The following is a 144179-nucleotide window of genomic DNA, read 5'->3' as shown; positions in this document are numbered from 1 at the left end:
GGGGGTGGCTGGAGGCAGGGCAGGGGGTGCGGGTCTGGCTGCGGGCAGGGGGTGCAGGGGTGGCTGGAGGCAGGGGCTGGCTGCGGGCAGGGTGGTGGGTGCTCATGGGGAGAGCAGCAGGACACAGCCCAGGCCCAGCAGAGCAGCCGGGGACTCATCAGGCAGCAGTGGGAGCCCCAGGGCCAAGGGAGCAGCAGCAGCACCAGGACTCCTGTGCAGGGCCAGGCGGCAGCCCACATGGCTCCCGCAGCGCAGCGCCCCCAGCGGCTGGAGGAGGCATTACATCACTTCCTGGCCGGAGCCCATCAAAGCCTCAGCGCCCCCTGCAGGGAAGCAGGTTAACAACCGGTTCTAAAACTGCTTCAAAATTTAACAACTGGTTCGCGCGAACCAATGCGAACCGGCTCCAGCTCACCACTGGATGGGGGTATAGGGTATTCCTTCCTGAGACCACCCAAAACCTCCCAAGGAGTGTCTTCCAGGGGAGTCTTTTCCTAGGCCTGTGGCTAGTGTTGTGCCAGGCCCATCATGAGCTCAGCCAGTGCAGAAACATGCCCAAAGGGAGGAGGAATTGTAATAGAGAGACTTTCCAATGAGGTTATAAGATCTGGAGGGAGGGTTGGGGGAGTTCTTCTACTACCGAGATGCATACCGGAAAGGCGCTGGGCTGGGGCTTAGGAGGTCTGGGTTCAAATCCTTGTTCTGCCACTGATTCCCTGTGCATGGCCTTGAGCAGCTCACCTGGGGCCAGTTTTCTAAGGCCGCAGCACACACAACTGGAGCCAGATTTTTCGAAAGACCTCAGTTCCCATTGTTCTCAAGAGGAGCTGCTGAGTGCTGGAACTCTGCCCCCTCTTATCTCTCTGTGCCTCAGGATGTGTCTACACTGCAAAACCCGACCCCAGGCAGCGCATCTCCAGAGCCTAGGTCTACAGACCTCAGCTCACGCTATGGCACTAAACATAGCCATGTCGTCATTCCTGCTCGGGCTCTGAGACCGCTTCTCTTGCTGGGCTTCAGAGCCTGAGGGAGAATGTCAACATGGCTATTTTTGGTGCTGAAGCCTGAGCCCTGCAAGCCCGAGTTGGTAGAGCTAGGCTCTGAGACTTGTTGCTGTGGGTTTTTTTTTTTTTTTTGCAGTGTAGACATACTCTCCATTTCCAATCTGTAAAAGGGAATAATGTCCTTCCTCCTTCATTCCTTTGGCTGTCTAGACTGTCAGCTCTTTGGGGCAGCAGAAGTGTCCAGGACAATGGCCCCTTGATGCTGGTTGCAGCCTCTCTGTGCTACACTAATTCCAATAATTAACACTAATAATCGATGTGTTTTGTATCCTTAGGATTTCCATAGGTGGGTAAGTATCATTATCTCCAGTTTACAGATGAGGAAACTGAGGCACAGAGGGGTTAAAGTGGCTTGCCCAGATCTCCTCGCTCCCCTTGATGTACCCAGTGACTGGCTCACAACATCCCTAATGCAGTGTAACAATTGCCATTCACACAGGAGCAGCAGAGGGAGGCAGAGCAATGCATGTGGTCATTTCTTTCTTAAGTTGTTCCCAGCTCTCTTATCTAAAGAGCGTCAGGCATGCTCAAGGGACTAGTTCATGCTGCCCATCAGGCTCCTTGTGTGTTGAGTGATGGGGAACAATATTAACTCAATACAGTAAGAATTAATTTTTTGTACTATGATTAAATCCAGAACTTCTTATCTTTCAAGATGGATGAGGGTGTGTGAAAACCATGTAATATAATTATTTTTCTCATTAATACAGAAAACTTTGGTTTCCAACCTGCTGGATTGCAGCCTGCAGAAAAATGTCAGGCGTTCCCCTCCCTCGCTGCCTTTAGTTTTCATTTGCAATTGAAAAATAATATTTAAATTGATTTAAGGTTTTTTTTCCCCCCTTAATCTATTTTACTTCTCCTGCTAATTTCCCCACTTTCCTTTGAATTTACGTTCCCTATGGGAATGCAAGATACGATCGCATAGGCTGCATGAAGAATGGCACTTTGTTACCTGGCATGTATTGTTGCAATTCTCCTTGGGAGTGAGAGCTGTTGGTTTTCTGCCATATCTTTAAAAGTAAAACTTGGAGTACAATAGGCTGACAGAAGTGAGTTCCGAAGGTCCTGATCCTGCAATGAATTCCATGGCAGTGGATCGTTGCACCTGCAGGATTGGAACCTTAGTGGAACTTGCTGCATGGAGTCACCAACCTTATGCCCTTGGCCTGGGTGTGGGGAGCAGGTCGGGGGTGGGGTGGGGTGGTCACTCATGCAAAATTGCCATTGTAGTTATTAAATAGAAGCACAAGGGGCCAGATCCTCACCTGGTGTAAATCAGCGTAGCTCTGCTGAAGTCCATGAAGTTCTGCGAAGTCACACTAGCTGAGGAATTAGGCCCAATGACCCAGATACGCAAAGGTATTTAGCAAAAAGAAAAGGAGTACTTGTGGCACCTTAGAGACTAACAAATTTATTAGAGCATAAGCTTTCGTGAGCTACAGCTCACTTCATCGGATGCAAGTGAGCTGTAGCTCACGAAAGCTTATGCTCTAATAAATTTGTTAGTCTCTAAGGTGCCACAAGTACTCCTTTTCTTTTTGCGAATACAGACTAACACGGCTGCTACTCTGAAAGGTATTTAGGTGCCTAACAGCTCCCTTTGCTTACAATGGGAATGAGGCACCTAAATACCTTGGATCATCTTGGCCAATGTCTCAAGCACCTAAATCTAGTTCAAGTTCAATTTGCTGGGCTGCAGTACATGTCTGCTAGGTGAGTTGATAAAGGAGAGTTCCCTGGAGGCCCTCTGCAAAATGGCGGAACTTAATGAAGGCTGATAAGGAAAGTGGAGTAAACTCTGCAAAATTAGGCTGTGGGTGAGATTTTTTTTTTTTCAAAGCCTGCTGGAGGATTTAGCCACAAAACACACCTTGATTTCATGGGGGGCTGTGTGATTCGATTTCCTAGATTGCTTTGGAAATCTCAACCCTGGTATGTAATAAACAGGCTTGGAAGGATTAGATTTTTGATCCATAAATATCAATTTCACCGCACACACACAAACTGACAAAAAACTATTTTCATAGAAAATAATCAAAATTTACAGCTTAGTGAAGTGAAGAAAAATGCAGCTTGAAAACTTATTAGCATTTGACTTACGGGTATTTTCTTTGTATATTTTGATGTATGATGTTGACATTTTGTTTTAATAATTATAAAGCTTTTAACTTTTGGAATCTCAACGTCTATCATTAAAATTTTCACTCCCCATTGTCTGGCCACCCGCATAAATTCCTGCAACTGTGAAAATTTAAATAAATAAAAAAGATAAAAAATGCTTCAAATCCAGATTTTTGTGTAATTGTGAAAATTTAAATTGATAAAATATCTAAAAAAATGCTAAAAAATAAACAGTGATATTAGGATTGAATTCTGCCAAGCCTAGAAATAGGACAGTCAAATGGTGAGTGGTAGCTGTGTACTGCATATGGTGGCATGGAACACAGCATAGGTGTGGCTTGGCAGAATAATACAGAGCATTGGTCCTCAACTTTTTTCATATGGAGTCACTGCAGGACATCTAAATAGGATCTGGAACCCGCTTCCATTTAGCACTCAGAGAAGAACATGGTGGCTGTGGTCTCCAGGCTGGGAACTCATGCAGTAGCATATTGTGTGAGCGGGATGATAGCACTGAATTATCATGTGCCATCTAGAGCTGAAAAGGGGGAGTCATTCATGTGCCATATATACTCAGTGGGGCTTTCATGCACTACTCCCAACAGGAAGGATCTCTTGCAGAAAACCCAAAGAGGTCTGACCCCTAAAAGGGGCCATAGCCCTGAAGGGCCCAGACTCCAGACTCATCCCTTTCCAGCCATAGGCACCAACTTTCCCCGGCGCCAATGGGTGCTTGTGCCCCCCGGCCCTGCCCCGACTCCACCCCTTCCCCGCTTCTGCCCCGCCTCCATTCCAACCTCTTCCCCAAAGTCCCCACCCCCTCCCTGCCCCTATTGGACCCCTCCCAAAATCCCCGCCCCAGCCCTGCCTCTTCCCCGAGCGCAATGTGTTCCTCCTCCTCCCCCCTCCCTCCCAGCGCTTGCCACATGAAACAGCTATTTTGCGGTGGCAAGTGCTGGGAGGGAGGGGGGAGAAGCGGGACACAGCACGCTCAGGGTAGGAGACGGAGATGAACTAGGATGGGGCAGGGAGCTGCCAGTGGGTGCAGAGTACCTACCAATTTTTCCCTGTGGGTGGTCCAGCCCTGGAGCACCCACGGAGTTGTCGCCTATGCTTCCAGCTCCACCCCAGGCATGTGCTCCATGCTGGAGACTGCATGGCCCTAGGACCCAGCTCCTAAATGCTTGCTGACCTGAGTCAGACTTATTTGTGTATGGACGGAAGTGGAGCTTGGGCTCAAACCTGAGTCAGAGCCTGGGCTTAGAGTGCAGCGTAGACACACCCTGAGACACTCATCAGGGCTACCAAGTTGCAGGCCAGCATCCTAACCACTTCCTCTATGTATGAAATGCACCTGCTTTCTGGGGATGAATTCGCAGGCCGTTTAATTGCACGAGGAACAGCTTTTAGGGATTGAAGGGTAATTTCCACAATTGCAACTGCAGGGGGGTTGCAATTCTAGACTGGCTTAACTGTAATGAAGCCAGCCTGGAATGTGTCTAGGACACTTCGTATGAAGTGTTGCCTTAAAGACCACAAGTGGTCACGACTTTCAGCTTTGTGTCTCAGCCAAATGATTTACTGAGGTAATTGGAGTCATCTTGGTTACTTGATTTCTTTGGAGACTGTGGTTCAATTATTCTGGCTTCTCTTATTAAACGATTGGCGTTGCCTCAGTTGTTTGATGGGAGCAATCCATTTATTTATTTATTTATTTATTATTTATTATTCACTCTAGGGTGACAGTTTTTGTGTATTAAATTAAGTGTTCTGAATAGCTGGCATTTAAAGAGACTTAGGTCATGCCAGGCGGAATATCTTGTCTCTCCTCTGTTGAGAAATATTGACCCTGTTTATTGATTAATTACTATTTATTAAACCGCATTAAAAGGTTACAAACTGCTTATCTGGCATTGTAAATGAACATGGCAAGACACAGACAGCCGTGCTGCAGAGCTCCTACGACAGACAGGTGAACAAAGACAAAGCCCTGGGGCGATGACAAAAGTGAGGTGTAAGTTAACAGAGGGCTTGGGAGTATGATGCACTAAAGGCAAATCCAAAACCCTTTGGACACCAGTGACAATCCTTTCATTGATTTCAGTGGGCACTGGGTCATCCGTGAAGAGACAGGAAGGCAGGGTATAATTAGAGTGATGGGAGGGCTGAGAAGACCAAAGCTGTTTTTTCATAAGGTGAAAAATAGGGAGGTCAGAGGGGAGATGGTTGTGGCAACCAAGGTGAGAAGTGGACAAGGGTTGGAGCAACCAGTGCAGTGAGGGGAAGAAGGGTTTGATGATATTAAAAAGGAAGAAGGGATGGGACTCAGGGCTTGAACCTGCTCCCATTGACTTCAATAAAAGCAGCATATGGTCCACAGCTTTGAAAATCAGGCCATTTATTTAGGTGCCTCACTATGAAGTCAGGTGCCTGGCTTGAGAGACCAAAGGTGACCATTCTTTCCTGCATTGTTACTATTGGGCTATGGATACTCTATCAATAGGCTCAGCTGAGATCTCCATTGTGTGAGGTGTTGCACAGGCACAGTCCCCATCCCAAACGGCTCACAGTCTAAACAGACAAAGGGTGGGAGAAAGGAAAGATAATTTCACTATTTTTGTTGAGGACCTGGGCTGCAGAGAAACTAGGTGATTTGCTCCAGGTAAGCCTCATGATTCCCTATGAAAACTCACCCACCCATCTGCAGAGGGAGCAGCTGGGTTTGGGTTTCAGTTCTGAAGCTGGAGTGCTGGAGGTGTGGTCTCAATGCCAGGTCCCCCAGCACCAGGTCCCAAACGTGAGAACCCCCTTTCTCCCAAGGGCTGTTTGGTGGCTGCACTGCTGCTAATGGAAGAGCCTTGTCTTTGCACAGGACCTCAGCTATTATGGAAAAGGAGCTGTGAATGTGGCACCAGCTGGTACCCTCCTTGGTGATTTCACACACACCCAATTATAGCCACCTGTCTCTTTCCAGGCTGACTGTTGGCCAAGGGAGGGAGCTGGAGACTTTAGCAGCCAGGAAGAGGATTTCAATGCAGGAGAGCGAGGAGGGGTTTCAAGCAGAGGAGAGGGCCAGTGCGGGTGGCGGGGGGGGGGGGGGAGGTGGTCTGGCAGCCAGAGGCTCACTCCCAGAGCTACTGGAGTATGTGTCCATTGGGGCCAGTTGCTTGCCTCAGGAGCTATCACTCTTTACCTCCTGTTCTGGGCTGGGCCTCCAGAAGAAGGGTGTTTTGAACTCGCCTTTTAGTCACGTCATGGGCTTGTGGCTAACGTCCAGTCTTCACCCTTAGTTTGCCATCAAACCCAAACCCATGCAAGGGAAAAAACAATCAAGGCTTTCAGGACGTAAAGCAGCACTCTGGGACCATTCCCATCCCAGTGGAATCCCCAGGAGCACTCTGCAAAGACAGTGCACTAGGGGTCAGGAGACTGGGGCAAGGTCTCAGTTCCACCACTGTGACCTTGGCCAGTTGACCCCCTCCCCCCGGGTGTGATTGCCCAGAAGTCGAAATGATACTTTAGTGAGCTCAAGGGATGAGAAGCTCTGTCGCAGTCCTTGCCCTTCACACACATTATCTAACCAAGAGGAGGGCAAGCCAGGAATGTGCGAGGTCACTATTCCTCAAAAGTCCCACCCCGGTTTAGGGGGGAAATTTGTGTCCTTGATGTCACTGGCACGTGGTCCCTAGGAAGCCCATGCATGCTGGTTACCTGATCTTGCCTGTGCTGAATTACTGTGCAGAGCTGCATACAGTGCAGTGACTTAATAAAAAAAACACTTTTATATGTGGCGCTAAAGGACTCCAGAAAGTCTCTTTCCCAGGCCGCATTATGCTATCTGTGTGTGGCATCCTCTGGAGGGGAACCCCAGGCAGCATTCAAGTCCACTGAGCTGGAACAGCTGTGAAATGAAATGCAGGGACTTAGCTGCTATGGTGGCACTGCTGTCTGCTGGCCTGGGACCATCATGCAGGGTCACTGGCCATGTCACATCATACAGATGGGCAGGGAATTCTCCCCACCCCAGGACAGACAGCTCCAAGGCGGCTGAATCCATGCAGATTCTTTTAAAGCAGTGATGTTTGTGTTGCTGACAATGGCTATGGGGGTTTCTTTTGCTCATGTAGAGAGGGAAAAAGGCAATTCAGCAGCCAGCACTTTGCATTTCTTCCCTAGCTGCCAGCATCCTCTGAGTCAAAGCCAGTTAAAAGTTCATGGAGAGGGGCCAGAGGCAGCCACTGCAGCAGTGTAATTACCAGGCAAAGCCCAGCCCTGTTTGCTTTTAATTAAGACATAGGAGTCGCTCTTTGTGTTTCAAAGAAAAGTCCCTTTTAACACATTCACTGCTCAGTATGGCCTAACCCAAGCAATCAAAATAATGAATCGGGGCCCCACATATCATGAGACTGGCTTAAAAATTATGAGCTATTTTTAAAAAACTTTGGGGTGTGGGACTGTCTTCTCAAATCAGAGCCTTTAGGGTTCACGTTTTCAAGCTTTTCTCTGCAAACCAAGAGTACTAGAAACTTACCTTTTTGAAATGAAAGATGAGAGTCCTATGTAATCACAGGACTCCAGAAGCTTTACGAAAATCACCAAATATCGTGAGAATTGTGATGTAGGCAACACTGATTGTGCAGCTGGTGGGCTGATTTGCTGTGTATTAGGCCCTGTCTGTACTGGGGTTTTCTGCACCAACATCCCTATTCCAATGCAAACCCCCCAGTGCAGATGCACTGCGCTGCTGTGAGATGGAGTTTAGTAATGACAGGAAATTACAGGGTCAGGCGTGTACCAGGTAAAGCCATATATTGCCCCAGGGCCGTATGCCTCCAATAGGGGGTTGCACCTGTGTAACTGGATCAGAATAGCTCCAAACTCCTGAGTTCTTGATAAGCTCTTGTTCTGAATGAAGCTGAAAGTGTGACTGGAAAATGTGGCCCCATGTTTTCAAGGTCATAAACTGAGGCACTTTTGTGGTCATGAAATACTCATACGGAAGTGTCCTTTTAATAAGCTGTGTGTTGGAGGATGTTTTCCAGTCACTTAGCCTAGCTGTTCCAAAGTATTTAAGTGCCCAATGGGAGTTAGGTGCCTTTGAGTATCTAAACCTTAATGTCAAGACAAATTTATCATAATATACTGAACAACATTAACCTTGAGCCAAAGCGCTTTGGCTAGCATCTACACCTGTTCAGGCCAAATGCCAGCTGTCACACTGAACACTCATTCCACTGGATGGCTTTTTTCTAGTAACTGCAGAGCAAATGGGCCTCAGAACAGCAATACATCTTGAAGAAACATAACCACCTCCCCCTTTCCCCCCTCAAATGCTTTGGATTAATGAAGTGATATGCAATACCAGGACCAAGACCCAAAGGAAGTCCCTGCAACACTGGGACCATGTATGAAAACTAGGACATGGTCACTTTCATAGAATATCAGGGTTGGAAGGGACCTCAGGAGGTCATCTAGTCCAACGCCCTGCTCAAAGCAGGGCCAATCCCTAATTTTTGCCCCAGATCCCAAATGGCCCCCTCAGGGATTGAACTCACAACCCTGGGTTTAGCAGGCCTATGCTCAAACCACTTTATTAAGAAGTGCTCCCATGAGAACATCCCCTGAGCACCAGGCTGGGGTATTGGTTGAGCAGTGACTCAGAAGGAAAAATGCCACTGACACAATCTACAGCACTATGTCCTGTAGCAAGCTGGGTTTGCCTTTGGAGTCATACATCCACATACTGAGTAAGCCCAACCTGCCCAGCTAATGAGAACTGACATGATCCAGCCCCAGACACTAATCATGTAGGCTACAGACCAGAAGCTCTGCAAACTAAGACGATGTTCAGAGCACCCCGTTTCCACAAGCTGTACATGATGGTTCCTGGAGAATGTTCTGAATCCAACTCAAAACTCTTGAGACACCTCTAAAAATAACTGCTTGAAATGCTACAGCACAGGTTGGAATTGGATCAGGTGACCTAATTCATCTGGAAATTAAATGCATTAGACAGCCCAACAACCATCCAGCAGCTCTGGGAAAACATAAGCAGTCCACAGCTCCTTGTAAATGGGGGAGTGACATTCATTATGTCATTACAATTATTCAGCAGCACCATTTCGTCCAAAACTTGGGGGGGGGCCTAGTAAAAATGATCAAGAGAAATATTCCTGGTGCAAGCTGATGGAAAGAACTCCACATTCAGGACCATTTGCATTGCACCCCAGCCAGTGCTACTGGTCCTACAAAACCTGTCATTGTACAAAAGGGTTAATGATATATTAATTTGATTATAAGGATGGTGGTAATGACCTCCAGTATTAAAGTTGCCTAACACTTCCTATTATAAAACCCCCAACTTTCCAACAATTTTTGAAGAGCTCTAATGCTGCCCTGGTTTCCAGCAGGCACTTGACATTTGGCTGGGGGATAGCCCTGGGGTCAGAGAGGTGCCTTTTCTGCTCACATGAAAAATCAGTTTAGATTTAATCAAGGCATGCACTCTGAAAAATCACCATTTGCATTGTGCTCAAGAGAGTTTCCTAAAGGTTTGCAGCTAAAGAAGTGCAAACATTCCACCTGCATTGAGCACGCTCCCTATCTCCAGTCTCCCTGCAGCATGCTGAAGCAGGTACATGTGGCAACCTCTCAGTGGGACACACACAGAGAAAGTGGATCCTTCTACTTTCCTATCTGAATACTCTTTAGCCTAGGAGAAAGTGCATTAGATTAGGAGGCCACAGATTCAAGTCTTTCCTCTTCTACTTACTGGGGTTAACAAATCTCTGTCTTTCACAGCCCTTATTACTGACCAAAGCTTCATGTCCCTTCTGAGAGGTCACACAAACTGGTAAGGAACTCAAATCTCCAATATGGTAGACTCACAACATAGCCACGCTGCCTCTTAGAAGGATGTGGCCAACCTATGGGCTTGACTCTTCTCTGTGTAAAATAGGGCTACTCATGCCTGTGTAACCCTCTGTTTCAGTGTGTCATGTGTCCCTCTCTATTCACTGGTCCACAGACGATAACCAGCTGCTCTTGCTGCCCTCTAATGTAGCTGTTCCTTTAGCTTAAGTGACAGAGGTATGTGCTGCAGCCAGAGTGCATATCCTGCAGCAGTAGGGTATGCATGAATTTTGAATTCATCACAGTTGCACAGAACAAGAATTTGTTTTTTCCTTTTTAAAAAAAAATCTAAGAAATGACATTAAAAATATGTTAAAAGAATATTATGAAGGATGCAAAGACAAGCACATTGGTAATGGTACTATGTTTTGAGTGATAAAGTAAGACAAAATATTCACTAGCTGCCTGATTCCTTGATAACCGTGTATTTTGTGCACTGAGTGAGGCAAGGGTCCTGTGGAAGAACAGCGTGTAATCATGCATTTAAAGACTTATCATAATTCATATGCGCAAGGGGGCCAAAATAAGGTTGCCCAGACTAACTTAATCTGGGTATTGCCTAATTTTGCAATCTTATTAACATTTTAATGTATTAAATGTTAGCTTGAGAGTCTCTAACTTCTGTGTATGCACAATATTGAAAAATCATAAGGCAGCCTCAAAATATTTAACTTCTATTAAACATCAGAGGCCAAAGTCTCTGCTGGTGTAGCTCCTCCAAAGTCCCTAGAATTACTCTGGTTTACACCAGTTGAGGATCTGACCCAAAAAATCATCCCAACACATGTGAGACCAAAACAGCCATCTAACCAGGTCTGATGTCACCAGCCTTCTCACTAGCAGCTCTTATAGTGGCTCTGGCCCCATACTGATTATACACAAGTGAAAGATGACAGTGCATGATGCTCGTTACTGTTACCAATTCCAGTTGTACTGTTACTATTTACGAGAGCTGAGCAGAACTGTTTAGTCCATTGGTTCTCAAACTTTAGCAACACGAGGACCTCCATTTTGAGTTACAATTTTTTGTGGACCCACCAAGCTGGCTTCTAATTTTCCCCAGGGGTTCTCAACCCCTGCTCAGCCGCAGGTCCTACCTCCACCTCTTCTCGCCACCGTTTCACCCCTGCACCTCTTCTTCCCCACCTCTTTCTATCCCCTCCCCCTAGCGCACCCTGTCTCGGCTCCTCCCTCTCCTTCCCAGTGCCTCCTCCATGCCACTGAACAGCTGTTCCGCAGCGTGCAGGAGGCACTGGGAGGGAGGGGGAGGAGTTGATCAACAGGGCCGGTGGCCCCGGACATGTCTCTCGGACCCAGTTTGAGAACGATGGTTTAGTCAAAAGATGTTCTTCATGCAAAGCAGGAAAGTTCTTGATGAACATTTATGAGACAAATGGGTCAGATTTTTCAGCACACTAAGATCATCACTCCATTTGCTGTCTCAGGCACTTTTGTTTACTAGAAACACAGTGGCTCAGCAGGATGCTATGTTAGTCCAAGAGGTATTTAACCCTTTCATTATTGGAGCTTCATTCTTTCTGCTACCTCTCCAGTCATTTTAACCTGTGTTTGAAGTGCTCACAAAACATGCAGCCCAGGCCTACTTCAAGCAAGCTCTCCGCCTCTTGCAGATGAATTTCATGTGCATTGTATTAAGGACCCATGTGCACACACAGAAACACCCAGAGCATTTCATCAATGATTCATGCTTCCTCATGCGGTGTTTGTTCACACTCAGCTGAGATTGCTCCTTCCTTTTTAAACAATCCTTTTAGAGGGAGAGCTTTTCTCTTATTAACTAGTCAAGGTTTTTTTCTCTCCAGTGCAAACAATGGGCTAGGTCTGCAGCAGAGGGAAAGGGAGCAAAGCCTTGATTCCCAGAGTGCGGCTTCACTCAGCTTGATCGCTCTCTGTATTGAGTTTAGGTGTGTGTACTGGTACAATAGTCTACTATTATTACTGCTTTGCATTCCCAGGGACAAACCAGGACCCACTGCACAAACAAAAGAACAAAAAGACAGTTCCTGTAGGCATACTTGGCATGTTTGCATCTGATTGCAAGTACATGTGTGCATGCAAATACATGGCAGTGTGTATACATATGTGTGGTGTGTGCATGTGTGCATATGCAGCCTCCTTCCTGCTCCCACTTCTCCCTGCCCGTCTCTCTCCTGCCCCCACATCCTCCTGCATTCCTTAAATCTGCCTCCTGCTCCTCCCACTCCCCACACCCCTTTCAGAGTGTCTCTGTGCCCATCCCAGTCAGAGTCAGTGTCAGCGTCCCCCAATCAATAGCAGGTAGCCATCTTGCTGGCGGGCATGGCTTCAGCCCCAAGGACAGCAATGGGAGGTGGCAGGCATTTTGAATAAGTGGAAATTTGCATGTAGCCGCCTTTTGTGAGACAGGTTAAAAAACCCACCCCCAAAGCTCTAGACTTGTGATCAACTCGAGAGTCGCCACCAGGGCTGCTGGGGCCCTGGCACTGAGGCAGCCTCTCCTTAGCAGGAGGGAGCATCATGACAAGGGCGGCCCTGCGCTTGTACATGTGTCTCACAGACTGACACTATCTACTGGGCAAAGCCTTGCAGAGAGTGTATGTCGTTATTACCTGGGTGGTTTTGGCTAACTGGGATTGCTTCCATCCCGTGCACATTCCCACCTACAGGTCTGTCAGCTGTTCTCTCCTTGGGCTAATGGACAATGATCTGTCTGGTGGCTGACGTAATATCCTTTCTGGGGCCAGCATCTGTCAGCTCCGGGGAAGCCCTGACATGTGGCTTTGTATGATTCATAAGCTTCCACCAGGTAAAGTTGGTGCAATAAAAGATATTATTTCAGCCATCTTGTCTCTCTAATAGCCTGGAACCAGGCCAGGGCGGCTACACGAATGCTGCAGACAATTATCTCTTCAGCCAGCCACTGCTATGTGGCCCATGCCACTACATGCTGGCCCATTTTGCCTCACATCTGTTCAAAAGCAGAGGATATCAGTGTCAGGCCTGAGGTGCAGTAACACAACAGCGAGGACAGGAGGACGGTGAAGAAATTTGGCAGCATGTGACCTCCAGAAGAAGAAAGGGGAGCGTCCATGTACCAGCAATGCAGATACAGGTAAGCAACCATTTTCATGTTCTCTCCACAGGTACTAATGCGGAGAGTGGACCAGATGATACATCTGAGGGAAGGGAACAGAAGGAGACTTGGCCGATTGGAAGGCATGAGATGCACTGTTCTAGGGATGGAGGTTCCACGACCACCGCTCCCAAGAGGAGGAGGCGGGTGGTGGTGGTTGGGGACTCTCTCCTCAGGGAGACTGAGTCATCTATCTGCTGCCCAGACCGGGAAAACTGAGAAGCCTGCTGCTTGCCAGGAGCTAGGATTCACAATGTGATGGAGAGACTGCCGAGACTCATCAAGCTCTCGGATAGCTACCCCTTCCTGCTTCTCCATGTGGGCACCAATGATACTGCCAAGAATGACCTGGAGCAGATCACTGCAGACTACGTGGCTCTGGGAAGAAGGATAAAGGAGTTTGAGGCGCAAGTGGTGTTCTCATCCATCCTCCCCATGGAAGGAAAAGGCCTGCGTAGAGACTGTCGAATTGTGAAAGTCAACGAATGGCTACGCAGGTAGTGACGGAGAGAAGGCTTTGGATTCTTTGACCATGGGAGGGTGTTCCAAGAAGGAGTGCTAGGCAGAGGCGGGCTCCACCTAACAAAGAGAGGAAAGAGCATCTTCGCAAGCAGGCTGGCTAACCTAGTGAGGAGGGCTTTAAACTAGGTTCACTGGAGGAAGGAGACCAAAGCCCTGAGATAAGTGGGGATGTGGGATACCAGGAGGAAGTAAGAGCAGGAGAGCATAAGAGGGGAGGGCTCCTGCCTCATACTGAGAAAGAGGGACAATCAGCAAATTACCTTAACTGCCTATACACAAATGCAAGAAGTCTGGGAAACAAGTAGGGAGAACTGGCAGTCCTGGCACAGTCAAGGAATTATGACGTGACTGGAATAACAGAGACTTGGTGGGATAACTCACATGACTGGAGTACTATCATGGATGGATATAAACTGTTCAGGAAGGACAGGCAGGGCAGAAAAGGTGGGGGAGTTGCATTATATGTAAGAGAGCAGTATGACTGCTCAGAGCTCCAGTATGAAACTGCAGAAAAACCTGAGAGTCTCTGGATTAAGTTTAGAAGTGTGAGCAACAAGGGTGATGTTATGGTGGGAGTCTGCTAAAGACAACCGGACCAGGGGGATGAGGAGGACGAGGCTTTCTTCCGGCAACTAACAGAAGTTACATGAGGCCCTGGTTGTCACAGGAGACTTCAATCACCCTGATATCTGCTGTGAGAGCAATACAGCAGTGCACAGACAATCCATAAAGTTTTTGGAGAGTGTAGGGGACAATTTCCTGGTGCAAGTGCTGGAGGAACCAACTAGGGGCAGAGTTCTTCTTGACCTGCTGGTCACAAACCGGGAAGAGTTAGTAGGGGAAGCAAAAGTGGATGGGAACCTGGGAGGCAGTGACCATGAGATGGTCAAGTTCAGGATCCTGACACAAGGAAGAAAGGAGAGCAGCAGAATACGGACCCTGGTCTTCAGAAAAGCAGACTTTGACAACCTCAGGGAACTGATAGGCAGGATCCCCTGGGAGAACAACATGAGAAAGAAAGGAGTCCAGGAGAGTTGGCTGTATTTTAAAGAATCCTTATTGAGGTTACAGGGACAAACCACCCCCATGTGTAGAAAGAATAGTAAATATGGTAGGCGACCAGCTTGGCTTAACAGTGAAATCCTTGCTGATCTTAAACACAAAAAAAAGCTTACAAGAAGTGGAAGATTGGACAAAGGACCAGGGAAGAGTATAAAAATATTGCTCGGGCATGCAGGAGTGAAATCAGGAAGGCCAAATCACACCTGGAGTTGCAGCTAGCAAGAGATGTTAAGAGTAACAAGAAGGGTTTCTTCAGGTATGTTAGCAACAAGAAGAAAGTCAAGGAAAGTGTGGGCCCCTATCTGAATGAGGGAGGCAACCTAGTGACAGAGGATGTGGAAAAAGCTAATGTACTCAATGCTTTCTTTGCCTCTATCTTCACAAACAATTTCAGCTCCCAGACTCCTGTACTGGGCAGCACAGTATGGGGAGGAGGTGACCAGACCTCTGTGGAAAAAGAAGTGGTTCAGGACTATTTAGAAAAGCTGGACTAGCACAAGTCCATGGGGCCGGATGCGCTGCATCCTAGAGTGCTAAAGGAGTTGGTGGATGTGATTGCAGAGCCATTGGCTATTATCTTTGAAAACTCATGGCAATCGGGAGAGGTCCCGGATGACTGGAAAAAGGCTAATGTAGTGCCAATCTTTAAAAAAAGGGAAGAAGGAGGATCCTGAGAACTACTGGCCAGTCAGCCTTACCTCAGTCCCTAGAAAAATCATGGAGCAGGTCCTCAAGGAATCAATTCTGAAGCACTGAGAGGAGAGGAAAGTGATCAGGAACAGTCAGCATGGATTCACCAAGGGCAAGTCATGCCTGACTAATCTAATTGCCTTCTATGATGAGATAACTGGCTCTGTGGATGAGGGAAAAGAAGTGGATGTGTTGTTCCTTGACTTTAGCAAAGCTTTTGACACGGTCTCCCACAGTATTCTTGCCAGAAAGTTAAAGAACTATTGGCTGGATGAATGGACTATAAGGTGGATAGAAAGCTGGCTAGATTGTTGGGCTCAATGGGTAGTGATCAATGGTTCCATGTCTAGTTGGCAGCTGGTATAAAGTGGAGTGCTCCAGGGGTTGGTCCTGGGGCCAGTTTTGTTCAATATCTTCATTAATGATCTGGAGGACGGTGTGGATTGCACCCTCAGCAAGTTTGCAGTTTGACACTAAATTGGGAGGAGTGGTAGATATGCTGGAGGGTAGGGATAGGATACAGAGCGAACTAGACAAATTAGAGGATTGGGCCAAAAGAAATCTGATGAGGTTCAGCAAGGACGAGTGCAGAGTGCTGCACTTAGGACAGAAGAATCCCATGCACCGCTACAGACTAGGGACCGAATGGCTAGGCAGCAGTTCTACGGAAAAGGACCTGGGGTTACAGTGGATGAGAAGCTGGATATGAGTCAACTGTGTGCCCTTGTTGCCAAGACGGCCAATGACATTTTGGGCTGTATAAGTAGGGGCATTGCCAGCAGATCGAGAGATTGTTCCCCTCTATTCGACATTAGTGAGGCCTCATCTGGAGTACTATGTCCCGTTTTGGGCCCCCCACTACAAGAAGGATGTGGAAAAATTGGAAAACGTCCAGCAGAGGGCAACAAAAATTATTAGGGGACTGGAACACATGACTTATGAGGAGAGGCTGAGGGAACTCGGTTTGTTTAGTCTGCGGAAGAGAAGAATGAGGGGGGATTTGATAGCTGCTTTCAACTACCTGAAAGGGGGTTCCAAAGAAGATGGATCTAGACTGTTCTCAGTGGTAGCACATGACAGAATAAGGAGTAATGGTCTCAAGTTGCAGTGGGGGAAGTTTAGGTTGGATATTAGGAAAAACTTTTACACTAGGAGGGTGGTGAAACACTGGAATGCGTTACCTAGGGAGGTGGTGGAATCTCCTTCCTTAGAAGTTTTTAAGGTCAGGCTTGACAAAGCCCTGGCTGGGATGATTTAGATGGGGATTGGTCCTGCTTTGAGCATGGAGTTGGACTAGATGACCTCCTGAGGTCCCTTCCAACCCTGATATTCTATGATTCTATGAACAGTCTGGGCTCTCAAGCAGAGTGCGAGCCATTGATCCAGTCAGGAGTGGGGTTGATTAAAAGAGCTGGTGGGGGCAGGGAGGAAGCAAGCTGTAAAGGCAGGGTATACTTTAGGTTAGCATGTTGCTTGCTTATGGCACCCAAGCCTGCGATCACTGGGGCATTGCAGGTAAGGTCTAGAAGCCAGGTGAGGGGTCCAGAATGGGTGTGCAGGAAACTGTGTTACAAGTTGGATTGCTGTAACCCCATGCTTGTGTAACCCACACACCTTCTGGGCATGGTGTTCTGTCCCATCTAGTGGCACCAAGACCACTTAGAGATTAATGTATCTGCTCTACAACCTTAGTTAAGCGGCTTTTAGCTCATGCAGTAGAGGCTCATGCACTAAACTCCAGAGGTCCCAGGTTCAATCCTACCTGCTGACGACCAGGGTCTGTCAATGTTACACTTGGAATGACCCTAAACTTCTTGGCTGCCAGAAGGTGGGAGGGGAAAATGGAGTGAAGCCCTACAAAATTGCCCTATTTTGTACACTCCCCATGAAGCTCTGGAACTGGCCATGACAGGATACTGGGCTAGATGGACTGTTGGTTTGCTGAGGCATGGCCATTCTTACGCTATACATTATCTTGCACCTGACGTGCTGGAATTACCTCTGAGTCTGTTTTCCCTGCCAGCTAGGGACTCCAGAACCCTGCCTTGTTGAGCCAGACATGCTAGTCTGCTGCAACACAGACCCAGGTCTGGTCCACGTCCCCAAAGCTGCAGACTTGAACCAAAAACTGCTCAGCAGGTCACCTATTTCCAACACCCAGACACCCAGTTCCCAATGGGATCCAAACCCCAAATAATTTGTTTTTACTCTGTATAAAGTTCATATACAGTAAATTCATAAATTGTCTGCCCTCTATAACATTGATATGCACAGATATGCACAGCTGTTTGCTCCCCCGGGCATTAATCATTTACTCTGGTTTAATTAATAAACAAAAGTGATTTTATTAAGTATAAAAAGTAGGATTTAAGTGGTTTCAAGTAATAACAGACAGAACAAAGTAAGTCACCAAGCAAAATAAAGCAAAAACTCGCAAGTCTAAGCCTAATACATTAAGAAACTGATTACAGGTAAAATCTCACCCTCAAAGATGTTCCAATAAGCTTCTTTCACAGACTAGGCTCCTTCCTAGTCTGGGCCCAATCCTTTCCCCCTGGTACAGTCCATGTTAGTTCCAGCAGACATCTTAGGTGGAAAGCAGGAGTGTTCTCATGATTGGCAGCCCCCTTTGTTCTGTTCCACCCCCTTTTATAGCTTTGGCACAAGAAGGGAACCTTTTGTCTCTCACCCACCCTTCTAAATGGAAAAATACCAGATTTAAGATGGATTCCAGTATCATGTGACATGGTCACATGTGCTATGAAACCTCATTCTTTATTACCCAGGGGCTGGCCCACCCGTACACAGGAGGGCTTGCAGGTAAATAAACCCATTCACAACCAATTGTCCTAGTTAATGGGAGCCATCAAGATTCTAAGCCACCATTAATGGCCCACACTTGTATAATTACCATAGGACCTCAGAGTTACACTTCATATTTCCAGCTTCAGATACAAGAATAATACATACGTACAAATAGGATGAACACACTCAGTAGATTATAAGCTTTCTAATGACACCATACAACGGGTATTAGCATAAAGCATATTCCAGTTTTGTCATATTCATAAGCATATTTCCATAAAGCAATGTCACAGCGCTTCCTCAGCTAGGGGAAGTATGTAACCCACACATCTCCTAGGTGTGGTGTTCTGTCCCATCTAGTGGCAGCGAGACCACTTAGAGATTAATGAGTCTGCTCTACAGCCTTAGCTAAGAGCCTTTTAGCTCATGCAGTAGAGGCTCATGCACTAAGCTCCAGAGGTCCCAGGTTCAATCCTGCCCACCAACGACCGGGGTCTGTCAGTGTTATACTTGGAATGATCCTAAACTTCTGGCTGCCAGAAGATGGGAGGGGAAAATGGGGTGGCGCCCTACAAAATTGCCCTGCTTTGTACACTCCTCCTGAAGATCTGGAACTGGCCACGGCAGGAAACAGGATACTGGGCTAGATGGACTGTTGGTCTGCTGCTGTATGGCTGTTCTTAAGCTGCGCATTAGCTTGCATGAGTCCTACCTGTCCTGCTCCTGCCCCAGCCTGGGTGATCAGCTCTTCAATTTCTCCAGCAGCTCATTCACACAGAACTGCACACACAAGCCTCCCTCCCACTTCCACCTTATCACAAACAAACAAACAACAGAACCAATCCATATAAGCAAAGTGCCTCCTTCCCCAGCCTGGGTCTTGCCGGGAGGAGTTGAGGGAGAACAAGGACAGTGTTTTACTTCCAGCCAGAGATCAGTGGCAAGTTTATTATTTTTTGCTGAGTACATGTAAGAGGAGTAATTGCCCCTTCCCTCCAGTTGTTTACTCCTGGTTTATGGTGGCTCTTTTTGCACTGGTGGGAAAGGTTAATACAGCTCTTACTGCCTCCATTGCCTGGATTTATTGCTGAACATGAAATAACGCTCACACAGTTGTAAATCTGGTCTTAATAGAAACATGGGGGAAGGTTGCCAAAGGTGCTATGATCCTTGGCCGCTTGTCCCTGGCTGCTGAGCAAGAATTAGCAGTAAATCAAGTCGCAGAGAGGCTTTTTCCCCAACATCTGATTCCATGTATTTCCCCTCCCACAATATAGCAGTGGTGAAATGTGACGCTCACTGCCGAGTGGGACTGACAGTGGCTAGGAGAGATGGGCAAGGGGCAGGTATGGACTGGGTAAACATCCCCTGGTCAAAGCACCTCATCAGAAACATGTCAGGAGTCCAGGGCTGGGACCCCCACTCAGCTCTGCCAATGCTCCTCAGTTCTGATCTGCAGCCCCCTCCCCTCCAGTTCAGGGCTCCCAAATCACAACTTGTCCACTGCTGCACATGCCAGACCTGCAGCCCCCTCCTACTCCACTCGGGGTCTCATGCAGCCTAAATCCAGGAGAACCCACTGCCTGCTCTGGCTTCACTGTGACTTTCTCCTAGACTGGCTCCTGGCTCTGCCAGTGGTGGACACAATAGAAATGCCCCAGCTGCACAGCTAGGTTCTGTTACATACCTAGTTTATTCCTATAACATTCATAGGATATCAGGGTTGGAAGGGACCTCAGGAGGTCTCCTAGTCCAACCCGCTGCTCAAAGCAGGACCAATCCCCATCTAAATCATCCCAGCCAGGGATTTGTCAAGCCTGACCTTAAAAACCTCAAAGGAAGGAGATTCCACCACCTCCCTAGTGTGACAAAGTTCCTCTTCTACCTTGGTGGGTCTTGCGCTTATTGGCAGATTTGCTCGCCTTGGAGCTTCACAGCAGCCCTCAGCTTGGCTGTTTTTCTGAACTCACAGCCCAGGTCGACTCCTCCTGTGTCTGACCAGGAGTTGGGAGGTTTGGGGGGAACCCAGGCCTGCCCTCTACTCCGGGTGCCAGCCCAGGGCCCTATGGAATGCAGCTGTCTAGAGTGCCTCCTGGAAAAGCTGTGCGACAGCTACAACTCCCTGGGCTACTTCCCCCTGGCCTCCTCCCAACACCTTCTTTATTCTCATCATAGGATCTTCCTCCTGGTGTCTGATAATGCTTGTACACCTCAGTCCTCCAACAGTCTGCATTCTCACTCTCAGATCCTCATACGCGCACCACAAACTGAAGTGAGCTCCTTTTTAAACCCAGGTGCCCTGATTAGCCTGCCTTAATTGATTCTAGCAGCTTCTTGATTGGCTGCAGGTGTTCTAATCAGCCTGTCTGTCTTAATTGTCTCCAGAACAATTGATTGCTCTGGAACCTTCCCTGTTACCTTACCCAGGGAAAAGGGACCTACTTAACCTGGGGCTAATATATCTGCCTTCTATTACTCACCTGTAGCCATCCGGCCCGACCCTGTCACACTAGGTAACCCATTCCAGTGCTTCACCACCCTCCTAGTGAAAAAGTTTTTCCTAATATCCAACCTAAACCTCCCCCACTGCAACTTGAGACCATTACTCCTTGTTCTGTCATGTGCTACCACTGAGAACAGTCTAGATCCATCCTCTTTGGAACCCCTTTTCAGGTAGTTGAAAGCAGCTATCAAATCCCTCCTCATTCTTCTCTTCTGCAGACTAAACAGTCCCAGTTCCCTCAGCCTCTCCTCAGAAGTCATGTATTCCAGTCCCCTAATCATTTTTGTTGCCCTCCGCAGGACGCTTTCCAACTTTTCCACATCCTTCTTGTAGTGGGGAGCCCAAAATGGGACACAGTACTCCAGATGAGGCCTCACCAATGTTGAATAGAAGGGAACGATCACGTCCCTTGATCTGCTGGCAATGCACCTACCTATACAGCCCAAAATGCTGTTAGTCTTCTTGGCAACAAGGGCATGCTGTTGACTCATATCCAGCTTCTCATCCACTGTAACCCCTAGGTCCTTTTCTGCAGAATTGCTAGTCCCTAGTCTGTAGCAGTGCATGGGATTCTTCCATCCTAAGTGGAGGACTCTGCATTCGTCCTTGTTGAACCTCATCAGATTTCTTTTGGCCCAATCCTATAATTTGTCTAGGTCCCTCCGTATCCTATCCCTACTCTCAAGCTTATCTACCACTCCTCCCAGTTTAGTATCATCTGCAAACTTGCTGAGGGTGCAATCCACACCATCCTCCAGATCATTAATGAAGATATTGAACAAGACCGGCCCCGGGACCGACCCTTGGGGCACTCTGCTTGATACTGGCTGCCAACAAGATGTGGAGCCATTGATCACTAACCATTGAACCTGACAATCTAGCCAGCTTTCTATCCACCTTATAGTCCATTCATCCAGCCCATACTTCTTGAAGGAGCCCCCCAACATTGGGGAGCCCCCCCCAACAAGCAGATGCTCCTTGCAGGACATGCACCATTGCAGGAGCCAGAATCAAAGGGCTATTTGGCGATCATCGCAGGAGACATGCATGGCTGCTAGTTCACTGTGTGGCACCAGAGGCCCAATCAAACAATATGGGGCTTTCCGGCCAACACTGGATTGAACTAGCCCATTGCCCCCAACAAAGTGAGTCAGGCTAGGATTTTCAAAAGAGCCAAGGGGAGTTAAGCACTGAACCCTGGTATAAATCTGGAGTGACTCCAGCGAATTATTTTGGATTTACACTGGTGAACCTGAGCGCAGGCTGTAGCTCACCACCAGCTAATAGCTCTGGAGTCAAGGGAGAGGCTAATTTAATCAGCCCATACTCTTTGGGAACCATCTGTTTGTGATATAGGCTGCACTTGGCTAATCCCGATGCATGGTGCTGTCTTGGCCCACTTCTCCCAACCCAGAAACTTTGGCAGCTGCACCTGGCCAACCTCAGGTGTATCTCTTCTATTGGAAGGAGGAGCAGAGGCACAGGAAATAATCTAAAGGTACAGTGCTAGGCAAGCCAGTGCATTGCACCCCAGAGCTGTTCTCCCCACATGGGAGTGGGGGGTGCATCTTTGTATGCCCCATCCTTTCTGCTCCAGCCAAGTGCTGCCCCAAGACTCTTAATTCATTGGCTCTTCCTTGTTTCACAGGGGCTTGTGCGCGGGGAGGGAAACTGAGAATGAACTCGTGCTTGCTCTAAAATGGACTGGTAGGCGGACACCTACACTCAGGCTCAGAGGGGCCAGTGGCTGCCTGCTTCTTCTATTGTCTGCCTCCCAAGGTTCTTCTCTTCTTCTGGATGCTATATCTACGGGAGCTGGCTCTTGCGGAAGGGTTCTCTGCCCTTTTACTGGAGCTGCCAGGAATCTCTGCCTGGATTCCCTCTTGACAAGGGGTGGAAGGAGGGTGTGCAGGCTGGGGCTGGGAGGTGGGTTACTATTAATTCTTTGTATTGTGGTAGCACAGTTGGGCCTTGGCCTCTAAGTTCTGTACACACATAACAAAGAGACAGTCCCTGTCCTACAGGTTCTGTATAAGACTAGCATGTGGATACACCAAAGAGACAGGGGCAAAGGCACAAAGAAACAGTCAGCTGATATGGGTCAGCATGTCACACTTTTTTGCCAACTGGTTCTTTGACTACTCCCATTGTCAGCGAGGGAAAGAGTGCACCTGTGTGGGGTGGGTTTGGCATTCCTCAGCCATACCCAGTGGGAAGAGAACGGGAGCAGCTGGCTCCAGGGAGCAAGGCTCTCTCCATAGTGACAAGGTGGGAATGGCAGGCCCTAGAGCTGGGCAGGAATTTATCAAAAAACATTTTTTCTTTGGAAAATGGCTATTTTCCCAAATTGAAACTGGGGTCAGGGCTGGCAAAAAATGACACATTTTGAACATTTGACAAGAAGGTGCAGTATGCCAAAAATGTCCCATTTTTTTGAATGGTTTTTTTTGAATGGTTAAACATTCCACCCATAGGGCAAAGTGACTTTTCCTTTCAAAATTTCAGTTAATGTAGCGTAAACTATGTAAATAGAAGAAATTTAAAAATAGTCAAACTCCAAACAAGACATTCTGCAGTTATCAAAACAAAACCTGGCACTTGACCCAAGCCAAAATTTTTACAGATTTTTGGTTTAAGAAAATTTTCAAGATTTCAACCCAATTTGGGACAGAATATTTTTGAAATCTCAAACTTTATCACAGGGTCTGAAAATAGGCCTCACTCTGTTGTACTAGTCCCTTTTCTGCTACTGGGCTAATGCAATATTCATTCTCTCATGGTATTATGGCGAGGGGAGCAAAACACACACACAACAATGCACATGCTCCTCCCCAAACTAGTGCATTGTAAAACAAATCAACGTGCCCCCCCCGTGTGTGTGTTTGGTTGGTGTGGGCATGCGTGGAAGAACAGAGGTCCCAGCAGTTGCTGATGATGCTGAAATGGGGACTTTGAGTGCTTGCCACACCCATCATCCTTGCAGGGCTGCAAGCTGATGGAGCTGTTCTAAATCTCCTCTCTGGCCCAAGACAGGCTCCTGTGCAGGCCTGACCTGCTGCCCCAGGTGTGTGAGCCAGGGTGAAGTGAGAAAGGATGATTTGCACACAGACGCTGAGTTGCACAGTTCAGTTCCTTCAGGAGGGATCTTGGGGGAGCCATGCAGCCTCTGATTCCTCCCTCTCACCAGCTAGCAGTTCCTTCCAGTGTAAGACCCCATCTAGAACTAATTTGTCATACATCCCCCATTGTCGCCCCGTGCTGGCTGGGACAGGAGCTCAATAGGGTAACTGCTGGGGGGGGAGATAGGGTAGCATGTAACAGTGGATTCAGCCCTTGTAGAAGCTGCTGATCTATCAGTTCTCCTCCCTCTTCAGTGCCACTCCACTGGAAGACCCAGAAGAAAATTCAGGTGTCGGTGTGACGTGATGGCCATGGTCTCAGCCTAGCCCCCAGAGACTGAACTGGGGAGCTGCAAAACTAAACACATGAACTACTCCAGCATGAGCTAAAGACCCCTCCCCAGGCTGCCACAGCTCCTACCCTCTGTGAAGTGGGCCCCAGTGAATCGCCCCAGGGGGAGCCCATAAAGTCATGTGAATTTCCTTGGCACATTCAAACAGTGCTAAATATTTCATTTGCCAGGACTTTGGCCTCTGTTACTATTAAGTTCTTTGCCTTTTTTACAGAGCTTTCTGCTAAGCTCTGGGTGTCAGAGTGAAGGCACTCAGCACCGCTAGGTACTCAACAGGATGGCGGCCTTTCAGCATTGTTTCTTCCTTTAATGGAGTGTAGGGCCCCTGCCTTTCTGCCGCCGTCACTGCCATGCGGGCAGAGAATGGGGCTGTTTGTGTTGTGGGTTTGTTCCCCCGTACACCAGTTTATTTTTCCAGTTTCTGATACCCCTTTTGGGTCCTTTCCTCTGCCCTCACCCCTCTGTGCAAATCCACCCCCTTTAGTGGCACCTGGCAGCTTTCTTCATGTGCAGTTCTCACCATTACCACGTTGTTCAGGGAGAATATGAAGAAGACCTGGCTCAATGCCAAGCTGTGCAGAACTCCCCTCTCCAGCCCTACATTTCAGGGCAGCAAGTCTTTACTGATCATGGGATTAGAGGACCTGGGGATTACAGTGGATGAGAATCTGGATATGAGTCAGCAGTGTGCCCTTGCTGCCAAGAAGGCTAACGGCATATTGGGCTGCATTAGTAGGAGTATTGCCAGCAGATCGAGGAAAATGATTATTCCCCTCTGTTTGGCACTGGTGAGGCCACATCTGTAGTATTGCGTCCAGTTTTGGGCCCCCCACTACAGAAAGGATACGGACAAATTGGAGAGAGTCTAGCGGAGGGCAACGAAAATGATTAGGGGGCTGGGGCACGTGACTTATGAGGAGAGGCTGAGAGAACTGGGTTTATTTAGTCTGCAGAGAAGAAGAGTGAGAGGGGATTTGATAGCAACCTTCAACTACCTGAAGGGGGGTTCCAAAGAGGATGGAACTAGGGTGTTCTCAGTAGTGGCAGATGACAGAACAAGGAGCAATGGTCTCAAGTTGCAGTGTGGGAGGTCTAGGTTGGATATTAGGAAACATTATTTCAGTAGGAGGGTGGTGAAGCACTGGAATGGGTTACCTAGGGAGGTGGTGGAATCTCCATCCTTAGAGGTTTTTAAGGCCTGGCTTGAGAAAGCCCTGGCTGGGATGATTTAGTTGGTGTTGGTCCTGCTTTGAGCAGCGGGGTGGACTTGTAGATTCATAGATACTAAGGTCAGAAGGGACCATTCTGATCATCTAGTCCGACCTCCTGCACAGCGCAGGCCACAGAATCTCACCCACCCACTCCTATGAAAAACCTCACCTATGTCTGAGCTATTGAAGTCCTTAAATCATGGTTTAAAAAGACTTCAAGGAGCAGAGAAGCCTCCCTCAAGTCACCCGTGCCCCATGCTACAGAGGAAGGCAAAAAGCCTCCAGGGCCTCTCCAATCTGCCCTGGAGGAAAATTCCTTCCCGACCCCAAATATGGCGATCAGCTAAACCCTGAGCATATGGGCAAGATTCACCAGCCAGATACTACAGAAAATTCTTTCCTGGGTAACTCAGATCCCATCCATCTAATATCCCATCTCAGGGGATTAGTCCTATTTACCCTGAATATTTAAAAATCAATTACTTACCAAAATTCCATTATCCCATCATACCATCTCCTCCATAAACTTATCAAGTAGAATCTTAAAACCAGATAGATCTTTTCCCCCACTGCTCCCCTTGGAAGGCTATTCCAAAACTTCACTCCTCTGATGGTTAAAAACCTTCGTCTGATTTCAAGTCTAAACTTCCTGGTGGCCAGTTTATACCCATTTGTTCTTGTGTCCACATTGGTGCTGAGCTTAAATAAATTCCTCTCCCTCTCCTATATTTATCCCTCTGATATATTTATAGAGAGCAATCATATCTCCCCTCAACCTTCTTTTAGTTAGGCTAAACAAGCCAAGCTCCTTAAGTCTCCTTTCATAAGACAAGTTTTCCATTCCTCGGATCATCCTAGTAGCCCTTCTCTGTACCTGCTCCAGTTTGAATTCATCCTTTTTAAACATGGGAGACCAGAACTGCACACAGTATTCTAGGTGTGGTCTCACCAGTGCCTTGTATAATGGTACTAAAATCTCCTTATCCCTACTGGAAATGCCTCTCCTGATGCATCCCAAAACCGCATTAGCTTTTTTCACAGCCATATCACATTGGCAGCTCATAGTCATCCTATGATCAACCAATACTCCAAGGTCCTTCTCCTCTTCTGTTACTTCTAATTGATGCGTCCAAAACTTATAACTAAAATTCTTGTTATTAATCCCTAAATGCATAACCTTACACTTCTCACTATTAAATTTCATCCTATTACTATTACTCCAGTTTACAAGGTCATCCAGATCCTCCTGTATAATGTCCCAATCTTTCTCCGAATTGGCAATACCTCCCAGCTTTGTATCATCTGCAAACTTTATTAGCACACTCCCACTTTTTATGCCAAGGTCAGTAATAAAAAGATTAAATAAGATTGGTCCCAAAACCGATCCCTGAGGAACTCCACTGGTAACCTCCCTCCAACCTGACAGTTCGCCTTTCAGTAGGACCCGTTGCAGTCTCCTCTTTAGCCAATTCCTTATCCACCTTTTGATGTTCATATTGATCCCCATCTTCTCCAATTTAACTAATAATTCCCCATGTGGCACGGTATCAAATGCCTTACTGAAATCTAGGTAAATTAGATCCACTGCATTTCCTTTATCTAAAAAATCTGTTACTTTTTCAAAAAAGGAGATTAGGTTGGTTTGGCATGATCTACCTTTTGTAAAACCATGTTGTATTTTGTCCCATTTATCATTGACTTCAATGTCCTTAACTAAGTTCTCCTTCAAAATTTTTTCCAGGACCTTGCACACTACAGATGTCAAACTAACTGGCCTGTAGTTACCCGGATCACATTTTTTTCCTTTCTTACAAATAGGAACTATATTAGCAATTCTCCAATCATTCGGTACTACTCCTGAGTTTACAGATTCGTTAAAAATTCTTGCTAATGGGCTTGCAATTTCAGGTGCCAATTCCTTTAATATTCTTGGATGAAGATTATCTGGGCCCCCCGATTTAGTCCCATTAAACTGTTTTAGTTTCGCTTCTACCTCAGATATGGTAATATCTACCTCCATATCCTCCTTCCCATTTGTCATGCTACCATTATCCCTAAGATCCTCTTTAACCTTATTAAAGACTGAGGCAAAGTATTTGTTTAGATATTGGACCATGCCTAGATTATCTTTAACCTCCACTCCATCCTCAGTGTTAAGCGGCCCCACTTCTTCTTTCTTAGTTTTCTTCTTATTAATATGGCTATAGAACTTTTTACTATTGGTTTTAATTCCCTTTGCAAGGTCCAACTCAACTCGACTTTTAGCCTGTCTCCCTTCACCCCTACATGTTCTGACCTCAATAAGATAGCTTTCCTTGCTAATCCCTCCCATCTTCCACTCATAGGCTTACTGCTTTTTCTTAATCACCTCTCTGAGATGCTTCCTCATCCAGCTTGGTCTACAACTCCTTCCTATGAATTTTTTCCCCTTTCTTGGGATACAGGCTTCCGATAGCTTCTGCAGCTTTGATTTAAAGTAATCCCAGGCCTCCTCTACCTTTAGATCCATAAATTCTTCAGTCCAATCCACTTCCCTAACTAATTTCCTTAATTTTTGAAAGTCAGCCCTTTTGAAATCAAAAACTCTAGTTGCAGATTTATTTTTGTTAATCCTTCCATTTAGTTTGAACTGAATTAGCTCATGATCACTTGAGCCAAGATTGTCCTCTACAACCATTTCTTCTATGAGGTCCTCGCTACTCACCAAAATTAAATCTAAAATGGCATCCCCTCTAGTCGGTTCAGCAACTACTTGATGAAGGAATCCATCAGCTATCGCATCTAGGAAAATCTGAGCCCTATTATTATTACTAGCACTGGTCCTCCAGTCTATATCTGGGAAGTTAAAGTCTCCCATGATCACACAGTTTCCATTAGTATTTACTTTATTAAAGACATTAAAAAGGGCTCTATCCATATCCAAATTAGATCCCGGAGGTCTATAGCACACCCCAAGCACTATCGTAGGAGTGGCTTTACTAGTTTTCTTCCCCAATGTAATTTTTGCCCAAGTCGACTCTGTCTTATCCATTGCATCGCTTCTTATTTCTTTACATTCTACCTCATCATTGATATACAATGCTACTCCATCACCTTTACCTTTGTTTCTGTCTTTCCTAAACAGCACATACCCTTCAATACCTGTAGGCCAGTCATGACTACTATTCTACCATGTTTCTGTTATCCCTATAATATCTGGTTTCACTTCCTGCACCAGTAGTTCTAGTTCCTCCATTTTGTTACCTAGGCTCCTCACATTGGTGTATAAACATCTTAATTTTTGCTGTTTGACTTGATGACCTCCTGACATCTCTTCCAACCCTAATATTCTATGACACACTCTATGCGTGGTGGCAAAAGAGATGTATAAAAAGAAAGACATTCTTGGGTTAGTGTCAGGGCTCATCTGCACTGTGAAGGGGACTTGAGTTATAAGACTCAAGTATGGACCCTACTATGAGCTCTGTCCCCACACTTGAGTGCATTTGTGCTTTTAACTCCAGTTAGCCTACACGCACCTCAGACCAGTTACAACTCAAGGGAGCACAAGTTATCGGCCATTTTGTTACCCTTCGGGGAGGGGGCGCCGAAGAGACTGGGCCAGTACAGGGGTTGGGAAGCCCAGGTTACTTCGGAGGATGGTTCTGGGGATTCTGGGCTGAAGTCCAGTGCTTGAGGGGTACTATTTTGAGAAGGGACATGAACCCTGAGCCTAGCCCCTTGAGATCCTGTGACACCAGCTGCAAGTGAGGGGGATGGGCCCTGGTCTCTGTGGCAAACTCTACCCTTGCAGGTTATCTTGGCTTCTCCGCTCTGCAAAGATACCAGCTGAGGAGTGAATGTGGCACCTGAGTGTAATACGCTGTTTTGTGTGACCCCTGGCCACAGCAACTGTGCCATGGTACAGTCCCGGCGGGGGCTCCGTTCGCTCACGTGCCGGGGCTGACACTTGGTTTGATTTCTGCTGATTACTGATAGCAGCCAGTAGCCATGAGTCTGGGTCTCAGGGGACCCAGCATTCTCCTGTGCTCAGGGGACAGATCTAGAGGGACAAGGTGCTAACTAGCCCCAGGCAGCACTCAGTGGAGGGGATTTATAGCATGTGGAGGGGATTTATAGTGCAGCTCATTCCACAGGGGGTGGGTGTCAAAGCAACCGTCGTAGCTGGCTGCACTGTGCAGCGTGTGCCAGCTGCGAGGGACCTCAGGGGGCCCAGCACTGTGAGACACCTTGTTACCTCTTTCCCTCCTGTGCTTAATTGGATCCCAGCCCCTGCCATATCCAGTCTGTTAGCCACCCACCCCATCTCCTCTGGGTTCCCGCAGTCCTTACTTTGCTCCCCACTCCCTGAGCTCTTTTGGAGCCTTCCCCTCTAGGGTCCAGACATACCGGGGTGGCTGTCCCCAAGGGACCAGTTTACATCTCAGTTTGGATGATTCAGCTGAGGGCCAGCACCTAGTTCAATATCCCAGCACTGAGATAGCGTTATAGTGAAACCAAAAATACTAGCTCTTGAATCTTTGATGATAAATGTAAGGACAATAGAAGCAAAAGAATCACATGTAAAACAAAGTTATGAGGTGCTTTTTGGAGACTGAACTTAGCAAGCTAACCTCCACTCTGAACACACCTCACCCCAAGTGTCCTCTGTAGTGTTTCAACCCAGGCCGACTGAGAGCCCGTGATCACACATGTAAACACCCTCCCCATTGCCACAGTGCAGGATAAAGGAGTGTTTTTCCTTCTCCATCTATCCCCAAGTTATTGTCTGTCTTCAGGGACAGACACTCCCCCCCCACCCCACCCCACCCCACCCTTCCCAGTCATTGGTGTCTTGGGTCATGCTTCCTCCCTGTTGATTTCATATGCCCCTGTTGGCTTCCAGTGTAGAGGTGTAGCTGTTTTGTTAGCTACAATGCTCAGTGTACATGCTGACAGAGGGGTGAACAGACAGCTGTTGTCTGACAGGAAGCCTGCTTGTCAATGCTGCCTTGATACACACTTTAAAGCCTGTTTTCAGCAGGCCTCCGTTACTCCTGGTATGGCATCTGCCCATACATTTCCCAGTGACTTCAGTGCCCAGCGTGCCCCTTTAATTTCAGACTCACCTGACATTCTTTGGGGAACCAGAACATACAGACCAGGACCTTGGGATCTACAGACCAGGATCTACAATGGGATTCTTGTAACCCATTGACCAGCTGATATGGGTCACACATGCCCGAGTCAGGCTGCCTGCTTCCATTGCCAGAGCTTTGAAGTGGGGCAGAGGTATATAGAGGGAAGAGCATCCCCCTGCATAGGGCCATGGGCAAAGCTGCAGTGGAAGTGCACCTTTGTGCTATGCAGTGGCAGGGATATACAGAGCTTTTGTGCAGCAGGGAGAGCCACCCATATGACCGAGGGCTCTATTACCAGCTCTGCCACTGACTCTCTGGGTGACCAGGCAGCGCCCCTCCATGCTTCACTTTCCCTCTCAGTAGGATCAAACAACAATACAACATAAATGGGATGGATCTTCCTCCTCATCACAGGCTGGTTTCCCCTCGAGCCCTGCTCTAACTTCTGCCTACCCTGAGGCAGAATGGGAGCCACGTTTGATGGGATGCTTCCTTGTCCTTCACGATGTCTTCATGGATCCATCAAACAGGCTGTCAAAATCAAGGTGCTCAGGAAAAAGAAACCAACCCATACTTCCCTTTGGAAGAGGCATAGCACAGAGATCTCCTTGCATTTGGTTCCCTGACAAGCCTTTTGTACCTAGCTCCTGCCTCTCTGAGAAAAAGTCCTCGGAGGATTCCAGTGAAAGCTAGCCACAAACAGCCCTCCCCGCCCTCGCAGCTGCTCTGGCTTCATCCCTGCTGCTTGGCTTCAGCCCATCTCAACAGCAGAGTCCCAGTGGCTCTGTGCCTTTGGACCCAGCCTCACTCAACTCAGATGCCAGGGATTCCCAACCACCTAAGGCAGGGGTTCTCAGCCTTTTTTTTTTTTTCCTAAGACCCCCCCCCACCCCACTGCCCAACATGCTATAAAAAACTCCATGGCCCACCTGTGCCACAGCAACTGATTTTCTACATATAAAAGCCAGGGCTGGCCTTAGGGAGTAGCAAGCTGGGCAGTTGCCTGGGGCCCCACACCACATGGGCCCTCATGAAGCTACATTGCTCAGGCTTTGGCTTCAGCCCCAGGTGGCAGGACTCAGGGCCCTGGGCTTCAGGCCCATGCAGTGGGCTTCAGCCTTCTACCCTGGACCCCAGCAAGTCTAATGCTGGCCCTGTTTGGCAGCTCCCCTGAAACCTGTTCGCAGCCCCCCAGGGGGCCCCAGACTCCTGGTTGAGAACCACTGACCTAAGCGGCTCACATGGTCCCATGCAGTGGCAATCGGGACCAGACACAAGTGAAAGTAGCCTCACTTGGTGAGTTGGGCTGGGGTAGGACAGCCAGGCACTGGCAGCAGAGCCATGGATATTACTGAGCCCAGCTCCCATGGGCCTTTGGCCACCCTCTCTGGGAGGTTTTCCCCTCCGCCCCTTCCCGCTCTGAGTCCCAGTGCTTGTACTCTCGACAGGGATTGGGTTTGCTCTGGGTGTCACCATCACTCAATCCCCAGCCCTGCTGTCTCCTCTGATCCTCACATGCAGTAATCAAGAGGATACCAGCTAGCACTTCGGGGCCTGATCCTGCAGACCCGGGCTCAGCATTTTGATTGGACACTCCCAGACTGGACAGCTGAATGAAGGGGGCAGACCTGGAGACCAGTGGCTTGTGCTTCTGCACAGGCCTGGTATAGTGCAGTGCAAGTGTAACCCACACACCTCCTGGTTGTGGTGTTCCGTTCCCTCTAGTGACACCGAGACCACATAGAGATTAATACATCTGCTACAGCCTTAGCTAATAGCCATGTGGCTTTTAGCACATGCAGTAGAGGCTCATTCATTTAGCTCCAGAGATCCCAGGTTCAATCCCACCCATCAACGACAGGGGTTTGTCAGTGTTACACAAGTTCCTCCAAAGCTGCCCCATCACCATGCCATACACCTGACCTGCTGGGAAGCATCTTGAATGGCAAGAGAATTGTCTATTCTTAACAGCCTGTTCCATATCTGGCCTCTCTGCTGGCAAATTTCTATTCCATGGTGTAGTAAGGTGCTGGCCAGGAGGTCCTGAGCCAGGCCCCTATTAGCCCAACTCCAATTAAGAAGTATTAATTGGGGCTGGCTGAGTATGCCAGGCCTAATTGCTGGAAGAGAAGCACCTGCAGGTCTTATTAGCTGGGGGCTATACAAAGTTGGCAGGAAAGAAGTAGGTGTGGGGGTGGGAAAGCAAGAGCAAGGAAAGGGAGGAGCCAAAGGCTGTGCAACCCTGCTGGCTAGAGAAGCTAGCTTTCCCCCAGGTTGCTGGTTTGGAGCAGACTGTAAATAGAAGGTGGTGGGAGCTGACACTGAAAATAAAAAGCACTGGTGATTGCACTCAGCAGAGGTCTCTGGCTAATCTGTTGTGAGCACCAGCGAAGGCCTCGTTACACATGGGCAATTCCAACATTTGTTTTCATTCTGAAGCTGAACACAAAATCAGTTTGTTCTGGGATGAAAACTCCAAAAATTTTCAATCTGCAAACATCAGAACTTTTCATTTCAACAATCTGGCAAATTGTTTACCCCTCCTCAGAAAGTTTCAGTTTTTGAAGAACTTTCCTGTGCTGAATCATGCCAAAAAGTCAAATTCTCAATTTTTCTGCAAACTGAATATCTATAAAAAAGTTTAGGTCAATCAAAATATTTCATTTCAATAGTTTTTAAATGTTTTGATTTTGGGTTTGGTTTTCTCTCTCACACACGCAAAATGTAGAACCTAAAAGTCTTTTGAATCTGAAAACCAGGATTTTTCATTTCTAAAAACATCAAAATGCAACATCTTAATTTTAAGACTTTTCTCCAGAATTTTATATTTTGAATTCAAAAATTCATCAAAACTGATCCTTTCCTGTGCAAAGTTTTGGTTCTCAGGAGTTGGCATTTCAATAGTGTCAGGACATTCTAAGACATTATAAAATATTAAATATTATGCATAACATACATTAAAATTATCATGAAAATTAATGTCAAAACAAAATGAAAAGAGAAAGTCAAAATGAAACATTTTTACCGCATCAAAACAAGACATTTTGATAACGTCAAAGTGCATCAACAAAGTCTCAATGACTCAATTTGACACTTTCCTGTCAAAATCAGCATGTTCCCATGAAATGTTCTGATTTTGATGTGACGGCCTTTGCTGATGGAAAACGTCCTCCAAAAGTGAGGGACCAATTAGCACCGCTGAAGGAGTGGATTTGCACTGGGGCCCATTCACTCAAGGGAGCTGACTGGAAGCCAGCACTCAGTATTTATGGAATTGTACAGCACTCTGTGTAAGGATGTTAGGAGGTGCAGATGTGGGCATCCTGCTCTCAGTATGACACAATAATCATCTGCCTTAGAACAGCCTGTTACAGCATCGGCTGTTAAGAATTTATTGCTAATATCATTCTTGGCACCTTTCATAATGAAGTATTAAAGAGTCCAGCTCCATCTATTAGTCATTCATTTAAATGGACCAGATTATAACAGGCTCAAAGACACCCAGGTGTTTACACAGAGAATAACAGATGAACTGGAGTAACTTCCAAGGGAGTCATTCCACACAGAGTGAGTTCTGGTGCCATCAGGAAGCTGTAAGAGCTTGCCCATGTGACTCATTGTTACCGGGATCTCAGCAGATCACCTGAGCTAGCTGTGTGGGGGAGGGACATCTCCAAAAACCCCAGTAGCCAGATTCTCCATGGCCTGGTAGAACAGGTTGGGAGGGCAGCTTTTCATCCCATTTCACACAGGTGTAAGTGGCCAGCCAAGGAGCAGGGGGCTGATTCCCCACTGTCTTAAGTGATGATGGGGGAATTGTGGAGGTTCAGGAGGCTAATTCAGAAGGAAGAGTTCCACCAGGCTAGGCTGTGGTTTGCTGCCATGCATCTGGGAGTTTTATATTTAAGATCCTGCCTCCCTGTGGTCGTTGAAGGACTAGGACTTCAGAGACTTGGATTGCATTCCTAATTGTCTAAGGTCACTCTGAGCAGGCCAGTGGCTAAGTCGCTTCACCATTATATGCCTCAGTTTCCCCATCTGTCAGCTTTGGTTAATGATCCTGGCCTCCGTTTGTAAAGAGCTTTGAGATATCACTACACAACAGTTCAGGACAGGAAGAGAAGGGGGAAGCAGAAAGCAATGATCTAAACTGGGCTCAGTAATCAGAGCAGCACATTCCACCCATAGATCTCCAAGTGGGCAGTCACACTCCAGTCCAGAAGTGGCTGCATTTCAGTGGCAGGGGAAGCAAGCTATGTTTATGGAGCCCACCCTGACTGCAGAGTTCTCTCAGATGATGTTCTGAAAGTGCTTGAGAGGGGTTGTCTAAGAACAATGCATTTTTATTATTCCTCTGTTCTCTGGGCTGGTGCAACCTGGGTCATGACAGGATAGGCATCCCTGCCCCTCCCTTTCCTTGTGCCCTGCAAGGCCAGCTCTAGTGGGGAGAGAAGAGTCCAGGCTGCATGGCCCATTCAGCCCTGGGCCCCTCTGATGAGGCTGCCCATGGGGGACCGACAGGGGGGTTCTTGCTCACTGGGGTGGTTGTTTTGTGGTGCCTGGGCCAGAGGGGAACAGGGCTGAGGCTGGCTGCCCTTCACAAAGATGGAAGGAAACTGGCCAGAGGGTGACAGTGGCCTCTGCTCACTGCTGAGCCAGCAGGGGTTGAGTTCTGCAGAGACCCCTTATCTTGGCTCACCTGTTCCCCGCACTCCACCAACCCCCCAGGTCCTCATCCCCTCTATATCCTTCTTCTTATTCCCCCAAGCCCCACAATATCTCCAGCTCCCACACCGCTCTATCTCAAGTCCACACAGTCCATCCCACTCCTCACTGCTCCCCATTGCACTCCCTCATCCCCAAAATGGCCTGATCTCTCATCACATGTTGCTAACCAGATTACCACGAAGAGGCAGACCCCATTATCTAGGGCATTCTCTCCTTGGTGCTATGCAGAATACAGTCACTCACCCGCTCGAGGGAATTGCACCCGGTAATGGGGGAAGATGTTAGTCTAAAGTGGGATCAGGGCTCTTACACAAACCTTTGATTAACACTCCCAGCATTGCCACCTTCGTGTTCATGGGATTTAAAGAATGAATCACCTAATAGCATCTCTGCTGCCTGGACTAACCCTCCTACGTGCCTTGTCAGAATAGAGGGATTGTCAAGGTTTCCGAGGCCTCCAGCACCTGAGCACCAGGGCTAAGTAGTGGGGCTTGCGAGCAGGATGCTGACAAGATATGCAGTCATTCAGGGCTTCCTGTAGCCTCAGAATAAAGGGGTTTTAAACCCCAAGCCCAGACATCCCTTTCTCTGGATTCCCAGGGTCTCTCAGCTGGAGACTGGTAAGACAGAGTGTGACACTGCACAGGGAAGGAGCCTTAGATTTTAAGGCTTGAAGGGACCTGGGAGAACTCAGGCCAGAGAACTCTGCCCTGTGATTCTTGCGTCCAGCCTTGTTACGATGCATATCGTTTACAAAGACATTCAGTCTGGCTGTAGAGATTGACAACAATGCCTCCACCGCCTAGCTCTTCTCAGCAATAGATCTCAAAGCACTTTAAAATGGGAGGGCAGTGTCATTACTTCCATTTGGGGAAACTGAGCATGGAGCAGGGACTTACCTTGTCCAAAGCCACCCAGCAGGCCAGTGACAGAGGCAGAAATAGATTCCTGATCTCTTGCACCCTAGCCCCCTGCTCTTCACATTAAGCCATACTGCCTCCCATTGCTGATGCTGAATGCACCGCGTCCTTAGGCCAGTCGTTCCAATGTTAGTTACCAGAGGAACGGGCGCAGTTAGTTAGGAAGAACTGGTTGGAAAATTCCTGGGGTGGGGTGGGGGCATGTGTGTGGAATTTTTAAAGCTTTGGACAATGTTTATTAAAATTGTTTTTATTTGAATGTGTGCTTTTGAAGTCTCATTTCTCTATTTGTTTCTCCTTTTTCCTTCCTCCATCTCTTACTCACTTCTCCCTTCCATGGCCTTCCCCCGAGCTTGCCACTGAAAGAGGGAAGAAGAAAAAAAAAGAGTAAATTAAAGAATCCCACAAACCAGAAGGCACAATGCTTTTCATTTTCTGATTTCCAAAAACAACCATCTGCCCCGCCAACCCAACTAGAAAGTTTCCAAACAAAACCAGAGTTCTGTTACACACCATTTTGATTTCAGAGAAAGGCCATTTTCCAACAACCATTAATTCAAAAAATTCTGGCCCACTCCCTCTTCGCTTTTCCAGGGAGTTCAGAGCCCTCGCTGAGCATCAGAACTCCATGCTGTACTACTAGTGAGGAGAAGAGCAGAGTGGCTCCTCAAGATCTTTACAAGAAACATTAAGGTCATTATCTCTATTTTACACATGGGGAAACTAAGGCACAGAGCAGTGCAATGATTTGCTCAAGGTCACTGAGCAGGTCAAGCTAGGAATAGAAGCCAGGTCTCCTAAGTCCCATCCAGCATTCTATTCATTAGGCAACACTGCCTCCCTAACCCTCCTCTTCTGAAACAAACCACATTGCTGTTCAAATTGCACCCATCCTCATGACTCCCTAAGTCCTTGGCAAGTAGCACGTTGGGGGCGCTGCACACACACAACCCACACAAGAGAACCCTCCACCTTTGCGCCCTGTGGTGGCTGGCCCCTGAGGCTCCAAGCCTATGGCAACTGCCAGCTAAGGAGGCTAAGCGCTGAGGTGAGTGGTCAGATCCTGTTGTCTCTGCAAGCACTGTAACAAATCCATGCTCCTAGGGGCAGGGAAGGGTTTTTCCCACCTTAGAAGTGGACAAAAGGAGGCCCTGGGAAGCCCCATGCCTTGTCCAAGGTTATGTCAGTGGCCCGAGGAGCTGGCATATTGGGCTAGGGCCTGAGAGCCTCAGTCAGAGACCAGAGCCCGGTGCATACATACACCCAAGGAAAGGCCAGCCCCTGCCCCAGGCAACTCACAATCTGAGTACAAGGCAAGAGACACCAAGTGGATGCAGACAGACAGACTGGAGCGCAAGGAAACAAGGAGACAATTCTGGTCTTAGCACACCTGCTGCTTGACCACTGTCACTTTGCCTGGTGTGTGCTATCACCACTGCACTGCACTGCCTCAGCATGACGGGGACGTTTGGCTCAGGGTGTGTGCAGCTGGAGGGGCCTCTGTCCAAGAGGTGCACTACCCCCCTGAAATTCTCTGCCAGCAGCCCTGAGGAAGTGGAATCTAGACCCGCCCCTTGCAACTGCTGGTGATCACATGGGTGCCCATTGACTGGTACTCCCCAGCATTTGGGTGGGGTCCCAAGATGGCTCTCCAGTGACACAGCAGAGCCCCCATTGTGGCTCTGACTGGCAGGGAGATGTCTGAGGGCTAGGCTTGCCTTGAAATCAGGTGGTGAACTGGCACTTGAGATGCCCATGCATGGCTGAGGGGAGCAGGCTTTAACCCCAGCGTTCTGGCCAGAGTGCAACTGCCCCTGGCAAGATTCATTCCTCCCTTCCTGTGCCGAGTACTGCTACACAGCTGCTGCTGGTGCAGGGACTGGGTCCCAGCACTGCCTGGGTGGAGATCCTGTGGGAGGAGAGGATGATGAAGGCACCCAAGACCATTCAGATACTCAGAGCGAGGAAGCTGCTGAAGAGCGACCAACTCCCAAAAGGAAACGTTCGCTGCCCCAAGACAGTGCTCAGAACAGCGAGGAGCTGATCGCTCTGGCCAGCACCAGGCATAAAGCAGGATGGTCCAGCTCTGCCAGCTGCCAGTGCCCCTTGCTCCTGATTTGGGGCAGCCCTGGTGTTCCAGTGCAAGAACCTGTGTCCACCCCAGCACTGCCAGGGCCCCCCTCAGAGGCTGCTCTACAGCCAGGCCCAAGATTGGGGGCACCAGTGGGGGTCCAAAGGTGGCTTCAAGTGCCATGAGATGTCGTGGATGCAGCCCATCATCTTCATTCCTTCTGCCCCCATGGACCCACCCCCACCCATCTCTGTTCCCTCTGCCCCCCCATCTCTATTCCTTCTGCCCCCAATGGCCCCACCTCCCACTGCCCCCTAATGGCCCCACCCATCTCCATTCCCTCTGCCCCCCATAGCTCCCCCAACCATCTCCAAGTCACAGTGAGATCACACTTAGACAAGTGAGGGGCTGCCAGCTGCAGGGCAACTCTTGGCCCTGTTGGTAGGCATCCAGCCTGGAGTCCCAACACAATCCCCTGTGCTACCTGCTTCAATGTGGGGTGGAGGTGCTGAGCTAGTGAAACCCAGGGAGTGGGCAGCCCGGGGCATGGGAGTGGGATGCTGCTGCTCTAGCCCATCTCCCGATCAGTCTCTACTCCCAGGATAGGGTAGCTTCCTGCTTCCCTTTACCGGGCAGAGCTCCCAGGGGAAGGAGGAGGGATTGCTGTCTTCTTCGGGTGAAGGACTCCCCTGGCACAAAGAGTGCCAGATTCAAGGGAGTCAGGCCCACCACAGCTTGTGGCACCTGCCTTCCGACCCGGGCTGCTCCGGGTGGGTCATCACAACCATAGCTAGACTGACACCTCGGAGGTAGAGAAAGCCCCAAGACATCCAGGATGATCCATCAAACTGGTGATCTGGTTATGTGCAGGGAGCACCCTTATTTCCCAGGGCAGCTGCCTCAGAAAGCGAGACCATCCTGGGAGATCCTGGACAGGTAGCAACCCTAACCATAGCCAGCTTCCTTGGCACATGCATCCAGGCTCTGTCAGCCCTGCTCCAGGAGAGCCAGCGGGGTGCCAGCCTGCCATGCCTGGGAGCTTGCCTGGGATCTCCAGTGCAGGCAATGACATCAGAACCAGGAAGTGCCAGCTTGAGTTCAAGGCCAGGGTGCACCGGAGAGGTGTCTTTTGTATGTGAAGGTGGATGAAATTTCCTGTGGAATCCAGCTCCCCTTTGCTGGCTATTGCCAGGCTTTGACATCCAATGTTGTGGGGGAGAGGGGGAGGGCTGGTAGCAGATGAGTGATTACAAGAGTTTGACAAGGCAGGCTAGAAGGAAAAGACTGTTTCTTAAATGCCTTCCCCAAGCTACCCCAAGAAGCCCCTCGGCAGCCTCCACTTTAGTGTGCACCAAAATTTCAGATTTTGACATTTGACAAAAGCCAGGGAACATTTCAGAACATTTCTGCAAAAAGCCCAACACCCATTTTTACCTGCTCAGGGGATCAGAGTGTGACATTTGTGAATATTTCCTCTTTTTAACCCTCTCTGACTAAAACAGAGCTGGGCCCTGAACCACACACTGGGATCGGACTCCTCCCAACCTTGGATGGACTTCAGATTCAGATTCAAACATGCAGTTCTGACTCATTTGGGGCCTGATACCTAGTTCTTGCACCGTCTTTCTCGGAAGTGGAGAGGAGGATCCCCTATTGTTGTGGACCCAGCTCAGTCATAGCACTCCAGGTCAGAAGGGGCCAGATCATCAAGTCTAGCCTCCTGGAAATCACAGGCCACCAGCACCACCCACTAACCCAGCAACTGAGCTGAGACCAAAGTCTGATAGCCCATAGGAGTCTGGATTGATACGAGCCACAGGCAGAGAACAGGAGGGACAAGAAGCAACAGGGCCCGAGGTCCCTGCACTGGCAGGAAAGTGATGAAGTGAGATACACCCAGATAAGCTTGGCAAATGATCCTCATGCACATGCTACAGAGGGAGGCAAAACCACTCCCAGCCCAAGGTCACTGTCAATAGGAGCCAGGGGAAATACCTTCCCGAGCCCACATATGGCAATCAGTTAGACCCTGACCATGTGTCATAAATACAAAGGGAAGGGTAACCACCTTTCTGTATACAGTGCTATAAAATCTCTCCTGGCCAGAGGCAACATCCTGTTACCTGTAAAGGGTTAAGAAGCTCAGCTAACCTAGCTGGCACCTGACCCAAAGGACCAATAAGGGGAGAAGATACTTTCAATTCTGGGGTGCGGGGGGGAAGGTTTTTGTTTGTGCTCTTTGTTTATGGGGTTGTTCTCTCTTGGGACTGAGAGAGGCCAGACAGAAATCCATCTTCTCCAACCCATCCTAATCCAAGTCTCCAATATTGCAACCAATATAGGTAAGCCAGGCAAGGCAGATTAGTGTATCTTTTGTTATATGTGAATTTTCCCTGTGTTAAGAGGGAGGTTTATTCCTGTTTTCTATAACTTTAAGTTTTGCTCAGAGGGGGATCCTCTGTGTTTTGAATCTGAATACCCTGTAAAGTATTTTCCATCCTGATTTTACAGAGATGATTTTCACTTTTTTTTTTTTAAATAAAATCCTTCTTTTAAGAACCTGACTGATTTTTCCATTGTTCCAAGATCCAGGGGTTTGGGTCTTTGATGCTTTTGTAACAAATTGGTTAGGATATTATTCTCAAGCCTCCCCAGGAAAGGCGGTGTGTAGGGCTTGGGGAGATATTTTGGGGAAAGACGTCTCCAAGTGGTCTCTTTCCCTGTTCTTTGTTTAAAATCTTGGTGGTGGCAACATACTGTTGAAGGACAAGGCAAAGTTTGTACCTTGGGAAGTTTTTAACCTAAGCTGGTAAGAATAAGCTTAGGGGGTCTTTCATGCAGGTCCCCACATCTGTATCCTAGATGTCAGTGTGGGGAAGAAACCCTGACACCATGTGAGCAAGAACCTGCCAGCAAGCACCTGAGAGAGACTGCTCAGTGTCAGCTCAGAGCCGTGCTCCTCTTGTCCAGTGTCCCACTGTGGCCAACCCTGTTGTTTCAGAGGAAGAAGATAAAAACTGCCCCCTTGTCTAACAAAAAACATTAGAATACATGGGGAGGGGGTGAATCCCCTGCTGACTCCTGCGGGCTGAAACCCTGAAGCCTGAGCTTGCAGGAATGCAAGATGTAAACAAGAAGTGAGCCCCAGGGCTGCTGAGCCCTGGCCCCCATCATCACAAGTAACCCCTTCATACAGGGATTTATTACATGCACCTGGCACTGGTATGTGCTACCAAATCACAGTGGTGGCACTTGGCAGCTGCTGAATAAATGACTACCTCAGAGGCAGCGTAGTAGTGAATCAAGCCCGCAATGCCTTCCCATTGACCTCTCCATGGTATCTTTACCGTGCATGTGTCTGGAGCAATCAGAAGAATAATTGGCAGATGAAAACAGAAACCTTTGCTAAAATGCTGTCGGTGACACAATGGCTCACTTACAAACCTGTGCTGCTGGAACTTCGCCACTAGCATTTCTAGCAGGCCCAAGTTCTCCAAAGAGTCCTGGGCTGGGCTGCCTCTGTGGCAGAGACTCTCATGCTACCTTGGAAAGTGTTATCAAAAGGTGTTAGGAAGGGTGAAGTTAAGGTGCCTTTGTTAAAACTAATTCTGCTCCCACTTCCCTGTCCAACTCCCACCTCACTGGGGTCATGGTTAAGGCACTGCACCCCATATTCTTCATAGAGATATGCCATAACCAGATAGATCATAATAATAATTATGATGTATTTTATGCAAGATAGGTCATGTGAGGTGTAATTGGAAAGGTTATGATTTACTGATTATAATCATCCTACCTGTATGCATGTATCATCGCTGTATCTGAAGTTAGAAATATTGTCTATGTATCTGTGTCAAGTATCAGGGGGTAGCCGTGTTAGTCTGTATCCTCAAAAACAAGAAGTCCGGTGGCACCTTAAAGACTAACAGATTTATTTGGGCACAAGCTTTCGTGGGTAAAAAACCCACTTCTTCAGATGCATGGAGTGAAAATTACAGATGCAGGCATTATTATACTGACACATGAAAAGAAGGGAGTTACCTCACAGTTGGAGAACCAGTGTTGACAGGGCCAATTCAATCAGGGTGGATGTAGTCCACTCCCAATAATTGATGAGGAGGTGTCAATTCCAGGAGAAGGAAAGTTGCTTTTCTGGTGAGACAGCCACTCCCAGTCCCTATTCAAGCCCAAATTAATGGTGTTAAATTTGTAAATTAATTTTAGTTCTGCAGTTTCTCTTTGAAGTCTGTTTCTGAAGTTTTTTTTGTTCAAGTATGGCTACTTTTAAATCTGTTATAGAACGTCCAGGAAGATTGAAGTGTTCTCCTATTGGCTTTCGTATGTTACCATTCTTGAAGTCCGATTTGTGTCCATTTATTCTTTTACATAGAGATTTTCCAGTTTGGCCAATGTACATGGCAGAGGGGCACTGCTGGCACATGATGGCATATATCACAGTAGTAGATGTGCAGGTGAATGAGTCCCTGATGGTGTGGCTGATGTGGTTGGGTCCTCTAATGGTGTCGCTAGAGTAGATATGGGGACAGAGTAGGCAACGAGGTAGTTACAGGGATTGGTTCGTGGGTTAGTGTTTTCTGTGGTGTGGTGTATAGTTGCTGGTGAGTATTTGCTTCAGGTTGCGGGGCTGTCATAAGCGAGGATTGGCCTGCACCCAAGGTCTGTGAGAGTGAGGGATCGTTTTCCAGGATAGTCTGTAGATCGTTGATGATGTGCTGGAGAGGTTTTAGCTGGGGGCTCTATGTGATGGCCAGTGGTATTCTGTTATTTTCCTTGTTGGGCCTGTTCTGTAGTAGGTGACTTCTGGGTGCTGTCCTGTAGTAGGTGAACTTCTGGGTAGTTCTGAGTGGACTACATCTACCCTGATTGAATTGGCCCTGTCAACACTGGTTCTCCACTTGTGAGAACTCTCTTCTCTTCATGTGTCAGTATAATAATGCCTGCATCTGTAATTTTCACTCCATGCAACTGAAGAAGTGGGTTTTTTACCCATGAAAGCTTATGCCCAAATAAATCTGTTAGTAGTTAAGGTGCAACCGGTCTCCTTGTCTATGTATCTATTACAAATATGTTTACATATGGGGAGTGCCCACTAGGCAGAATGCACTCAGTCTAGTCTCAGAATGCCATTCCCTTAACTCTGGCTTCTCTCTGATCCTTGGGGCAGGTCTCCATTGCTCAATCCCTTCCCCACAAAGGGAACTAACATACTAGGAACCAGAGCCAGACACCCAGAGGGCGATGCTGAGAGGGAAATGTTGCCCTGGGTTTCCAAAGGTGTTTTAGCTGCCATCAGTGGGAATCAAGTGGGTTGTGCTAACCCCATGGCACCACGCAGATATGCCCCAGCTGAACACCTGCCCTCAAGGCCATTGAAACGTTCCCCAGTGTTCAGTCTGTGTTACTGGTGCAGAGTGAGTGGTCACATGGGGAGGGGCAACCCCCAGAACCCTAAAGCAGCTGACTCCAACGAACCAATCCTCTCAGAGGTTGCTGGCCGTGGGAGGGGCCTGGGCTCAATGTAAGCCAGACCTGGCTTCCTCTAGAGAGGGGAGGATTGTAGAAGTGCTAAGGGGGAAATAGCTCCACAAAGGGGCAGCAGGAGAGGCTATCACCTTGTCTAGATGGCTGGCTGGGAAGGGCCCATTCAGCTTAAAGGGACATCAGGAGAAAAACAAACAATAGGCCTTATAAGAAGCTTATGTCCCATCGGGGGTGGGGTGTTCCTGAGGATGCACCAAACAGACAGTGGGGGAGGGATAGCTTAGTGGTTTGAGCATTGGCCTGCTAAACCCAGGGTTGTGAGTTCAATTCTTGAGGGGGCCATTTAGGGATCTGGGGCAAAAACTGGGGATTGGTCCTGCTTTGAGAAAGGGATTGGACTAGATGACCTCCTGAGGTCCCTTATAACCCTCATATTATATGATTCTATGGCTGCTGTGACACTACAGGGACATATGACCAGGTCACTCCATATTGGAATACCAATGTTTTTCCATTGACTGGTGTGAGACCCAAGCTTTGAAACAAAGAGTTCCCGCCATATGCAAAAGCTATATAAGGCAGTGGAATTACATCATTGAGGTTCTTCACTGACTCCTCACCCAAAGAGACTCCTGAGGAACAAAGGCTGAACCGGGGGAAGCATTGGACCCAGGCTAAAGGGATTTTTAGCCTGTGAATGAAACACCTGGGGATTTTAAGCTGTAAAACAGCACAGCTTGCCCCTTAAGAGCCTGAAGCCTGCTTCCATCATCATTTAGGGTGAGCATTTGCTATACATATCCAATCTATGTAGTATATTAAGCTCAGTTTTCATTTTTGTTTATTTGTTAGGTAATGTGCTTTGATCTGTTTGCTATTCCTTATAATCACTTAAAATTTATCTTTTGTAGTTAATAAATTTGTTTTTGCTTTGTCCTAAACTAGTGTATGTGTAAATCTTAACTTGGGGCAGAAAGCTGTTGCATATCCTTCTCCACGTTGAGGGATGGGGTACATTTCATGAGCTTATGCTGTACAGTTTTGTGCAGTGCAAGATGGTATAATTTTGGGTTTACACTCCAGAGTGGAGGTGCATGCCTTAGGAATTGGGAGGTGCCCTCACTGTGCTTCCCCCTGCAGAGCTGATCACAGCATCTGTGTGTAACTGCAACTGGGTGTGTCCCTATCTGTATGTGTGCTGGTGAAAGTGCAGGCTGGAGCCTGAAAGAGGGCTTGGCAGGCTGGTCACAGCAGTACAATGTGAGAGGGAACCCAGGCTGGTGGGTCAGAGGGGCTCAGTGGGATCCTAATTCCAAGGTTGCACCCTGGGGGGAACCCATCACACCGGGTACCTTAAACATTACAGCAGCAACCAGACAGAAATGTGGACACTTATTGCTTCCTTTCTCTTCTCAGATAGGAGCAGAGGGCCACACTGGAGTCCAGCTGGGGCCCAAGTGAACAATAAGGGATGGTCACCCCATGGATCTCCGCTACTTCAGGTGGAGGATGAGAGCAGGGTCACCCCCAAAGATGACATGCTGTTTGGTAGCAGGGGAGGAAAGCAAGGTCGCCAGAGTAGTTCCAGAGCCTCCATACAGATGGCCCAAACCTCCCACGGAACTCTTGGGATCCATGGGGTTAGAGTGGCCTGTCTTTTCTGATGTCCTGGCGTTCTTCTCTCACCAGAGCCCCCATCCTGTGGGAGTTGTCACTGGAGGTGATGGCCCCATGCTCTGAGAGATGCAGAGGGCCTCCAGCTTCTATTGACGTCAATGTGAGCAGCTGGTGCTCAGCACACTGCAGCTTTCAACTATAGCTCTTAGCCTTTGGAGGAAAGAGCTCCCCAGGTCCCATGGCCAGGGCACATGGAGCCGATGGGCAGCAGGGGATCTCTGGATAGCCATTCAGCTCCAGGCAGCACAACTTAGCCTGAGCACCACAGGATGCCCTCAGTGGTGAAAGAACAGGTTAAGGACTATTTAGAAAAGCTGGACATGTGCAAGTCCATGGGTCCAGATCTAATGCATCTGAGGGTGCTGAGGGAATTGGCTGATGTGAATGCAGAGCCATTGGCCCTTATTTGTGAAAACTCATGGCAATCAGGGGAGATCCCGGATGATTCTAAAACGTAGTGCCCATCTTTAAAAATATGGTGCCCATCTTTAAAAAAGGGAAGAAGGAGAACCTCACCTCAGTCCCTGGAAAAATCATGGAGCAGGATCTCAAGGAAACCATTTTGAAGTACTTGGAGGAGAGGAAGCTGATCAGGAACAGTCAACATGGATTCACCAAGGGCAAGTCATGCCTGACCAACCTGATTGCCTTCTATGATGAGATAAATGATTCTGTGGATATGGGGAAAGCAGTGGGCATGATATATCTGGACTTTAGCAAAGCTTTTGATACAGTCTCCCACAGTATTCTTGCCAGTTTAAAAAGTATGGATTGGATGAATGGACTACAAGGTGGATAGAAAGCTGGCTAGATTGTTGGGCTCAATGGGCAATGATCAATGGCTCCATGTCTGGTTGGCAGCCGGTGTCAAGCGGAGTGCCCCAAGGGTCAGTCCTGGGGCTGGTTTTGTTCAACATCTTTATCTGGATGATGGGATGGATTGCACCCTCAGCAAGTTCACAGATGACACTAAGCTGGGGGGAGAGGTAGATACGCTGGAGGGTAGGGATAGAGTCCAGAGTGACCTAGACAAATTGGAGGATCGGGCCAAAAGAAATCTGAGGAGTTTCAACAAGGACAAGTGCAGAGTCCTGCACTTAGGACAGAAGAATGCCATGCACCGCTACAGGCTGGGAACTGACTGTCTAAGCAGCAGTTCTGCAGAAAAGGATCTGGGGATTACAGTGGATGAGAAGCTGGATATGAGTCAGCAGTGTGTCCTTGTTGTCAAGAAGGCTAACGGCATATTGGGCTGCATTAGTAGGAGCATTGCCAGCAGATTGAGGGAAGTGATTATTCCCCTCTATTCGGCATTGGTGAGGCCACATCTGGAGTATTGCATGCACTAAAGAAAAGATGTGGACAAATTGAAGAGTCCAACGGAGGGCAACCAAAATGATCAGGGGCTGGGGCACAGGACTTATGAGGAGAGGCTGAGGGAACTGGGGTTATTTAGTCTGCAGAACAGAAAAGTGAGGGGGGATTTGATAGCAGCCTTCAACTACCTGAAGGGGGGTTCCAAAGAGGATGGACCTTGGCTGTTTTCTGTGGTGGCAGATGACAGAACAAGGAGCAATGGTCTCAAGTTGCAGTGGGGGAGGTCTAGGTTGGATATTAGGAAACACTATTTCACTAGGAGGGTGGTGAAGCACTGGAATGGGTTACCGGGGGAGGTGGTGGAATCTCCATCCTTAGAGGTTTTTAAGGCCCAGTTTGACAAAGCCCTGGCTGAGATGATTTAGCTAGTGTTCATCCTGCTTTGAGCAAGGGGTTGGAGTAGATGACCTCCTGAGGTCTCTTCCAACCCTAATATTCTATGCCAACCGAGTGATCACATGGGCACAGGGACCTCCAGGCTGCCCATACTCCAAGGGCCAGAGAGCCACACAGAACAGCTGAGATCTACAAGAGCTTCTCCTGCTAGCCCTGTAGGCCTTGCTGTATCTCCACTGGCAGATCCACATCAGCCCTTCCATGAGATGCTACAAAACATGTATCTCTGGAGGATAGTCTCCCTCCACCGGTGTTTTCAGCTCCAGGTGGTTCAGCAGATGATCACTGAAGATGACCCTACAGCTACACCCCACCTCTCCAAGCTCCATTATCACCACACCATTACCTGGAGGGCCAGGATGACCTGCCTACTGAAAAGGTGCAGAGAGAAAGGACACCAGAGAGGCTGTAATAGTACTAACCAGAGGGGTGAATCAGGATTTAGTTTATCACCATCCACACACAGAGCCTTTGGTCCCATTCCCCCATAAACTCTCTTAGCTTACAGGCAAATCCAATGCATTCTAGGGAGGCAGTGCCCAGCCTGTGCCGTGCCGTGCCGTGCCGTGCCGTGCCCAAACTCAGTGCCCTTTCCCCAAGGTGATAGCTTCACCTGCTGCCTGCACTTCTACAATCCTCCCCTCTCTAGGGGAAGCCAGGTCTGACTTATATTGAGCCCAGGCCCCTCCCACGGCCAGCAACCTCTGAGAGGATTGGCTCGTTGGAGTCAGCTGCTTTAGGGTTCTGGGGGTTGCCCCTCCCCATGTGACCACTCACTCTGCACCAGTAACACAGACTGAACACTGGGGGACATTTCAATGCCCTTGAGGGCAGGTGTTCAGCTGGGGCATATCTGCGTGGTGCCATGGGGTTAGCACAACCCACTTGATTCCCACTGATGGCAGCTAAAACACCTTTGGAAACCCAGGGCAACATTTCCCTCTCAGCGCCACCCTCTGGGTGTCTGGCTCTGGTCCCTAGTATGTTAGTTCCCTTTGTGGGGAAGGGATTGAGTAATGGAGACCCACCCCAAGGAACAGAGGAGTCAGAGTTAAGGGAAAGGCACCCAAAGAGTTAAGCCAGACCCATGGCCTTTGGTGTTCTCTCTCCACCCTGCTAGAGGTGCAAGCAGCAGCAGGTTGGCAGCAATCAAGGAAGAGAAGGAAATCTTGATCCCTGAGATTCTCCAGGGGCTGGGGACAGCTAGGGGAGTGGGAAGGCAGCTGGCATACAATGGCCCCCTGCAGCGCCTGTGCTGCGAAACCAGCCTGCACCCTTATACCAAATACTCCCCATGTTTTGAGGCTGGAGTCGTTCCCAGCTGGATGCTGGAGACATTTACAGGGCTATCAAAGAAGCCGCCTTCCCATCCCTAGCCTAAAAGGGGACCTGCCTCAGGAAACAATGGCTGTGTCCCCTTTATTGACTGCCTTATATCTTAAAAAAGCCATAACAATACCTAGCTCTTTGCACTTCTGGAGCTCAAAGCACTTTACAAAGGAGGAGGGGACCTTTATCCCCCACGCACAGATTGGGAACCTGAGGCACAGGGTGGTGAAGAGACATGCCCAAGGTCACCCAGCAGGCCGTTGACAGAGGTGTGTATAGTTCCCAGATCGCTTGAATCCCAGTCTAGTGCTCCACCCACTAGATCACACTGCCTCCCAGGCGGTACCCCTGTAGTTCCAATGGCTTTACACCAGCTGAGGATCCAGCCTACTGAAGTCAATGAAGCAACAGCAGTTTGCACCAGCTGAGGATCTGGCCTTTGCAGCTTTGGCTGAAAACATATGAGCTGCGTTTTCCAACAGAGGCCACTAATTAGGGTGCCTCTGGTCTTGGACACTTGGCTCTTCCCCCCCAGGGTTGCTGAGCATGGCAAATTCTGCCTGACGACCATCAGCATTACCAGTGTTCAGCACCTGTGGGACTCAGGCTCTGATCTACCAAACTCCCCATAAATCAATAGCCACATGGGGAAAATTCAGGCCAGGGAGGACCTCCCCCCCCACCATTTTTGCTCTTTGCCAGAAAAATGGCTTTGTCCAGCCTTTAACAGAACATTCAGGTGTAGTTACAGTTTAACAAAGAGAATTTTCCTTCCTCCGGTTTGTTGGACTTGGAGTCCAACTTTAACAAAACCAAACCATTCTAACCAGCCCTTCCCCTATCAGTTACACGTTCTTCACTCCCTTGGCACAGATGATGTTATCAGCCTACCAGCTCTCCAGTCATCCAGAGAGTCTTCCAGGAAGAAATTGCAGAAAAGACCTGGTCTCTGTCCTCACATTTGGAATTGGCTTGATTTCCCCTCACCTCCAACCATCACTTGCCTTCCTCTCACGGGATCCAGCTTTGCTTGTGTGAGTTTCAGTGTCAGTAACCACTCTTCCCCCCAGCCAAACGCATGGTGAGCAGGCACCGAGGAATGGTTGTGACTGAAGTGGTGCCAAGACCTTTTCCTGGCCCTCTAGGCTGGGTAAATTTCACTCAGTCACCCCTGCTGCCTTTATTTCCTGATTGTTCCTGATTGTTTTGTGCTGACACCCCGGTGTGCCAGAGAACTTAGAGCTGGGAAAGGCCATCCAGAAGTCTAGCCCCTCCACTCCCACAGCACATCGAGCTAATGCATGATTGTCACACTGCTCCATAGCCACTAGCATTTGGTCTGGTGCAGGTTTAAACAGAACAAACAATGTGGCGTCCACACCATCCCTTGGGAGACAACTGCACAACCTCAGTGATTGCCCTGTCAGGCCATTTCCCCTGGTAGCTGTCAATTTCCCTTAGCTACATGCTCTTGGATCACACTCCCCAAGTCCTTTCAATCCAGGCTTATAGACAGTCAACACGCTGCTCTTTTCCCCACCTTGCTCAGTGCTCTCTCAAGCGAGCGGAGAGAGAGAGGAAATTAACCCTTTAAGGGCTGGTTGCTGAGCTTAGTTACTTTGGGGGTGCCTCCAGTGTAATGCCATCAGGCCAGCTGATGCAGTGCCCCCACTGCCCTGTGCCAGGAACACCATTGCACTGTGCGTACTGGAGAACCAGGAGGGGTTGTGCATTGTTTTTTCTGCCTGGGACTCCCTGGGAGGGGTTGCGGCAGTCTGTACCGGGGTGGATTGCTCTTGGGACCAGTGAAAAGGTGGGGGGACTGAGTCTTGGCCCTGCCTCCTCCTGAACTCTTTCTGGGTGACCTGCTCATGTGGACAGATAGGCCCACAAAGGGGAAAGAGGCTGCTTAGCCCCAGCCCTGTGCTGGGCTCCAGCATATCACAGTCTGGGCCCTTGATTTCAAGCGTGTGACTAGGGTTGCCAACTTTCTATTTACACAAAACTGAACACCCTTGTCCTGCCCCTTCACTGAGGCCCAGTCCCTACCTCGTCCCTTCTCAAGGCTCTGCCCCCACTTGCCCCATCACCCCTCCATCGTTCGCTCGCTCTCCCTCACTTATTTTCACCGGGCTGGAGCAACAGGTTGGGGTACGGGAGGGGGTGAGGTTTCTGGCTGGGGGTGCGGGCTCTGGGGTGGGGCCAGGGATGAGGGGTTTGGGGTGTGGGAGACGGCCCTGGGCTGGACCAGAGGGTGGGGTGTGAAGGGGTACAGGCTCTGGGTTGGGGGTACAGGCTCCAGGTGGGGCCAGAAATGAGGGTTTCAGGGTGCGGGAGAGGGCTCCAGGCTGGGGCAGGGGGTGGGGTGCAGGAAGGGGGTGGGAGCTCTGGCTGGGGGTGTGGGCTCTGAGGTGGGGCTGGGGATGAGGGGTTTGGGGTACTGGGCTGGAGCAGGGGGTTGGGGTACTGGTGTGGGCTCCGGGAGGGAGTTTGGGTATAGGAGGGGACTCTGGGCTGGGGCAGGGCATTGTGGTACAGAAGCGGGTTTGGAGTGCGGGGTCCTGGCAGTGCTTACCATGGCTCCCAGGAAGCTGCTGCCAGGTCCCTGCAGCCACTAGACACATGGGTGGCCAGGGACGCTCCATGCACTGCCAATGGCAGCTGCGGATCAGGCCCTCGGGGCGGGGGCAGCGCACGGAGCCTCCCTGGCCACCCATGCGTATAGGGGCTGCAGGGACCTGGCGGCCGCTTCTGGGAGGTGTGCAGAGCCAGGGCAGGCAGGAAGAATGCCTTAGCCCCAGGCCCATGCTGCACCACTGAGCGGACTTTTAATGGCCCAGTTGGTGGTGCTGACTGGAGCCACCAGGGTCCCATTTCTATGGGGGCATTCTGGTTGAAAACAGGATACCTGGCAACCTTAGGAATGACTATGGTCTGGGGTGAGAACTGAGCCTACAAACTGCCCCTCATTGTGAGCTCCATGGGAAGCCGCATGTAACAGCTTGTACAATGTCACACACTGCTGATAGGAAATGGTACAAAAGGGAGCCAGCAAAAAAGGCCATGTTGAGATAACACAGAGGATTACGGGAATAACAGGCGAGATGGAACCTGAAATTAACAAAACAAAATTGTCTGTTAGGCCTAATTGGATGACAAACTAATGAGGGCTTGGGCTGTTCCACCCATCACTCCCCTTTGGGTCCTTAAAGAAAGAGACTGGGGGGAACAGACGAAAGAACAGAAGGAGGCTGTTGGAGCAAGGTTCACCACCATGGCTCCCACCCCGCATCACCTGGGACCCGGGACCTCTTTATCCTAAAACTACGAGCTGTGTTGACCAGGCTGGGCCACCTAGCGGGACCCGGATGACAGCACCACCTCTACTGGCTCCAGCTGACACCCAAACACCACACGAGATGAAACAGGATTGGATTTAGCTCAAGCCCTACTCAACCAACTTTTCCTGTCTCCAAAGGTCAGTTCTTACATCTTTGACACCCTCTAAGCAGGCTGTGGTCTCTGTGTCCCAAACCTTGCTGAACAGTTTAGTGCTGCCCAGTGCCTGGATTATGTAAACACCTTTGGTCCCCCATTTGTTCCATTTAAATTAATACAATCCTCCACCACCCTGCTCTGTGCATGGTCATTTACACTAGGCCTGTAGGCAGCAATTTTCTCTACAGCAGGATCCCCTTTTCCTACCAGGACCCACACACCCCATCTAGCCAGAGTCCCTCCCAGTTGGCCATATGGGAATGGCAGGGCTCAGAAGCCATGCTTTAGAGCTGAGTGTGTGTACAACGCTTCCATTCTGCTCTGGGTGAATTTCACAGCTGCCCGGCACTGGAGTACAGAGGCACAGAGCGATGGAAAATTGTGCCTGACAGCTTTGAACGGGGCCTGTGCCACCAACATCAATAGAAGTTTAGCCACTGATTTCAGTGGGTTCAAGATCAAGCAGCCAGCCTTCTCTCTTAAATCAATGCCTACAGCCCCTTCATCACAGCTTGTGGCGCTTTTTTCCAATCCTGAAACTTAGCACCATCCCCCTGGTACAGAGGTAGACACACTGGCAACAAGGTTTATTCACCCCAGGCCACATGCAATACAACAAACCAAAGCGCATTGGCTCTTCTTGTTGTTGTTAAAGTGCATATGCCAAGCTTTATTGTGCTGGGTAGCTAGTGTGATAGCTTTGCCAGTTCATCATCAACAAGGCTAGTGTTTAACAAGGTACCTATTTTGGGGCTATGCTTGGTCAGGAGCCCAGGCTTCGTACAGGATTAAAAGAGTGGCTGGCTAAAGGTTAAGAACAGTCAGTTTTCTTTTCTTGTTGATTTATTTGTTGGGAATGGATCAGCCAGCTCATCCCCTGTGTTGTGATAGTTCAGAACCAGTTTGAGAAAGCGCTCTCATGCCACAAGGGGTCAAATTCTTGATTTTCACAAACCAAGGGGCTAAATTGTGCTTGTCAGCTCTGCACAGAAAGCCCAGACAGGTGTGGCTGCAAACAGGTGACTGTGTGCAGCTGCAAACTCCGCCCAATCACCAACATGCATGTGCCCCAGGGGCGCCATAGGCACCGCTATGTGAAAATTAAACCCCATGGGCTAAATCCTGATGTCAGTTACTCCCTGTGTAAAGCTGCAGTGATGCCATGAAAGTCTCCAGAATGACTCCAGATTTACACTGGTGTAATTGGATCAGAATCTGGCCCTTCTAGGCCTGAGTTCAAGAAAGCACTTCAGCATGTGCTTAACTTTAAACACCTGCTTAAGGCTCAGTTGGAATCAATAGGACTTAAGCATGTGCTTAAAGTGAAGCCTGGGCTTCAGCAACTTCCTGATCAGAGCTGGGCTCCCAGCCTTAGACCAGGGTTTTGTCTGGAACTGAAATGCAAGACCTGATGCTCTTCTCAATCCCCTGGGTGTAGATCAGGAATAGCGCCAGGGGAGTTAACTGGCGTATTTCATACTGGTGTACAATTGGTGTGAGATGAGAATCAGGCATGAAGAATCAAAACCTTTCCAGACATGTCTGGCAATCAGTCCTCCAATGCTATTTTCTTGCCATAGCCACACCCCATTCTGACTCTAGACCCATTTGACCAAACGACTAGGAAAATCTAACCACCATGAATGGCATTTGACTGATGGAACAGGAGTCACTTGCTGACCCATGGCTGAACACAAAAAAACATTGATTGACCTAGAGAACTGACTTGCTCAGAGGTCCAGCCAATCTGAAACCAATTTGTTCATAAAAATAGAGCATACAAAAATTAATTGTTCTTTAATGAACAAATAGGTTTCCGATTGGCTGATTTCTTTCAGAAGAGGGGTGGGAGCGTGGTCAAAACCCAAAGGTCGATACAAATTCCAGGGCTCATCCCCATCTCTGGAACGTTGAGGGGAGGCGTAGGATACAAATCCAGCAGCACAAGGGGTTGGCCTGACTTCCTTTCCCGGAGACTCTTTCAGTCTTAGTTCACTTGGGCTCTCCCCCGTCCCCCGTCCTCCCAGCCCCGTTTCCCCACTATCCCTATTTGGAGGAGACCCACACACCGTCCACCCACAGACCTAGTTAGTGAACTGAGGTGCTCGGCCGGCATTTGGGGATGCCCCTGAACATATCTCTCTCCCATCCTCTGCTTCAGAGGTGGGGGTCTATATGTATAGATATTATTTCCCTTGTTCCACACGGTTATTTGATCTCTTTCATTCAGTAAATAATTTCAAATTCCCTGAGCCTCAAAAATGACAGTTAGGTAGCTGGACATTATTATTATTAGTTTTCCACCTTTTTTGTTTTGTTTTTATGATTAATATTTTGATTTATTTAAATATATATATATATATATATATATATATATATATATATTTCTGCCCCTCCCCCTGCTCCGATCAGTCCCCATTGCTCCGATTCCTCCCCACCCCCACCCCTGCTCAGTTTTTGCCTTTGATTTTCTGCTTGGCCGATACGTAGGGCAGCACTGTCTGAGTGCTTTTGTCCGACACGGTCTGTGTGCTGCTGTTCTTCATCAGTTTCCGTTGCTGAGTGGCACTCAGGTGAGGAGAGTGCCGCTGCAGCAGTGGCAGCAGATTGGCAGAGGGCCCAGCTGGTAGCTTGTGCCCCGCCTCAATGGGCTCCTCCGGAAGGTCCTTGGGTGGTGGCGGCCCACCAGTGCCTTCCTGGTTGTTCCCATCGTCATCGTCGCAGCACAAGGCATGGTAGAGCACCTTGTCACTGAAGCGGACCCGCTCCCTCATGCCTGGCGTCCTCTGGTGCTGGGCTTTGAGGTTGGGGCCGGAGCTGAAGGCCTCCTCACTGGAAGAGTCAGGTGTCTCCACCTGGGGTCCGTTAGGGGTCAGCACCCCACCGTTCATCAGCCGGTAGTCTGGCTGGCGGCCTGGCTGCTGCTCTGAGCCGTCCCCGGAGTCAGATGGGGTGGAGACCTCCAGGAAGGAGCAGAACTCCCAGCTGTCAGAGAGGATGTCCGAGGTCATGAAATCCAGCTGGCCTAGGTCGAACGTGCCACCCCCTTTGTCGCTGCTGGATGTGCTGCTCACTGTGGCCGTGGTCCAGTCATCTGGCTCCAGCTCAAACTCAAAATCCGACGTCAGCTTGTCAATCTGGCTCACTACCTGCATGAAGACAGAGCGAGAGAGCAATCAGGGGGCTGGCGGGACCACTCCACAGCAGGCAAGTGGGCCAGCCTTAATGTAACACAGTCCCACTGGCCAGGCCAGCCCTCCCTGGGCTTGAACCTGGTGTGACGTTGCACTCCATATATTTTATGGAAATATGTTTATAAGTGTGAATACAATGTAAGTGGAATATGCTTTATGCAAAAGGTCTCTTGTAAAGTATCAGTACAAAGCTTATAATTTACTGAGTGTGTTCATCTTATTTGTATGCATGTATCATTCTTGTATCTGAAGCTAGAAATATGAAGCATTACTCTAAAGTCCTATTGTAACTATGCAAAGTGTGGGCCATTAATGGTGGTTTAGAATCTTGATGGATCCCATTAACCAGGACAATTGGTTGTAAATGGCTCTGTTTACTTGTAAGCCTTTCTGTGTTCATTTGAGTCACGCCAGAAAGAATGGAGGCTTGGGGATCTCACAGGACATGTGACCCTGTCACCTGGTCCTGGAATCCAACTTAAACCTGGTGCTTTTCCATTTAGAAGGAAGGATGGGAACCCAGACAGAGACAAAGGATTTCTGCCTTGTGCCAAAGATATAAAAGGGGGTGGAACAGAACAAAGGGGGCTGCAGTCATGATAAATCCCCTAGTTACCACCTGAGCTGGAACTAACAAGAAATGTACCAGGAGAAAGGATTGGGCCCAGACTAAGAAGGAGTCTAGTGTGTGAAAGAAGTTTATTGGAACATCTCTGAGGGTGCGATTTACCTGTATTCAGTTTCTTAATGTATTAGGCTTAGACTTGTGTGTTTTGCTTTATTTTGCTTGGTGACTTACTTTGTTCTGTCTGTTATTACTTGAAACCACTTAAATCCTACTTTTTATATTTAATAAAATCACTTTTGTTTATTAATAAACCCAGAGTAAGTGATTAATACCTGGGGGAGCAAACAGCTGTGCATATCTCTCTATCAGTGTTACAGAGGTCGGAAAATTTATGAGTTTACCCTGTATAAGCTTTATACAGAGTAAAATGAATTTATTTGGGGGTTGGATCGCATTGGGAGTTGGGTGTCTGGGTGCTGGAGACAGGAATACTTGCTGAGTGGTTTTTGGTTAAATTCTGCAGCTTTGGGGGTGTCGACCAGACCTGGGTGTGTTGCAGCGGCGTAGCGTGTCTGGCTCAACAGGACAGAATTCTGGAGTCCCAAGCTGGCAGAAAAACGGGCTCAGAGGTAATCTCAGCACGTCAGGTGACAGTCCCAAGGGGGTCTCTGTGACCGAACCTGTCACACCTGGGACCATTGGATCTGAAAGCGAGACACTCTACTGCCTGAGCTAAAAGACTCTGTGCTCTCAAAGCCAGCAGCAGACTCAAACTGCTCTTTCTCCTGGCTCCTAGAGGGGGTCAGAGCAGCACAGTGCAGGTGTGTGATGCACTAGCATTTCCTCTCCATCGTAGAGCTAGGTTTGTGCTGGATTGGAGGCCAAAAGTGAGATGAGTTTTGGTGGTACTAAGCCTAGCTTTTAGCAAAGGTGGACAAAATGGGTCAGAAACTAACCTGCACACACCCTCAACTGCCAAACTCCAATAGAAATGTCACTGAAACTTGTGAAAGCTTCCAGCTAGTATTTTTAGCTGTCAGGCTGGGCCTGAAAGTATTGACATGCTAGGAGCAAGGCTATTTCCACTGGCCCAAGAGGCCCGTGTCATTGACGAAGCTCCAACTAATCAGCGGGATCATGCTTCTGCTATGCTCCCCAGATGTGTTTGTGGCCCCCCCAGCATATGCCTTCAGGCAAGGTTGCTCACATCCAGTTGAGCATGCAAGAGGAACTTTGCTTAGGCAAAGGCTCTGGGACTGGAAGGACACATAACAGGGCACCTTCTGATGGGCTGCTCCCACCTCTGAGTGGTGATGGGAGTTGGGAGAGAGAGTCAGTGGCAGATGCCCCTAAGTCCCTGACTGGCAGGGGCTGGAGGAGAGCTGCAGAGCAGGAGGGTGGCACATTGGAAGACCTTTTTGTTGTAGAGCTTTCATGTATGCCGGGGGTCCAGAGCTCCCAGTAGTGTCCCAGTAGCAAATTCCCACTGCCTAGGCTGGGGGTGGGGTTTATACTAGTGAATGTGAACAGTGCTGCCTCCAGTACAAGTAATAAGACACTCTGGAGTGCTGCAGCAGGGTGTGGGAATCCTGCTTGGTGTTTCCCTTGACGTGCCAATAATACATGCTGACAACCACACGTCTCATGCTAAGTATGTCTCTTCACCACAAGGCGCTACCCAGTGTGGTATGGGCGGGGTAAGGAGATTGCATGGGTCAAACTACTGCCTGTTCTGCTTCCCACTGGCACAAAGCCCCTGGCTGCCTCCCATGACTGTATCCAGATCTGGCTGTTTTCCTTGCTCTGAGATACACTTAATTCCCCTGTTTCTCCTCCTCTGTCTCATGCTCTCCTACAATGGTTTTTCTCTTCCACCTGCATTCCTCTATCGGCTGCTCTCTGCCCCCTTGCTCCTAGTGTCTCTTCCTCTTTCTGCCTGCTCTCTCCTTCTGGCTCTGCCAGCCCACACCTCTTTCACTCTCCCTCTCTGCCCCCTGTGGAGGAAGAACAAAGCCCAAGGCATTCAGACAGGTCACGCTACAGATTGGGCCGAGACAAGGCTGGATCAGAAATGGGCGGATCAGAGAACAGCTGGCATGGGGAGGCCAATGAACACCAGGAACATGGTCACCTGCGCACGTACAAACAGAGTCACTGGAGGGGGTGCGCTAACAAAGGTGGTGCCTGGAAGCCATTGTATTTAAACACTCTGTGCTCAATTCGCCTCTCATTTACACGAGTGTGTAACTCTCCAGATGCCTGATTTACACTAGCAGCAGAGCCCAGCCTTCTCCTTCTCTCTGTCCTTGAGGAGGATTCTCAGGCCTGGCTGATGCCTGCCCGGCATGTACCGCCCTGGCTGCACTCCGGTTAGATTTCTGTATGGGTGTAATCTACAGTCACCCACTCTCCCTGCAGCTCACTGCCTGGCTCACCCTGCTGCTCACCATACCACAGCTCAGCTCTCCCAGGAACCAGCACTTTGTACTGTGAAACTCATTCCCGGCCTGATGGCCATGGAGAGAGCAGGATGCACTGCCATGGAGCTTTGCTCGGCATCTTGGCCTGAGTGAACCCAGACCAACTTCTCACCAGCTGCATTGAAGTTCCTCCTCCCCAAAGGGCAGCATGCAGATCCAGTCTAGGGGGGCTCTGCATATACCCAAACACTTTGCAGATTTATATCCATGGGGACAGATCCTCAGCTGCTGTATATCACCATAGTTCCATTGACTTCAATGGGCCAGACCTAGAGCTACTCCGATTTACCCCAGCTGAGGCTCTGCCCAATACATTAACATGTAGGGGGCCCATTTTACTCCAGCCTCCCCAGACTGCAGTCTGCTCTGGGGTGTAATGCAGAAGCCATGATGACACCATCTTGATCCTTTCTATGCCAGGGATTTTGTCCTGGGGAGGCTAACCCAGCAGAAGTCCCGTCTGATAGCAGCACGACCCATCTGTGCTAAAGCTTGTTACTGGTGCCACACTCCCTGTCCAGCCAGAGCCACACACTGCACTGATGGAGGACACAAGAGATGGCTGGAGTGGGATGGGGATTTAGCACTTTATCGCCCAAGTGGAGTTTGGCCAGGACATCAGAAAAGCAGTCAGGGCTTCTGCCTCCTCCAAAACTCAGCACCCCCAGCAGCACAATGCCCCGAAGGCCCAGGAGGTGTTGGGTACAGGTCAGGGCGGGTATGAAAACCCCTTGGCACTCTGGGCCTTGGGTCAGGTTCTGCCTGGCTGTGGTCTAGAAGGGTTTGGGTCAGGATTTACAATTAGGCCCGAGCAGGAGCAAACTTTAAGCAGCTCCCAAAGGTATAGCCCCTCTGACGCCAGCCTTCCCTCCCCCTGGGGAGTGTGCTGGGAAAGGAGGGGGCCAAGCAGCCCTTCCAAAGGGGCTTCCCAGTGGCCCCAGCTGCTGCACTGTCTGGCAGGAAAGACAGGGATCCATGGAGCAGAGCGGTTTTAGAGGAGGATAGTGAGTCCCACGGCAGAGGGAGTAAACAGCCTTGCAAATACAGCAGCATCGCACCAGCCCCTCCTGCTCTGGGGGTGCAAATCTTCACCCAACCATCTTCTTTGCAACCAGGATCTCTGCAGGGGATGCATGGCAGGCACTGGCTCTGTGCACCCTGGGTCTTCCCTCTCTGTGCTCTGGCTTTACAGCTCCATTGCATGTGATTTGCATCTGCCACCAGTGTGCTAATAACAGGTTTCAGAATAGCAGCCATGTTAGTCTGTATTCGCAAAAAGAAAAGGAGTACTTGTGGCACCTTAGAGACTAACAAATTTATTTGAGCTTTGCATCAGATGAAGTGAGCTGTAGCTCATGAAAGCTTATGCTCAAATAAATTTGTTAGTCTCTAAGGTGCCACAAGTACTCCTTTTCTTTCAGGGTGCTAATAAGCACCCGGGCATTGCAGGGGCCTGAGATTTGCACCTGACTCAGTTTTGTTACCAGACCCTAACACCATCACAGCCTTGGATGGAACGGCTGCACAGACCCAGCTCAGGCTCCTCTTTTACTGCTTGCTGGATCCAGAGCCTATTCCAGGTCGTGGCAGGAATCCACTCCCGGTCCTTCCCTTGGCCCATGTTCCAAACACATGCACAGCCACAGGGACCTCTAGCTCTGCCTGATATTTGTGCATGCAGCTCCTATGTCCTGCACATTGGATTCCTGGGTCCCCCAGGACCAGTCACTGGCTTCTCTTTCTTTAGCTGGCAAGAGCCCTGTTAGTGCACAGTCGGCTGGCGGGGCAGCCGTGGGGCTCGGGGAAGGGGAATCGATACATTGGAATGTCATCGGGATGCTGTGCCTTTCTCACAGTGCTTTGCAGACATTAACTGATCACATCCCAGTGACAGACAACGGTCACCAGCCCCATTTTATGGACAGGGAAACTGAGCCACAGAGTGGGGCAGTGATGTGTCCAGCAGAGCCAGGGGTACAACCTAATTCTTCCCATTCCTAGTGCTGTGCTTTTCCCCCAGCTCATCCTTCTACAGCGAGGATAAGCAGAGCAGCGTCTCACAGGACTTTTCCTAGTCTCTATGCAAAGCAAAAGCCGCATGGACTAAAATGGGATTCGTGCCTATATGAGGACCACTGTCGGCTGAGAAAGGTGACAGGTCTCAGGGGCTGGTAGAGCGCACTTAGTGGGCACAGCAGTGAAGCTGGGGGATCACGGGTCATGCACAGCTGAAAACCAGGAATGCAGAATCCTTTGAGCTGCATAGGCCCATAGGGAGACCTGCTGGGGAATGCAGGGCAGAGAGCAAGTCTGTCAGTGGATCCACATGTGCAGCAAGGGTGGCAGAAGGAAACAGGTTTCAGAGCAGTAGCCGTGTTAGTCTGTATTTGCAAAAAGAAAAGGAGTACTTGTGGCACCTTAGAGACTAACAAATTTATTTGAGCATAAGCTTTCGTGAGCTACAGCTCACTTCATCGGATGCATTCAGTCAGGAGATGGTTTGCTGTGGCTGGGCTGGACAGTTGGCCTGACCAACTCTGGGTGGGCGGGACAAAGCAGGGCCTAAGAGGAATGGGTGCCACAGGCAGTATGGATTGGCTATGCAGGCAAGCAGAACTGATGCAGTGCTGGGTGAAATGGTGCAACCAGGACAAGTCAACCAAAGCTAGGGGAAGGAAGTGTGGTCTGGAGCTAGGAGTTCAGTCAGGAGACCTCAGGACTACTCCCAGCTGTGCCACTGAGCTTCTGCATGACCATGGGCAAGTCACTTTCCCACTTTGTGCCTCAGTTTCCCCTCCCATGCTTTGTATGCCTTAGCCTGGCAGCTCTTTGGGGCAGGGTCTGTCTCTCACTATGCACTTGTACAGCACCTAGCACAATGGGTCCTATTATTGTGCAATACAGAGCTGCAGTGCAGTACAGAGTGGGGCCAGTGGGGCTGGGTCCTGGGCAAGGAGGGGTCTCAGGCTCTGTAGCTATGGGAGACTCTTGTGCCAAAATCTGCTGTCCCCTTTCCCTCCTGAGGGAGGGAGCAGACACACCATGACCTTGCTCTTATTTGGATCCTGGGCCTGCTGTCTCCTACGGGTTAGCTGAGCCAGCTCAGCCCACTTCCTTGGTGCCAGTTCATCCCAGGCGTGGTGTGGGTAGGAGGGGAGGCACGACCTAGTGGAGAAAGCAGAGGGAGGGAACAGGGAAGGTCACGGCACGACAGGCAGGCGCTCCATCTGGCGGAGAGGAGTGGGGTAGAGGAAAGTACTGACAACAGAATGGATCAATTCATCCCATCTAGTGCAGAGGTATACACATGTGGTGCTCTCTACACACGACCCGAGAGCACCACAAGCCCTCTGAGTGTGAGGCTTTTATGGTGTACTTAATAGGGACAGCCATATTCAAAGAGCAGTGAGAACGCACAGTGCAGTAGCTGCGTTTTAGGCATTAATAAAACAAGTCTTTTAAAAATTAAAACTAAAAGACCATAATGTCCTAGTTCACATTATGGCCAGAACAGAGCTGGTGGAATTACATTTTAAAATCACTGTAGGCTGAGGAATAAAGAGAAAACCCTTAAACTGATCAATCAATCTTTCTTTCTTTCCCAGTGTAACACATTAGCAGAGTGTGCATCATGTCCCCCTCTAATGGCTGCTCTATTAGACAGTATTGGTCTACTAATGCTGCCAGCGAAGGAAGTGGTGAGATAGATATGGCAATTCCTGCACTATGCTTGGGAGCTCTTATTGAATTAAGTTTAAGTAGCTTTAGAGTCTGTTGTATTATAAATGCAAAATGTATGTCTTATTGTAGGACTGCATGTAATTTCTCTAAGGGGGAGATGTCAGCAATGGAAACCCTGGGAAGGGTTAGGCAGGTCCAACAACCACTTTAATCAGTGTGCCAGACAAGAAGGAACTTTTGGGACAGACAAAGTGAGGTGGGTTTCCTAGGACATGCTTGGGAGGAGGGAAAGGCAGATTCCCACCTCTGGACCCAACCTTTTGAAGCTATTCTCTGAGAAGAAACCTGTAGTCTGCTGATTACCTGTTTCTGGACCCTAAAGCTCAAAGGCCTGAGCTGTCCAAAGGAGGGACTCACAGTGTCAGGGAGGTGCTTGTTCTGAACTAGCAGCTACTGTGCACTTGTAACCATAGAACCACTCCTTGATAGGGTTGGAAGGACAGTTCACTGCCCTGAGCCCTCGTTGGAGTTGAGGGGTGATCTTTGGCCAGCTTAGCAGCAGGCATGGTAGGTTCCTGTATTGTTTTTAATGTGCTTTTTCTGTAACGCATACACCTTCAGAATAAGTGGGCTTGCTTAGAAAGGGCAGGGTCGTAACTTGTCACTGTGGGTGATTATGCTGTTCGGAACCTCTGAGGAGAAAGAAATGGGCAGACGTAGGCCGTTGAGGCTGACTGGCTTGCTGGAATATTGTAGTATAGGCAGGAGCTGTGTAGCCTGGAAGAGCCCTGCTTAGGAAGGAGAGAGATACTGTCTCCACCCACGAGAGGTGATGGCTGCGGGGCCCTTGCTGAACCACAAGCAGGGAAATCCAGGTGCAGTTGCCCTGAACTGTGACTAGCAATTCCTGTAGCTCAAGCACTAGAAGGTGGTGCTGCGATGCAAAGGGCAAGCCCTGCTGACGAAGAATCTACCTATATGCTGTGACTATCCTGCCATGGCGACTGCTTAGGGAATTCATTAGCAAGCAGAAAGGGCTTATGCCTGAACCATGACTGAGACCCAGAGCCTTGCTGGCATTCTAGCACATGGCTTCTAGATCACTCCTGCTGCTTCAAGATGCCTCTTGCAGCGGGCCCAATCCTGCACTTATGGTGCATACCCCTGAATACCCATCACTGTCAGGGACAGCTTTAGGCAGGATCGGGGCCCCCATATGACATGCTGTGATGCCAAGGCCCAACGGGGCAGAACGCAGGGGACCGAGGGGAGGGAGTCTTTGCTCCCAATTCCTTCCATCTATGGCCTATGGAGACTTGGACCCCACTTGCTCACTTTCCGCCTGCCCTTTCCCTATCTTCCCTCAGCCCTGCTCTCTTCCCCATTCCACCGGCCCATGGAGGGAGGGAGCAAAGGGGCTTCTCCTTAGGCTAGTGGCTCCCACACAATAGGCAGGGGAAGACGCAGGGGCTTTCCTGGCACTGGCTACAGCATAGCAGGGTCTGCAGCATGCTCCTGGCTCCAGCTAGTCTAAGGCAGAGCATTCTGCCTTTGCTCATGGCTGCTGAAGCCGAACTGGCATGGTCCACAATGATAAGGCCCCATGGACCATGGGAATGTGTCTGGGAGCCAGCTACCTTCCCAGGGAACCTCATGGAGTGCCCTAGCAAGCTGGATACTATGCAGCTGGGGAAAAGGCACTTAGTTATCCCTAAAACACAGAGGCTGGGGGGCCCCAAATCCCACCTGAATGTAGGGAGAAGCACTGGATTCACCTCTGGAGATGTGGGATAAAATATGGGACAGGTCACCAGTGCCATGAGTTTGGTCGGTCTCACACTAGACCCTGGGGAGTCTAACAAACAAACCTACAGTCTGTTTGACAGTCTGGGCTTGAGAGATGCTCAGAGGTGGAACAGCAGAAGGCAAGGCTACAAGTCGGGATGGAGGGGTACTGACAGAACTGCGAGGGGTCCTGGGCCTGGGAGAGCAGCAGGAGGTTGCAGGGAGGACGGAGGGACATTGGTGTGGATTGCACCCTCAGCAAGTTTGCAGATGACACTCAACTGGGAGGAGAGGTAGACACGCTGGAGGGTAGGGATAGGATACAGAGTGACCTAGACAAATTGGAGGATTGCACCAAAAGAAATCTGATGAGGTTCAACAAGGACAGGTGCAGAGTCCTGCACTTAGGACGGAAGAATCCTATGCACCGCTACACAGACTAGGGAGTAGCTAGGCAGCAGTTCTGCAGAAAATGACCTAGGGGTTACAGTGGATGAGAAGCTGGATATGAGTCAACAGTGTGCCCTTGTTGCCAAAAAGGGCTGTATAAGTAGGGGCACTGCTAGCAGATCGAGGGACATGATCATTACCCTCTATTCGGCATTGGTGAGGCCTCATCTGGAGTACTGTGTACAGTTTTGGGCCCCACGCTACAAGAAGGATGTGGAAAAATTGGAAAGAGTCCAGCGGAGGACAATAAAAATGATTAGGGGGCTGGAGCACATGATTTATGAGGAGAGGCTGAGGGAACTGGGATTATTTAGTCTGCAGAAGAGAAGAATGAGGGGGGATTTGGTAGCTGCATTCAACTATCTGAAGGGGGGTTCCAAAGAGGATGGATCTAGGCTGTTGTCAGTGGTAGCAGATGACAGAACAAGGAGTAATGGTCTCAAGTTTCAGTGGGGGTGGTTTAGGTTTGATATTAGGAAAAGCTTTTCACTAGGAGGGTGGTGAATCACTGGAATGCGTTACCTAGGGAGGTGGTGGAATCTCCTTCCTTAGAGGTTTTTAAGGTCAGGCTTGACAAAGCCCTGGCTGGGATGATTTAGTTGGGGATTGATCCTGCTTTGAGCAAGGGGTTGGACTAGATGACCTCCTGAGGTCCCTTCCAATCCTGATATTCTATTATTCTATGATAGGACACTCTTGGCATGCAGCGCAGCAGCCCAGCCATTGATCCCACTAGCACGGGGCTTGGGGAGGGCCCAGCCAGGGCTGTCAAGGTTCCCACTCTTCTGGGCAGCAGTCACATGGCCTATGGGGATAAGAGGTGCTGGCCATGCCACCTCAGCCTTCAGGTACCGAGCACTCTTCAGCACCACCTGCTGACCCCTCTGGGAAGAGCATGGCTAGCCCTTCTGGAGCACAGGTGCAAGGGGTGGCAGCCAGCCAGTTGCATCCGGCTGTGTCTCAAGGCAAAAGTGCACTGGTTACGCTGAATAAGTGATGCAGGCTTATATTATGACACATCAGGGATGTACGTGCTCCCGCCCACTCCCTGTCTTGTTAATAGATAAGGGTGATTCCTCCCTGGGCAGCATGACCTCCTCATACCCCAATCAGGAATTCCAGCTTCATCATATGGCCAGGTCACCCAGGGCTGGGCCCATTAATAGATCAACACCAAAAGGTGGGGGCAGGGGGAAGGTGAAGGAGAGATGCTCTGCAGGGTTATAGCTTCAGCTTAGAGGAGTGGTGGAAATTACAAAGGAGAATCTGCTTCACCTCTGCAAAGGAGATCAGTTCCTAAGAAAGCTTCCTCTTCCACTTGCTCCTCTTCCTCACTCCACTCCCCCCCCCCCTCGCCGCTGGGCTACAATCCAGTCTGCTGCTCATTTCCCTGCTGTATTTAAAGCTGCAATCAGGTTCTGCCATCAGGGCCTTTCACTTGGAAAGCTGGCATGAAAGCCTGACAGATCTGCCAATGAGTGTTCAGCCCACGGAGTGGGAAGTGGGGAGGGACTTGCTTTCCTGCAACTGCAGGATGGGGAGAGAGGAGAGCTGGCAGTACATTGGAGAAAATGCTCTTAGCCGCCCTGAGACATGGGCCCTGCTGCTTGCTCACTCAGAGAACTATTAATGGCAGTGAGATACCACCCATGCTGTTTGAAGAGTTCCCCAGGTTGGCTTTCAGACAGGGTGAAGTTCAGGGGCTCTTCCTAACTGCAAAGTCTTTGAGCACAAATCCACCCCATAGCCTGGGCAAGGGGCATGAACAGGATTTTGTTTCCACTGCACTCAGTGGCTGTTTACAAAATGGGATAGTAGCGATACCGCAACTCAGGACAGAAGCGCATTGGCAGAGCTGTGTGGAGCCCAAGCCTGGAATTGGAAGGGGCTGGGGAGCAGGACCAAGGTACATTTTTTTTACTGGGTTGGCTCCTCTCTCTACTCCCCTTGCAGGAGCAATTGCTTAGAAAGCTTTCAGCCGACAGCGACTGGCAGGCACTATGGCTAGAGGGGGAGGAGAGGTGTTGCTTTGCCTGAGCAGTTTCTCAGAGTCATAAGACTTCCTTAGATCTGGAGTTGCGCTTCCCTATAAAAGTGCCTGGGCCCTGGGGTCAGCTGCAAAACTAACTAGATGAAAAGAGAAATGAAATAACAACAATTTCTAAATTAAGGATGTGATTTTCACATGTGTCTAGGGGATTTGGACACCCAGTTCCCACATAGTAAGGAAAGTTGGGTGTTTAGATCCCTTGGGCAGCTTTGAAAGTCTCAACCTCTGATTAACAACGGGAAGTCAACTTGTTTATATGTTATGCATTCAGACAATCTCACAGCCTTCTGGGCCCTCCCCACCCCCCAGTCTTGTGTCACCTCTCACTACATCTCAACCAGTCCCTCATGTCTTACCTGGATGGCAAGTTCCCAGGGCTGGACTCTGAGCCCAGTTGAAGTGGTACAACTGCAGTGTCATTTTAAAGGAAGTGGGTGGCATTTACTGTGGGTTGGCAGTGAAATCAGAACCCATCTCAGAAACGCTGTGCACCACCATTGAGGTGAAAAGAGAGGAGGGATGGTTCGGTGATTAAACTCCTAGCTTAGAATTTAGGAGGCTTTGGATCAGGACCCTGGTCTGCTACAGACTTCCTGGGGCACCTTGGGCAAGCCATTAGGTGTCCCTGTGCCTCAGCTCCCCATCTGTACCATGGGGATAACAGCACTGCCCTGCCCCACAGTGGTGTGGCGAGGATAAATACATTGAAGTGCATGAGCAGCTCAGATGGGGATAAAAGCTAGGGCCTGTGCTATTCAGGAGGATCATAATGGTCCCATCCGGCCTTGGAATCTCTGAATTCCAGGGAGGGGAAGGTCCCTGACCGAGGTGTTGTACTCCCACACAAGGGTGGTAAATGCTTCTCGGAGAAGCAGGACACATGGGTAGCATCAGTGTGTAGTGAGCCCAGGGTGTGGGCACCTGAGTGGTGGAAGGAAACAGGGCCAATGAGGCCTGAGATCGGGTCTCAGTTCCCAGCTCAGCACCTGCATCCCCTGTGAGCTTAACTAAATGATTTGACCTCCCTGGGTCTCAGTTCCCCATCAGTACAATGAGGGGAGAAAAATCTTTCCTTTCTCCCCCCGCCCTTTGCTTCTCTTGTTTCGTAACCTGGCAGCTCTTTGGGGCAGGGACTGTCTCTTATTCCATATTTGTACAGCACCAGGCCCAGGCTTTTCCCTGGGGGAGAAGAGAAGCAGACATGACAAATGCACTCGTAGAAAGCGCTCAGACACTGTGGTGAGGGGGGGTCAAAGAAGAACCTGCATAGACTAGAGTAGGCTGCTGATCTCCACTGGGCCTTTGTGTGCTACCGTAATGCTGGGATGGCTGCAAGAGCTGGGAATGGGACTGAGCCTTCCAGCTCCATGGCTTGGGGCATTTAAAACGACAGTGAATAAGCCAAGGAGTGTCCTGCGGTGGCCAAGGGAAGGGGATGGATGAAATGGTCTTTTCCATTTTGGACGTCTACAGTCCAACGTTGGTTGATGAGAAGAGGGCAAGGTCTGTTTGTGGCTCTGCTGACTGAAATGAAGCTGCCTGGTTCAGCTACCCAAAGAAATGAGGAATGTCATAAGAGAGAGAGATGCAGCGCAAGAACAGAGAAAGGCAGAAGCCCAAGGAGTTTGCCGAGCAGGACACCAATGCTCACATCAGTGCTGCTAGCTCAAGGATGAGGATTGAGGACTCTATCTCAACGCAGATAGTTCCTAGTAGGGTCTAGGTGTCCCCCCAAATCTCATCCCCTGTCAGGGACCCCATGTTCCTAGAAGACTGTGGGGGTGGGGAAGATCTGCTGTGGATGAACCAAAGTCACTCATTCTGGAAACTCTACCAGTGGGGTAATGTGGCTGGACACAGGTGCTTGGTTCCATCAGGAAACGTTTGGATGGAGGGCTCAGGGCATTGTTAATGGGGCCTGGTGCCTTTCCCTTACCACCAGCCATTGCAGCCAATGCAACCCCCCCACCACACACACACACTCGCTCGGCTGGTCACTGAATCAGGTCCTTGATCACCAGCCTGACTCCGGCCCTGACCAGCAGTTTTGTGATCAAATGTGCACAGAGTGGCTGGTCTCAGAGCAGCCTGTTTTACACAAACCACCCCACAGGTGGCTCCCTCATTGCCAGAGAAACCAAGGGCTGCCTGGGCCTGAACTCACTTCTCCAGGGCCCGGCTGAGCCCCATGAGGGCAGCTGCGCTGTACAGGACACGCTCCATGTCTGCAGAGACGCCTTTGCTCCCAGGGTCTTCTCACCTGCAACTGACTTACCCTGTGTATTGGAGTGAAACCACCAAATTCCACCCCCACCTTGCCTTGTGCCACCCAGTCTGCAGCCCCTGTGCATATCAAAGGGAAGGCAAGTGGTGTCCGGGGTGGGAGCTCGGATCCCACTCCACACCCACCTGCTAGCCTGCTTCAGGAAAGGCAGGGAGGGACTAGGGCCTAGCACTTAGCAGACCTGGGTTCTATTCCCAGCCCTGCTACTGCCCTGTTGTGTGCCCATGAGCAAGTCCACTTTGTCTCCTGTCTACCTTCTCTGTCTAGATTGTGAACTCTTCAGGGCAAGGCCTGCCCACTACTCTGTATGTGGAGAGCCTGGACCTTGGGCTTGGCTGAGACCCCTAGGTGCTTGTCCTGTTTCAGTATCCTTTATCCCACTGGTTTCCAGACTTCCAGAGTTTTTGTCTTCGCTCTGGGTTTGGTTCATTGACAGCGGCTCCTCCCTGTTATTTCTGCACAGCTCTGTGTGTGTGGGTGGCATTTCTCTGCCTCATGGGTGGGAGGCAAAGCAAGGAGCAAAATTTAAGATCAGCAGCATTTTTAAGTGCATATTTTTGGCAGGGAGGTTGGATTTTCTCCCCTCTTTCCCAGCTCTCGCTGGCAGAGATTGGCAGAAGACCTGTGGGAAGCCTTCCCTGCACAGAGTGCCCCGTACAACGGAAGGGGAGCTATGCATTGGGGAGGCTTAGATCCCCAAGCACAGGAGGAGGGAGGGCTCCGGGGTGCCTGGGAATATGCTGGCAGGGAGTGGGCTGAGGAGAAGGGGCACTGGGGCTGGGACCAGAGGGAGCCCTCAGGCAGGAGCCATTCTTCTAGGAGGCACTAGAAGGAGCTCACTGCAACCCTCTGGTCTGCACTGGGGTAAGAGCTGGATTTTGTTCCTGAATCTCCTGGATTACTCGGCCTTCCGCAGTTCAACCTATGTGCCCTGGGGAAGGAAGACCTATGTGTGCCACGCTGCCCTCTACTGGGTACAATCAGAACTGCTCTGACGTGTCAAAGGACTTGTAGTGCTAACAGCTGAGAGAGATTCTTCAACACTCAGAGTGGGGGCTCTTGGAGCAAGGAAGAGCCATGTTCTATCCCTGTTGCTACCATGAGGTTTGGAACGACACAGCACAACGCCATCCCAGCTAGCTAGGGATTTGCTGAGATAGTCACCCACCATTCATAACATGCTGCTGGGTCTCTGCCATGGATTCAGGGCAGGGCCGAGTAGGCTCAAAAGGTAGGTGTGGAGTGATGCTGAGTTGTGTTCCCAGCCAGATCTCTTTCCACCCTAGAAAGTGAGAGGTGGTAACAAGACTCTGGGCTTCGGCAGCATCTTCTATCAGAGGATCTGACAGTGTTTTCCAAACAGCCAGTGTTTACACGCCTAATTGAACTGATGGAAGATCTGGGTCCCAGGAACTTGACAAATACTCTGTAAATAGCCTTCCCAACCCCCCCAAGATATTAGCATCATTGCTTTTAGAGAGGAGGGGATTGAGGCCCCCAGGCATGCCATGACTCACCCAGGTGACACTGTGAATCAGCGGAAGAAGCAGGACCAGGACCCAGGTGTCCTGGTGCTCAGTCCCTTTCTCTAATCCCAGCACCTATAGGGCATTATTCACCATGGATCCTATCCAGGATAAATGTAACTGCACTATTACCAGCTACCATACCAGCCTCACGGCCATACCTTCTCCTGCCTTCTGCACCCCAGGGAAGTTGCCCTGACCACCCCACACACATCTCCTGGGAACCCCCTGCCATAGCCCCCTCCCCTGGGGTCAAGCTCAAGTTAGATCCAAGGAACGAAAGCAGCCCTGTACACCCTACACACCATTGCAATAATCTTTGCACAAAATGTGCCTTGTGAGGTTTCATTTGGTAACTAACAACTTGCTGGTCAACAGTATCATGGTGAAATGTGTGTAGCAACATTACATGCAGAGCTATGACATCCCCCTCTGTGATGTTATGAGCACATTAAAACCAGACAGCTCTGCCTAGACAAAAGTTGTTAAATGGGTCTGTCTTAATCACATAAATGTGTGTTTACCTCAATTTACACGTACGTAATAAACAGGGTCCTCAGACAGTGGGGAGGAGATGGCAGGAGACAAAGTGAATTTGCATTTCAGTAAACACAGGTAGGAAGAAAGAGCATGGAGCCTCCTTCACCACCAGACTGCATGTCGCCTTCCTCACTGCTTGGTTACACTTTACTCCCAGGGGTAACTTTCAGAAAAATCCACGTGAAAGGTGCACTGGACTATAAAAGAAATGGGGAGAACCCCAAGTTCTCTCTCTCTTTCACTTAAGAAGACAAAGATGCCAGCACATTTGGGCTTTGGGGAGAGATCCTGACCCCAGGAAGGGTCAGTCACCATCTGGCTGGAAGAGAGGGGTGAGAAAGGCTATCCTGAACTAAAGCCTTGAACCAAAACTTGCTAGATTAAGTTTTAGATGCATGTTTTCACTTTCATTTGTTTGTAACCATTTCTGACTATCTCCCATACTTGAATTCACTTATAATCCTATCTTCTCTTGTTAATACACTTCTTTTATATTTAATCTAAACCAATCCAGTGCTGTGTTTAAATGGAACTGTTTGGTAATTCCAGTTAGTGTAGAAGTCTGTTGAATATTGATTGTTGACAGGGGCAACAGACTTTTAATCTCTGGACTATTCAGGAGAGGGCTGGACAGTGCAGAACACATGTTTTTGGGAGAATCCTGTTCTGGGGGTGTGTTGGGGTCACCCTGTGAGCAGTAACCAAGACTGATGGAAGCCAGAGAGTGGCTCGTCTGTTGCAGACAGGCTGCTAGGGCAGAGTTGCTGAACCAGAGCTGTGACTATACAGACACTCAGGTTGTGACCTGCATGCTGTCTGGCTGTTTGTGAGTGGCATAGGTTGTGAGCTACAACAGTAAAGCATTGTGAGGCACCTGAGGCTGCAGGGTAGGTGGTGACACATCCCTCCACTGGTGTGGATTGCACCCCAGAATGTGGCAGACCCACAGACTGGTAGGTGCAATACTCAGAACCCAATAGCAGGTGAACTGAGAAAAACCCCAATTTCCCCCTCGATAGATAAACACATTGAAAACAATGTGGTATAAACACGGCATATGATGGACTGGAGGTGAGCGATCTACAGACTCAAAAGGTTCCCACTGGAGGGGTGTGTCTTCTTTCTTGTCAATCTTCTCATGCATGACTAGCCCCACCCCTTGATATAGAACAGGAGGAACTGGTTGGAATATTTTGGTTGAAACAATTTCCCTTCCCCCACCCCCCCAAAAAAAACAGAAAACCAGCTCTATCCGAAATTAACACATTTTCCTGGGCAAATTTTTATTTTGCTCAACATTTTTCCATAAAAGTGTTTTTTCATGTTCCCCGCTCCCCCTTTTCCTCCTTTTCTAGTGGGATGGGGAGGAGAGAAAGAGAAAAAACAGAAACATTTTCAAAACTTGTTTCATTTCATTTAGACAAAAAAGGAAAAAAAAATCAAAGGAAAATTTTGAACAAAATGGACATTTTTTGTTCCTTTCAAAAATTTTCACAGAAAATCCTTATTGTACAATTGGCCCTAATTAACTGAGCAATTGAATATGTTGTTTCATTGCAGTTTACTTCTCTGTCTAGACAGAGATTCAATAATCTAGTTAGTTCTACTGTCCAACATAAGAAGCAGGATCTATCCTTGATTATTCTACTGATATCACTACTTGTGCCTGTTGCTCCTAGCCACATAGCAGCTCTCACAAAGAAACTGTTCTCACACCTGCAGAGTTAACCCTGGCTCTTGCCTGGCTTTTAGCCCTAACCCCATCTATCGACCACACACAACAACCCTTTTATCTGGCGTTTAATCCAGACTTGCTTACCTGGCTGGCTGTATAGGTTAGACCCTGGGTTTCACTTTAACACAGGCTCTCACCCACCTACTTTGCAGGGTAGATGCAGGCTGACATACCCCGTAGAGTTGACTACACTGCAGCTGGGACAGACATGCACTAACTCTGCTTGAACTAGCATGCTAAAAATAGCTGTGGGGATAATGGCAGAGGCTAGCCACCCAAGTCCAAGCCCCTCAACTCCCAGGGCCTAAACTTGGGTGGCTTGCTTCCAGCGGCAGTGTACATGTAAGCAGGTAGCTTTCCTTTAAGGTCTCCCTCAACAAGAATGTATGACACCCCTCACTCCAGTTGTGGCCAGGAGACACCACCCACAGCCACTAGGCACCCCACTGCTGGCAGCGTGGCTCTACAGCACAGGGATAACCTGGGCCTGGATCTATATAGCATCATAACAGTTACAGTGTACACCAGTGCTTAATTTGTGCCCCGGCCCCTCCGGGCCTGGTGGTTCAGAGCCCTGGCCCCTCTGGGCTTAGTGCATCAGTTATGAAAGTTAAAAAAATTGCTTGAGCCCTGGCACCTCTTTCATTACAAATTAAGCACTGGTCAGACCTTATATTTCATTGTAAAAACCTACACTGCCAACAGGCACCAGTTTCCTCTGGGCCTTGGGGCTGCTCAACCCCCCGCCCTGTTCCCCCAAGCTCCCACCCCACCTCTTCCTGCCCCTGCTCCACCCCCCACCCCACTCCACTCCACCCCTTCTTCCAAGCTCCCACTCCCATCTTGTCTCTTCCCACCCCCCCTCCACCCCTGCCCCACCTCTTCCTGCCCAGTTTCATCCCGAGTGTGCCCCATCCCTTCTCCTCCCCTTCCCCCCACACCTCCTGCAAGCTGCGGAACAGCTGATCATAGCAAGTGGGAGGTGCTGGGGATGGGAGAGGAGGGAAGCTAGCTCCCGATGGGTTCTAAGCACCCACTACATTTTTCCCATGGGTGCTCTGCCCTGGAGCACCCACAGAATTGGCACCTATGACACTGACACACCTTGGGCTGTGTACATGAACACAAAGGCCCGATATTGCAAAGATTCCCCCAGCAACACAGTCCCCACACATTGCATTTTAGACTACTACCTAGACTGTCTTTTCCATGGGCAAATGTGCAACCTTAAAGTTACATTAATGTAATTTATTACCTTTTTATCTCTCTGCATATGCTCATTAGATAGAGCTGCCTACACATGATGCTGCCTGGGAGTGGGCCAGCTGCAGGGACTGAACTCAAGGCCACTGGATCTAGAACAAGCCTCTACTGCTTCAGCCAAAGAATCAAGTCTTTTGATATGGCAACAGATTCATAAACTTGTTACCTGGTCCAGACACTACAGGGGACAAAGACTCAGCTGGATAATGTGGGACGGATGGATGGACACATGCACACACACTCTCTCTCTCAAGTTTGTTATGTGTCTCAATAATGGGGATGTTAAGAATGCCCAAAGGCTTCTAATACAGGGGTCATTGTCAAGTCCAAGACTTTTACTGCAGACCTAAGGAGAGACTCACTTACCAGATACAAATGGCTTGATCTTTACCTCCCAATAGCCTGGAAAGAGCTCATGTCCAGCCACTCGTGAAAACATGTCGTGTTATCTGACATACGTCATTATACAGCACATGCAGAAATTACATAGAGCCATCTGCAGATCAATTACACCAGTTTTACTGGCTTTAATTAACCACTGATGATGAACAGATGGGAGACTCCAGCAGGGTACAAATGGGTTTGAAAGAAGGAGGTGAAAAACTGGATTTTGGAGACCACTTTAACTGGATTCTGAGAGTAGTCACCATTGCAGTGCAGGCTGGATCTTTGAAAGATACCCAATTCTCTGACAATGCCCGTCACTCCAGCCCTGCAGCCCCCTCCCTGCTTTTCCAGTCCTTCCCCCTCCTCCCCCCAGCTCTGACAAGACACTGTAGGTTAGTCCTGAAAAACAGGCCTGGGTCAACCAACCACCTCTGCCAATGCTCCCGAGGCCTGCCTGATAGCACCCGTACAGGCCTGACATTCCATGCAACTCTCCTGATAAACTGCAGCCTTGATGGCTGGCACTTCCTGCAATTCCAGTCCTAGCGCCAGATTGCCCACTCCAGATTGTTCCCCTGGGGGTCTGGTTGGCTCCCCCCTCTCCAGCTCCATGCTTCCCCTTGCTACTGTCCCTTGGCTTCCCCTGCCAGCAGCCCCCCACTCCATGCACCATTCAGCTTCAAGCTCTATTGCCTTCTGAAGAAAGCTCCTCTGGCTGCCATGATGACAGTGCCCTTAGCACACCCAAACCCACACTTAGCCTTACCCAGCCTTACCCCCTGGAGAGCTCTCCATGGAGCCAATATCCCCATCTCCACGACTTAGGAGTTCTGGCGCTCAATTCCCTGCTCCTATCCACAGACCATACATCCTCTCGGCCCACTTTTATACATTTCAGCTAACAATGGGCTCCAATCCCTTGCTTGCCCAAGTGAAATCCAAGGCTAGAGGTTCCAGCCAGCAAGCATCAGAGAGAGAGACTCTTACAACATTTCAGGCTCCTTGAAATCTCACACCCTGCCTTTCTTAAAGCCACAGCAGTCAGCAGGGCTGCAGAGCACACATTACAGCTGTCTCTGTCTGTAAGTGACAGGGGCTGTCCTGATTCCACTAGAGAAAGCACTGCTAACCTCAGCATCAATTAATGCCAGGGGAATAATGGATGCACATACAGGAAGCAGGAACACTGCCACTAATTGTACATCTCAGAATGCGCTGGCTCTTTAGTGAAAGGGACATGGACTGTCATCTGCTTTGTCTCCTCAAGAATGTTGTCTACGGGATAGGATGGGATCAGAAGTCAGGACTCCTGGGTTCTAGTCCTAGCCAGGAGAGCCAGCATAGTCTAGTGGTTTCAAGAGGTCCATTGCTCGTTCCCTCTGTAGACGTGAGCAAGTTACTGTGCCTCAGTTTCCCCATCTGTAAAACAGGGATACTAATCCTTGGCTGTCTCACACAGGCATTGTAAGGCTCAATTAATTAATTAACATGTTTGGAGATCCTCAAATGGACACCAGAAAGCCCAAAGTTCTGATCTGGATTTCAAACCTTCAAGGACAGGAGAGTTTGGATCTGCAGTTCTGGTTCTGCCCATTACAGGGCTGGGCAGATCAGATCTGGGGTTCCAGTTCAGACACATCTCTAATCCAAATGTTGCAAATTTTGCAATTTTGACCCCTCCCCCAAAGCTGAAAGTCATTGATTCCCACTGAATTTTGCTTTCAATCTTTTGAGTTTATTTGAACCCCACCTCAGAGCCAAACCCAGGAGTGGGGGCCATATGGGTGTGTGAGCTGTGGACTCACACACATGGAAAGCAAACAGAACGTTCCCATGAAGCTCAGCCAAGGAAAACAGCTGATCTCCTGTGTTATCAGCATGGGCCTTTCACAAACCAGAACATCTCATCCAAAGCTCAAGTTCCGGACTGACCGTCCATCCCCTCCCATCATTCCCCTTTGCAAATGCTCTTGCTGTTCACTTTTGAATTTGATCCCGCTCCCCACACTCTCTTGGAAACTGCCATCCTAACAGCAGGTCCAAGACTGGTAAATATCATATGCTGCTGGCAGCATTCTGTGTTCTCCACCCCCACCTGTTCATTTTGTGTGCAATCAGCACATTTCACTCATCTACAGGCAGTCCTTTGGTGTAGGTCGGTGATGTGCAGGAGATGACAGCTCAGAACATCGGCTCCCACGGGACGTCAGATGACTGCGCCCTTCCACTGCAAGGAGCAGCGCTGCAAAGGCACTGGGAAATGTTTGTTTTTAACCCACATGGTTGCAGATGCACCCATAGCTGGATGCGTGTTTCACAACAGGCAGGCCCAGCTCCCGGCATCACGGGGTAACCTAGTCCTTTATGTATACCAGCTTGTAAACCCTTGGAGTAGCAGAACCAGCGGGTCCCAAATTATATACGGAGATTATTCACCTCAAATACAGGCTCCCACATGATCCCTTCTAAAAAGCCTTCTTGCTCAAGACGCTAATGGGTCACTCTGGATCTAGCTATTCCTGCCCTGGGCTACCCCCAGCTCTGCCAATGCCCCTCAGTTCTGACCTGCAGTGCCCCCTCCTGCTCCAATCCTGGACCCTCCCATATCTCTGTCAGTGCTCCTCAGTCCTGGGCTCCCCCAACACCTCCTTCTATTCTGGCTTTAAGGATAATGACAGGTTTCAGAGTAGCAGCCGTGTTAGTCTGTATCTGCAAAAAGGAAAGGAAGACTTGTGGCACCTCTATTCTGGTTTTGCAAAATCATCCAAGAATTATACTCGCAAGAGACACAATGTAAATAAAGGCTGATCGGGGATAGACTCCCCCAGTTTATTTTTTATAGTGCCTTAAGCGATGGTTGATCTAATGGCCCCAATGGTGAAAGGACGTCCCTCTGCTCCCTGGTCCCATGTGCACATCCCCTCAGTGGAGTCATACAGGGGCTTAAAACTGAATGCCCGGGCTTAGAGTCTGTGGTTGATATGGAAGATGAGACTGGTGATAATGACTAATCCCTCGCTGCTTGGTTTGTCTTGACCAGAAGCCACCAGCTGCCCCTTTCCTGAGAGAACAGGGTGGAATAGAGATTAATACCAGCCCGGTCCCCAGAAGAAAGGAGGTTCCCTCTTCTGCTCTCTGAGCTGCTGCAGTCTGTCCCCAGGCCATTGTTACACAACCAGCTCCTCAGCTCCACGCTACAGCTGAGAAGCAGAAAAAGAAACCCCAGGTTGCAGTTTTTCTGACCTTGCTGAGCACATCCAGCCTGTGTGTAATGTGAGGATAGAGTGCTGGCTCCACCCACCCTTCCCTGATGCCTCGTCTCCTGCCACAGAAGGTCCAGTGCCATGTACTTGACCCTGACACCTTTCCACCCATCCAGAACAGCTGCTCCAGCTGGCTGGGTTGAGGCGACAACAAACATAGTGTGGCGTGCTGGCTGTGGGGGAAGCACTCAGGGGAGGAGTAGCAAAGGGAGGCAGATGGCCCCAGGAGAGTGGGCTGGGGAGACCTCAAATCTTGACTGATCCTGATCAGATGATACCAACCTTCAGGCAGGTCTGTTGCTCCCTGGGGTAGCACTGTGCCCTGGAGCCTGCCAGCTTCCCAAGTGCTCTCGGGTATGTGTGTGTGTGGGGGGGGGGGGTAGGTGCTAGAGGGCCTGGGGTGGAGAGAGCTCAGGCTGAACCAGCAACCTCAGTTTCTGCTCGGAGGCAGGCTCCTTATAGCTGGGGGATTCTGGACACAGAGCCTGGTGCATCTACCCTGCAGCTTCCTCTGGATGCAATAGGGGCAGGCTCAGCATGACACATGCCCCCAGTCTTCACACAGCTCCTCACATCCCTCTCCATTCCCACCACCCTCCCCAGGGAAGCTGGCCCACTGGGAAAAGTGGGCGCAAGATACTGGCCCATCAGCATTCTCCAGTCCCAGCCCTGGCTGCTCGTTTCACCCACGTTGCACTGCTGTAAGTGACTAACCAGCGGGAGGACAGTGGGCACTGCGGCTCAGTGTCACAAGCAGCATGTGGGTCTCCTGACTGCCAGCCCACTATGCTGACTGCCAGGCCAGGCAGCATAATGGGCAAGCAGGGGCTTTGCTGCAGCAGTACACACACGCCACAGAGCGATTGGGCCATCTGATCTCTGATGCCCCAGAAGCAAGAGATGGCAGAGGCAGGGTGGCCCGAGGAGAGGGCACAGACTATGGGGGTTCTTCCCAGCTTCCTGGTGTGACCTCGGGCAGATCACTTGCCCCTCTATTTCCCCCGCTGCCCTGTATCTGATTTGATGGTGAACTCTTTGGGGGAGGGATCTCAGCACAGCAAGCTTCTCCTCATGTTCAGCCTGGCGTTGTCCTGTGCTCTGCCTCCCCCATCACCACTAGGCCCTACCACATTAGGCTGACTTTCCCCTGACATTGCTGTCTTTGACACCTGCTCTGAGCAAAGGGGGCACAAGATGAGGTGAAAATACCCGCAGCTCCTTGAGTCCTGCCGCCACTCCATCCCCCCAGGAGGAGCTGGCCATTGGCATTTAACCAGACCCTGCTCTTTTCACCAGGAGATCTCCGAACACTTTATAAAGGAGGCCAGCACCATTTTACAGCTGGGGAAACTGAGGCACAGAGCAGTGAAGCAACTTGCCCAAGATCACCCAGCAGCAGAGCTCCCCTATTCCTGAGACCAGAGCCAGTGCTCTATCCACTAGGCAACACTGCAGGTGGACTGTTACACTGGCTATCAGACAGGGCTGTCCATGTACTCCCTCTACTGGCTGAGTATGAACCTACTGCTCCAGCCATTACTACACCTGCTCTTCAGTTGCTGCACAGACACCGTTTTTGCATGAAGCAGCCCTGTTGCTGGTTTATTTATTAACACTACAGAGAACTCTCCACCACCCAGCCTGCACCAGGTTCTTCAGGCACTCAGTTGCCTTTTCCTGGGTGCAGTCCTCATTTCCCCTCCCACAACAGTCCCCTAACCATAGCATGGCTCACTCAGAGTCCAGATCTTTGCTCCCCTAGGCCTACCTTATTTTCTGAAGGACAGTCAAGCTTCTTCCTGCCATTCTCTTTCTGGGGCTCAGCTTTCCACAGATTCTTTCCAGGCTCTAGCCTCAGCCCCTTCCTGGGCTACCCTGGGCTAGCTCCCCACATTTCCTCTCTGTGGCCCTCCTAATCCCCTGACTCAGGTGTCAGCCCATCCCTCATTAGGCTCAGCCTGGGAGCACCCGGACCTGCTTCATTTAAAGGGGCTAGCCACCCTATGACATGTGAAAAACTATTTCACTAGGAGAGTGGTGAAGCACTGGAATGGGTTACCTAGGGAGGTGGTGGAATCTCCATCCTTAGAGGTTTTTAAGGCCCGGCTTGACAAAGCCCTGGCTGGGATGATTTAGTTGGGATTGGTCCTGCTTTGAGCAGGGGGTTGGACTAGATGACCTCCTGAGGTCTCTTCCAACCCTAATCTTCTATGATTCTATGATCCCCCTTTAACCTTCAAGCTCAGGCGTGCAGCTCCAGTTGACTCACAGCGTGGAGGGTCCAGGATCAAACCATGTTTGGAGGGCGTGAGTTTCTGGCATGTCCCATGGGAGGCAGGTTACCAGCACAGATGCCTTCCAGCACACCGATGATTGTTAAAAAATAAAAAAGTAAAGCAACTTTGTCATGCTGGGGCAGGCGAGACAAGGAGAATCGGGAAAGCTGAGATGATTACAAAGGATTAGAGGAAATCAAAGGAATAAAGGCCAGGGGGTTAAGCACTTTAAAACAAAGCAGCCAAGTATTTGACTGTTGTTCAAAACCTTGGAGCCATGTGGTGCCTTGCACTTGGGAATGGTCAGAGGCAGGTGCAGAGTTAACAATCAGTTTGGGCTGAAACAGCCTCTTGACGATGTGCAAAGCCAAGAGAAATAGACACTCTCTCCGCACTGCAGTGGGGAAGGGGCTTATAAGAGATAAACACACAAGACAGGGGCACCCAGAGACGGACACTTGATTTGCACACCCAGAGCCACTAGGTGGTGTTGCTCAACTCAAGGCACCAATCACACACATAATTTTTGCATTATAGGATGGGTCCTTTGCTGGGCTCAAACTCTCTTTCCTGCACAGCCTCTTTAACAAAAAATCTAATGAATTTTGTGGAGGAAATTGTGATCTGGTGGTTACAGCAGGAGTCTTAGAGTCCTGGGTTCTGCTCCTACCTCTGTCACTGACTTGTAGTGTATCCATGGTCAAGTCCCTTAAGTGCCCTATGAACCAGCTATGTGTTTGGACAAATGATGATGAGCAATTTCATGACAGTTTGCAAAGTGCCTTGAGACGGGGCGGGAAGTGGGCTCAGCAGCAGCCATGGAGCAGAGAGTGGAAATGCACGACTGGAGAGGTTCCATTCCAAACCCCTTTGCAGGCGTCCCAAACATCCATGGATTTTTACATGCCTCAGAGCAGCTGAGCCCACTACCTGCTTTGGATGGGCACCAAACTTACATCTTCCTGCCCCCCAAAGGATCAGCCCTACAACCTGAACTGACAGAGAATCCCCATGAGCTGTAAGCAGTATACTGTCTATGACACATAGTTGGGTGGTTCTGATTTCAGCCAGTAAAGGCAGTGGAATGCAAACACACCCACATACACATATTTAAAAGTTCCCTGGCTCCTATAATAACAACGTTAATACTTAGGGAAGGTCACAGCTCATGAAAGGGATAGCTGGAATATTACATGGTAAATTTCATACGATTGAGTTTCATAGGGGTTGGATTCTGGGCTCTCCTACACCATCATCAGTTTGTACTTAAATGATACTTTTATCCCCAGCCCAATAACTCAGAAAGTACTTTTTTAATTAAAAAAAAATACAAGACAATAGCTCATTCCAATGACACTGAGAAGGGATGATATGTTTACATAGGCTTGGCAGAATATGATGTTTATTTTGTATAATTTCGATGAATAATACCAATGTTTATTTTTAAGAATTTTTTTTATTTTAGCTATTTAAATTTTCACAGTTGTAGGAAATTAAAAGGGGATGCTAGACTATAGGGGATTTATACAATAATTATTTAATAGCATTAGACACTGAGATTCAAAAAGGTAAACCTTTATAACCGTTAAAACACAAATTATCAACATCACATTTCAAAATATACATAATATATATCCTTAAGTCAAACTCTAATAAGTTCTCAATAGCATTTTTCTTACATTGCCTACCTGTAAATTTGTATTATGATTCAATGGAAATATCTTTAATCAGTTTGTGTGTATATAGTGAAATCAACATTTACCAATAAAAAATCTAATCCTTCCAAGCCTGTGTATAGCACTTTTGATCCAAAAGTACAGCAAACAACAACACCAACAACACCATTTTCCAATTTTTTTCCATCAAAAATGCAGTTTTTAAATAAAAATGTTCACCCCTCAAATTGTTTATTTTTGTTGAGTGTAACCCGAAAGAGGAAAAAAATGTTTGTGATTTTTCCTTTTTCTCTCCAGTTTTATTCTCTATCCCCCCAATTTTTCAGGGACAAAAGAAATGAGGAACCACCACCTCAAAATCTGAAATATTTCTATTATAAATTTGTAACAGATTTGAAATAAACCAAGAATGGTTCCAATTCAAAACCTGCAGAATGAAACTGATTTTGAAATTTTTCCGAAAAAATCTTTCCGACCAGCTCTAATGCTGATAATAAGGACTTTGTGTACATGTAGTACAATTCATCTAAAGCAGGGGTGGGCAAACTTTTTGGCCCAAGGGCCACATCTGGGTGGGAAAATTGTATGCAGGGCCATGAATGTAGGGCTGGGGCAGGGGGGTGGGGTGTAGGAGGGAGTGCAGGGTATGGGAGGGGGTCCGCTGTGAAGAAAGGGGCTTAGGGCAAGGGGTTGAGGTGCAGGAGGGGGCTGCGGGCAGGGGGTTGGGGTGCAGGCTCTGGCCCAGCACCGCATACCTCAAGCTGCTCCAGGATGGCAGCAGCGCGCAGCAGAGCTAAGGCCTGCACTGGCACCGCGCCACTCCCGGAAGTGGCCAGCATGTCTGGCAGTTGTTCCTGGGGATGGGGTGAGGCAGGTGGCTCCACCGTGCCCCGCAGCTCCCATTGGCCGAGAACAGGGAACTGCAGCCATTGGGAGCTGTGGGGGGTGGTGCCTGCAGGTGTGGGCTGCGTATGGAGCCCTCTGCCCCCCCCCCCAAGGGGCCACAGGGACATGGTGCCAGCTGCTTCCAGGAGCAGTGCAGGGCCAGGACAGGCAGGGAGCCTGCCTTAGCCCCTGCTGCGCCACAGGGCTGGCAATCCCGCGGGCCAGATTGAAAGCCCTGATGGGCCGGATCTGGTCTGTGGGCCGTAATTTGCCCTCCCGTGATCTAAAGATCTCCAAGTACTTTATCAGCTGAGTTAGTAGAGGAATCACCAACACTTATGGGAGTACAGGGATTGCCAGACTGGGTCCGTGGGTCCATCTAGCTCAGTATCTTGTCTCCAGAAATGGACAGCACTAGAGACTTGAGAGGCAGGTGCAACAATCCATGCAGTTATGAGATAACCTGCCCCCAGGGGAAATACTTCCTAGCTCTCATTAATTAAAGGTTGATTTATGTCCAGAAGCAGGAGGATTTATCTCCCTTCCAAAGATCTTGGGTGATATCCTGGCAATGGCAAAACTCCCACTTGACTTCAATGGGGCTAGGGATTCCCCCTTAGTTTTTTCAGTCCTCACTAGTATAATTTGGACATCACTTCCCCCACCTCTGAGGTGCAGCTGGCTCTAGGGCTGAACCCAGCAGCTGTTTAACATCACAGAGCAACATTATTCAGTAATTGCACTACAGTAGCACCTAGATGCCATAACTGGGATCAGGGCTAAATTGTGCTGGGTGCTGTACAGAGCATGTCACAAGAGATTATCTCTGCCCTAAAGAGCCTATAATCTCCCATACAAAAGACAAACAGGATGGGAGGCAGAGGTGCATAGATATAAAGTGACTTGCCCCAGATCCCATAGTAGGTCAGTGCAGATCTCCTGAGTCCCAGGCCTCTGTCTTGGTCGCTTGATCATGCAGTCCCTGCACCAAGTTCAGCCAACAGTGAAGGAAAGAGCATCCCAGGGCAAGGCTATACGGCAAAGAAGAACTGGCGGTGCCAAGTCTCAGAGCCCAGGTGGTTGCCTGGGGCTGGCATTGCAGGGCTAAAGGCTGCAGTGGGGCTCAGACTTGAGCCTGGCCTCTGAAACCTGGAGAGGAGGGAGGGTCTTGGAGCCCAGGTTCCAGCCCCAGGAACATCTCCACTGCTATTTTCAGCCCCGCAGCCCAAGCTTCGTAGCCCAGATCCACTGAGCCCAGCTCTGAGACTTGGCGCTGTGGATTTTTATTTGCAGATGTCCCCCCCAGAGACTCCTCTGAATTGAATTCAGGGGAATTGAAGGAGACAGAGTGCAATCCTTCCTGCTGGGATCTGGCCAGGATGCTGGGCTCAGTACTGTTTCTTTCACAGAAAGTGCCACGGGATCTGTAATGGGTGCGAGTGCCTGATATTACCTTCCATTGGGAAATCCCAGAGACTTTTGCTCCCCTGATATCCCAAGGCAAGCCCTTCTGTGCCTGGCCAGCACTGGGCATGGGTGTCAGCCCTTCTGGACCCCCGCACGCCTGGCACATGGCAGCAGCACCCAAGGATTAGTGCTGAGCTAAGACAACTGGGCTGGAGATATTTTTAGGTACGCGCTCTTGGCTTTTTCTATTTAAAAGGGGGATGAGGCTAAATGTGGCTAGAACTGTGACCCAGCAGCAGCAGGGAGCTGGATTTAAATATAAAGTAGGATTTGGCTTTTTTACTTTACTGAAGTAGATTGTCAGAGAGTCTTAGCCCAGATGATCACTGACACAGAGAGAGCGAGAATATGAATGAGACGGGGTGAGTTAGAGAGAGGCATGAGGGAGGAGAGATCGGCCAGGAACACCATGCCCTTAGGTCTCTTAGTGACCCTGGAGAGGACCAGAGCGGCAGGAAGGAATGCTGCGTGGGGATTACATAGCATGGATGCTCCTCTCCCATGAGCCATCCCTCGGCCAGGGGCCATAGCCAGGGAGCAAAGGGGAGGAGATGGATGCCAGCTCCCTCCCTCCCTCCCCCCACTATGCAAGGAGTGAAATTTGCACAGGATGCACAAGGTGCACTGATGCTGCTTGAAGCCCCACTAGTTAATTCTCACATGTGCGGAGATCTTCCCCAGGGTCCCTGAGCATGGCCCTGAGCAGGAGCTGTTCGGGCTGCCATGGCAGGGGTGGGGGACACCATAAAGAGGCCTTCAGCAGGTCTGAGCAGGGATCCCTGGGGCTGAGGAGGGCTCTATGGCCTTTTGTGGCTCTGCTTCACTCCCTGACCTGCACGGCTATAGGCCCAAGAGGAGGAGGGGGTGGGGAAGTGGGAGACAGTCCATCCCCGAGTGCAGTGGCCTCCCCTCCTGGGGCAGCTGCTCTGAGGAGGTACCAGGGTTCTGGGAATGAAAGTGTCAGACTCCGCAGCAGGGAGAATGGCACTAAGCCAGTTCCCCAACCAGAACCGGAGTTAGATTTCTGTCCCCACCTGGACCATGCTGCGGGTGAAGTTCCTAGGAGGCTCAGAATCTGAACTGGACTCTGGAGCCCACCTGGAACAGATGTCAGGTCTGCTACTGGCTTGTCCTCCTCGCTGACAGGTGTTGGAGAAGCCATGCAGTGATCTCAGCCTGGAGACTTAAGGATGCCTTTTAAAGACTTAAGGCAACAAACCAAGGGTTCCCGTTACTGTAAAAAATACCAGTGAATCAGGAGCCAGGAGCTGTGCTTTTAGATAGAATCCGAGCCCACACTGGTACTTTATTCCTTTAATTAAAAAACAGCTTTAAAGCTGATTGTGGGGCGTAATATTCCAGTCAGCCAGGCACAGGTGGTGCTGCCATACCATGGTCAGAGCTTAGCCACAGGATTCCTGGCGCGAAGGGAGAACCCACTGTCACAGTCCCCCTACCCCGCTCCGGCTGGCGTACCTAACACACCGCCAGGAGCGGATGGAGACCTGGCCATGTGTTATAGTCCAAGAAGAATTCCTGGCTCTCTATTAGCCAGGCAGACACTGGATAGCAGTGCAAGAATCTCCTGTCCATGCAAGACAACAGCAATCACTGCTCCCGGTGGCCGGCACTCAGAATATGGCAACGAGGTACGTGTGAACTCACAGATAGATGCAAAGATCTGGCACTGTTTCCCCATAAGGACTGCACACACTGTCAGTGCAGGCATAGTGTAGGGATCAGAGCCATGGTCCATGTAACGCAGGCTCCTGTCTCCGACAGAGGCCAGCACCAGCTGCTGCAGAGAAAGGGAGTAGAACCCTGTCGTGGGATAATCAGCCCCCTTTGGTCTCATCCTGATTTCTAGTAAATCGGCTTAAGCCCTGAAGCACCAGGTTTTATCTCCCTTCCATAATTTCTCTTAGCCTCAACTCATTATCCATGTAAATAGTCAATCCCTCTCTGACTCCTGCTAAACTCAGTGAGCTCCCCAGTCTAATTATGCACTGTGTGAACAAGTGTTTCTTTTCATCAGCTTTGAATCTGCCACTGTTTCATTTCATTGAATGCCACAGAGTGTGCCTGGGGGATGCCAGGAGTTGCTGCACCCAGAACTGGGAGGAAGGTATGACCAGCACCACTGCCTCTGGGATGGGCAGAGGGCATCCCGACCATGCATGGAACATGGCTGCAGCTGGACAGCCCAGGGCGCAGGGTGGGAAGAAGTTGGGCACTCTCCTGTGCAGCTGAAAGGGACAGGGCTGCTGAACACAGACCCATCCCGGGGTTCCTGGACGGACTGTACCACCTGATGGACAGGGGAGAATAGAAAATTATTACTATTGATCCGTGATCCCAGTAGCACCTAGCAGCCCCAAGTGAGTTCAGGGCCTTGTTGTGCTGGGTGCTGTACAGACACATAGTATGAAACAGCCCCGGCCTGGTGAGCATACAATCTAAACAGACAAGCACCCTTATTTTACAGATGGAGAGCTGAGATGCAGAGGGATTAGGTGGATCACATCAGACAGGGATCTTGTAGCAGAGCTGGTAACTGAAGGGCTAACTCTTAACTCTTAACCACAAGAACATAGAATCATAGAATCATAGAATATCAGGGTTGGAAGGGACCCCAGAAGGTCATCTAGTCCAACCCCCTGCTCAAAGCAGGACCAAGTCCCAGTTAAATCATCCTAGCCAGGGCTTTGTCAAGCCTGACCTTAAAAACCTCTAAGGAAGGAGATTCTACCACCTCCCTAGGTAACGCATTCCAGTGTTTCACCACCCTCTTAGTGAAAAAGTTTTTCCTAATATCCAATCTAAACCTCCCCCATTGCAACTTGAGACCATTACTCCTCGTTCTGTCATCTGCTACCATTGAGAACAGTCTAGAGCCATCCTCTTTGAAACCCCCTTTCAGGTAGTTGAAAGCAGCTATCAAATCCCCCCTCATTCTTCTCTTCTGCAGACTTTCACATCTCTAGAATTCTCCAGTGAGCCACAAACATCTCATCAATTTCTACCCCCACAGTTTGCAAATTCACTGTGTGACAATGGGGCAAAAGGGCAGGGTTGAGAGCACATCTATCTACACTTGGAGTTCTTGCTGTGCTTTCACACATGTTCATTGACTAGAACAACTACAAATTCAAGAACAGACAAAATATTTATGGCTAGTCACGTTTGATCCTGGGTTGTAGCTTAAAGACAACAAATAGCAAATTTAGGGCTAAACACAACCAACATTTGTGTCCTGGAACAAGCATTGTTGCAGTGTCGACACTTGGTGTTATAATCATACCCCCAGAATACAGCTTCATTTCGAGCTCTGACACTTATTCATTCTGCAGCCTTGCATCAGTGTCTCTTACCTCAGTGTCTGTACCTGCAAAATGGGGACGATGCTATCTGGCTGGCAGGCTGGGAGGCTTAGTTCACTTACGTTTCTGAGATCTTCAAGTAGAATTGCCGAACATCACAACGGCTCATTCAGTTTCACCAGCACACTGAATTCTCTCTGTGAGATTTCTGAAGGCTTCATGTTGCTTGTACATGCTCACAAAAGCCTGCTTGGCATGAAACCCCGTGTGGCTCAGCACACAGGTGTGAGTACGGATGTAAATAAGAGAGGGGAACACACCGTTGTGAGCCCAGTACAATATTACTGTCTAGTGCACTGTTCCTACGCTTCTCTCTCCACATGCAGCAGCAACAGCAATGGAAATGTCCAGTTGAGAGGGGGCGGGGTAGGAATAGCACTCATGATAAGGAGATGTGCAATTATTTAGGCAAATAAAAACAACCAAAACCTCCCAAACCTGAAGAGCTTTGTCAGTGAGAGAATCAGAATCAGAGCGAGAGAGAGATTCCAAGTGATTTGTGAAAAACCCAGGCACTGTAATTGCTAAAGAATAATATAGAGTCTCACAAAAGGAAGTCCTGGCGTAATAAGTGCACTAAACCCGGCAGCTTTCTGTTGATCTCTTGCCAAAGAGAAAAGTATTCCATCGTGAAATTAATCACTAAATTATGGCACATCTCAAACTGCTAAGGTAGGGAAAAGGCTAATTTGCTCATACCCAATTCCCACCCCTACCTCCAAACTCCTGCTTTCAGTGTGAAATTAATCACCGATTTACCATTCAGATCAAGCAGCGTGCTAAACTGATCATGCGAAAACCCAAGAGCTTCCTGCCACATCTGGAAGGCATTTCAAAGCGCAGGTGGACTCATGCTCTAGTTAGCAAGGCCATTTCATGGCTGTATTTCATGGACCATTAAGGGAAGCTGCTGGGTGGAACAAACATGGCTCTGGAGGGTTAGCCAAGGTTAGTGGGGGGAATGTGGCCTAGTGGCAGGAACAGGGGACTGGTAGCCCAGACTTATGTTCTATTTCCAGCTCTCTGTGTGATCGTGGGTAAGTCACGTCCCTGCTCAGTGCCTCAGTTTCCCTATCTGTAACATGCAGATGATGTTACTTGGTAAAGTGCCTACAGATCAGTGGTTATATAAGAGCTAACTGGGTTATGTGGTGGAGAGCCATTCGCTACCTGTCAAGTCTCAGAGCATGTCTGGAGCTGAGTGAGCATGGATGTCTTCAAGGATGCAGCCTGATGGTGCTTGGTTTTTCACTTTGAGGAACCCCTAGCATTGTTCATCCACTATTCAGCATCTGCCCTTCTGACTCCCTGTCTGGTCTGGTGACCAGTGCCTTTCCTACCCACTATGGAGTCTATGTTAAGTAATAGTTCTACAGTGCCTATCTGGGGCTTTGCAACTGGCACTGTGCCACCTGGAACCTCATGATAGCAGTGGGTCTTCCTGCTACAAACCATCTGGTTTTCACTCCTGTGTTCTAAGCACAAGAAAACACTACAACACTGATCATTTACCCTATTTTAAATACACAGTAATACGTTACACATACCTATTGACTAGACAACCGGCATCACTACAAAGAAGAATCTTTGTAAAATCAACACCCTGGAGAAAAGGACCCGGGAAGAAAATTCATGTTAGATTAGGGTTCTCGGTATTCTACTTCTAAGGACTCTGGTATTGCACACATGGAAAAATACCAATTATTTTTTGAGAGACATTTCTAAAAAAAAAAGAATTTTTTTTCTAAATTCCCCACAAAAATATGTTGGGGTTTTTTGAATGAAAAAATAAAACCAAAATCCCCCTCCCCCCGATTTGTTTTATGAAAACCCTTTTTAGGTAATTTTTTTTTTTTAGCATTTTTGGGATAAAATTTTGGCTTTCAAAAACTGTTTTGGGTAAAACAAAATCTGAACATTTTTCCTGGAAAATGATCAGTTTCCAGATTTTCATTAAAAACAATAGTGCCAAATGAAAAATTTCCTTTGAAAAGCCATTTTCTGCAGGAGAGGAAGCTTCAAAGAAAAATTTCAACCATCTGAAGCTATTTTGTGAATATGGCAAACGGTCTGACCTGACGCAGGTGAATGGAAGCTCCTGGTGCATGCCATTGAGGCAATGAAGTCACTTTGCTGAGTTCCTGTCCCTGAAAAGATGCTAGACATTGCAGCGTGGGCTACTTTTACTTTTACAGCAAAGCACTGCCCAACGTAGGTGGGGATCACTCACACACAAGGTAGCACTGCAGTGTCTAGACAGAATAGCAGGTGGATATAACAGGATACTGCACTGTACAGTAGAAAGACACATAGAATTAACATGGCACTGCTCAAATGGAAAAGCACAGCATAGCCCTATCTGGAGAGGACTTGGTACAACAGCACACAGCAGGACTGGACTGGACAACAACTGCTGCATGACTTCCACTCAGACACTGCCCAGCACGAAGCAATCTGGAACCCGATCAGATCCAGAACAATATGGCAGGGTCAGTTGTTGCCCAGTGCTGCTCTTTCCAGATACAATACAACTCAGACAATGTGCCAGTTTTGCAATGTTGCATGGCCGGGAGGGGACTCAGATCCTGCCCAGCATTGCTCTCTCCAGATACCAAACCACTTGGTACCAAACCACTGGCTCAGTGCTGCCGAAGTGAGATGCAAAAATACTTGAAAACAGTTCCATAGATGCCAAATGCAATAGCCCCATTCACCAATCTGTCCAGGTCCAGAGACCAGAGATGACTTAGAGACGACGCTGCACCGTCTGGAGAGGAAGTCACCCAGATACAGCGCAGCACTGCGCTGCCTAGACGGGAGATCACCCCGATACTGCCCAGCACTGTTTTACCCAGATGGGAGATCACCCCAACATTGTCCAGCACTGCGTGGCCCGGATGGGAGATCACGCCGACACTGCCCAGCACTGTGCTGCATGGACAGGGGATCACCCCGACACAGTCCAGCACTGCACTGCCCGGTTTGGAGATCACCCCGACAGCCCAGCACTGCACTGCCCAGATGAGAGATTACCCTGATACAGCCCAGCACTGCACTGCCTGGATGGGAGATCGTCCCGATACAACCCAGCTCTGCCCTGCTTGGACAGGAGATTACCTCGACACAGCTCAGCACCGCTCTGCCCAGATGGGAGATCACCCCAACAGCTCATCACTGCGCTGCCCAGATGGGAGATCATCCTCATACAACCAACCACTGCGCTGCATGGACGGGAGATCACCTTGACACAGCTCAGCATTGCTCTGCCTGGACAGGAGATCACCCGACGCAGCCCAGCACTGCGCTGCCCAAAATGGAAGCTCACCTTGACAGCCCAGCACTGTGCTGCCCACACAAGAAATCATAGAATCATAGAATCATAGAATCATAGAATATCAGGGTTGGAAGGGACCCCAGAAGGTCATCTAGTCCAACCCCCTGCTCAAAGCAGGACCAAGTCCCAGTTAAATCATCCCAGCTAGGGCTTTGTCAAGCCTGACCTTAAAAACCTCTAAGGAAGGAGATTCTACCACCTCCCTAGGTAACGCATTCCAGTGTTTCACCACCCTCTTAGTGAAAAAGTTTTTCCTAATATCCAATCTAAACCTCCCCCATTGCAACTTGAGACCATTACTCCTCGTTCTGTCATCTGCTACCATTGAGAACAGTCTAGAGCCATCCTCTTTGAAACCCCCTTTCAGGTAGTTGAAAGCAGCTATCAAATCCCCCCTCATTCTTCTCTTCTGCAGACTAAACAATCCCAGCTCCCTCAGCCTCTCCTCATAAGTCATGTGCTCTAGACCCCTAATCATTTTCGTTGCCCTTCGTTGTACTCTTTCCAATTTATCCACATCCTTCCTGTAGTGTGGGGCCCAAAACTGGACACAGTACTCCAGATGAGGCCTCACCAGTGTCGAATAGAGGGGAACGATCACGTCCCTCGATCTGCTCGCTATGCCCCTACTTATACAACCCAAAATGCCATTGGCCTTCTTGGCAACAAGGGCACACTGCTGACTCATATCCAGCTTCTCGTCCACTGTCACCCCTAGGTCCTTTTCCGCAGAACTGCTGCCGAGCCATTCGGTCCCTAGTCTGTAGCGGTGCATTGGATTCTTCCATCCTAAGTGCAGGACCCTGCATTTATCCTTATTGAACCTCATTAGATTTCTTTTGGCCCAATCCTCCAATTTGTCTAGGTCCTTCTGTATCCTATCCCTCCCCTCCAGCGTATCTACCACTCCTCCCAGTTTAGTATCATCCGCAAATTTGCTGAGAGTGCAATCCACACCATCCTCCAGATCATTTATGAAGATATTGAACAAAACGGGCCCCAGGACCGACCCCTGGGGCACTCCACTTGACACCGGCTGCCAACTAGACATGGAGCCATTGATCACTACCCGTTGAGCCCGACAATCTAGCCAGCTTTCTACCCACCTTATAGTGCATTCATCCAGCCCATACTTCCTTAACTTGCTGACAAGAATGCTGTGGGAGACCGTGTCAAAAGCTTTGCTAAAGTCAAGAAACAATACATCCACTGCTTTCCCTTCATCCACAGAACCAGTAATCTCATCATAAAGGCGATTAGATTAGTCAGGCATGACCTTCCCTTGGTGAATCCATGCTGACTGTTCCTGATCACTTTCCTCTCCTCTAAGTGCTTCAGGATTGATTCTTTGAGGACCTGCTCCATGATTTTTCCAGGGACTGAGGTGAGGCTGACCGGCCTGTAGTTCCCAGGATCCTCCTTCTTCCCTTTTTTAAAGATGGGCACTACATTAGCCTTTTTCCAGTCATCCGGGACTTCCCCCGTTCGCCACGAGTTTTCAAAGATAATGGCCAAGGGCTCTGCAATCACAGCCGCCAATTCCTTCAGCACTCTCATCAAATCACCCCAATACAGACCAGCACTGCACTGCCTGGATGGGAGATCATCCCAATATAACCCAGCACTGCACTGCCCGGACAGGAGATCACCCCAACACTGCCCAGCACTGCACTGCCTGGATGGGAGATCATCCCAATACAACCCAGCACTCTTCAAAGAGAAGGGCACTGGGTATCATTGTGGAACTGTCTGTCAAGTTTGAGGAAGTCAGTGGGACTCTGTTCTACAGAATTAGGCAGGACCCAATGCACAAGATGCAGGCTAGGGAGCCTGGAGGCCGCAGTCAATTCCCAGCTGTGCCATCTATTCTCTGTGTGAACTTGGGTAAGTCATGTCCTCTCTCTGGTCCTCAGTTTCACATCTGCGTCATGGGGGTGATCACTCTCCCATCTCTGAGGACTATGGGTGAAAAACACTGCCACATGCTGGCACACTGTATCAGACACTGCCCTGCCTTTGCCTTCATACAAGGATGCCAGACTGCGGGCGTCTCTGACAACATCCTGCCCCCACCATGCTACCTCAGTTAATGGCACTTCATCAGCAGCAGCACCAGGGAACGGTTCCCAGCAGCACCAGGGAACGGTCCCCGTTGTTGTCTAGCTGGGGCTGGAGGAGGAAAACCCTACCAGGGGGTGGGGGCAGCACCAAACTTTCCTGGACTCCCTTAGCTGTTCTCCGGTTAAACTTCCCAATTCCGTTCCATTCAAGGATTCCATTTACAAGGCCCTGAAGGTGCTATGGCAGAGATACTGATTGGGAGCCACAGGAATCTCAGCTTCCATGTAGGACTGGGGTCAGCCAGCTTGGTGCACTACGATGGTGGGTTTCTGTTTGGAGGGAATTCAGGGCTCATGAGAGGGAGGGATTGAGAGCGCTAGCACAGACCAGAGCCAGGCAGAGGCTCATAGGCCGGAGCTGTGCACTTCCATATGAAGATCTGCAATGCATCTCGGGCAAAGGCTCACTACACAACACTTGTTCCAGCCCTGGGCTCCCCACACAGCTGTCAATGCACCTAGATCTTGACCTCATGTACCCGCTGCTATTGCAGCCCTGGGCTCCCCACCGCTGTGCCCATGCAGTCCAGTCCTGACCCACAGCGCATTCTGCTGCTCTACTTTTGGATCCCCATAGCTGTCCCAATGCACCACCATCCTGACCTGAAGATCTATCCCCCACTTCACTTTGCCAAAGTCCCTGCATCCTGACCCAGCTAGACCCAAAACCCACACCCAAGCCATGGGAGATGCACTTAGGGTCAAGTGCCCCTGCTGCTTATCCCTCCCCTCCATTACTTATACAGCAGTCAACAGACCTTCAGCCATAGGTCCAGCCCCGGCTTTAGGAAATGGGGTGAGGAGGAGCTGGGCATTGATGACTGCTCCTGAGGCAGGAACAACAGACTGTGGTGCCGGGGCAGTGCAAGGCTGAGCATCACCATTCCGCAGTACATGCTTTCCGCAACATAAGAATATAAGAATGGCCATACTGGGTCAGACCAAAGGTCCATCCAGCCCAGTATCCTGTCTGCTGACAGTGGCCAGTGCCAGGTGCCCCAGAGGGAGGGAACCTAACAGGTAATGATCTAGTGATCTCTCTCCTGCCATCCATCTCCACCCTCTGACAAACAGAGTCTAGGGACATCGTTCCTTACCCATCCTGGCTAGTAGCCATTAATGGACTTAACCTCCATGAATTTATCTAGTTCTCTTTTAAACCCTGTTATAGTCCTAGCCTTCACAACCTCCTCAGGCAAGGGGTTCCACAGATTGACTGTGCACTGTGCGAAGAAGAGCTTCCTTTTATTTGTTTTAAACCTGCTGCCCATTAATTTCACTTGGTGGCCCCTAGTTCTTATATTATAGGAACAAGAAAATAACTTTTCCTTATTCACTTTCTCCACACCACTCATGATTTTATATACCTCTTTCATATCCCCCCTTAGTCTCTTTTTTTCCAAGCTGAAAAGTCCTAGCCTCTTTAATCTCTCCTCATATGGTACCCATTCCAAACCCCTAATCATTTTAGTTGCCCTTCTCTGAACCTTTTCTACTGCCAGTATATCTTTTTTGAGATGAGGAGACCACATCTGTACACAGTATTCAAGATGTGCGCGTACCATGGATTTATATAAGGGCAATAAGATAGTCTCCATCTTATTCTCTATCTCTTTCTTAATGATTCCTAACATCCTGTTCGCTTTTTTGACTGCCGCTGCACACTGCATGGATATCTTCAGAGAACGATCCAAGATGACTCTAAGGTCTCTTTCCTGATTAGTTGTAGCTAAATTAGCCCCCATCATATTGTATGTATAGTTGGGGTTATTTTTTCCAATGTGCATTACTTTACATTTATCCACATTACATTTCATTTGCCATTTTGTTGCCCAATCACTTAGTTTTGTGAGATCTTTTTGAAGTTCTTCACAGTCTGCTTTGGTCCTAACTATCTTGAGCAGTTTAGTATCAACTGTGAACTTTGTCACTTCACTATTTACCCCTTTCTCCAGATCATTTAGGAATAGGTTGAATAGGATTGGTCTTAGGACTGACCTTGGGAAACACCACTAGTTACCCCTCTCCATTCTAAACTTTACCATTTATTCCTACCCTTTGTTCCCTGTCTATTAACCAGTTCTCAATCCATGAAAGGATCTTCCCTCTTATCCCATGACAACTTAATTTACCTAAGACCCTTTGGTGAGGGACCAGCTTTGTGTCATCTGCAAACTTTATTAGCACATCCCCACTTTTTGTGCCAAGGTCAATAATAAAAACGATTAAATAAATTTGGTCCCAAAACCAATCCCTGAGGAACGCCACTAGAAACCTTCCAGCCTGACAGTTCACCTTTCAGTATGACCCATTGTAGTCTCCCCTTTAACCAGTTTCTTATCCACATTTCAATTTTCATATTGATCCTCATCTTTTCCAATTTAGCTCATAATTCCCCATGTGGAACTGTATCAAATGCCTTACTGAAATTGAGGTAAATTAGATCCATTGCGTTTCCTTTGTCTAAAAAATCTGTTACCTTCTCAAAGAAGGAGATCAGGTTGGTTTGGCACGATTTATCTTTTGTAAAACCATTTTGTCCCATTTACCATTGACCTCAATGTCCTTAACTACTTTCTCCTTCAAATTTTTTTCCAAGACCTTGCATACTACAGATGTCAAACTAACAGACCTGTAGTTACCCGGATCACTTTTTTTTCATTTCTTAAAAATAGGAACTATGTTAGCAATTCTCCAGTCATACGGTACAACCCCTGAGTTTACAGATTCATTAAAAATTTTTGCTAATGGGCTTGCAATTTCATGTGCCAATTCCTTTAATATTCTTGGATGAAGATTATCTGTGGCCCCCAATTTAGTCCCATTAAGATGTTCGAGTCTGGCTTCTACTTCGGATGTGGTAATATCTACCTCCATTTCCTCATTCCCATTTGTCATCCTACCATTATCCCTAAGCTCCTCACTAGCCTCATTAAAGACTGAGGCAAAGTATTTCTTTAGATATTGGGCCATGCCTAGATTATCCTTAACCTCCACTCCATCCTCAGTGATTAGTGATCCCACTTCTTCTTTCTTTGTTTTTTTCTTATTTATATGGCTATAGAATCTTTTACTATTGGTTTAAATTCCCTTTGCAAGGTCCAACTCTACATGGCTTTTAGCCTTTCTTACTTTATCCCTACATGTTCTAACCTCAATAAGGTAGCTTTCCTTGCTGATCCCTCCCATCTTCCACTCCTTGTATGCTTTCTGCTTTTTCTTAATCACCTCTCTGAGATGCTTGCTCATCCAGCTTGGTCTACAACTCCTGCCTATGAATTTTTTCGCCTGTCTTGGGATGTAGGTTTCTGATAGTTTCTGCAACCTTGACTTGAAGTAATTCCAGGCCTCCTCTGTCTTTAGATCCACAAGTTCTTCAGTCCAATCCACTTCCCTAACTAATTTCCTTAATTTTTGAAAGTTAGCCCTTTTGAAATCAAAAATCCTAGTCACAGATCTATTTTTGTTTATCCTTCCATTTAGTTTGAACTGAATTAGCTCATGATCACTCGAACCAAGGTTATCCCCTACAACCATTTCTTCTACAAGGTCCTCACTACTCACCAAAACCAAATCTAAAATGGTATCCCCTCTTGTTGGTTCAGCAACTACTTGGTGAAGGAATCCATCAGCTATCACATCCAGGAAAATCTGAGCTCTATTATTATTACTAGTACTTGTCCTCCAGTCTATATCTGGAAAGTTAAAATCTCCCATGATCACACAATTCCCATTAGTATTTACTTAATTAAAAACATTAAAGAGGTCTCTATCCATATCCAAATTGGATCCCAGTGGTCATCTTCATTGTGTCATCCACTGCTTGGGTCACTACCATTGCTGCCTCTGTATCTGTCATAGCCTTCCCATCTAAGTCCTGTTAGTCTGGGAAACACAAACCAACCCAAAACACCACCACCCACAGCAAAAGAAAACCCCAACGAGCACCAAAACACTGTCAGACCACCACACACTCCCTTCACTAGCCTATCTGTTCCTCTGCCTGGCTCTCTTAGTCTTCCCCCCAAACTCCCCTTGCAAACTCCCACTCAAATGCCCGTTTACAGTTCTGTTTGCTGGCTCCTGTGTCGCTGCAGCTGTCTGTGCATAGCAAAGGAGGGAGGCTCTGACCTTCCTTGGTTTTATTTACTCTCCAGGGGACAGGGGGAAGGACTCTTCTGGGCCCTTGTGTCCCTGTCACAGGTTCAGAACTGACTCGTCTCTCCTGCTCTGGGAGCCTATTCTTGTGTGTGTGAGAGCATGAGAGAGGACGTGATTGGAATGGAGACTTGAAGGTGCTTCCCCTTCCCTTGATCACTGCAGCAATCTTCCCTTCTCTTACATCCCTTCCCTTTACAACCAGCCTTGCCTTTCCGCTGGCTGAGAAGCTCAGTGATCAGCTCAGCCAAGCCTGCCCCCACCCCACCCTTTAGCAGGTTCTCCTGTTGTCTGGCCACGGATACAGATGCTGCTCTCGTCAGTGTGCAAATGGCAGTGAGGTCCCCAGATGGTGCCTGGCTCTGCTCAGCAGGGTACTCTTCTCTTGGCTTAGGGGACAGCAAGCCGAGGAAGCAGGAGCAGTCACAGGCATGGCAGGAAGTAGCTGACCTATGGCCAGGATTTCATTCCAGCTATGAGCACCAAGGAGGTGAGATGGTACAAGAGCTCTAGGAGCAGAAGGAACAGCCAGTCCAGATCAGACTCGGGTTGATCTAGCCCAGTGTTCTGTCTCTGATAGTAGCTGCTTCAGAGGAATGTGTAAGAGCCCCACAATAGTAGATGTGGGATAATCTGCCCCTCATATTAGAACTCCTCTGATCTCTAATAGTGAGAGATTGGCTTAAGTCCTGCAGCATGAGGTTTAATATCTCTGCCAGAATTTTTGTTATCATTAAGGATGATAATTCTGGATGGTGTTGATCATAGAATCATCATAGAATAGCCATGGAAAGCTCCAATCTGCTTTGAATCTTGTTAAATTCTTGGCCTCGTGACTTCCTGTGGCAGTGAGTTCCACAGTCTAATCACACTTTGCATGCAAAAGTATTCTTTTCGTTGTTATCCTGGACTTTGGTAGCCAGGAAGCTGTGACCCAGCCTGATTTCATTTCTCAAAGGTGAAGGAAGGTTTTAATCTTAGGAGCCTTCAGTTATTGGTATTGTGAGAGCCATCTTGTCATAAATTCCACCCCACCCACCAGCCTTTCCCCAACTTAACTCATCTCCTTTATGGACAAAAGAATCCTATCTATTACTAGGGCAATTTATAAATCAGTGCTACCTCCTCAGCTGCAACAGGGCATTCAGTCCAGGTCTCTTCCCCTTCGAGATCACACAGTGGAAATAACAAAGATCCAGAAAAGGGCAGCAAGCTCAAGGAGGGGCATATCATAGTCATTGAGTCATTTGACATGAGTTAAACACACATCTCGTGGTTCCCAGTCCAGATCATCCTTCCTTCCATTTGCGAGCTGAAGGCTATGATGGCTAGAAGTGTATAAAATAGCCCAGATGGCCAGCTGGGGTCCTCTATGTACCAAATCCCCTGATTATGTTACACATCTCCTAACACAACACCGAGAAAGTAAAGGGCAAAGTCCTGCTCTGCTCCCCCTGAGGTCGATGAGCATTGTCCTCAATAGAGGCAGGTCTTATCGCTTAAAACGGCCTAAAGGGAATGGTTCTGTGTAAGCAGCTGTCCTCTCCTGAATGGCTCTGAGACTTGGGCAAGGCCCCTCCACCCAGATGATCCATGCATCTGCATGAGCAAGAATGTGGATGATGAAAAGTCCATTCAGAGGTGTTCTGCTCACCCTTGACATCCTGGGCAGTGGGTCTCCACAGTGGATCATGTGCGTGTTACCACCACAAACAGTGGTATGGTCATTGCACGACCTAGATTCATACAGCCAAAACAACACATCGTGGGGAGCAGCAGACTCTGCTTCCCAGTATAAGGCAGTAGCCAGCAGTGGGCAGCCATTTGAGTGCCACAGAGTGGGGCTAAGAATTAACTCCCAATACCCCATTGTGTTTCAGCACTTTTGCAAAAGAGTGAAGCCCTTTTATTGGAGTTTTGCTCCTCTTTTCAGAGTAGGTACCATGGGATTCACCTCTGGAACTCCCTGCCACAAGATAATGTTGATGCAAATAGTCGACTGAGCTTTGTTTTAAAGGATCTGATTGTAGCAAGGTCTCAGTTGGTCCACCGAGCTGCTGGGGGGCGATGGGGAGCTACTGCCTTGCCAAAACGCCTTTGTCACACCTCTCAGTCGACGGGGAATTAGTGGAGGAAGGTGTGCTATCACAGTTGGCGTGATGCCGGAGTACTGGCCAGAGTTCATGACGCACCCCTCAGGCAGGGGAGCGCCGGCAAGAGTTCTTAGCACTTTAGTGGGGTTCTGCCACCCCGAGGTGGGGTGGCAGGGGTAGGGAAACACAGGCCTACCCTACTCCATTGCGTTCCAGCCAAGGGCCCTGATAGGTGCGGGAGGAGAGGGTCCCACTACTGGGTCAGCAGGGATCCGTCCGCAAAACACTGATCAAACACTAACTCACCTCACTGTCCAGCTCCGCCCAGGCTACTTCCTACCCAGTCTCTCGAGTGAGTCCCTCTGGTTGCTCCAACTCATCGGGGTATTCAGCCACCGGTAGCCCTGGTAACTCCAGCTCACCCTGAGCGTCGGGCTCACTCGGGCTCGGGGCACTTCCTGGCTCCTCCAGTTCCTCTGGGTACTCTGCAGCTGGCAGTCCTGGTAGCCTGAGTCCTTCCTCTGGGTCAGGTTTCCCCTGACCCAGCGCGTCCGCTAGTTCAGCAGCAGCGTCTACATGGAACAACGAGCAGCTTGTGTCTGTCTCCCTCCCTGGTTCTTTTTCCACTGGGCTAAGGGCCCCACCTTTTGTACTTCCTGTTCTACCCCTCCCCTTCAGGGGGGTGGAATAAGCTTGGCCTGGCCCCACCCACTCAGACTGAGAGAGTGGCTCTTTACCCTCTGGTTTGGAGGGAGGCCACCCCAGCTCCCTACACTGATGCTTATTAGAATATGCTCCGCTGTTATACTAGCAAAGATAGGGGCTGTCACTTCTCATACTTAAGAGCATAACTCAATCACTAAGAGAAGTTAGAAGAGAATTCCTCCAGAGTATGGTACTGCTGAACTAGACAAATGCTTGATTGGTGGAAAGGATGTCTGCCTCTGAAGCTGTAGCCAATGGCCATTCTTGGAGACAATGAGCCAGACTCAGTGGACCATTGAGCTGCTCTACCATGTTAAGTCGGATGTTTCTGTGCAGTCTTATAGCAAATGGGACCATCCTGCTAGCCTTTTCTGTTACCTTTGCCTGGATCTTTTCAATGTTAACAAGCTCTCCTTCCAGGGGGGAAGATGATGCAGGTAGCTGTTCTGCAGCTAAGGAGAAGCCGTTGGTCTTTGTAATGACTGTATTTCCTGAGCCAGTGGACAGAATGTTGTGCAATTATTTAATTAATTAATCAATCAATCTTCTTTTTTGTAAATTCTTGCCAAAAGTTCAAAATTTTATCTCTTCCCACCCTGCCCCCCCCAACACCAAAATTTTGGTGTTTTCACTCATCAGGTTTTGATTTTTCCCCTTTCCCTCCATTTTCTCCTTTTTCTGCCATTTTCAATGGCAAAACATTTTATGCGACCTGAAACAAGAGTTTTCAACTTACTGAGTGTAAGGGATTGCAGAAGACTTTGTTACGGCCTAGCCAGGGAACTTCCACTTTCTCGAGCCGAGAGGTTACTGTGGGACACAGATAGCTGCTTTGTTATTTTGGGATAGAGTTAGTTTTTGAAGGACACAACTGCTTTGTTATTGTAGGAGATAGTTCTTGAAGGACACAGCTGCTTTTCATGGCCCTTTGCCAGGTAGTAGAAAACCCCCTTTAAGAAGCACCTAACTTTATATTCATGAGCTGTTTTTGTGAAATGCTTATTAATGCTGACTGTCTGCCCCTCCATCGGACTCCGTCCTAGGCAAAGCTCCGGTGTGCTGGGTTCCCCGCCTCCGTGACTGCAACGCTTGGAGTCCCTGTTACAGGTGGGTCACTAACATTCAATAAAGCCAATAACTCACAGCTGTGTGTAAGCCTCGTTTTTCTCACAGTACTTCTGCCAGGCCTGTGGTGCTTCAAGCACCGTGGCCCAGAACATTTGGCGCAGTGAGCAGGGTACCCTGAGAAGCGATGCCACTTTGGTCGAAGGTAGGGGAAGCCGTCGCTGTCCCTACAGCGCATACCAGGATGGCCCCCGATGGAGCGCTGGGAGCTGGTAGTGTGGATTATGGCCGGGTGGGCTGCCTCGGCGGATTGGCCGGAGTTTCAACAGGCTGCGAGGGTCATGCCATGCAGCTGGTAGAGGGGTTACAACGGTTACGAGCGAACTGGCGCTCTGGGGCGGAGAGGCGAGTGATGGGGGAGCTAGGGTGGCTCCTGCTGACCGCCGTCCGGGCCCAGGACAAGGAGTTGCTCCGCTTACAGCGGGCACTGGAAGGGAAGACTCAGGAATGCACAGCGCAGGCGGAGGCCTGTGTCGGGGCTCAAGAAGTTGTCACCTCTCAGGCGGAGCGCGCCCAGGAGCTCACACGACGCTGTGAAGTGTTGGTTGCCCAGGTAGCGAATAAAAGGCACCTCAGGCACGGGTGGCAGCCGGTAACCACCGCCCAGGTGCGTGCAGTGACCGCTGCCCCCTCCTGGGACCCCGAGACTTGGGATGGGAATATTTGAGACTCCTCATCCTCGGACGAGGATGGGGAGGAGTCCCCTGCCGTGGCTCTGGCGCGCCCGGTCTGGGAGTTGCAGGTGCAAGGAGGCGCCCTACAACCAGAAGTTGTCCGCACGTTTAAAACGAGTGAGTTGCAGGACATTGTGAAGACGTTCCGACAGGAGCCTGGGTAGAACGTCCTGCAGTGGCTCGTGAGAGCCTGGGACAATGCAGGTAACATGGTTTTGTTGCTTTCTTATGAATTTCAACAGTTGGGGGTCCTATCGCAAGACTCTCAGGTACGTGCACAATTGGCGAAGTCACCGCGGCTGCAGGCCGGGGGGCAAGACGTTGAAAGCCCCTCGTTGTACCTCTGGCTGGCGGCTGCACTGGAGGCGGCCTATCCCTCTGTGGGGGAATTGGAAGCACAGGCGCGCCCCTGGAAGACCGTTCCGGAAGGGGTGCAAGCCCTCCATCAATTGGGAATGGCCTGGGCTGTCTCCACGGGCGAGGAGATGGGGCCGGACTATGTACCAGTGACAAAATCGATTAAAGCCACAGTGTTACACTTGGCCCCTGATGAGTTAAAACCTTCCCTCCTCGCAGTTGTCATGGCAGAGAATGGGCGCGTGGGAGACTTGGCAGCCACCCTTATGCAATTGGAGGCCGCCTTGGCGGGTGCTAGGCCAAGAGCCATATGGGCTGCGAAGGGGCAGCAAGGCAGGGGACAGGAGAAAGGGGAGTTGCGAGTGCCCTGGAAGACCTTGTGGCTAGATATCTTGCAGGCTGGTGTCTCTCACGAGGGAATCAATGGAAAGCCAACAGCGGATTTATATAAGCGGTGGATGCAGTTGCCCCCTACCAACGTAGTGCCGGAGGAAAAGGGGAGAAGAGTGTGGAGCGAATCAAGCCAGCGGAGCCCTCTGCTCCGCCAGCCGAGTGGAAACTACTGTGCCCATATTGAGGGGGCCACACACGGGAGGGAGGCGGGGGACCGAAGCTCCTATGTACCCCTAGCAATTCGCTGGCCGAGGGGAGGAGTCTAACACGTGTTGGCGTTGATAGATACGAACAGCCGGGTATTATACAAGACCTCCAGACCTGGATAACTGCGTGGGAGGCGAAGGGTTGGGAACTTGCAGGCCGGCCCCTGTGGGGAGTGGCGCTCTGGAAGCAACTCCTGCACTGTGCCCGACGAGCCCCTCTGGGCGTGCGACACATAGACGCCCACACAAAGGCTAAAACCTCTGAGGCCCACTGGAATGCAGCAGCTGATGCAATGGGAGTGAGGAGAGGCCCTGTGTAATCTGTTCCCTTTACCTCCCGTAGGTCTAGAAACCAGCGCCCCAAGCGAGACCGAGTGGCACATATTGGCTAACGTGTGGTGGACGGTACCGCAGCAGGAATCGCAGGCCGCTGTAGTCCTCACCACTGGGGAAGGATGGGCATACATACTCCCGGAAGGGGAAGACTATCCCCGCATGGTCTCGCTCTCCCGTTTGTCATGGCGCTCCTTATGAGAATCACCGCTGCAAGAGCTACCACCTCTTCCGTGAATACCTGGTTGGTGTTAGCCCAAAGTGCTGTTAACACGACGTCGTTTTGCTTACCGCATACGTATGCCATGGGTGCCATGATGGAGACCTGTTTCATCGGCATCTGCACAGACCTGACCTTCGTCCAGCACTATTCCTTACTGAAGACAATTGATAAGACTATTACATATGCGGATTTGTATGCTTTGGGTCCCTCCCAATACAATGTAGACGCGTCTATGTATTCGTTCCGTCTTCTTGGCTTGTATTTTTTGCTGCCTTTGAGGTCGAGGCCTAGTCTCCCAGTGCTGTTGTGGTTTTTCCTCCGCACTGCATCCTCATGGTCCTTAGCGTCACTCGAGAAAGCGAGGGGAGGAGTGTAAGGGACTGCGGAAGATTTTGTTACGGCCTAGCCAGGGAACTTCCACTTTCTCGAGCCGAGAGGTTACTGTGGGACATAGACAGCTGCTTCGTTATTTTGGGATAGAGTTAGTTTTTGAAGGACACAGCTGCTTTGTTATTGTAGGAGATAGTTCTTGAAGGACACAGCTGCTTTGCATGGCCCTTCGCCAGGTAGTAGAAAACCCCCCCTTTAAGAAGCACCTAATTTTATATTCATGAGCTGTTTTTGTGAAATGCTTATTAATGCTGACTCTCTGTCCCTCCGTCGGACTTCGTCCCAGGCAAAGCTCCGGTGTGCTGGGTTCCCCGCCTCCGTGACTGCAACGCTTGGAGTCCCTGTTGCAGGTGGGTCACTAACCTTCAATAAAGCCAATAACTCACAGCTGTGTGTAAGCCTCGTTTTTCTCACAGTACTTCTGCCAGGCCTATGGTGCTTCAAGCACTGTAGCCTGGAACACCAAGTCACTGAGAATTTTAAAAAAATTAATTTTCAGTTCATCCCAAATTATTCCTCCCCCCCGATCTTTTGAAATTGCCAGTGAACCGAAAAATCCATTCTTCGCCCAGCTCTACGTCTCACAGTCCTACTTCCTACTAACAGAAGCTAGGCAATTGAGGATGATGGTTGATAGCTGGGGTGCAGCAGCGATTGTGAATACACCACTCACAGCTGCCTCTCTGTTCCCTTGGGTTCCCTCTGGCTGCTGTATCCATTTGTCTCCCACCTTATACTTAGATTGTCAACTTTTTAGAGGAGGGATCAATTCTTTGCTAAATGTGTATACAATGCTGCCCGGATTCCTCAGTCCTTCAGTCACTACCACAATACAAATAAATAACAGTGTCGCCAGCAAAATACTCCAGCCACTCGCTGGCCACCTGTCCTTTGGCCAGTCCTGTAACCCACAGTTTGCTTATTTTTAGGTTTTTAATCAAGGTTTTATTGTCTGCCTCTCAAATCTGCTTGGGCTTTAGTCACAAGCCCACTCTGGTCACTGGCCCACTTTCAAAAAGCTGAAGAGGCATAATTTCCCCCGACAACCCATGCTGGTTTGCCCCTACTAGTCTATGCAGTACTCATCCCAATGAATTGCTACCATCACATCTTTCTTCACAGTGGTCACTTAGCCCAGGGATTTCTTGCCTAACATTTTCAAAATCTGTCTCCCTGAAGGTGGACAGCTAACTCCCCAGTAAGAAGCCACCTTGTGATAAATGAAGGGGGGTGGTAGCTCCCTTTTATGGACATCCAGCCAGCCAGTTAGCTAAAAAATCCTTCTTAATAGCTGTTCTCTACTTGCTTTACCTGTAAAGGGTTAAAAAGTCCATAGATAAAAGGAAGGGAGTGGCCAGGCTGGCTCTCGGTTTTTTACTGCCCCACGCAAAAAAATTTTTTGGCTGCCTCCACTTTTTGGCCAGAATGCTGCCCAGGAAACGTGCTGCCCATGGAAATGTGCCCACAGGCACCGACTCCATGGGTGCTCCAGGGCTAGAGCACCCCCGGAGAAAAATTGGCTCCCCACCCCAGCTCAGCTCCGCTCTGCCTCTTCCCCTGAGCACACTACCTGCCGTTCTGTTTTCTCCCCCATCCCAGGCTTGCCGCATAACAGCTGTTTTCTGCGGCAAGCCTGGGAGGGAGGGGGGAGAAGCGGAGCAGCAGCGCACTCAGGGGAGGAGGTGGAACGGAGGTGAGCTGGGGTGGGGAGTGGTTCCTCTGCCCCCCCCAAGGATTACTTCCTGTGACCTTCCCCATGTCCCTCCCCCCCAGCTCACCTCTGCTCCTCCTCCTCCCCTGAGCACGCCACCGCTCCACTTCTTCCCCCTCCCTCTCAGGCTTGCCGTGCGAAACAAGCCGGGGGGGAGGAGGGTGGAGCGGAAATGCGTTGCGCACAGGGGAGGAGGCGGGGCCAGGATTTGGGAAAGGGGTTGGAATGGGGGAGGGGAAGGGGCGGAGTTGTGGCAGGGGTGAGGGGCGCGAGCACCCACTGGCGCCAGGTAAAGTTGACGCCTATAAATGTGCCGCCCCTGGAAATGTGCCACCCCAAGCACGTGCTTGCTTTGCTGGTGCCTAGAGCTGGTCCAGGGGAGTGGGCACCTGACCAAAAGAGCCATGGGAGGGCTAGAACTTTTTAAAATTGGGAAAAAACTTCCCCATTGTCTGTCTGTGTTGTTTTCCCAGAGAGGAGAGACAGGGCTTGGGCCGTTATGAAAAATCATCATACCATACCTAGAAACTACTCATTTGGAACCCCAGATATGGAAGTAAATCAGGAAATGTCTAGGAAGACGCAATTAAGTTTATTTTTTATTTCTTTATGGCTTGTGGACTCCTCTGTGCTAACCCAGGTGCTTTTGTTTTGCTTGTAACCTATAAGCTGGACCTCAAGAAAGCTAAAGCTTCTTAATTTTTGTATTTGCTCTTTTTAAATCTAGCAATAGCCTGAGTTTTTAGATTTTTTTTCTTTTTTTTTAAATAAAATTTACCTTTTTTAAGAACAGGATTGGAGTTTTGCGTCTTAAGAGGTTGGTGCACATGTTGTCTGATTAGCTGGTGGCAACAGCTGATTTCCTTTGTTTTATTTCTCAGCTCTTCCCTGGAGGGGGAAGGGTGTGAAAGGGCTTGAGGGTACCCCACAGGAAGGAGTTCCCAAGTGCACCTTCCTGAGTTATCAAAGGAGTTTTTGCACTTGGGTGGTGGCAGCATCTACCCATCCAAGGTCAGAGAAAAGCTGTAACCTTGTGAGTTTAATACAAGCCTGGAGTGGCCAGTATTAATTTTTAGAATCCTTGCACGTCCCCACCTTCTGCACTCTAAGTGCCAGAGTGGGGAATCAACCTTGACATGCCTGTACTGAAGACATTAAGCATCTGCCTCATTCTCTCCTCCTGTTGTTTGGGGTAATCAGCACTTCTGATACATTTTATTCAGCTGCCTATCTCTGGAGTTAGGTGGCCGATTTGAGGATCAGTGCCCCCGGTTTCAACATTTGTCCATTATGGTTATTACTGAGCCTAACCCATTCAGTTCTTTGTCTCAGGGAGAATCATCAATGGACAAAGGACAAGGACAAAGATACTTCAAAGGTTCCCAGTTGAATGGGCTGCGTGGATTCATTAGCTAATAGTAAGGGAAGAAGTCTGGTCTGTAATTGAGGATGCATCTATTTCTGAAAACAGCAGAGGTGGGATGGGAGAAGGACCAGACTGAGAAGCAAATGGAAGATACTCACAGTCACTGCATCATGAACTGACTACTTCCTCACAATAAAGTCACTGAAGCAAGTTAGCCCTGCTCCAGCAATGCAGATCTATGTTTCCTGAAAGCAAACCATTTGGGAAGGAGGGTTGTTTATTTAGGTGCAGAGGATCAAAGCCAGGGTCCCTGAAATGTGGAGCCAGGGAGCTCTGGAGAGAAGTGGAAATGGGCAGGATCAGATAAGATCTTGCAACCCAGGGCTGGGCTTGGCTGAGAACCCTTTGGGTATTGCAGGAAGCAATGTTGGTGATATAGGACACATCCCTTGGAGGCACCGTGACATGGCACTAGGGGGCACTGTACTACTCACACATGTCATCTTTCAGCAGTACTGACCACACATGATCATCACAGACCTCAAGCAGGAGCAGGTAATCTGCTCTAGTGTCTCCAAGGCAGAATTCCAAGGTGAGCAACTGCCTTCCACTTACTTCATTGCCCTTGGATACAGAATTCCTCACTTCCTGTGCTAAACTGCTGCATGGTGTTAAGTAGCTACCAAGTTCCACCTGTATGGTAAGTGAAGTGATTCCTGGATCTAGATAGTTACCAAAGTGCTTTGGACTCTGGGAGAACACGGCTCTTCTCTGGACTTTCTCCAAAATGTGGGCAAATTGGAGATTCAGAGAAGAGCAACAAAAAATTATTAAAGGTCTAGAAAACATGACCTATGAGGGAAGATAGAAAAAATTGGGTTTGTTTGGTCTGGAAAAGAGAAGACAGAGTTAATAACAGTTTTCAAGTACAGAAAAGATTATTAGAAGGAGGAGGGAGAAAAATTGTTCTCCTTAACCACTGAAGATAGGACAAGAAGCAATGAGCTTAAATTGCAGCAAGGGAGGTTTAGGTTGGACATTAGGAAAAACTCCCTAACAGTCAGAGTGGTTAAGCTCTGGAATAAATTGCCTGGGGAGGTTGTGGAAGCTCCATCATTGAAGATATTTAAGAGCAGGTTGGACAAACACCTGTCAGGGATGGCCTAGATAATATTTAGTCCTGCCATGAGTGCAGAGGACTAGACTAGATGACCTCTCGAGGTCCCTTCCAGTCCTACACTTCTATGGTTCTATGAATCTACAAATATAAGTTATGACACCAGAGTTCCAAGACTGCTGTAGGGGGACTGGACTCTGTCCAATTCAGTGAGATATCTTGCTCAATATTTCTGGTTACAAAACATTGCAGAAAGAGCTATTGAAGGCTTGCGAATGAGACTCGTGGAGCTGAGTTTATATTACAATCTTATTTGCACTGTGTACTGAGCCTATTGTACACTTTAGACATAGATGCTTGGGTTATAGCTGTGAATCTACTCAAGGTATTTCTAAGCTATAAAGTAACTGAGCCAGATCTGCTCTGAGTTACAGTAGTATAAATCAGAGGCACTTCACCGATTTCAGTGGAGTTACTCCAGATTCACAGCAGTGCAATGAATGAAATAAGACTGGCTCACAGGGTCTATTATACTGGAGACATTGCCATTCACTGTTATTTTTGCCTTGTGTATTCCTTGCCATGGGTTCAAAATGGCAGGGGTCCAGAGCACCTGCAGCCTGCACTGAAGTCAGGGGGAACCCAATGACCATCAGGCCGATAAGCTCCAAGGCTCTGACTTTTGTAAGTCTGCGCACTTGCACTGGGAGCTGCAGCCCTTCTGAATACTAGCCCCCAAACCAGTTCCCATCTGGACTGGCCTACCTCTCACTGGAAGGCTCATTAGTGCAGTTTGTCTCCAACCATTTGCTTTCTTTGCACATCTGCAGCACTGTGGAAATCAGCAGATGAATGGGCCTGCTCCCATTTTGCCAATGAGCTCAGGAGTGGTCCCAGCACTTGTGCAGGGCTTTGACTGGCTTAACTCTGCTCCCGCTGATGTCCTGGGGAGCCTTACCATTAACCTCAGTGGGAACCACACCTCTCCCAGCTCTGTGCACATGCGAATGAGCATTATTTGTTCCCCAGTAGTACCAAGAGAACCCATTGTGCTAGGCGCTGTACAGACACAGAGCCAAGCCCTGCCCAGAGCTCACACAACAGGCACTACTTTTATGGCCACTTTCCTGATGGAGAACCCAAGGCCCGGTGAGATGAAGTGACTCGTCCAAGTAGTCTGTAGGAGAACCAGGAGCTGATCCCAGGCCCGTGCTACAACAACAACAGCTAGCTCTTGCATAGTGCTTTTAAAATACTTTACAAAGGAGAGCAATACCAGTGGGGAAAATGAGCCAAGAAAAGATGAAAGGTGCTTCCCAATCTCACATGGTAGAGGTGGGACTAGAACCTCTGTCATCAGAGTCCTGGTATAGTGCTTAGATACTGGGTGCATTCCCTATGTATACGACCAGCTTCCTTAGCCATACTGTTCAAACCAGCATTATAATCAGACCTAACAATGTAACCTGGAAAATTCATTCATAGATGCTTACCTCCACCAATCAACTTGGAGTAAACAAGATCCAGCTTTTCGGGGAAGGGACCTCCCTGTCTGCATTTCCCGAAATCCTTTCACAGGAGGTGAAGCATGGAAACAATTAATGATGGGTAAATGATTAATCGGAGCTTGTTTCTCAGTGAATGGTGAGTAGATGGGTTTCTGTTACACTGTCTCGCAGCATGATTGTGCTATCTTGTCTATTCCAGTGTATTAGAGTGCGCCGGACCATTTGCAATATCAGCAGCTGTTATGCAGTTTAACATCATTTACACAGCTCTCTATAACATGTGATTAGAACAATAAGCCATCTTTTCACCATTTACTTTTCAAAGCAATTTCTACTCATCAGTTATTGATTGCAATATTATTACAGGATTTATTATAATAATGGTAACATTTCTGGAGTGCCCGTCAGCCAAGGATCTTGGAAAGCTTAGGAACGGTAAATAGCTCTCCCAGCTCCACAGAGAGGTAAGGAGAGTTTTAAAGCCAGTTCACAGATGGGTAAAACACAGCCAGATTGTGAGCACCCGGAGCAGTGCCTGGGGAAATCATACTGATTACATAGTAAGGTGCCCCTCAGCATGAGTAAGGATCAGAATCTGTCCCACAGAGATTAAGAAGTTTGGTTGTCAGGGACCAGATCCTCAAAGGTATTTAACTGCCTAACTCCTACTGGTTTCTAAGAGAGTTAGGCACCTACATGTCTTTCCATGAACTTGTCAGTGGTTTTCATGCCATTCTTCCCCTCTCTATCTACACTGCACAGGTTTGAGGGGCCTCCAGGTGCTCCGAGCCCCCAGTTGCCCCCAGAGTACAGGACATGGGTGACAATATATCCTAGGATCATTCTACCCCAGAGGTCATGCTGATGGCATCTAAGAGGTGCAAACAGACACTCAGTCATGGCAAGGGAAGGCTCTGCAATGAGGAACACTAAAAAGATCTATTAACCAGATCCAGTTCAGCAATAAAAGTAGAGCCAGTGGATAAACCACGAAACAAGGCAGCCCCAGCATTATATGCATAACAACAGTTTCCATCATCTGCAAAGAGTGTGGAGGTCTGATCTAAATGTCAACTTTGCAATAAGTTAATTAGCTAAGCCGCATAAAGCCCCCTGTGAGACAAGCATTACTGCGTCAGAGCTGATGGGTAAACTGAGGCACAGAGCATTTAAGGGGTGACCCATGGTCACACTCTGCGGCAGTGACAGAGCCAAGAATGGAGCACTACCATGCTGACACCAAAGGCCCCACATGTTGGGTGCTGAGCACAGACAGTGAAGAAACACTCCTTCCCTAACAGAGCAAAGTCAGGGGGCTATGTGAAAATTGGAGCAGCAGGCAGAGAGTGTGAAAAGGAGCTCAGAGTAGCTACACAGAGCCTGGAGGAGCCAAGCAACTGGGGAGGGCAGAGGGACTGGGTGAGGTGAGTTGTGCTCCCAGGGCCAGCCAAGTGTGCAGGGATCTCTCCTTCCTCTCAGTGTGTGTCAGCAGCACAGCTGCTGAGAAAGAAGCTCTCTCACACCATGAGAGACCATAGCCAACCCCTGACCTCCCCCTCACTGGGTTATGAACAGGGCAGAAGACATGGAGCCCCATTCAAATCCTATTCAAAACACAAACTAAAGGAGCTTGGGATAGAGGGAACCATCACACTACTTCCTAATGGGGCAGCTCTCTGTGCAGGAGAAGCCAGGGCTGGAACAGCAGAGACTGCTGCAGGTCAGGACTGATGTGTATCAGCAGAGTTGGGTGGGATCTCCAGTGATGGAGCAGCAGGGTAGCCAGGGACTGTGGGTCTGGGACTGAGGGGCATCTGCAAAGCAGGGTGGAGAATCCAGGATTTGAAAACCAGAGGGTGCCGTGGGCAGAGACCAACCTGCGCTACGCCCAGGCTTACAATCCCTCATCACTGAACAGTCCCCCTATTTGGAACAGCTCCAAATGAAGCCAACAGGGTGTGGGGGTTGATGGACTAAATGTCTGTGCCTGGATTTCCTCTGGCGGTTTGCCGCGGGTTTTGGAGCAGGCAATTGCAAGCTCACAAACAGCTTTTGAGGCCTGTCGTTACCATTCCCATGGTGCTGACACAGGGCGCTGCCGCCCTGACAGGGCCCAGAGAGGCACCGCGTAGATGAGGGTTAGTCAATTTGGAAATGCCAGCACAGAAGCCCATTCATTACCTGCCTCCCCCGCTTTATCTTATTTCAAATGTGTGATCTCAGTCAAAGATTTAATAATCATTTTCTCTACACATAATACAGCCCTGTCTTGGAGTTCTGGGAAATAATTATATACACAAAAGGAGAGAGGGAAAGAAAGGAAAGGAGAGAGAGGGAGAGAAAAAAGACTGTTAAAATATAATCAGGAATAAAATGGACACTAAACTGCATGGGAAATTTACCAAGATTAATACATGAGTGGCTGGGTATAAGAAGGTGGCACCTCCTTTTTGGATAATACTGTTAAAAATGAATGGATAAAACTGGGAGGGATTTTCTAGAGATGGGCCTGAACTAGAATCCTGCATCTGAACACCCCTGAACTCTGCTGAAATGCAGATCTGGGTCTAGACTTCACAGCTGCCTCTTGTCTCTGTAGCAGGCTGAACTAACCAACAGACCTGAATGCAGAAAGGCCATTAGGAAGGCACCATGGTCCAACGGATAGCTACCAGGCCAAGCTACTAAGCAAATGTGAGTTCTAACCCTAGTCTAGCCACTAATGGGCTTTGTATCCTTAAGTAAGTCATTTCTGTCTAGCTTGCTTAAAAGACTGAAAACTCATCAGCACAGGATCTGTTTCTCATCGCGAGTTTGTACAGCATCTACGACGCTCAGGCCTGTTGGTGCTACCATAGTACAAATAAAGATGTTGACATCTAGGACTGAAGCACGTGACTCAGGCTCATTTCTAATTTACAAAATAGAGATAGGTCAAAACTGGAACGATTTATCCCAGCCTGCCCAAGCAGTGTGTGTGTGGGGGGGACAAGTGAACATGATCCAGAACCAGACTCATTTCTGGATTTACAAAACCAAAACCCAGCCAGCTCATTTTCACTAAATCAAAGCCAAAAGCCATCCCCCATCTATTGCAGAAAGGTTGTCTGTCTCTGTAGAATTCTAAAGCACTCCGCTATCGTAGGGTAAGAAGTTTCATAGATCCATTTGTGAGCTCTACAGGAAATATCACAGAGCACAAAATGCCTCTTCATATCATCCAAACACTGAGTGAAGGTGCTCTGAGTACCAGGGAGACAAATTAATGGGTCACTCTCAGGTTAAAAATCCCAGGACAGATTTTCAGCTGACATAAATTGGCCTGGCTTCATTAACTTCTATGGATTTATGCTGCTTTGCAACAAACAAAAAAACCCAACCAAACAAGAAAACATAACACACTATATTATGGCAACAGAAATAATTTAAGATCAGATTTCTTGCAGTGCACTTAGTTCACTTTCTACATTGGACTCCCCTTGGAAAATGAAATAGTCAATTTCACAGGTTTTTGCAACCAGTTTGGCTTTCCTGCAGGCAATGTTTGGGTTGCAAACATAGGGCTGCCAAGTGCCAGGCATCTCATGTAACACTCACGCCTCGGATGCCATCCGGCTAGCCGGACTGCAGACTGTAGCTGTGGTGGCTCCTCTGGGCCTGCTTTGGCACCTGCTTTGGATGCTGCCCCGCAGCCCGCCCTCGTAGCATTCCTTCTGCTGGAATCGGGTGGTGAATCTAAGCAGGGAAGGAGCAATGGAGAGGAATGGGTGGAGGCGGCACTGGCATCAGACTCCTACAGCCACTAGTGAGACCCCTGCTACCCACTCACCCCAGGGCCCCCAGCCACCATGTGACTCATTCACCCCTCCAATAGCACCCAACTAGCACTGAGCAGCCCCCAGTCTGAACCACTCACCCACCCAGCACCCATCAGACACCATCCAGCACCCACTGGCCACCCATGTAACCCAACACTGCAACACACCCTCCCCCACACCTGCCCTAATGCCCCCCCTCACCTCCTGATAAAGCTGCCACACTTTGTGCATCTGTGAGTTGTACCTCTGTCACTGCTACAAGCAGGTGTGCTGGCAATAAGCTAAAACCTATTTATATTCATAGTATTTGCAAATATGCAAATTAGGCCATGAAATAAATGTGCAGAAAATACCACATCTCAGGCCCCTGCAGGGGAGGGTCAAATCCAAACAAAAGTTATTTTCGTGGACATTTTAATTAAAAAAAAAGAAACATGACAGGCCCCAACAAGATGCTGCTCAGCTCCAGACTAGGGGTCGGCTGAGGTGCACACATCGGGTTAGAGGTCGATCAGAGTTCTCCGCGTCTGAAATCCTGGATGCCAGGCCCCTGAGGTTGCCATCTGATGATCTTCCTTGGTTTCTGCCATATTGGGTCAAAACAAAAAAACAGGCCCCTTCCACTTAGGGGTGCAAGTCCTCCAGGAATACAAGTTCAATTCAGCACTCCCTGAAACTGAAGGGGAGAGAGAGGCGCCAAGGGTAGATCTGAGTTTCTTAGGCCCATCTTTAATCACCACGAATCTTAGATTGTGCCTTGTTTTTACAAAGGCATAAATCCGCTTGATGGTGCCTCTTCACAAAGAAAAAACAAATGTTTCCCTGCCCTCACCCCTTGCAGGACAAGGGAGCGATTGGGGGAAGCTCCATGACACAAGACAACATTTAGTTGTTGTTGGTCCTGATTTAGTTGAGGTTTTTAAGGTCGGGCTTGACAAAGCCCTGGCTGGGATGATTTAGTTAGTGGTTTGTCCTGTTTTGAGCAGGGGGTTGGACTAGATGACCTCCTGAGGTCCCTTCCAACCCTGAGATTCTATGATTCTATGATCTCCATTAAAACACCCAAAAAACCTTTGAGGGGTTCAGATTTGTACCAAAGCAAATCAGTGGCCACCTAGTCACTTGACCAGCACCGCTGTGCTGCACACCAGGGGTTTTCAGACTTTCTCGTACCAGCTGGGACAGAGATAAGATCCTGCGCTGCAGAAGCACAGCACCTGAGCAAGAGCAACAGCCCCGAGCTGCTAGGGCCCATGTCAGACAGTTGAGCAGTTCTGATTCTATCCATGAGAGTGGCACACACAGCCACCATCCAGTTCATTATATTAGAAGATGTCCATTCTACTTGCCCACTGACGGAGCTCATCAGCTCAACACAACTGTGACGGTGTGGCACTGTAGCAGTCATTCCTAAAGGCCAAGCTGTCATTTCACTCCACCCCACCACTGACAGGACCCGGTTTATGCTGTTGCATTCAAGGGAAACTTTCAGGCCCAGCACATATAATTTCATTGTAATTAAGACTTACCTTGAATGGAAGTGAGCCCCTAGGACTGCAGAAGCTGCTTGGTGTTGCATTCTTAGCAGCCTCCCTGGGTTTGGTAAGTGATGTGTGCCATTTGGAACAGAGCCCAGCTAGCTGCGCTACAGAGAGATCAGCAAGATCTGCTGCCTTAGATTCAGCAGTGCTGCTGCAGCAAGCCCAGGAAAGACAGCATGGGATCCAGCCTTTCTGTCCCCTTCCTAACCTCCCTGCTTCACCATCTCTGCCACAGCTTCCTGCTTCTCAACTACCAACCACATCGGGGATGGCTCATGGCCTCAGAGCACATTCAGCTATCGCGTTCATCAATTTGACAGCTTTGCTTGATGGGAAGCAACAAGTCACAACTGGGGCTTGGGTGGACAGACCTAGTGGTTGGAGCAGGAGTCAGAGTCAGTAATCCAATCCAAGGGTTAGAGCCAGAACCAGTCAGAGACCAGGGGCAGGAACTAGGAACAGGTCAGGGAAGCAGGAACCAGAAATCAGGAGAGAAGGCAGGGGGCACAGTAGCAGCCAGCCAGGAATTTACCAGTTACATAGAAAACACCCTGTACCTTCTTCATGCTTAAATAGCACTTCATGCTTAACTAGCACCCCCAATCAGTGAGGCCAGGCACTCCTACAGTCAGGACTCCCATGGGTGGTGCCTCTGGTGGGACGAGGGCTCCATTAGCCACTCAGCCCGCCAGTTAGTAGCAAGCCACCAGATCCAGCCAGGCTGCAAAGGCTGCCTGGGGACCCATGGATCTGAGTTCCAGTCCTGTGGCTCCTCCTGAAGCTGGCTCTGGCTCTTTTCAGAGCTCTGAGAACCTCCCTCTTGCCCCTGCCACCAGGTCGTCATCCTCACTGCTGTTCGCAGACAGTTCTGTGATTTCATTAGCCTGTCGTTTTGTGTAATCTCTGAGGATTATCACAACATCGCTTTCCTGCTGGGACTCTATTCTTAGTGCTGTCCCTCCAACTTTGCTCTGAGTCAAGCTCTCAGCTAGCTGGCTCTTGAGGATAGTTTCTGAACTAGAACATTAGACTCAGGTCTGGATCGGAGTCTCAGCTCTGCAGCTTGGACCCATCTCTAGCTTTCCTGCTGGATGCCCAGCTTAATAGTCTAGGCCACAGCTAGCTGGAATCTTCAGCTGGCAGAAAGCAACATAGCTCTAACTGAAGTCGGGGAGCTAAGGATTACCCCTGCCATGTCAATTGCATACACAGCTCCCATTGACATTAACCAATGGAATGAAGAGGCTCCTGAGGTCAGGTCAGTTTAAAGTCAGCTTGGATCAATTCAGCCCTTCATTGTTCTGAGGTAAATGATGGTGCAACAAGGTGCAGTTTTATTGAAGTTAGCAGCACCCATGAAAATCAGTCTATTTAGGTGCCTACATGTGGAAGTGGATGCCTAAAGTTATGCTCACAAGTCTGAGCTAATATGTTAATACACACACACAAAGCTAGGTTAAAAGAATGTTCTGTTTGCAAAGTCAAGCACTCAAAAATTAGGAAATGCCAGCATGAAGACTGCCTCTGCAACCTCAAGTCAGTCCCCTGGAGTGTGTTCATATGATACAGTCTTTACTCCTGGGGGAATTTTGCGCCACTGCGTATGCACAGAATTCATGTCCCCCACAGATTTCTTTGCTTCCCCACAGAAAAATGACTTTCTGACAGGGAAGCAAAGGGAAAATGCAAGAGCAGTCATGTACCACTCCCTAGCAGTGCAGGTACATTGTTTCAGATACCTGGAGCAGCCAGTGGAGAGGTAAATCACAGCAGGGCTGGGGACACCCCAGCCAGTGGATCCTATCCTGAGCCAGGATCAGCTGCTAGTCCTGGCTGGGCTGGAGGCAGGAGAGGACGGGACTTCCTCTTCCCTTGCAAGGAGTGGCTGGGGCTGTGTCATACCCACCCCAGAAACCTCCCCCAGCTGCAGGAAGCTCAGCATTCTCCCCTGCTTCCTCCCCCCCATCACTCTTCAGTTGTGGGGGAGAGGGGTCACTGTATGGGGAGCTGCTCCCCCATCCACCCAACCCCCATGCATCAGGATCTACCATATCCAGACACCCCTGCCAAGCCTTACCTGGTACATCCAGAGCCCTCCTAGCCCTCCATACCCTAAATCCACCCCACTGAACCTCGACCCCTGCATCTGGAGACCCCCTGCACCCAGACCCCCTGCCTCTGGGCCCCCACCCCTGCACCCAGACCACCCCCCACTAAGCTCCCTGCACTCAAACCCCCACCCTGATGCCCCACCCCTGCACCACCCTGAGCTCCCCCATCCAGACCCCCATGCCACTGACCCCCAACTAGCTGTAACGAGACCCCCATCCCACCAAGCCGCACTCCCCCACACCCAGACCCCTCCACTGAGCTCCAACCACCTTCACCTGGAAGCCCCTGCAGAATCCCATTGTCCCTGCACCTGGTTCCCCCCACACTTAGACCCCCCCCACCCCACTGAGATGCCTGCACACAGATTGTCCCACACAGAATCCTGTCACTCCACATCTGGATCCCTCCACACTGAGCCACACTTGGATCCTGTCTGGTTCAGCATGCCTGCCCCACACCTGGTGTGCCTGGCACAGAGGTGCAGGGCTCCAGGGTGTTTCTGAGGCAGGCCCAGGCCTTGTGCTATGTCACAGTTGGGTGCAGCCTTACCACTGAGTCCATGTCCCAGAGGTGTGGGGCTGCAGGGTGATCTCCCTTCTTCATGCAGCAAATAGCCTGTGCTCCCTACTGCCATTCTGGAACCTCTGCATTTATTTATTGACAAATAAAAACTTACAGAATTTTAAATATTGTGCACATAATTTTTAATTTTTTGGTGCAGAATGCACTCAGGAGTAAGTCTTTAATTACATGGTTTTCAAATTTTATTTCCCCAGGACTCCTACCTCATTTGCAGTACAGAATGGACACCGCTCACTGAATGAGCTGCTGTTCAATATTTTATTTCCTCCTCATTGTTCAGTGTGTGGTCCAGGCCTTATTTACCATCCACTAGTCAAACCTTGCTCTGAGACAGGATTATTAATTTCCGTATGGAGCTCATCACTGTAGTACCTGAATGTGTCACAAAACCTTAATGAATATATTTTCCCAATGCCCCCGTGTGGTGAGGGATGATGTTTTCCCCTTTCACACATGGGGAACTGGGGCACAGAGACATTAACAGCAAAAGTTTGCACTAAGTTTAGGTGCCTAATTTGACACACATAGGGTCTGATTTTTCAGAGTGCTTGGCATGATGTAGCACCTTCTATGTTCAAAGCCGAGTTCCCATTGACTACAAACACTTCTGGGGGAATTTGGAGCTCCTAAAAATCAGAGCCCAGTATATCAAGTTGGACACCCAGAAAATGAGGAACACAGTTAGGGACCACCTGTGACATTGCAAAGTGTTCTTGTAACAGTTTTTGTGTATAATTTCCTAGGGTTTTAAAAGAACCAAACTGGAAAAACAAACATGGAAACACACCAAACAAACCTTCTCCTTACCCGCTGAAATTCCATCACGGGGAACCACGTTGACACCTACATGGATCATCAGCAGGGATGGAAATTTTAGACTCAAACAGATCTTTGCCACTTGAGTTAACCAACAGCGAGAGCAACAGTGGAAAACTGGGAAGCGTTAACTACTGGTGTTGCAGCCTGTGTAACACACACAACCATGTGCTGCCGTAACTCTGACCAACCCAGCGCTCCCTTTGGACGTGAAACATAAGGAGTTAGAACAAATCTGCTCTCCCTGTCACATGAATTCTCTCTAATGTCCCAGGCAAAGCATCTCATCGCTACTTCAAATACCAATAGGTACAGAACTACACAGCTTGCAAGTTATGAAGTCCACCTGCTCTATGTTCGTCATGGGAAAAAAACGGACATAGTCAGCATGGTGAGAGTGCCAGGATGCTGGCTTCTTTCTCAGGATGAGGGTGGAGGTGTGATTGAGAGTGGTGGAAGGGAGGAAACTGAGGATGAGGAAGGGAACTGATGAGGGGAGCAGAGATGTGCTGCTTCACGACAGCCACTGATTTTCTTGCTTTTTATCATTTGCATTGATGGGACATTACTGCTTGTGACGTTGCACTCCATGTTTTATGGAAATATGCCTAAGAGTGTGAATATGATGTAACTGGAATATGCTTTATGCAAAAGGTCTCTTGTAAGGTATCATAACAAAGGTTATAACCTATTGAATATATTCCTTCTATTTGTATACATGTATCATTCTTGTATCTGAAGCTAGAAATATGAAGTATAACTCTGAGGTCCTGTTGTAATTATGCAAAGTGCAGGCTATTAATGGTGGTTTAGAATCTTGATGGCTCAAATTGACTAGGATAATTGGTTGTAAATGGTTTATTTACCTGCACGCCTTCCTGTGTATGTGTGGGATAACCCTGAAAGAATGGAGACTAGGGGGTCTTACTGTGACATGTGACCAGGTCACATGATACTGGAATGCATCTTAATCCTTGTACTTTTCCATTGATGAGGCAGGGGTGGGGACAAGCACAGTCAAAAGATTCCCGCCTTGTGCCAAAGCTATAAAAGGAGGTAGAACAGGACAAAAGAGGCAGCCAGTCATGAAAAATATCCTGCTTACCACCTGGGTAAGGGTATGTGCTGTAACTAACAAAAACTGAACCGGGGAAAGGATTGGGCCCAGACTAGGAAGGAGTCTAGTCTGTGAAAGAAGCTTATTGGAACATCTTTGAGGGTGAGATATCACCTGTAATCAGTTTCTTAATGTATTAGGTTTAGACTTGCAAGTTTGTTTTATTTTGCTTTTGTGACTTACTTTGGATATGTCTTCACTACCCGTTGGATCGGCGGGCAGTGATTGATCCAATGGGGATCAATTTATTGTGTCTAGTCTAGATGCGATAAATCAACCTCTGAGTGCACTCCTGTCAACTCCTGTACTCCAGCACTGCAAGAGGTGCAGGCGGAGTCGATGGGGGAGCAGCAGCAGTCGACTCACCATGGTGAAGACACCACGGTAAGTCTATCTAAGTACATTGACTTCAACTACATTGTTCACATAGCTGAAGTTGTGTAACTTAGATCAATTCCCCCCTCAGACCAGGGCTTTGTTCTGGCTGTTATTACTTGAAACCACTTAAATCCTAATTTTTATACTTAATAAAATCATTTTGTTTATTAATAAACCCAGAGTAAGTGATTAATACCTTGGGGAGCAAACAGCTGTGCATATATCTCTATCAGTGATATAGAGGGTGAACAATTTACAAATTTACCCTGTATAAGCTTTATATAGAGTAAAACAGATTTATTTGGGGTTTGGATTCCACCGGGAGCAGGGTGTCTGGGTGCTGGAGACAAGTAACCTGCTGAGATGTTTTTAGTTAAAGTCTGCAGCTTTGGGAGTATGGCCCAGACCCTGGGTCTGTGTTGCAGCAGGCTAGCATGTCTGGCTCAACAAGGCAGGGTTCTGAGTCCCAAGCTGGCAGGGAAAACGAGATCAGAGGTAATTTCAGGTGAGTGTTCCAAGGGCATCTCTGTTCCCGAACCCATTACAGTGGTGTAGTCAAACAGGGTATGTGCACAGCTGATTGCTTTGAGACACTGGTAATGATTTGAAGTGAGTTTTGAGTGTGGTGGCTGGAGAACAGACAAAGTGATTACTGGTTTGTCATTTTATGTTTGCTTATTTCGAGTAAGGGAAATAGGGAAAGAAAAGTAAGCAAAATGAGTGAGAGTAAAGCTCAGAAGAAGCTAGAACAGCACAGGTTGCAGATCGCTGAGAAGGAAAATGAACACAGAAGGCAGATGGAATTAAGACAAATGGAAACTGATGCCCAAATTACCAAGGAGAAAGCTGCTCATGAAAGAGCCATGGAGTTAAAAGACAAAGAACTTGAGGCCCAGAAACAGGCCCAAATTGAAGCACAAAAAGCTGCCCTGGAACTCAGGCAGCTGGAGGCTGACAAAGAAAAGGCTGCTCACCAGCAAACCCTAGATTTAAAAGACAAAGAAATTGAGGCCCAGAGACAAGCACAAATTGAACCCAAAAGGCAGATGGAATTAAGAGAAATGGAAATTGATGCACAAATTGCCCGGGAGAAAGCTGCTCATGAAAGAGCCATGGAGTTAAAAGGCAAAGAACTTGAAGCCCAGAGACAAGGACAAATTAACACACAGAAGCATGATAAAGGAAACGCAGAGGATCTAATTTACCTAGATTTCAGTAAGGCGTTTGATACCGTGCCACATGGGGAATTATTAGTTAAATTGGAGAAGATGGGGATCAATATGAACATCAAAAGATGGATAAGGAATTGGCTAAAGGGGAAACTGCAACGGGTCCTACTGAAAGGCGAACTGTCAGGCTGGAGGGAGGTTACCAGTGGAGTTCCTCAGGGATCGGTTTTGGGACCAATCTTATTTAATCTTTTCATTACTGACCTTGGCACAAAAAGTGGGAGTGTGCTAATAAAGTTTGCAGATGATACAAAGCTGTGAGGTATTGCCAATTCGGAGAAGGATCGGGATATTATACAGGAGGATCTGGATGACCTTGTAAACTGGAGTAATAGTAATAGGATGAAATTTAAAGTGAGAAGTGTAAGGTTATGCATTTAGGGATTAATAACAAGAATTTTAGTTATAAGTTGGGGATGCATCAATTAGAAGTAACGGAAGAGGAGAAGGACCTTGGAGTATTGGTTGATCATCGGATGACTATGAGCTGCCAATGTGATATGGCTGTGAAAAAAGCTAATGCAGTTTTGGGATGCATCAGGGGAGGCATTTCCAGTAGGGATAAGGAGGTTTTAGTACCATTATACAAGGCACTGGTGAGACCTCACCGAGAATACTGTGTGCAGTTCTGGTCTCCCATGTTTAAAAAGGATGAATTCAAACTGGAGCAGGTACAGAGAAGGGCTACTAGGATGATCCGAGGAATGGAAAACTTGTCTTATGAAAGGAGACTTAAGGAGCTTGGCTTGTTTAGCCTAACTAAAAGAATATTGAGGGGAGATATGATTACTCTCTATAAATATATCAGAGGGATAAATACAGGAGAGGGAGAGGAATTATTTCAGCTCAGCACCAATGTGGACACAAGAACAAATGGGTATAAACTGGCCACCAGGAAGTTTAGACTTGAAATTAGATGAAGGTTTCTAACCATCAGAGGAGTGAAGTTTTGGAATAGCCTTCCAAGGGAAGCAGTGGGGCAAAAGATCTATTTGGCTTTAAGATTCTACTCGATAAGTTTATGGAGGAGATGGTATGATGGGATAATGTGATTTTGGTAATTAATTGATCTTTAAATATTCAGAGTAAATAGGCCTAATCCCCTGAGATTGGATATTAGATGGATGGGATCTGAGTTACCCAGGAAAGAATTTTCTGTAGTATCTGGCTGGTGAATCTTGCCCATATGCTCAGGGTTTAGCTGATCGCCATATTTGGGGTCGGGAAGGAATTTTCCTCCAGGGCAGATTGGAGAGGCCCTGGAGGCTTTTTGCCTTCCTCTGTAGCATGGGGCACGGGTGACTTGAGGGAGGATTCTCTGCTCCTTGAAGTCTTTAAACCACGATTTGAGGACTTCAATAGCTCAGACATAGGTGAGGTTTTTCGTAGGAGTGGATGGGTGAGATTCTGTGGCCTGCGTTTTGCAGGAGGTCAGACTAGATGATCAGAATGGTCCCTTCTGACCTTAGTATCTATGAATCTATGAACTGGCTGTAATGGAGTGGAAGAAACAGAACCCTTCAGCAGCTGCCTCCACTTCCCCCAAAATCCACAAATGGGAACAATTGTGCCCACCATATGATGAATCCAATGATATTGCTGAATATTTCCTTACCTTTGAGAGACTGTGCATTCTCCATGAGATTCCTGAGGATCAAAAGATGACTACTTTGGTTGCAAAATTGACGGGGAGAGCGCTGGACATGTTCAATAAGATGCTTATTGCTGATGCTTCAAACTATGGTATATTTAAGGAATTGGTTTTGAATCAGTTTCAGATTACACCTGAAACCTACAGGGTTAAATTCAGGATCCTTAAGAGGGGAACTGAATTAAGTAATGTGGTTTATGTAAATGAAATGAGGGATTTGTTAGACAAGTGCATGAGGGGAAAAGACATTACAGACTTTGAAGAAATGTGTGATTTGGTTGTTCAGGAGCAGTTCCTGAATATCTTCAGTGACAATGTAAAATAGTATTTGTAGGACAAAAAGGCAGATGCAGTGGAACAATTAGCTGGGTTTGCAGACTATTATGAGCAATCACAAGCTGCAATTAAACATAAACCACTGGCAGCAGGGTGCAGGGTTGCGGGGAAGCAGAATCACCGTTTTACCTCTGGGAAAAAGGAGGCTGGGTGTTCACCTCCCCATTCCCCTGTTACTGGTCCCAAGTCTCCTGTACAAGCAGAGGAGCCCAGAAGGTGCTACCCTTGTAATTCCACTGAGCACCTGAGGAATAAATGTGCTGGGATGAGTGGGAACGGGCAGCAGCTAACACATGGAACTGCTGATTCTCACAGCACAGGGGTATCCCAGGCTACTGCCTCTTACCACACAGGATTTGTAAAGGTTGCTTTTACACAATCAAGCAGTGAGCATATGCATGCTGTTAAACTTAATGGCAAAGTGCTCCAAGGTTGGAGGGATACTGGTGCAGAGATTTCTATGGTCAGGAGGGACCTGATCCATGAGAAGGATTTGTTACCAGGAAAAATGCAAGAATTAGAATTGGTGGGAGGTTACAAAGTCCTCGCATCTTTAGCTAAGATACACATGGAAACTGGTGATTTTCAGGCTGAACTAACTGTTGCAGCAGTGGCACACAATTTTGCACTGTTTCTACTGGGGAATGATTTTTTTGATGTGGAAGAATCTGTCCCAGGGTTTGTTAGCAGCAAGAAGGAATCTTGTGCTGAAAGCTCCAGAGGGGAGGGTGAAGTCACATGTGCTGCTGGGGAAATAGCAGAGTGTCTCTTTAATTCCTCTGTAGCAGTGGAAAATGGGCTGTTGGGGGCAGGGATGGTCGAGACCAGTTTCTGTAGCTCCCCGGGCTCAAGGCAGGTCCCTGCAGGAAGAGGTGGATAGAGCCAACTCCTGTCCTGTGATCATCTCCCTTGGGGAGGGGGATGTTCCACCTTGTAACAGGGAGGCCTTTCCAGCTGCTGACTACCAGGAAGTTGCAGGTTAGCAGGGGACAGGCTCTGTCCTAGGGTGCAGAGGGACATGCATCCCGGAGATGGAAGTTGGGGTCCTGGTGACTGCTGTGGTGGGAACAGACCCCAAGGACTCTGTAGCTGTAAGCAAACCCAACTTGAGTGAAGGGGAGTGGATTTTGCTGGCAGTGAAGGGTCTGTCACAGCTGGTAGTTGTGAGCCCACAATTGGATCAGGGTCACATTCCCTTTTAGGGGACAGAAGGGTGTCTGCCTTAGTGAGGAGCCCAGAGAGGGAAGTCCAGATGGAAGGTGAGGGGGAAGAGGAAGGTCTGCCCACCTTTGGTAGGAAGGCTTTTCCCCAGGAGGAGGGTGAAGGGTCTGCATCTGAAATGTCAGACCCCTCACCTGTGGATCAGGTTTTAAGGGAAGACTGGCGGTCAGATCTCCTGGAGGGGAGAGTCCACCCAGCTGACCTTTTGGGAACAGAGAGTGGGGTGACCAAGGGGATCTTACAATCCAAAGCACTTCATTGAAAGATGTTGTTCCTGCTATGCTTGTAGAATTTAACATTGTCTCTTCAAGGCAGGAGAAGGAAAAACTTTGCATTTGGGAATCTTCACAAGCTGTAACCCTACAGGTGATCTGGATGCCAAGTTGGAAGAATCCAAATTTAAAATGGTCATAGCCTGGAGCCAAGAATATTCCCCGACGAGCAAATGTATTGGAGCCATTGTGGGAGCAGGTGCAGCCAGCACTTTTTAATGTGTCCTTTCACTCTATTACATGGGTGGATGCCCCAAGGAATGGTGGGTGGACCAAATTCATCCTAATTGTAGTATGTACATAAAATAATTGAAACAACAATTAAATTGTGCGTGAGGGGACACACCTGGAATCGTTGTCAGAAAAGGGGATTGTGGGCAGCGGGGAACACTATGCTGGATACGTGGAATCTGGGGGACGAGTGGGTAACTAAACAATTAGTAAGCCAAAATGTGAAATTTCAACAACAAATTAATGAATTAATGGCACAGCAACTATTGGCAGTTACCACAGGGTGGAGGACAGCAGTAGAGGTAAACTTGCAGTTAACTCATTGGACAGGGGACCTGGTGACATGCTTGGGGGATGGCTTCAGAAGATTAACATGGGGAGAAGTGTGTGTAGGTATTCAAAATGCTCAGTTAATAATGTTAATGGATATTATGAGAGATGCTTGGTCATAACAATGGCCTTCAGTATTAAATCGGGACGCTAGCCCATATTTATCCACAATTGCAAAAACATACCCATCTACCTGGAAAATAACATACCCGACCTGTGGGGACAGTTCTTGTGTTATTGTTACTATGATACCATGGGAAGGAAATTCAAATAAGGTGCCCCCTTGAACCTTATGAGAGTAATTAGAGAAAGAGGAATGCACTGGGAGCCACTAGGAAATAGGTGGGGGGGGATGGAATGGGGTAAATTGAACTGTCATCACATTAAGCAGTTGTATATCCAGAGGAGGAATATGGATGTGCCCTTCTCCTATGACTATGGAGGAGCAGGATCAATGGCCTATTGCAAAGGGGGGGCATTTAGGGGTAATGTATATGGGGAACGGTGTATTCTGTTGGGAATGTATGCAATCCTGCAATATAACACTAGGAGGCAAAATCCTTCCAGTATATGACCAAATTATGAACTTCTATACACTGCCACCTGGACTATGGTGCACCCATGGATCAGTGGACTTAATCGTTGTAAACAATTGAACGAGCACCTACTACCCCATGCTGTACCAAGTAGTTGAATTGGTTTGGACAATACCAGATTTCACTGTGGATATTCAATGGACACATAATATGGACAAGAGTACACAAAGATTACAAGAGCAACTTGCTGCAAGCGCTAACAGTTGGACACACTTACAATGTACACTACAGGATGGTTATGACAAAATTTTAACCCTATCAAAGGAGGAGAAGCAGTGTTTTTGGTGGTGGCCAGGATGTTGCAGTGGTCAGGACTCTCGGTGTTGCTGTGGATTATCATAGCAGCTGGTGTATTTTTAACTGTATTTGTGTTACGTCGCATATGGAAACAATCAAGGGGGTCACAACCCCCTAGAGAACATCCACTAATTATAACCTATAAGTAAAGTAGTAAGCCCTCTCCCTCTGTGTACTAGACAACCCAGACCCAACCTTCTCAGGCCCACTATAATAGGAAGTCTGGAACAGTAACTGGAATTGGTGTGGTATGCCCATATGAGAGAAGCAGAGGTGAAAGTAAGCTGGTACGCCCCGGTACGGTGTACCGGCAAGAGCCAGTATGCCGTACCAGGGTGGATCGGCTTCCCCAGGTGCAATTTAAAGGGCCTGAGGCTCCCAGAAGTAGCTGAGGCCCTGGTGCTTTAAATTGCTGCCAGAGCCCTGCTGCTGGAGCCCTGGGGTAGCAGCGGTGGGGCTGGGATGGCGATTTAAAGGGCCCAGGACGGGAGCAGCAGCCGAGCCCTGGGCCCTTTAAATTGTCCCTGGAGCCCCGCCGCTGCTTTCCCAGGGTTCCAGCAGGTTCCGGGGATGATTTAAAGGGCCTGGGGTGATAGTGGCGGCTGAAGTCCCAACCCCGGAGTCCTGCTGCCGGAGCCCTGGGGAAGCGGTGGCGGGGCTGGGACGGCGATTTAAAGGGCCTGGAGCGGGAGTGGCGGCCAAGCCCTGGGCCCTTTAAATCATCCCTGGAGCCCTGCCGCCGCTTCCCCAGGGCTCTGGCAGGCTCCAGGGACGATTTAAAGGGCCTGGGGTGGTAGTGACGACCGGAGGCCCATTCCCGGAGCCCTGCTGCCGGAGCCCTGGGGAAGAGGCGGCGGGGCTCTGGGGACGATTTAAAGGGCCAAGGGCTCCAGCCACCATTACTGCCCAGGGCCCTTTAAACCGCTGCCAGAACCCCCGGCTGCCGCTGTTACCCCGGGGAGGGGGAAGGAGGCACTTGCCGGTACAGGGTGGGCTGGGGATGGCTCTGATCTCCCCTAGTCCCGCCTCTTCTGCCCGAGGCCCCACCCCTTCTGGGGGCTAGAGCCAGCCCCAGCCCAGCCCCATATCGGTAAGTCCCTAGACTTACTTTCACCCCTGGAGAGAAGGTGCAGGGCACGGTACTACACAAGGGGCAGTGGGACAGATGGAATATCAACACTTTCCACCTTGATGCCGGTCTTATCAGGTTTCAGAGTAGCAGCCATGTTAGTCTGTATTCGCAAAAAGAAAAAGAGTACTTGTGGCACCTTAGAGACTCACAAATTTATTTGAGCATAAGCTTTCGTGAGCTACAGCTCACTTCATTGGATGCATTCTGATGCATCCGATGAAGTGAGCTGTAGCTCACGAAAGCTTATGCTCAAATAAATTTGTTAGTCTCTAAGGTGCCACAAGTACTCCTGGCCTTATCAGGAAGTGTGTCACCATATGTCCTATGCTTTTCCAGGGATCCCTGGGCAGGAGGATCCCAAAAGAAAAAAAAAGGGGTGGAATGTTAGGATATAGATATGCAGGCCTGCCTGTAAAGGCCTATACTTTAAGAATTTAGGTATATGTTTATCATTTAGCTAGTTATAGAGGTATAAAGAAAGAATCAAAATCACGGTCTGCCTGTGTAAGGACCTTCTCTCATTGTGACAGTCTGAGGCCCTGTTCTTAAGCTAAGGCCTTTGGCTAAGTAGCAGAGGCAGCCATAAGCCGGGAAGTGTATGGTCACATCCCCATATTCCAAACTAGTCACATTGAAATAAGGTGTTATTGGGCTCTCTGAAGTACAATCCTGTCCTGATAATGCCTATCACCACCAGATAAAGATGGTTAAAGAAAACTTAGTTTGATAGCGTCCTGTCTGGCAAGAAATCACTTCTCAATAGCTGTGGTTGTGAAACCGTCATTTCTGTATGTTTTATCTTTATGGCCCCCATTTTTCTATTGTTCATCTGTCTGGTTCTCTAATTGTTTCTGTCTGCTGTATAATTAATTTTGCTAGATGTAAGTTAATTAGGGTAGTGAGATATAATTGGTTAAAGAATTATGTTACAATATGTTAGGATTGGTTAGGTAAATTTCAGTAAAATGATTGGTTACGGTATAGCTGAGAATATTACTATATAAATTAGGGGCAAACAGGAAGTAAGTTGGGATTTGAAAATAAGGAAAAAGGAACTTGCATTTAAGCTTGCTGGAAGTTCACCCCAATAAACATTGAATTGTTTGCCCCTTCGGACTTTGGGTATTGTTGCTCTCTGTTCATGCGAGAAGGACCAGGGAAGTGAGAGGGTGAAGGAATAAGCCCTCTAACAGTGGGACCCAACAGAAAAAGATTCCAGAGGGAGGGGCAGAGGGGAGGCATGGTTGCAGTGTACCTTTTCCTTGCCAAAACCCCAAACACATACCTGAATTGAGAACCTTCTCCAAACAAACAGGAGAATCTGTATCTCAACACCTACCATGGTACACTAAGAGTTTGTGAAATGCAATAGACACTGAACAAGCCAAACTATGTGAAAGAAGTCTGTCTGTCATAAATTGGCTATTAATCTTGTGTCTTTTGCTACTTCATCTAGGGGTCAAGACAATGGAGCTGATGCTATGGACAAATCCTGTGAAAATGTGTAATATACCTTGATTTTTGGAAAAAAACTTTTGTACAGGCAAGGGATGGTAACAAGACAGTACCACAAACATGATGCTTCTCAGCTAATACCTGTAAACAGGCTTAGAGCCCGGCACACAGCAAGAGCATAACAGACCTACACTGCTGTGTGGAAGGGGAAACTGAGGCACTCTGCCTCATGGCATTGGTGGCTAAATGCCAAGACACCTACACTTTAGCAGATATTGCTGTCTGCATTCTATTAGTAATACTACACCCCAACATGTTTTCAGGCACCCAGGGATCAGGAACCCAGAACTTTGCTAGAACACCTATGAATGACATCATAGGGTTTAAAGGTACTGGGAGGGCATGTGACCAGAGACATACAGGGATTTCACATGTACTGCCTCCGCCATGGGCAGTGTCCAAGAATATGGCAGTAAGTTCAGTAGGAGGGTGTGACATTGCACTCCATATGTTTTATGGAAATATGCCTATGAGTAACTGTGCAAAAGGACTCTTGTAAGGTATCATAACAAAGGTTATAATCTACTGAATATATTCCTCCTATTTGTATGCAGGTATCATTCTTGAATCTGAAGCTAGAAATATGTTTCATGTTCTCTGTGTGCGTGTATATAAATCTCTCCTCTGTTTTTTCCACCAAATGCATCCGATGAAGTGAGCTGTAGCTCACGAAAGCTTATGCTCTAATAAATTTGTTTGTCTCTAAGGTGCCACAAGTACTCCTTTTCTTTTTTTAGAAATATGAAGTATAACTCTGAGGTCCTATTGTAATTATGCAAAGTGTGGGCCATTAATGATGGTTTAGAATCTTGATGGCTCCCATTGATTAGGACAATTGGTTGTAAATGGTTTATTTACTCCCTGTGTATGTGTGGACTGACCCAGGAAGAATGGAGACTAGGGAGTCTTAAAGTGTAATGTGACATGACCATAGAATCATAGAATATCAGGGTTAGAAGGGACCTCAGGAGGTCATCTAGTCCAAGCCCCTGCTCAAAGCAGGACCAATCCCCAATTTTTGCTCCAGATCCCTAAATGGCCCTCTCAAGGATTGAACTCACAACCCTGGGTTTAACAGGTCAATGCTCAAATCACTGAGCTACCCCTCCCCCCGGATACTGGAATCCATCTTAATCCTTGTACTTTTCCACTGATGAGGCAGAGGTAGGGACAAGCACAAACAAAAGATTCTCGCCTTGTACCAAAGCTATAAAAGGGAGTGGAGCAGGACAAAAGATGTGGCCAGTCATGAAAAAACTCTGCTTACCACCTGAGATGTCTGCTGGAACTAACAAAGACTGTACCAGGGGAAAGGATTGGGCCCAGACTAGGAAGGAGTCTAGTCTGTGAAAGAAGCTTATTGGAACATCTTTGAGGGTGAAATATTACCTGTAATCAGTTTCTTAATGTATTAGGCTTAGACTTGCGAGTTTGTTTTATTTTGATTTGTGACTTACTTTGTTCTGTTATTACTTGAAACCACTTAAATCCTACTTTTTTATACTTAATAAAATCACTTTTGTTTATTAATAAACCCAGAGCAAGTGATTAATAGCTGGGGAAGCAAACAGCTGTGCGTATCTCTCTATCATTGATATAGAGGGTGAACAATTTACAAATTTACCCTGTATAAGCTTTATACAGAGTAAAACAAATTTATTTGGGGTTTGAATCCCATTGGGAGCTGGGTGTCTGGGTGCTGGAGACAGGTAACCTGCTGAGCTGTTTTTAGTTAAAGTCTGCAGCTTTGGGGCGTGGCCCAGACCCTGGGTCTGTGTTGCAGCAGGCTAGCATGTCTGGCTCAACAAGACAGGGTTCTGGGGTCCCAAGCTGGCAGGGAAAACGAGCTCAGAGGTAATTTCAGCATGTCAGGTGACAGTCCCAGTGACGTCACAGTCACACCGCTAATGTAAAGTTTTCTGTATGGGAGCATTCTCTCTCTCTCTCTCTCTCTCTCACACACACACACACACACAAACAAACTTTGGACCTAGATTTCAAACCACCCCAGATCAAGCAGGTTTTGGGGTTTTGGATTAGCTGATCATTTTTAAAAAGCGTCAGCTGCATATATTTGCATCTGATCCCAGGTTCCAGCCCCTCCTTACTGGATGGTTTGGATATTGATGACAAGGTGCAGACTCAGGCTCCTCTCTTCAGTTTTGTTACACAGAGGCTCGTGTGATTCTTTAACTTGTGTTTTGTCCCCATGGGGCTGCTGCCCCCAAGTTCCACTTTGAATTTCAGTTTCAGGAGAAACAGAATTGAAGCCATGGAATTTCACCCCCTCTGCTAGTGCCCTCTGGTGGACTCTCAGTGGTGGCTTAGTTGCAGGATTACCTTCATGTCCTAGATTCCTGGGCCAGCACGTTTTGTACAAGCCATTTCACAGCTTCTCCACCGCAGGGCACAGCAGGGCTCCAGCTCATGTTTTAGCTCCAGCTGGCTGCTTGGCGAGTCTTCGTGCCTGGATGCTGTGCTGCCAGCTCATGCATTTGGATAGGGTTTTATGCATTGTTGTATCAATGCTATACATTGCCATTCAGTTATATGGGCATGCTGTAAAACAGTTCCACATTAGCGTCTCTGTCCTGCCGAGAGCCCTGTGTTGGCAGATTAGCAGCTTGTGCACTTGTGAATCCTGTGTGGTTCTTTTAGGGCAACCAAGGGCTGATTTGGCAAGGACTTCCAAGGAGGTGATATCTAGTAATGGTGCCACAGGTCCATGGTAAATATATCATGGGCCAGCCCACTTCCTGGGGAGCCCCATTGCACCAGCCTGGCCCCCCGAAGATTTTCCTGACCTGCAGGAAGTGAGGTTTACAAGACCTCAGTATTATTCATGGACCCATTTCCCAGCATGGGTCAGCTGTTATTACAGTGTACCTTCCGAGAAGGTTCAAGCATCTGAACATAGGAATGGACAAACTGGATCAGACCCGAAGTTCATCTAGGTCAGCAGCCTGTCTTTGACAGGGGCCAGCATCAACTGCTTCAGAGGAAGACACAAGAACCCCACACTAGACAGATATGGATAATCTGCTCCACTGAAGGTCTCACCCTGCTTTCCAATAGCTAAGGGTTGGTTTAAACCTGGAAGCATGAGGTCTAATATTCCTGCCAGAACATTTTTATCATCACTGACTATAACTCCAGGTATTTTCCATCTCCATATGAGCCCTAGCACCTGATATCCTGTTAGAAGTCCCTGTGACTATAATGGATCTCACAAAGCCACCGTATCAGAACTCCTCTTAGCCTGAATTTTGTAGGTTGGGCTCATCTCTAGCTAGGGCATTTATTGTCTCATGCTGACATTACATGCTGCTGACCAGTTGCTGCTCATTCTTCTGGCATTTGTAACATGCCCCCCGGGACAGAAACAACACCATATGGTGTGAGAACTTTGCCTCCCCCACCCAACAAAATCTTAACACTGGTAAGACTAATGACATTTCACCCTTCTTCAGCACCTTGCAGGGGCAGATCTCTAATTCACTAATGGATTCACTAATTCACTAATGGAGCCTCACAGTACTTACGAATTATTCCAGGCCAAGGGCACCCTGAGTCAAAGCTGACAGTGGAACCCAAGATCCCCTGATGCCAGGGTCCCATTTCTAGGAGTGAAGAAACAATGTCTATTTAATGGGGTGGGGCAGTGGGTGGGACAAAGAATCACTTCTCTTTTCAAGCCTTTATTTTCCTTTTCCAAAAGTCAGTTTCCCCAGATGAATCCATTGTTATTTCACACATAGCCGTGGACCAAGGTAAACATGGTGTAAAGGGCCTCACTCACCACAGGTGTGCATCCTTATGATTAGGTCAGGAAATTAGCTCTCTCCCCATCTGGCACTGCTTGCCACTGGTTATTCACCCTGTGATGTGCCCTCCTCCCCTACCTCCTTTGCAACTCGACTCTCTGGCCAGGTCACTAAACAGTCCCCCATCCTGGGGTGACAGTCCCATTGGAAAAGCTGTCCACATGCCGCCTCAGGCAGCTTTCTGTTCCACCTCCAGATCCTGGGCCATGTCCCAGTGGCTGGCAGGGGAACCCAGGCCCACCCACTACTGTGAGCTCCAGCCCAGGGACCTTCTGACTAGCAATCCAGCTCTGCTCGCTCTCAAGTCCCGGTTGCTGATTCCCTGGGCTCCTTTCTACTCAGCCTCTATCTCCTTCCCTATCTCTGAGTTTGCCACCAAAACTTCCTCCACTCCCCACTGCTACTTCACTCCTGTAGGCCTCTTGTAAGACTCCCTAGACGAGGCAGGACCTCAGGGTTCACTCGCCCCCTGGATCCTCTCCTTGCCTCTGACCAATGCAGTTTTCCCTCCAGGGAGTGACCACAGGCCTCCTCTCCAGCCTCCTCCTGCTCTGCCTTCCTGGCTTTACATGCCTATCCCAGCTCCTCCCAGCTGGGCTTCCTCTGCCTTTAGGCCCTGCTTCCCCTCCAGGTGCGGTGTCTAAGGTTAATTGGCCCCCCGGGTCCCTTTAACCCACTCAGAGCTCATGTGAGGTGGACAGCCCATCACACATAGTTGAACAGAGTGTACCACTGCTCATCTGGGGAATCTGGAGTTTACTCACATTTTCTTTTATTTACAAATCTAGCCAAATCATTAAGTAAGGATTAAAACACAGCATGGTAACTTCTATGTGAAAGTGAGTGCCCAAAAACAGTCTAATGACACTTCTGGCTTTCACCCAATGTCATCCTAGCCTAAATCCAAATCAGAATACGGGCATCTCGGCTCACCCACAACACCTGCCAGTCTACTGCTCAGCCTGGCACACCAAAACGGTTAGTTTACCCACTGCTTTTTTTCCCCACTAACTCCCCTCAGTGATTTCACAGCTTTCTTTGCAATGAGACATGGGGACATTTCTCTCCTACCACAAGGCCCAGCTGTGATTTTTCATGGCATCTGCTGTGCCAGGTAGGAAAGTGTGTGTAACTACACTGTTTGTGCTACATGACGATATAACTGCTGGCAGAGAGAACACATTTTTTCTGGATAATTTTTGCGGGGCGGAGGGCGGATAGGGGAAGATCCAGCCTTGAATGTGAATACTGACAAAGGAAACGGTGGTGCAGGGGTTTCACACAGCTCAGTTCACAACTTAGCTAGACTCTGTGGGCCAGATCCCCAGCATGTGTGAATCGATGTAGCTCCACTGAAGTCAATGGACCTACCCCAAAAATACACCAGCTGAGGATCTCATTTGTCTTTCACCCTGAGGGAAGAGACTGACATAATTTTCAGCCCTGGAACCTTAAAGGGACATCGGGGCCTTAAAAATTACTCTTGTCTGAAATTATTGCACTTGGCTACAGCTGTAACACCTACAATTCCTGTAACAGAGATGGAGGAAAAAACACTCTCCTCCCTCTCACCCCCACCCCTGTTTATTTGCTTTGTATATTTGACTGTACTTTTTGTCCAGTCAATTTCCCTGCTTCTTCTTTGCAATCAATTAGTCAGTTTCCCCACTTGTCTGCATGGGTCTTTCAGGCAGCAACAAGGGAGAAACAAATATTGTTAAACTAGAAAACTGTGACTATAAAAACAGGAGAACGGGCAGGGGACTACCAGGCAGATTTAGGGCTTGGAAGCAATTAAACAGATTTTTTTTTTTTTTTTTAAGAAATAGACTGCACTTCAGGTAGATGGTGTCCCTTCAAACTGTGACTTTTCCTGCTCTATATTTCTCATCCTGTGGGATGAATTGCATTGAATAGCACTGAATTCCTGCACAAGACATCCCTCCATTCTGCAGGATAGGATATTTGAAGGCTTCAAGGTTGTACTTTGAGTTAGTTACAAGGATGTTTGGGGCTGTGTCTATGCCATGAAGAGGAAAGGTGGGGTTCCATAGATAGTGTATAAGCCCCCCACATACATGCTAGTTTTCTTCCATGTGGCTCTGATCCAAATGTCACTGGAAAGCCTCCTACTGACATCAGAAGGCTTTGGATCAGGCCCAGCTGTTGCACCAGTGTGGATAGTCAGTTAAATACCCATTGCACTGAACAAAGGGACAAATTAATTCTCAGCTAAGTCACACCAGGCATGAACCTGGCCCCAGCTGTCCACCATGACTTGCTACAATGGGAGTTACTGTTGATTGACTCTGCCAGCAGGACACCTATTTCTATCCCTGTTTCTTATCCACTCCATTCCTGCACTTGGAACAGGGGCACAGGAAGTGGAGGCAAAGATTGCTTCCAGCCACTTTTGCACTCCCCATACACTGAGGCTGTTTGGGGTCCAGCACAATGCCTGACATCAGTTAAAGTAGCCACAGGGCTGTTCTTATTTATGCTGTGCTTACCATGGCTCCTATAGGTGCTGGAAAGCAGTGAATAACTGGAGAACAGAGGGATCCCATCAGCTCCCATCCCTGCACAGGCACATTCCTTCCCTCCTACCCCCAACCTTGCTCCCTTACCCATCCCTGCCCGGGCCTGTGGAACCATTACCAGAGAGGTATAAAGGGGCCTTAGTGGAGTTTTCTGAGATTTACTCTTTACTCAGAATGCTTTTTGCAAATAATAGTTAGTTTGTACCTCACACATGAGCAGTTTGCTGTGACTAGTGTGTAGTCAAAATTCTAGCTGTTTTGATTGGCCACAAAAGTCACATGGTATGCTAGGGAGCTCTGATTTCACAAATTTTATTCTAAACTCATGTTTGTGGTTTCATTACAAAAGTGAAATTTATTTTACAGAAATATTTTGCACTATTTCTTGAATATTAGCTGTTCCTTCAAAACCTCCCAACCACTAGGAGGCACTGTGGTCTAGTAGACAGGGGCACTGGACTGGGAATCAAGAGACATCGGGTTTATTCCTAGTTCTGCCACTGACCTGCTGTGTGAGTTTGCTCAAGTCACTTCCTCTCTTCGTGCCTCAGTTTCCCATCTTACCTTTTGACTCTGTTTAAATTGTAAACTCTTTCACTAGGTATCTATACAATATCTTCCACAATGCCACCTAACACAATTTCCAGTCTTACTTGAGGCCTGTAGGTGATAGTGTAATATAAATAATAATACAGCAACTGGCTGCAATTTTGGTGCAACACCACCACAAAAAGAAAAGGAGCACTTGTGGCACCTTAGAGACAAACAAATTTATTTGAGCATAAGCTTTTGTGAGCTACAGCTCACTTCATCGGATGCTCACGAAAGCTTATGCTCAAATAAATGTGTTTGTCTCTAAGGTGCCACAAGTGCTCCTTTTCTTTTTGTGGATACAGACTAACATGGCTGTTACTCTAACATCACAAAAGGGTCACAGACAGGGAAAAGGTTAAAAATTTCAATGCAGAGTCTCAAGAAAGATTTTGCCCAATTCAAATACTGTTGCTTGTGACGTGGCAGGGGTGAACTGTTGAGCAGCCTCCGTGACTGGTGATCAAGTGTTCTTCTCCAACGGGACGCCATCCACCTGATTTTTTTTTTAAATCAGTAATTCCAGTTGAACCCCCCCTATCCCAAGTTTGATTCTGCGAGTTCACCCTTTAAACAGCATGGCTCAGATTGTCCTTTCCATTTAGTTCTCTTTACACTGCTCTGGCCATATTATGCAGGAAGTCAGACTAGATGATCAAAATGGTCCCACTTGGCCTTAAATATCTGTGAATCTATGAAAGGGATCTTAAAGTGAGCATAAATTACATCCACTCTCATTGTGAGCCTCCTTTAAACTGCTGGGGTGGTGTACAGAGATCTCAGTGTAGATGAAAAACCAGCTTCAAGTTCTGATTATTTTTTAAATCCTTTACAAGATTTTTATAAGGGTTTTCAGCTCCCTTGCAGATGTTTAGAAGGGTCTTTTCTGCAAGGGAGACACCGACTGATGGACTATACCATGGAATCAGTGAGATGTATTCTACACCAAGTGGGTTCAAGTACATAAAGAAAACAAATGGAATAAAAATTCTCCCTTGTATTCCTTTCAGATTCAGCAATCATAGGTATGCCTTGGCACGACACTCGGTTTCCATGGTCAGGCAGAAATGTTCTTTTTCAAACTGCCCTTTCAAAACACTGCTTCCAGTCCCGAGGATAGCCCCTGTCAGAGTATAGCCATTCAGAAGTTGGTCAAGCTGTAGATCTCAGGTAGGAGCCAGTGCCATTAAGCTTTGCTTAATGGATACTGACCATGTCCCCTATTTTAAACATAAAGCACTTTCCCAGGCGGAGATTCACATGGGGAAGGCAACGACCAATCTGCTGGCAAAACTGGAATGCTAGGTGTGGATGAGAAAGACTTATCCCAGCTCTTGGAGAGTTCAGCTTGGAACAGGAAGTTTCTTTGAAACTTCGTGTGCTAATAAATAATGACAACTGGCTCTTATTGAGCACTTTTTCCCACAAATCTCACTGCCTTCCAGTCTGAAGGATCTCAAAACATATTACAGATTGATACATACAGCAAACACTTCAGCAGCCCCTGACATTCTCTCTCTTCCGGGCTGAGGCTGGGCAGCTGTGTTACTTGTAGCTTGGAGCAACAATGAGTTATAGTTTTGGCCAGGAAGCAAAGAAGAAAAATGCATCTGATTGAAATGGCAGCAGTTGGGTATAATTAGCCATAGTGGCATTTGGCCAGGAGGTTGGAGATAAGGCCCTTTGCTGTTGTGAAAAGTTCCAAAAGGCCTTGAAAGTACACAAGTGCTCAGGATTTCCATGCAACATCTCACTCATTAAACACTGCACCCACATTGGTTCAGTCCTGACTCAGAAGGAAGAGAGCCATGTACTACGGGTCGGCTTCTGCCACTCAGCTCACATGTGCATTCCTCAGAATCATGAACTGGCAAAACTAGGGCAACTCAGGCACTGAATCATCCAACCCACCTCTAGGCTTTTCCCTGGAGGTCTTCATTCTAGCACTGACCTGGCCTCATCCCTGTACTGACCTTACCTCATCCCACTCTATCAGCTCAGACAGGATTCCACGGGAGTTTCAGCTGCAGAGTCAAAAGGCTCCAAGAATCCAGCATCCAGATGAAGGACTCCAACTAAGCAAGAGTGTCTGGTCATCTCCAGTGGGCATGAGCTACGTGCTCACATGGAAACCCATTGGGCACTCTTCGCTTGACATCACCTCCAGCGCAAGGGTGCCCTCTTTTAGGCCCTTTCCCAGCTCAGCCTCTGTTACTAGAGTTTTCTGTCTGAATCGCTCTGCTAGGCCGATTCTCAGGATTTGTTACAAGAACAATGCTTTCCCCTTCCCTCTGAGGATCTCAAAGCACATTACAGACATGACAGGATTTAGCCTGGTGAGGCAGATAAATATCACTCTCCCTGTTTTACAGGGGAGGAAATTGAGGCACAGAAAGGCCAAGTGACTTGCTGAAGGTCAAGAATACCTTCCTATGCCTTAACCACATGGCCCAGCCTCCTTTCTAGGGAGCTGAAAGACACTTCTCTTCTAGAGCTACTATTGTGTTTCCAGCCACAGGACAGCAGCTACCAATACTTCTGCTTTCTCTCTCTTCTTCCCATCAAGTCTTAACTCTGCTCCCTAGTCTAGTGTTATTTCTAATCTTCCCCTCTGGCAGGTATTGATCACTCTCCAAAGAGAAGGATTAGCTGTTAGTCACATAACACATGGCTAGCTGGTTGGCCTTTTCCTTCCATCAAACTGCTCATGATTCTGGCCACCTGCATCTCCGCAACAGGGCTACAAGTTTGCCTAAAGCCCCCCAACAAACCAAATGTGACCCCATAGGCACATACCATCAGGATGGTCCTGATGGTGCATGATGCCTTCTAGGCTCCAAAGCGTCCCATAGGGCAAAGGGGGGAATGTGTGTATTTCACAGATGCTCTGGTGCTGAAAGCAGTAATTCAAGAGGGGTTTGATCATTGCTCAGACACACAGAGTTTCTCCTGCTGCCTGCACCTCCCACAGCACAGGTTGGGCTGAGTCAGGAGAGAGATGTAAAACAACAAGTCACAATAAGCAACCTGCCCCTCTGTCCTCTGCAAAGCATTCATGCCAACAGATTCTTTGCCCCAATGGAATTCCAATGAGCCAAGGGATAAGTGCAGCAGGATTTACCCCATAGATTCCTATGTAATTGCTACTTGCATCTCCCCACTCTGTCTTTGATCCTTGGCTGGTTTTTTAAAGCTCTGCTATTATTTTCCAAGATGGGTTATTTTTGGCAAGGCACCAGAGCTGGATTGTGGCTGTGAGCTCTGGCCAAGAGGCATGGAGAGGTATACAACTTCCAGTGCCAAGTGGGGATCTGGCAAGCTGGCTGGCTCAGTCAGCTCCTCCCCACTTGAACTGGGTGCCACGTGCAGTCCCTTTTGCATCCATGGCCCTGCCTTTGCCACGTCACTAGTGTTGCCAGCAGTGCTAAGATGGGGTCTGATCCAAAGCTTACTAGTCAATGGAAAGACTCCCGTTGACTCCAATGGATTGGATCAAGTCCCTGGAGCCTCAACTCTGCTCCCCAGCCATTCTATCCATTTCCCCTGCACAGGGGTGCAAGGTTGAGGAGGGGAATTCCTTGCGATGCTGTCCACCATGCGGGCCCAGGCACAATCCAGCCTTGGGAGGAGCAGGGGAGGGGAGGCAAGAGCAAAGAGATACCCTTGGAGAGTTGAATGTGGCCCAGTATGTTTTCTCATGGACACGTTATAGCAAAAGCTAGTCATGCCCAAATGATTCCCAGCAGGAGCTTCTATTTTCACACAGGGAAATGTTTCAAATTTTTGCCCATAGCTGGTGCCACACCCTTTGGAAAAGCTGAGCCAGCCCCTTCAGCTACTGCTGCTTCCTGGCTGGGGGAGCGGGACAAAAACCCATCTAAATCACCATCTAAGGGCCAGATCCTCAGTTGATGTAAACCAGCAAAGGGCTGTGGAAATCAATGGAGCTATATTGATTTACACCAGCTGAGAATCTGGCCTTGAGATTTTAGCAGACCCTGTTGATGCACCACCCAGTTTGTGACATCACAGCACTTCCTCCTGTCCAGCCTGACAGATGCAGGCCTGCCACCTGGACAAACCAGCCAAGGGAGGTTGGAAATAACTTGCAAGCATGGCAAAATTCACTTGTATGGGGGACAGGAGAATTGTTGGCCTGAGGGTTAGGTGGAGGCCTCCTGGATCCTTTGATTTCAGGGTTTCTCTGTGAGATTTGCTGCATTCTACAATTTTATGCCAGTTCCCAATTAACCCCCGCCCCCATCATTAAGTTTCTCTCTTTCTGCTTGAAAGATCCAATCTTCACAATGCCAAACTGACAGGCTGCTACTCTCATCACCCAGGGCAGCATGCAGTGAACTGTAGCTAAACATTCAATCGGATTCACCAGATCAGCCTTAAGGAAGCAACTCTTATTTGGTATCATTTAAGGACAAGGGATGTCTTCTCTCTCCACCCCCTTTTCTTTAAAAAAGGCAAGGAAATTAAATGCAAAAAAAACGACCTGACTGCAGCACATAACAGTCCAAAGCACAGCAAGTCATAACATCCAATGGGGAACCCAAACAACACTAGCTCTACTACACTGTTCACACAGGTGGAATGTCTAGGTTACCCGAATGCATCCGATGAAGTGAGCTGTAGCTCACGAAAGCTTATGCTCTAATAAATTTGTTAGTCTCTAAGGTGCCACAAGTACTCCTTTTCTTTTTTGCGAATACAGACTAACACGGCTGCTACTCTGAATCCTTTTCTTTTTAGGTTACTTCTGTGATTCACAGGCACAGCTTGGTATATTAGGACCTGATCCACATGGGGGCCTATTGGACCCAATCCACCAGGGGTCAGATGCCCAGAGCTCTACACTGGGCTTGATCCTGTGTGGAGCTGGGCAGCCCATCGCATTGAAGTCAATGAAGTCAAGGGCAATCGGGAGCCCTTCTTGCTTCTTGGAAATCATCCACCATAAACATAAAACAGGCACAGGTGGCCCTGCTAAGGGAGCTGCTGGGACTGAGCTGTTGCATTCACTGATTTGGGGAGCATCGCCTCTCTCCTGTGAAGGGCTACCCTGAACATGGAGATGGAGGAAGGCATAGAAATGGGGGCCAGATTTTCCGCTGACATGGTGTATGTGTATGTGTGTGTGTGTGTGGGGGGGGTGTCATGGACTTTTCCACAAAAAGAGTGCAAATCGGACAGCAGTCAGGATATGCACTGGTGACTTGACTGTCTGGGGTTCAGGGCAATAGGGGAAATCTAATTTGCCCCCTACACACACACAGAAGCTGTACCCACAATAGGGGACGGGACACACACACTCACACAGAGAGAGACTGGCCCCACAACAGGGGCCGGGGAGACGGACACACACTCAGTACTCACAATGGAGGACACACACACACACACACACACAGGCTGTACCCACAACAGTGTGCTCCTCCGAGCCAGGCCTGCTCCATGAGGGGAATTCTTTAGGCATGGCAGAGCCTGGAAGTTTGGCCCGCTTTGGGGCTCCCCATGGTGCCCCCGTCCCAGCGGCGCTCACCTCCCGGAGCTCCTTGGCTACCTCCTTGAGCTCCTGCAGGATCCCCTCCAGCTGCCCGATCACCATTTTCATGCGGCACCTGATCCGCTCCCTCTCGCTGCTGCTGCCGTCGGCGGGGTCTTCACTGGACTGCGTGTTCTGCGACCCCCCGGAGCTCATCCTTCACAAGCTGCCTGGGCGCCCGGCGCTGTCCATTCTGCTCTCCCCCAGCCCGGCCTTGCCTCCGCGGAGCCCCTCTCGGCCGGGGAGAGCTCACCATCTTAACGTCCCAGGCGCCGGAGAGCCTCAGCCGCGCTCTGCCTCTTGCCGCTCTCCGCAGCGGCAGCTCACAGCAGCGAAGCGCGGGGCAGGACTAACCAAGCTCGGCTCCAGAGACCCAGCCGCACGCCCATGGGACTGGAGCGCTGCCCGGGCGCAGGGAGCCGCCTTCAGCCGATGGAGATCCACTGGCAGGCGGGCCCGGAGCGATTCCTTCCCTGCTCCCGGCTAGCGAGGGAGGGCAGGCAGTGCCCGTCTGCCCGGGGCTCGCCGGCTCGCCGGACAAGGCATCGCTCCGGATGTCCTGCAGAGGCTGGGAGCAGCGCCGCCTCTTCCACCTGCTCAGTCTCCCCGCCTCGCTTGTGCCGCACACTGAGCCCCCATGGGCCGGCTCCGGGCACGGCGGCCACCTGTCCGGGCGAGCTTCGCCCACTTGGCTCAAGGGCAGCGAACGATGATCCTGGGATATTCGAAGCAGGGCGAGCTCGGAAAACGCTTCGCAAGATCCACGGCGACTTCCAGGGCTGGGGCGGGTGTCCTGGGGCTCGGGGAGCCGCCGGCCTCCTGCGGAGAGAGACCAGCAACGCGTCACTGGGCGAGCCGAGTAGGGGCCCCGAGGGCCGGGCTGGCCCTTGGCTGTGCGGGGCGGGACAGCTTCGCCCCGTCCATCCCTTCAAGGGCCAGCGGGGCGCCCTGAGGCCAGCCTCCGAGCCAGGATCGCAAGGATCCCCCCTCCACCCACGACCCTTTCTTTTCTGGGAGGGGAACCGGCTCCACGAGGACTGTTGGCGTCAGCAAAAGGAACCAGCCCCTCCCCCAGACTCCCCCCATGCCCAACTCCTCCCGGCGCAGTGGCCAGCCACAAGCCCCCATCGCTGGGTAGGTTAAACGAGGAGGCTGCACCCCAGCTTCCGGCTGCCGGCTCTGCGCACAGCTGGGGCGCCGCGCCGGCCTGTCAAACGCTGCCGGCTCTGCTCTCGCAAAGTTTATTTACCAGCCACCCCGCGAGAGCCATAAGCCAAGCGAGGCGGCCACGAAAACCAGCAACTTACTAGCCCAGCAGCGAGGGAAATCGGCCCGGCTCTCCCGTCTCCAGCGCAGGGGCTCCGGCTGCGGCTGCCCGCGGGGTCACCAGAGCCAGCTCCGCGGCTCTTCTTGGCTGCTGCTCCCGGGAGATGCCATCCTGATCCGTCCCCTCCTTGCCCCTTAGAGGAGAGCCTGCCGGCGGGCAGGACGCGCGGAGAAGGGAGACTGGCCGGGGCGGGGGAGCACCCTGTTGTTATTCTGGCTGGATCGCCGCGAGTGGAGGAGCGGAACCGGCTCACAGGAGGAGGGGAGCTGCCACGCCGTGTGCGGGGGAGGCGGCCGCGCACCCCCCCTCTCCAGCGCCACGGTGCAGTGCCACTCGTCCGCCTTCGCTCCGGCGGCCCATCTTGCGCACAGAGCCCGCGGGCCGCTCCACAGGTGCCAGCGTCTGCGGCCGGCACACAGCCCTCCTGGGGGTCCCGCGGCTCGCCGGGAGGGCTCTGCCAGCGGCCGCGCCGGAGCTAGTGGGCTGGGCACGGCAGCCGGGACGGCTCCCGCTGCAGCGGCCGCTCCTTGAGCACGGGGCTCGGCCCCAGGCTGGGCTGCTGGCTGGGAGGCGCCGGAGCTCTCCACATGGCGGGGGGCCCGGCGGCGAGCGGCTCAGATCCCTCCTTCTCGCCCGCCCCGGGAGGCTGGTGCCTGGCCCCTGCTGCCCCGCTGCGCGCGGGCAGGAGCGGCCATGGAGGGAGCCGCAGTGGGAGCGCGCCGCGCCGCGCCGCGCGTTCTGCCTGGAGCCGGGCAGGTGCAGCCTGCAGCCGGGGCTCCGCGCACGGGCGTGTGACTGGTGCTGTCAGCGAAGGGGCAGAGCTAGGCAAAGCATCCGGCGCTTAAAGGGGCAGAGCGCGCCTGGCCGCCTGCGGCGGAGGGGGGACCTGCGCCCGGCTCTGCCAGGCGAGAACCCCTCCCGACCCCGACTGGCTGCAGGGCTGGTCAGCTCCAGCTGGACCCCTGTGCAACGGAGGGCGGTAGCATTTAAGGGGCAGGAAATTGAGGCACACGGAGGGGCAGAACCATGCCCCGTCTCCCAGCGGCCAATGGTAAAGCCGGGACTAGAGCCCCTGTCTGCGCTGCCCCATGGTCTATCTGCTTGATCACGGGGAAGGTATCTGGGCTGGTAGTCTGTACACAGGCCTGCTGGCCAGGAATGCCTGGAATCTAATTCCACCTCTGCTACAAACTGGTAGCATGGCCCTGGGGCAAGTCACACTCTCTGCCTCAGTTTTCCACTGTGTACCACCAGACCCAACTCACCAGTTACATGGTGCTTCATGAATTAAGGAACATTCCCAGGGTAAATCCTCACCCTGCTGTTGCCACCCAGGGCCTTGCTCTTCCCCTGCAAAGATGCCACATAACTGCAGTCAGCAGCCTCCTGCGGCCACCACCAAAGTGCAGGGGCGGGCGAGCTTGTGGGGGGCTCCAAAGAGAGGCCAGTAGATTTGACACTTAACCCAGAACACACCTACCTGCCATAGACTGTAAGGCAGCTACATCCCTGCTGCACAGGTGCCCCTGCCCTTCCTTCAGACAGTGGTTCTCAACCTGTGGCCCTTGGGCTGCTTGCAGCCCACACAGCACAGAGCTGCAGCCCATGTGACATCCTCAGGGCCATACAGGTAGTATTGGATTTGGCCCACAATGGTAAATAGGTTGAGAACCACTACTTCACGGGAAGGGGTAGTCCCGCTCTGCCATGAGTCCTCTCTCCCAAGCCCATGTGGTCTCTGCCCTGCTACAGTCATGGAGGGGTAAGAATCTCCTCTCCCACCACTTTGGTTCTAGGCTGGTCTGATTTACACTGCTGGAAGTAAGAGAAGACTCAGGCCATGTGGCACACTGCACAAAGCAGAAGCTCAGAGCTGCTGGGCTCAAGGAGGCAATCAGCCCTTTACTCCCAAGCCCTTCATCTGTGAAAACAGCCAGCACCGAGCCCTCCAGCTGCAAGGAGCTGGGATACCCAGAGGCAGCTCCCAGGAAGGGTAATGATAGCAGTGTGATTCAGAACAAGGTAGGTGCATGAGTGCACCAGGGAGCCACCACTGCAGCTGGGAGCATGCGGCCAGCTCAGGTTGGCAGGCACACACTAACTCTGCTCTAGCTGCATATTGGGGGGTAACATGGGCAGTGGCTCAGGCTAGCTACCTGAGTATTCACTGGTCGAGCTGCACTGGAGGCTGGTGGCTAGCCCAAGCCCCACCTGTGTTTCCCCCAGTTACAGCCAGCCTGAGCAGAGGGAGTGTGTCTGTCTGCTCAAGCTGGGAAGCATTGTTGCAGCTGTAGTGTAGATGCACCCTCAGAGGAGCCTCTCCATCAGTTTCACTGTCCTGCTTTCAGATACC

At 49.1% G+C, this 144179-nt stretch overlaps 1 protein-coding gene across 3 annotated transcripts; it reads right to left on the bottom strand.

The window, feature by feature from the left end:
* Positions 1-54557: 54557 nt before the first annotated feature.
* On the bottom strand, positions 54558-142584 carry INSYN1 (inhibitory synaptic factor 1). Of its 3 annotated transcripts, XM_038420680.2 has the most exons (3): positions 141807-142584; positions 140497-141318; positions 54558-55265 (listed from the first exon to the last, which is right to left on the bottom strand). In XM_038420680.2, the coding sequence occupies exons 2-3, from the start codon at positions 140653-140655 to the stop codon at positions 54567-54569; spliced, it is 858 nt and encodes a 285-aa protein (XP_038276608.1). In that variant the 5' UTR covers positions 140656-141318; positions 141807-142584; the 3' UTR covers positions 54558-54566. The 3 variants fall into 3 exon arrangements, with proteins under 3 accessions (XP_038276608.1, XP_043349296.1, XP_043349297.1); XM_043493361.1 differs by lacking the exons at positions 140497-141318; positions 141807-142584 and adding an exon at positions 87012-88786; XM_043493362.1 differs by lacking the exons at positions 140497-141318; positions 141807-142584 and adding an exon at positions 79091-79215.
* Positions 142585-144179: the final 1595 nt, after the last annotated feature.

This window comes from Dermochelys coriacea, chromosome 10 (genome assembly GCF_009764565.3).
Source record: "Dermochelys coriacea isolate rDerCor1 chromosome 10, rDerCor1.pri.v4, whole genome shotgun sequence".
Lineage (NCBI taxonomy): Eukaryota > Metazoa > Chordata > Testudines > Dermochelyidae > Dermochelys > Dermochelys coriacea.
The sequence above is the reverse complement of the archived record's forward strand: the minus strand, read 5'-3'. Positions and strand labels throughout refer to the sequence as shown.

Bases quoted from the DNA above. Each gene is read 5' to 3' on its own strand.
- INSYN1 (XM_038420680.2), bottom strand. From the start codon at position 140,655: ATGAGCTCCGGGGGGTCGCAGAACACGCAGTCCAGTGAAGACCCCGCC. The intron at 55,266-140,496 runs GTGAGCGCCGCT...GTCTTCATGCAG, and splicing joins TAGCCAAGGAGCTCCGGGAG to GTAGTGAGCCAGATTGACAA.